This window comes from Choloepus didactylus, chromosome 2 (assembly GCF_015220235.1).
Source record: "Choloepus didactylus isolate mChoDid1 chromosome 2, mChoDid1.pri, whole genome shotgun sequence".
NCBI classification, from domain to species: Eukaryota; Metazoa; Chordata; class Mammalia; order Pilosa; family Megalonychidae; genus Choloepus; species Choloepus didactylus.
The window spans coordinates 157,641,386-157,763,281 of NC_051308.1; the positions used below are offsets into that span (position 1 = coordinate 157,641,386).

At 39.8% G+C, this 121,896-nt stretch overlaps 1 protein-coding gene and 1 long non-coding RNA gene across 2 annotated transcripts; one reads left to right on the plus strand and one right to left on the minus strand.

Annotated features, from left to right (window-relative positions):
• Positions 1-21,153: 21,153 nt before the first annotated feature.
• On the minus strand, positions 21,154-24,101 carry CCN1 (cellular communication network factor 1). Its single transcript, XM_037816079.1, has 5 exons — positions 23,820-24,101; positions 23,270-23,483; positions 22,571-22,927; positions 22,229-22,440; positions 21,154-22,113 (listed from the first exon to the last, which is right to left on the minus strand). The coding sequence occupies exons 1-5, from the start codon at positions 23,880-23,882 to the stop codon at positions 21,811-21,813; spliced, it is 1,149 nt and encodes a 382-aa protein (XP_037672007.1). The 5' UTR covers positions 23,883-24,101; the 3' UTR covers positions 21,154-21,810.
• A 394-nt stretch (positions 24,102-24,495) lies between these two features.
• Positions 24,496-116,977, plus strand: LOC119518752. The gene is made up of 4 exons (XR_005213833.1): positions 24,496-24,591; positions 26,593-26,788; positions 109,668-109,779; positions 116,740-116,977. It is a non-coding gene; the product is annotated as an uncharacterized LOC119518752 (long non-coding RNA).
• Positions 116,978-121,896: the final 4,919 nt, after the last annotated feature.

Genomic DNA, 121,896 nt, shown 5'->3' on the forward strand with positions numbered 1-121,896 from the left:
GGCTACCAGGCTTTGGACTGGGAGTTAGGGTACCGAGATAGTTAAGACCCAGTTCTCCTGTACTATGTTGCCTCTTGGATCTGAAAATTTAGTTTGCACTTGTAGGTGGGAGGGGGTAGGGCAGCAAGAGAATAAGTGCTCACAGTTCAATGAGGAATATGGATATGTAAATAAAAGCTCCCTTTTAGAAACCTAAAAGGAGCTGATAGGACTTGCTGGAAACGCACTCGGGAGGATTCTCTTAACTCATCAATATCCCATTTTTAGAGTGACCTTGATAAACTGTAGTATATCTGGAAGCAACCAGAGAAATGAAAGGCCTGAAAACCAGAACCTGTGAGGAGTAATTGTAGCCACTGGGAGTGTTAATCCTAGGGAATAAAAAGGAAAAGAAAAAGAAGAAAGCAGTGTAGGTGAGGTTTGAGTGTATAATTCAGAGGAATTAAACATGACATATGGAAGAGGAACAAATACACTCTGAGGCATGCATGGAGGAGAACCACAGCAGTTACTGAAGATAATGAAGGGAGATGTATTTCAAATTAATATTCAGAAGAGTGGCTAATACTTCTGGAGCAGGAGCTGCAGAAAGATGCAGAGCAGGCACATCTCTGTCAGTGAGAAAGGCTTGGATCCCCCCTTGCCAAGGAGGCAGGAAAGGGGTCCTGGCAGTAAGTGGAGCCAGGAATCCTCTAAGTCTTTCCTGAGTGTAAGGACCCACGATACATCCTTCAATTTCTGTCATCCTTGCCTGACTGAATTTTACTAGGATGTATGATGGAGAAATGAAGTCTCAAATAAATGGATTAGCCACAACCTCTAATGCCTCTTACCACTTTGGAGGGGTCACGAGAACGTGTGTTTTCTGGGGATTATTTGTCACATCCTGGAGGTAGACACAGAAGAACAGGTCAGGCACATAAGAGCATGCAGATTTTGCAAGCATGTGACAATTAAGGAAGGAGCAGAGAACAGCACTGAGCAGATATGGAAATGTTGTTTCTGATGGAGTGGCACAGTCCTGTCCCTGAACCATCATCAGTGTTCCTGACTGGCTCCCTCCTGCTTCTCTAACTCCATGGATCACAAAAACTAGAGGAGAGATGGCTTCTTCAGGGATGGTGGGTCCTGCATACCAGCTGTTCCAAGACTAGAGAGTGAACTACAGGTTATAGGTTTATGGGAAGCAAGAGATCCAGGAGGCCAAGTTCAGGGTTCCCTGGAGACCTTGCAATCATGGACCCAGTTAAAGGAAGCCTTTCATCTCAGTGCCACAGGCCTGGGTGGGAATAAAACCGGGGCCCTGAAGAGTCCCCTCTGATAGACCACATACTACTCTCACTACCTGGGTCTCCCTTTCTCCCTTCTCTCTTTCCACCAAAGACCCAACTTCCAGATTCCATCCTGTGCAGCACCTTCCCCAGCTCTCTCAGGATGAGGCAGCCTCAGACCCCCATTATATCATCCAACACAGCTTACTGTAACTAGACTGTAAATTCCTGAAGGCCAAAGGTTCAGTCTTGCTCATCTCTTTATCCTCCAAAGGACTGAGCACAGAACCCAGAGCGTCACAAATGCTCAATAAACATGGTTGCATGTATGAAGCTCCCTCCCACTGCCTCTGCATGCATGTGGCCTGCTCATTGGGCTTTGTTCTGTGCAGGGTACATACCTGCATGAACACTGTAGTCCATCTCTCTAAAACTGCAATGCAACTCTGATCAGAAACAACTTCATTCTTAAGTAAATGAAACAAAGGAAAATGTCACTTCAATTTGCCCCCTCTGCAACAGAGAAGCCCTGGGGTTTGGTCTAAATGGGGCCTGGGAAGACCAGAAATCCTCAAGGGAGAGAAACCAGTCATGGCAATACCCTTCAAGCCACTGACCTAGCACAAAGACTCTACTGTGGGGGAAACTCAAGAGTATGGGTGTGCCTTGCTCTAAGAGAACACAATACGCAAAAATCCAAAGTCATAAAACAGATAAACCTAGGGGTGGTTATTGACTTCACAGGAGAACTTGCCAGCAGGTTCCTCTAAATAACCAGCTCCCACAGTCCACTTGAACTGTGATTTTATTTTCAGGAGTTTGATATTACACACTGGTTTTCAGGAGAAACATAAATAGGTCCGTAGGGAGCCTGGCATCATAAAGTGTCTGACTAGCAACTCGTTGACCAGGCCTTACGGTGAGAAGCCCTCGAGCTGCTCTAAGTATTGGAGGAGCTGTGGTTTAGGGCACTCCCCACTGCCTGCTCAGGCTCAGCAGGGGCATAGGCATAAAAAGTCTGGCTGTTTCCAACATTAGGTCCATTAAGAAGAACCAGGCCCACCCTGGACCTTCCTTCCTCCACCTAAAAGGGGCCAAGGCAAGGGATACACTCAAGCCCTTCTTAACCCCCAGCTGATGGGAGAGTTGGGGGAGAATGTAGGATTTGAATTAGCTATTCACTCACTCATTCATTCATCCACTCAAGAGCTCATTACATACTTTCTATGTGCAGGACACTGTGCCGTGTACAGCAAAGAACAGATGACAAGGTGTCCTCCCTGCCCTATAGGAACTCACAGTCTAGTTGGGAGACAAGTCCACCATAGTTCATTGATTTTAGAAGTACACTTTTACCCTTTAATAGCTCTGAAATCAGAACACATCTTACTGTAGATGGTGTTTCATGGTTTTACTGCCTGGGTTTTTTTTAGTGGTACCTAAAACTATGGTGTGTCTTGCAATCAGCAGTGTCATAGACAGATGAAATAGGTAGATACACGTGCTAAGTTAATGGTCTAATGCCAGTACTCAAAGTGGGTTTTGACGTTTAAAGAATAAAATTGGCCCTCTTTGTGAGAACAACCCACGCGTTTCCCTTTACAGAGAATGTGTGTCATAACCTTAAGATTACGTCCTTTTTCCACAGTTATCCAGGGAAGCTAGAGTGGAGTGGCTTCCTGCTTCCTCTCCTGCTTCTCTGTTCTGGGAGTGGGAACTGGTGCTGGCCGAGCTCTGATTCCTTCCGTGTGGGCAGGAGAGGACCAGCAGGAAAAGGTCTGGGTAGCAGCCGGTCAGGTCTGGGATGTGATGAAAGTGGTATTGATTCTCTGACTCCTAGACGGCAAGAGCTTGGCCAGCTGTATCCCCCGGGTTCCATCACAGTGTTTGGCCTGTAACAGGAATATAAACAACAAATACATACATGAGAGTGTTTCTGTGAGAGTGTGTATTTGTGTGTGTGTGTGTGTAGATAGGTATATGTATCAATATAAATACATGCCAGATGAATGAATTTCTGTTATTGAGGTTAAACATTTACTATAAAAATGCACAATGTGGCTGCTAATCTTGGATTCTTGGCTGAAATTCAGAACGTATCTTTTTTTACAGTCTGTCTAATTTTACAGAGGATTTCTTCCCTTTCTTTTTTTGGCCTTATCATTCCTTACCCAAAAAAGTAGTGGCTCCTGTTGCTGGTGCTGAGCTCTGGCCATATTCTATTTATTTCAGTGGCTATGTTTCCATTGCTGGCCAAGTGATCTGGCCTCTAACTTAGGAGAGCATAAAGAGAATGTACAGCCTCTAGGAAGATGACACTTAGGGTAATACTGGGGATTAAATAAGTTCTTAGGAGCACACGCATATACCTGGAATGGTTTAGGTGAAGTGTATTGACATAATAAGAGAGCCCAAATCCTCTAATTCATCTATCATTGATACAGCACATAAAGAACATAAATTACTTTATCATGCTTACCAGTACAGAGTATAAAGGCAATGGGCTGTTAAGTTATGCCATTCCTTGGCATTTGCTTTGATGATCAGTGCAATTCTGATAGTTCTCTGGCATATGGAGGAATGGGGGTTAGGGGGTGGTTCAAGCAGCCAGCAAGGAGCTACCCCTGTGGCCTGTTGTTGACATGTCACATCACTGCAGGCTTTAAAATCCTGGGTTGGAAATGTGTGCCCAATGAGGTTAGCATGAGCAGCATGCCAGGAGGAGCCAGAAGCCTCCTGTGGGAATCTGAATTGAAGGCATAAACACAAGGCCGTTTCTCTCTGGGCTTTTTGCCCTTACCACTGGGTCTGAGTAGTCGCTGGGGCTGCCCCCGGTGACCCCGTAGCGGGTCAGGACTAGGCTGGATCCTGTCAGCCTGAGACCCACCTGTCATGTTGAGCGTGACTGCTTTTGTGACAGCGGCTCATGTCTCCTGATGGGGCGGCTCAGTAGTTGCCCTTGACCACTTCCGGCTCGTGTCTGGTGGCGCCCATGCTAAGTCACCTTCTGTAGGCTGGTAGCTATTTTTACTGCACTGGTAGGGAATTTCCAAAGGTAATGCCTGTGGAAGGGACAACCCTGCCTCCATCAGGTAGGGCAGATTTTCCATTGGCCCCCACTAAGGGCTATTTTTCTTTTTCTTAGCCATAGAAACAAAGATGCAAAATAGCTGTTGCCCAGGTCTTCCCTGAGGCAACGTGAATTTGCTGTCCTTGAGAGGATTCCCAGGCTTCAAATATTCTGTTGTTTTCCAGTTTGCAGCTACCTCCAAATAGCCAACTCCTATTCATCCTTCAAGACCCAGTTCAGATATTTTGTTCTCTGTGAAGCTTGCCCCAACTGCCCCCTGTGCTCCCATATTACTATATACTCTGGTCCCAGAATTATGTGTTTACCTGGCTCTCTCTGCTTCATGTGAGGCCCTTGAGGTCTATAGGGACTCGCCTGTAAGGAACAGGTCTCGTCATTTCTTTGTCACCCATGTCCGACTGGCCCTTGGCCTCTCGTGTATTATATACTCAGAAAACGCTAGGTCAATGAATGAAATAATTATATTCCTGCCACATATTTGTTGTTTCATTCATTTACTTCTAAAGTACTTTCCCCTCCTTTGGAAGTGGCTAGCACTGTGTTATCTGCAAAGTCCATAGGCATCAATAAGGGCCAAATGTATCAGTTAGGATGATTTTAGCTGCAAGTAATAGTAGGCCTATCCAAAATTAGCTTACACAATAGACGGGGTCTATTATCACACCAAACAAGAAGTCTAGATGTCAGGTGGGTCCAAAGGTGGGTAATCCAGCAGCGTCATAGACAGATGAAATAGATATACACAGTGTCATCTTTGAGGACTCAGGGACTTAGCACCTTTCTGCCCTGCCATTCTCAGTGTGTGCATGAAGTATCCCCCATTCCTCACCCTGGGCTCAAGAGTGGTGATGTCCAGCAAAGAAGAAAGCCAATGTATCCAAAGAAGAAAGCCACTTCATCCAAAGAAGAAAGCCACTTCATCCCAGTGATCTCTTTCTCAGACACTTTTCCTCACCTACACCCTAAGGATTTCTCCTTGAGTATCACTGACCTGAATTAAGTCATAGGCCCACACCTTAACTGATTATTGAGAAGGAAATGAGACCATCATGCTGTCTTACACCAGCCACAATGCCATCTCCGGGCTTAGGGTGGAGACAGGGATTGCCTTCCCTGAACACGTGGGAGGGAGAACATGGAACAAAATTGGGGATCTGCTAGCAAGGGGTCAAGGGGGTAGGGTGATGGCTCTTGGGTGGGTTCCAACGGTGCCTGCCATAATATATTTAAATATATTATGGCACTTCCACAATAAATTGAATTTCTATAAAACAGTTACAAAGATTGAGGGACAGCTATATGTATCAACATTAATTGACATCCAAGGTATGGTAAATGTAGAGCTCTCTGTATAGTCTAATCCTTTTTTTGTCCTTACTACTACTAATACTAGTAAATGCTGACTTAAGCACACCCCAAATCTGTAAGAATATTCACCATATGCTTAACAATAGCTCTGGTGTATGTGTGGAGTGGGGTGTGAAAGAGGGGTTTACCAGAGACCTTCAATTTTTTTAATGAAATTTTATTGAGATATATTCACATACCATAGAAACCATCTGAATAGAAACCTTCATTTTTGACACTCTGTATGTCTTATTATATTGAATTTTAACTATGTCTTACTTTTGTTAAGGTAGAAAAAATTAAAGATAATATTTTTAAATAGCCAAGTATAATTCTGGATGCAAAAGAGATCAACTAAAGACATGGGCTCCTTTCCAAGAGACACTAAATTTGGAATATAGGAAGTACTACTCTGGAAGTTTTGCTTGTGAGCCCAGAAGTTAAACTCCCATCACAGACGAACTCCTTTATTTTCACTAGCAAACCTTCTTAACAGAAGGTCCAAATTTTTACCACATTTAATCATTTTCTGTTTGCTGGTATGGGAAGCTGATGTTGCTGACTCACCTATAGGAAATCCATCGGCGGAAGTCTCCCCAGAAGCCACATTGACACCACGAACCTGCCTTGTAGCCAGGACTCTCTGTAACCCAAGTGCCTTCCTGTGCCCCAAATACCTGTGTCAGGAATAAGCTCAGAGAACAAATCCTCTGTGTTCTATCTCCCACACTGCTACCGGCTAATGTACTATAAATACTTAGGCAAAGTCCTTGATCTCTCTGGAGTTTATTGAATACCTCTGAAAAATGGGTATTATATACTCGACAGCACTTGAAGGAAAGACTTGGAGTCATTAAAAAAAAAAAAAATCTAGAGCAACCCCCAATCCCCCCACTCCCCACCCCCCACCCTTGGCTATCCGTAGCGATTCTCTTGGGAAGGTTCTTTGGCTACCATAAAAATAGATAGTTAAACTCAGCAGAAGTTCAGGATGTAGTATATATCTTTGATTAACTTTTCCGGTGTCAGTTGGAAAAAGTGACGTGGTGTTATAAATGGAATAAGTACACTTCTCCACAAATACATGGACTGGAATCATAAAAGAGAGCTGGGGGATGGGGGCATGTTTACAGCAGAATGGCAATTTGAAACTACTGAAGTGGTTTCTATTCTCTCCTAGTTTTATAACACAGCATTTCCATGCCTACAGTCATTTTTCTGAGCACTTTCATAAGAAAAGAGGCATTCTAGGTTGTGCCTGTTTTCAGAAAGAACCTGGATTTTTGAAGATCATCTCTTACTACCCCTCAACCCCCTGCACGCACACACACCCCATACACACATCTGTTCTCCATCAATCTCTATGCTGATGGACCGAAGAGTACCCACTCTAGAGGGGGAAGCTGCAACTCAGCTCCCATCAGTTGGTGCCCATTTTTGCCAGATCTATGGAGTTTTCAAAAGAAGCCAGAAAAACAGGCTTTTTGGGGGGCATCTGCCAGTTTTCAAATATTAGCAGCAAATTCCAAGTTTTATAAACCTGTGCAGGATAAGCAAAACATGTCTTTGGGCCAGATCATACCCAAACCACCAGCTTTGGGACTCCTGGGACAATATAGGAAAAACCTGCTCTCTCTTCTACATAAATATCTGGAGATGTTGGAAGAAAGCTCTCAAATTCCTTTAAATTTATTCTTGGTAGGGGCTCACCCATTGACAAAACTCTTCAAGGAATTTAAAATCTTGTGGGGAAACAGTCAAATAGCCCATCACAGTGTAGTATTGCCATTGCTATAACAGGGATTTGCATGAAGGGTCAGAGAGAGGAGCACTTTTCGTCTTTCTCAGGGTTGTGTGCAAGCAATGCCCATCTTAACATGTCCTTCCATATTTGGAGAAAGCCCTGCCCTTAGAGCTCTTGTCACAAGGATTTCCTCCACTCCCTAGCCCCACAGCCATCCCACTGAGGGTCGGCTAGATCCTACTGATTCCTATGGCACTTGGGGTCAGTGCCTACCAGCCTTCTTGAAGTGACCCCTGAATCTGATCAATGCAAACTAAATGCTGGAGCCTCTCTCCACAAATGCAGGAACACAATGACAGTCCTAGGGGTTAGGTATGACTAGCAAAACTTTTGTTCTTTCTGACATCCTCAAATTCATTCCAGTTTAGAGAGAGAGAATTTCTTCCCCCAGAGATCTCACTATACAGGTACCTCTCCAGGACATTTCTTAACTCAAAGCAAAACTGTTTCAATACTAATGGCCTTCAAGATGCAAACTCAGGTGGTGCAAGTGCCTTTGATTTCTCTTTATGGCTGAGATGGGGAAAATACCACTGGTTATTTCAGAAATTTTCAGCTTGAGTCCCCAGGCTTTTGAACAGTTTCCAACTTATTTATCTTTCAAAACACAGCTGAAGTGACAACTCCTCAAGAAGTCCTCTTTGATCCTGACTCTGGCAGTTTGATTCCAACCCAGTAAATTTCTCCTCACCCCTTCTCTGTTCCTTATTATACTTATTATGGCACATTATTGGCTATGTGGTACAGCTGCTAGCTGTCCTCCATATCTGCTCTCCCTTCCCTAGTAATGGGATCTCTCATTTTAGCTGAGGGCATGGCAAACCCAGGATAAAACTACATATCCTAGTCACCCTTGCAGTGAGGTGAAACCACATGCCATGGAGGGAAGTGGGGAACAGAGTCCACACAAGGTGAAGCAAAAAGCCAGCAGGAGCCCTGTGGGCCCAGAAACCATAGGGCACCATGCCAGCCCTGTACTTCCTAACTTGATTTTCACATGAGAGAAAACTAAACTTCTATGTTGCTTAACTGTTGCTATTTGGGTTCTCTGTTACTTGAAGCTGAACCTAATCCTAATTCATCTTTGCTTACATCTTTTTTTTTTTTTTTTTATCATCATTTTATTGAGATATATTCACATACCACGCAGTCATACAAAACAAATTGTACTTTCGATTGTTTACAGTACCATTACATAGTTGTACATTCATCACCTAAATCAATCCCTGACACCTTCATTAGCACACACACAAAAATAACAAGAATAATAATTAGAGTGAAAAAGAGCAATTGAAGTAAAAAAGAACACTAGGTACTTTTGTCTGTTTGTTTGCTTCCCCTACTTTTCTACACATCCATCCATAAACTAGACAAAGTGGAGTTTGGTCCTTATGGCATTCCCAATCCCACTGTCACCCCTCATAAGCTACATTTTTATACAACTGTCTTCGAGATTCATGGGTTCTGGGTTGTAGTTTAATAGTTTCAGGTATCCACCACCAGCTACCCCAATTCTTTAGAACCTAAAAAAGGTTGTCTAAAGTGTGCGTAAGAGTGCCCACCAGAGTGATCTCTCGGCTCGTTTTGGAATCTCTCTGCCACTGAAGCTTATTTCATTTCCTTTCACATCCCCCTTTTGGTCAAGAAGATGTTCTCCATCCCACGATGCCGGGTCTACATTCCTCCCTGGGAGTCATATTCCACGTTGCCAGGGAGATTCACTTCCCTGGGTGTCTGATCCCACGTAGGGGGGAGGGCAGTGATTTCACCTTTCAAGTTGGCTTAGCCAGAGAGAGAGGGCCACATCTGAGCAACAAAGAGGCATTCAGGAGGAGACTCTTAGGCACAAATACAGGGAGGCCTAGCCTCTCCTTTGCAGCAACCGTCTTCCCAAGGGTAAAACTTATGGTAGAGGGCTCAACCCATCAAACCACCAGTCCCCTATGTCTGTGGTCATGTTAGCAACCATGGAGGTGGGGTAGGCGAATACCCCTGCATTCTCCACAGGCTCCTCAAGGGGGCACTACATCTTTTTTTTTTTTTTTCCTTGTTTGTCTTTTTTCTTTTTTCTTTTTTTTTTTTTTTTAACTTTCCCTTCTTTTTTCAAATCAACTGTATGAAAAAAAAAGTTAAAAAGAAAACAAACATACAATAAAAGAACATTTCAAAGAGACCATAGCAAGGGAGTAAGAAAAAGACAACTAACCTAAGATAACTGCTTAACTTCCAACATGTTCCTACTTTACCCCAAGAAAGTTACATAATATAGCAACATTTCAGTGAACTTGTTCCTACTACATCCATCAGAAATTAACAGACCATAGTCATTTCTGGGCCTCCCCAGAACGTTAAATAGCTTATCTGTTCTTCTTGGATTATTGTTCCCCCTTCCTTAATTGCTCTCTACTGCTAGTTCCCCTACATTCTACATTATAAACCATTTGTTTTACATTTTTCAAAGTTCACATTAGTGGTAGCATATAATATTTCTCTTTTTGTGCCTGGCTTATTTCGCTCAGCATTATGTCTTCAAGGTTCATCCATGTTGTCATATGTTTCACCAGATCGTTCCTTCTTACTGCCGCGTAGTATTCCATCGTGTGTATATACCACATTTTATTTATCCACTCATCTGTTGAAGGACATTTGGGTTGTTTCCATCTCTTGGCAATTGTGAGTAATGCTGCTATGAACATTGGCGTGCAGATATCTGTTCGTGTCACTGCTTTCCGATCTTCTGGGTATATACCGAGAAGTGCAATCGCTGGATCGAATGGTAGCTCTATATCTAGTTTTCTAAGGAACTGCCAGACTGACTTCCAGAGTGGCTGAACCATTATACAGTCCCACCAACAATGAATAAGAGTTCCAATTTCTCCACATCCCCTCCAGCATTTGTAGTTTCCTGTTTGTTTAATGGCAGCCATTCTAACCGGTGTTAGATGGTATCTCATTGTGGTCTTAATTTGCATCTCTCTAATAGCTAGTGAAGCTGAACATTTTTTCATGTGTTTCTTGGCCATTTGTATTTCCTCTTCAGAGAACTGTCTTTTCATATCTTTTGCCCATTTTATAATTGGGCTGTCTGTACTATTGTCATTGAGTTGTAGGATTTCTTTGTATATGCAAGATATCAGTCTTTTGTCAGATACATGGTTTCCAAAAATTTTTTCCCATTGAGTTGGCTGCCTCTTTACCTTTTTGAGAAATTCCTTTGAGGTGCAGAAACTTCTAAGCTTGAGGAGTTCCCATTTATCTATTTTCTCTTTTGTTGCTTGTGCTTTGGGTGTAAAGTCTAGGAAGTGGCCTCCTAATACAAGGTCTTGAAGATGTTTTCCTACATTATCTTCTAGGAGTTTTATGGTACTTTCTTTTATATTGAGATCTTTGGTCCATTTTGAGTTAATTTTTGTGTAGGGGGTGAGGTAGGGGTCCTCTTTCATTCTTTTGGATATGGATATCCAACTCTCCCAGCCCCATTTGTTGAAAAGACCATTATGGCTCAGTTCGGTGACTTTGGGGGCCTTATCAAAGATCAGTCGGCCATAGATCTGAGGGTCTATCTCTGAATTCTCAATTCGATTCCATTGATCTATATGTCTATCTTTGTGCCAGTACCATGCTGTTTTGGCAACTGTGGCTTTATAATAAGCTTCAAAGTCAGGGAGTGTAAGTCCTCCCACTTCGTTTTTCTTTTTTAGAGTGTCTTTAGCAATTCGAGGCATCTTCCCTTTCCAAATAAATTTGATAACTAGCTTTTCCAAGTCTGCAAAGTAGGTTGTTGGAATTTTGATTGGGATTGCATTGAATCTGTAGATGAGTTTGGGTAGAATTGACATCTTAATGACATTTAGCCTTCCTATCCATGAACATGGAATATTTTTCCATCTTTTAAGGTCCCCTTCTATTTCTTTTAGTAGAGTTATGTAGTTTTCTTTGTATAGGTCTTTTACATCTTTGGTTAAGTTTATTCCTAGGTACTTGATTTTTTTAGTTGCTATTGAAAATGGGATCTTTTTCTTGAGTGTCTCTTCAGTTTGTTCATTTCTAGCATATAGAAACATTACTGACTTATGTGCATTAATCTTGTATCCCGCTACTTTGCTAAATTTGTTTATTAGCTCTAGTAGGTGTATCGTTGATTTCTCAGGGTTTTCTAGATATAAGATCATATCATCTGCAAACAATGACAGTTTTACTTCTTCTTTTCCAATTTGGATGCCTTTTATTTCTTTGTCTTGCCGGATTGCCCTGGCTAGCACTTCCAGCACAATGTTGAATAACAGTGGTGACAGCGGGCATCCTTGTCTTGTTCCTGATCTTAGAGGGAAGGCTTTCAGTCTCTCACCATTGAGTACTATGCTGGCTGTGGGTTTTTCATATATGCTCTTTATCATGTTGAGGAAGTTTCCTTCAATTCCTACCTTTTGAAGTGTTTTTATCAAAAAGGGATGTTGGTGACCACAGACATAGGGGACTGGTGGTTTGATGGGTTGAGCCCTCTACCATAAGTTTTACCCTTGGGAAGACGGTTGCTGCAAAGGAGAGGCTAGGCCTCCCTGTATTTGTGCCTAAGAGTCTCCTCCTGAATGCCTCTTTGTTGCTCAGATGTGGCCCTCTCTCTCTGGCTAAGCCAACTTGAAAGGTGAAATCACTGCCCTCCCCCCTACGTGGGATCAGACACCCAGGGAAGTGAATCTCCCTGGCAACGTGGAATATGACTCCCAGGGAGGAATGTAGACCTGGCACCGTGGGACGGAGAACATCTTCTTGACCAAAAGGGGGATGTGAAAGGAAATGAAATAAGCTTCAGTGGCAGAGAGATTCCAAAAGGAGCCGAGAGGTCACTCTGGTGGGCACTCTTATGCACACTTTAGACAACCCTTTTTAGGTTCTAAAGAATTGGGGTAGCTGGTGGTGGATACCTGAAACTATCAAACTACAACCCAGAACCCATGAATCTCGAAGACAGTTGTATAAAAATGTAGCTTATGAGGGGTGACAATGGGATTGGGAAAGCCATAAGGACCAAACACCACTTTGTCTAGTTTATGGATGGATGTGTAGAAAAGTAGGGGAAGGAAACAAACAGACAAAGGTACCCAGTGTTCTTTTTTACTTCAATTGCTCTTTTTCACTCTAATTATTATTCTTGTTATTTTTGTGTGTGTGCTAATGAAGGTGTCAGGGATTGATTTAGGTGATGAATGTACAACTATGTAATGGTACTGTAAACAATCGAAAGTACAATTTGTTTTGTATGACTGCGTGGTATGTGAATATATCTCAATAAAATGATGATAAAAAAAAAAAAAAAAAAGGGATGTTGGATTTTGTCAAATGCTTTTTCAGCATCTATTGAGATGATCAATTGATTTTTCCCTTTCGAGTTTTTAATGTGTTGTAATACATTGATTGTTTTTCTTATGTTGAACCATCCTTGCATGCCTGGAATGAACCCCACTTGGTCATGGTGTATGATTTTTTTAATGTGTCTTTGGATTCGATTTGCAAGTATTTTGTTGAGGATTTTTGCATCTATATTCATTAGGGAGATTGGCCGGTAGTTTTCCTTTTTTGTAGCATCTTTGCCTGGTTTTGGTATTAGATTGATGTTAGCTTCATAAAATTAGTTAGGTAGTGTTCCCTTTTCTTCAATGTTTTGAAAGAGTTTGAGTAAGATTGGTGTCAGTTCTTTCTGGAAAGTTTGGTAGAATTCCCCTGTGAAGCCATCTGGCCCTGGGCATTTATTTGTGGGAAGATTTTTGATGACTGATTGGATCTCTTTGCTTGTGATGGGTTGGTTGAGGTCTTCTATTTCTTCTCTGGTCAGTCTAGGTTGTTCATATGTTTCCAGGAAATTGTCCATTTCTTCTACATTATCCAGTTTGTTGCCATACAGTTGTTCATAATATCCTCTTATAATTTTTTTAATTTCTTCAGGATCTGCAGTTATGTCACCTTTTTCATTCATTATTTTGTTTATATGGGTCTTCTCTCTTTTTGATTTTGTCAGTCTAGCTAGGGGCTTGTCAATCTTGTTGATCTTCTCAAAGAACCAACTTTTGGTGATATTTATCCTCTCTATTGTTTTTTTGTTCTCTATGTCATTTATTTCTGCTTTAATCCTTGTTATTTCTTTTCTTGTACTTGGTTTAGGATTGGTTTGCTGTTCATTTTCTAGCTTCTTCAGTTGATCCATTAGTTCTTTGATTTTGGCTCTTTCTTCCTTTTTAATATATGCGTTTAGTGCTATAAATTTCCCCCTTAGCACTGCTTTTGCTGCATCCCATAGGTTTTGGTATGTTGTGTTCTCATTTTCATTCGTCTCTATATATTTAGCAATTTCTCTTGCTATTTCTTCTTTAACCCACTGATTGTTTAGGAGTGTGTTGTTTAACCTCCAGGTATTTGTGAATTTTCGAAGTCTCTGATGGTTATTGACTTCTAATTGTATTCCATTGTGGTCAGAGAATGTGCTTTGAATAATTTCAATCTTTTTAAATTTATTGAGGCTTGTTTTATGTCCCAGCATATGATCTATTCTGGAGAAAGTTCCGTGAGCACTAGAAAAGTATGTGTATCCTGGTGATTTGGGATGTAATGTCCTGTAGATGTCTGTTAAATCTAATTCATTTATCAGATTGTTTAGGTTTTCAATTTCCTTATTGGTCTTCTGTCTGGTTGATCTATCTATAGGAGAGAGTGATGTGTTGAAGTCTCCCACAATTATTGTGGAAACATCAATTGCTTCCTTTAGTTTTGCCAATGTTTCTCTCATGTATTTTGTGGCACCTTGATTGGGTGCATAGACATTTACGATTGTTATTTCTTCTTGCTGAATTGCCCCTTTTATTAGTATGTAGTGGCCTTCTTTGTCTCTCAAAACATCCCTGCATTTGAAGTCTATTTTATCTGAGATTAATATTGCTACACCTGCTTTCTTTTGGCTGTAGCTTGCATGAAATATTTTTTTCCATCCTTTCACTTTCAGTTTCTTTGTGTCCCTGTGTCTAAGATGAGTCTCTTGTATGCAACATATTGATGGTTCATTTTTTTTGATCCATTCTGTGAATCTATATCTTTTAATTGGGGAGTTTAATCCATTTACATTCAACGTTAAAACCGTGAAGGCATTTCTTGAATCGGCCATCTTATCCTTTGGATTATGTTTGCCATATTTTTCCCTCTCTCTATTAATATCCTTTATTGTACCCATACCGAATCTCTTTAGTACTGAACCTTTCTCCAAGACTCTCTGTCCTGTCTTTGTTTCTCTGTCTGTAGGGCTCCCTTTAGTATCTCCAGTAGGGCAGGTCTCTTGTTAGCAAATTCTCTCAGCATTTCTTTGTCTGTGAAAAATTTAAGCTCTCCCTCAAATTTGAAGGAGAGCTTTGCTGGATAAAGTATTCTTGGCTGGAAATTCCTCTCACTCAGAATTTTAAATATATCGTGCCACTGCCTTCTCGCCTCCATGGTGGCTGCTGAGTAGTCACTACTTAGTCTTATGCTGTTTCCTTTGTATGTGGTGAATTGCTTTTCTCTTGCTGCTTTCAGAACTTGCTCCTTCTCTTCTATGTTTGACAGTGTGATCAGTATATGTCTCGGAGTGGGTTTTTTTTGGATTTATTCTATTTGGAGTTCGCTGAGCATTTATGATTTGTGTATTTATGTTGTTTAGAAGATTTGGGAAGTTTTCCCCAACAATTTCTTTGAATACTCTTCCTAGACCTTTACCCTTTTCTTCCCCTTCTGGGACACCAATGAGTCTTATATTCGGACGTTTCATATTATCTATCATATCCCTGAGGTCCATTTCGAGTTTTTCAATTTTTTTCCCCATTCTTTCTTTTATGCTTTCATTTTCCATTCTGTCATCTTCCAGGTCACTGATTCGTTGTTCAACTTCCTCTAGTCTTGTACTATGAGTGTCCAGAATCTTTTTAATTTGGTCAACAGTTTCTTTAATTTCCATAAGATCATCCATTTTTTTATTTAGTCTTGCAATGTCTTCTTTATGCTCTTCTAGGGTCTTCTTGATTTCCTTCATATCCCGTACTATGGTCTCATTGTTCATCTTTAGTTCTTTGAGTAGCTGCTCTAGGTGTGTCTCTTCTGGTCTTTTGATTTGGGTGCTTGGGCTTGGGTTATCCATATCGTCTGGTTTTTTCATATGCTTTATAATTTTCTGTTGTTTTTGGCCTCGTGGCATTTGCTGAACTTGATAGGGTTCTTTTAGGGTTTGTAGACCAGTTGAAGTCCTTATCTCTAATTTATCAGATCTACAGCTTCGTGGAGTACACTTTCTCTAACTAACCAGCAGGTGGCGTCCACGAGCCACCTGTTCTCCACAAAACAGCTCTCCCCTGCTTAGCCTTTTTGGTGAGTGGGGGAGTGAGTCTTGTGGGGCCCAATTGGTGTACCAAGCTTGCGTGTGTAGTTGGTGTTGCCTGCCCTGTATGTGGGGCGTGTTTCTGGGCAGTCGGGGAGGGGGGGTGGCCCTAACAATCAAATCTCCCTGATGATCCTAGAGTTTTAAAGCTACTGCAATAGTCTAATCCTTCAGTTCAGTCCTGCCACAGTTTGTCTCTGCCACTGACCCACAAGTCTTTGGTATTGGCGTATGGCTCCTGAGACTTGAAAGTGGGCCCCTCTTCCAGGCTGTGCACCCCGGGTCCTCTGTTGAGGGATGACTGTGCTATGTCACAGGTGAGTGCTGTCCCCCCAGGGCAGTTCTGGGCTGCTGGGCTGTGTTGGGAGGCTCCCAGTCTGCTCAAATGATGGCTGAATGGGGCTCTGTTAATTCACACTGCTCCCCCTTCCCAGCTCTGGGACATTCAGCTGAGGTTGCAGGGAAGGCTAATGTCCTTGTGGTGTGTGCCTGTTATTTGAAGCACTTCCGTCACACTGGGTTGTCTGGGGCAGCTCTGGGCTATGGGGCTGGCGATGGGCAGGAGTGTTTCCTGTCCACCAGGATGGTGGCTGTGAGCGGACACCCCCCTTTTCTTGGGAAGTTGTGTTGTTTAGTGAATTTTCTCAGCCACTGGATTATTGCCTTTTGTCTCAGAGCTCTCTTAGTTCTGCTCTTGACTTGACGTGCCCAAATTTCAATTCTTTGAAGCTTTCTGTATTGAGCTTCTTAGAGTAATTGTTTTAGAAAAAGCAAAAAGGAGTTAAAAAAAAAAAAAAAAAAAACGGCCCTCCTCAGAGATCTAATGGGTTATTGAAATGCTAATAGACAAAGCAACCAGGGCCATTAAGGAAAGGTGCACAGGGCAGAGATCAGCCTTGCTTCGGGATTTGCATATGCGCCTCAAGGCCTGATCTCCGCCCTTCCCCTTTCTGTGTTCACTAGAACTCCAAAAATCCTCTGCTTTTATTTTGGAGTTTTTCGTGTTGTTTTTTTTCTATGCCTGTCTCCTCTCTGCTGGGCTGGCTGCTCTCAGAGTCTCTTGTGTCTGGTCTCAGTCTATCTATGGTTGGAGTTTGAATCAGTAGAATGAGTTTCCGATAAGAGCAGCCACTGCAATTCTCCCTTCTCCTTCCCGGAGCTGACAGCCCCTCCTCCCCCGGGACTGAGCCTGGCAGGGAGGGGCGCGGGTCCCCTGGCCGCAAAAACTTACAGATCTCGCTGATCTCAGCAGTTCCACGTTTTCATGAGTGTTGTATGAAGTATGCCCAAAGACAGATTGCTCTGTGGTGTCCAGTCCACGCAGTTCCTGGCTTTTTACCTACTTTCCTGGAGGAGTAACTAAAACATACAGCTCACCAGTCTGCCATCTTGCCCCGCCTCCTCTGCTTACATCTTTGTCAGCAAAGTAAAGGAACCATGTTTCTTCATCAGTTTCTGCATAGCCACATGTCTGGACTATATTTGTGCCAGACAGTATCTATTGACTGAATGTAGGAATGAAAGAATGAATGAAAAACTAACAGGGCAGGGGAAAACCCAAGGTAAAGTAGAAGAAAGACATTGTGCCAGGAAGGAGATGCCTTCTAACTTAGCTTCAGCTTAAGACAACAATTATCCTATAAATTTTTAATGAGAAGCTACTTCATGGCAGGCACAGTGTTGAGTGGTGTTTGTTATGGTGGTGAGAAAGACTGACGAAAGTTTATGTTCTCATAGAGGCTATCCTAGAAGGGGTAGACATAATAAGGAAACAAGGACGTCTCAGATAGTGGTAAGTACTGTGACGAAAAATTAGGTGATTGGTATGATGAACTTCTGTAGCCTATGTTGTCAAGGGAGGAGTCTCTAAGAAGGGAGCATTTAAGCTGAGATCTGAATAACAAGAAGATGCCTAGATCAGGGAGGGGCGCACTTGAGGCTACGCTGGGAACTGGCACTACACCACTTGCAGTCAAAGAGCCTTCCCACATTCAAGACAGTGAAGAAACAGACCCACCTATTGATGAGGGAGAACAAGGTCACGTTTCAGAAGGGCATGCGGGATGGGAAACACTGTTGCCGACACCTTGGAAAATGCAATATGCCGAAAGTGAGGAGGCCATCCCAGTAATCCAGACAACAGATGATGGTGGATTAGATTTGGATGTTTGCAATGAAGATGAGAAAGGGGTGGATGAAGAACACATGAGCTGAATATACAAGAACTGTAAAGCACTAACATGCGCATCCGAGTACTTACTGAAATGCACAGCAGTTTATAAGATTGCACGGATAAGTATGGCCCACTGCCAATGAAGTAAGTCACAAATAATGCTTTTCTATCCATAGAACACATACATCGTTGTCATGCTTCCAAATGTGCTTTGTTTTGAAGGATGAGTTGGTGAGGGCATGGAATTAATGAGGCCCAGATATCAGGGCAATGCAGTGAGACGAAAGTGTGAATCTATAGACTGCGAGAGAGCTCCAGGGATCTCCGGGTAACTGAGGGTGCTTTAGAAAGTGGAGATGATCTAGCAACAGTACTTTTCCAAAGAAAGACATTGTGGAAATGCATGCATTTGTCCTCAGAAAGATGTGAGCAGTTTTCACTTCACATATTCAGTTATCTTAGGAAACAAAAGTTTTTAAGATATAGGAGCCAATGCATCAAAGAGCTATTGTTCCATTTTATCTCATGAGAGAACCATCCAGAAACTTGCTCAGTCACCCAGCAAATTAATGGTAGAGGTCAAGTGAAAAGACGTGTCTCTCGGTTCCAGTCTGGAATTCTTGCCTTGCATCAATTGCCACTCTGCCCAGAACACAGCTTTGTTCTGTACCATGTTCTTACTGAACTCTTGCTACTGCCCAACTAACTTTCAAATGGTGCCGGAAGGCTGGAAGAAGATGAGTGTAGACAAATCAATCTCTTCCCTTACCAGGAAAATAACTGTAAAATACGGCTTGCTAATTTTGACTCAGCCACATCGCTTTGTGGAATGGACGATACATATTCATTTGAAAAATCATTGTGGTGAGGCCGCTTACTGTGCTGCTGATTGTCCCGTAGGATATTTCTTAAAATTCAACAAATTCCAAAGATTCTGAGCTCACCCTGTAATTCTCAGTTCTTAAATCTCTACCAAAAAAAAAAAAAAAAAAGCTCAGGACCACCAGAGTCTTTTGGATTGAACAGTGAAAATAAGACAAAGTCTTTGCTGTACGTTTATGTAGATAAATACATTTTTATCATGAATTGTATATGCATAACCTTCATTTTAGATAAACAAATGCATGGTTGTTTTTTTTTTTTTCTTTTTCTCTCACTATTCGAAGTAGGTAGCCCTTCACTCCAGACCTAGACAATATCTGGATATTCTAAAGCTCATAATTTCATTCTCAACCAATTTTAATTTCTTTGGGTTTTTTTTTTTTCCTGTACCCATATAAAATGGAAATCATTCATTTCTACTGATCTTTTCTTACTAATTTAACACACTTAAATAGACTCAGCAGCCATGAATCACCTTCTTTATATTTACTAGAATGAGATTAATCCCCCAAAGATCCAGTTGTTTTCCCATGCTAGGGTTTGTTTCATGTTTAAGCTTATTTGGACAAATATCACTTCCGCACACACTTAAAGGACATATAAAGTGTTGTTTCTTGCTCTCTATATAAGAAGAATTTGTTGGCGGATTGGTGGTATGGATTTACATATCTATTCAACAAGATTGTACCACAAAAACCTTAATTATGTTTCACATGCTATATTGCACTGACTAGTTTAACTGCAGCCAAGACTGGGCCAAGTGATGTTTAAATTCCCAAGTACCTTAAAATTTGAATCCTCAGGCAAGAAAAACTGACTATTCAGAAAGTACAAGTTTTAATATTTCAGGCAAGATGCTGTCAAAATCAGAATGAAGGCTTTTTGGCCATAGATTTTACCATCACATTTATATTAACCTTCATGCATTTCAATGAGGCTTTAAAATAGATGTTTATACAATTCTCTTCTGTAAGTCTTCATGAAAGCATCAATATTAAACTGTTTTGAAAAATCATCTTAACAGAGCCCCACGAGCTAACCCCCCCCCCTTTAAAGCACTTTCTCTTATTGCCTAAAAATTCAAGTGCTCTCTTAACTAAGTGCAGACTGAAATATCTCACTATGGATTTGAACAGGAGCCAAGAGGGACGATGAAAGGAAAACTCCCTATAAAAGGTTTATTGTCAACGCTTTCTAAAGATGTGGATTCTTCTAAATCGGGCTACTGACATTTCCACAAACATTGATGCAAACTTCTCAACTTCTCCTCGGTCTGTGATTCAGGTTTTTTTCTTTAGGAATGTTCTGCATCTAGCCTTTGACTTTCTGGATAGCCAACTCTGTGTAACTGCTCCCTCCCCCATCAATATAATGTATATTATAGATGAAAGGGGTGGGGTAGGGTGGCTTGGTCTTCACTGTTGGAAAAGTACTTGAAATTCCTTGCATTCCTTTGCATTTAACAGCATGTTTACTTAATCACCGGCTTATTAGGATTAACACAAGTCATTGCTTCAAGCTCATTTAGTGAAAACAAACTGACTTCTATAGACTCCAAGATTCTTTCTCTGATCCCAAACAAAGGGTGAATTTTAAGTAGTTCTCCTAATTTTTTGGAACCTTATTGGAAAGTATAAGGTTATAAACAAGTGACCTTTTATAATTCATTATCCAACCATTCTCAACCTTGCCCATAGATTTAGATGTGGACAGCCTGGGTTGTGGATTATGTTTTCATTAAAGGGTTCCTCTCTTTTACTGAAATGACATGCACTATAACCTGGTGATTTAAAATGATAAACGACTTCACTATCCCTACCACACAGGACGATTAGGTGATGGAGACCTTTAGACTTCAAATTCTTATGAAAAGAAAGAATTCTTTTTTTAAAGCACAAATTTAGCTTCAGATTCCTTCTTGCTTGTATCTTCGGTGCTTAGTACAATGTCTGGTGTTTGATACATGTTTTTTAAACAGATTACTTTATATGCAAAGATTTTTCCCCACTGAAGAAATACAAGCAATCATTGTCTTATTTCTATAGAATGGCTCACTGCTATATTTCAAACACCTGGAACAGTTCCTGGCACACAGTAGTTGCTCCATAAATCCTGTCCGACTTGAATGCGTGCATGAAATCTCTCAAATGACTTTGGACTCGCTCTAAAATTACTGAATGGCATACACCTGGATATTAGGTAAATATTTCTTTATTAAATGATTAATTCCATAAATAAATTCTTTTCATTGCATATAAAATTAAAATCATTTACAAATTATTCCAGTATTACATTTTCCCTCCCTCCCAGAAAGCTACATTTTGATAAATAAAAACATTCAGTCTTAAAACACCTGATTTCTGTTTGCAGTCTGGAGTGCAGATAGCTGCCTCTCCTGGACACTCACAGAGTGTCACCTCGGGAAGGGATGGCATGCCCTCCAATTTACTTCTGGCAAAGGACAAAGGCTTTAACTGTCCAACTAATCCTATTATCTCTTTTACAATTGCAGAACTGAAAGGAAAAAAAGCCTAGAGAAAAACACGCTTACCGAATAATTTACAAACAGAAAACAGAACGTCATCAACACCACAAGCTCCAAGATGAAGCAGTAACATGTGCTCCAATACTATGAAGCAAAGTATTCTCAATCACAGCTGCTTTAAGTGTCCATCTGCACCAGCATGCTTGGCAGTTTCAAAATACCTTAATTCTACTCAAGAATGAGCAATGCATCCCTTTTACAATAGTCCCTTCATCCCCACCACCCCCACCCATGTCTCGGTGATTCTGACACTCTTCTCCCTTATCTGTCCACCCTTGAACTGGAAACCCGGGGGGGGGGAGCATTTAGTCCCTAAATTTGTGAATGTCATTGAACAGCCTGTAGAAGGGAAACACCGCCTCGCTGGCATGCGGGCAGTTGTAGTTGCATCTGCAGGACTGGATCATCATGACGTTCTTGGAGAACATCTCCCCATCTTCGCAGCGGAACCGCATCTTCACAGTCCGGGTCTGCTGGGGCGTACAGCATCGGCCATCCACACAGGAACCGCAGTACTTGGGCCGGTATTTCTTTACACTCGAACAGCCAGCGTAAGTGAACGTGACTGGTTCAGGGGATTTCTTGATCTTGCTGCATTTCTTGCCCTTCTGTAAGAAAGAGGAGAAAAGGAAAGTTAGGGAAACTATTTCTCCTTCTGGAAAGACAGGTTCACATCCCACTCATCTGCGGGGAAACAGTCTACATGTCCTCAAAGGAACTTACTTTCAGGCTGCTGTACACTGACTGTCCACAAGGCCGCACTTCACAAATCCGGGTTTCCTTCACCAGGCGGCATTCAGGGTTGTCATTGGTAACGCGTGTGGAGATACCAGTTCCACAGGTCTTTGAGCACTGGGACCATGAAGTTGTTTGAACAATACATTTCTGGCCGTGTAAAGAAGGGTTGTATAGGATGTGAGGTTCCATTCCAAAAACTAGAGAGAGAAACAAGAGGGAAGATCTCTCAGAGGCATGCCCACACAAACAGATTCAGGTCTTCATTTTCTAAAAAGATTCAAAGCAGGACTTTCAGTACAGTGACTTACAGGCTCAGTCTCTACTTACCAGGGAGCCGCTTCAGGGAGCTGCCTTTTCCGACTGCAATTAACTCATTGTTTCGTGTTAACTCCACCTCTGAGGCATCGAATCCCAGTCCTTTGCTGAGGAGGCCGTCCCTGTCGTCCAAGGGGTCCTTGGCACCATCCTCATCACAGACCCACTCCTCACAGCACTGCCCAGTAACCTTGACCAGCCGGGGGTTGGGGCAGCCCAAATTGGGGAGAGATAATTCTTGGGGACACAGAGGAATGCAGCCCACGGCGCCATCAATACATGTGCACTGATGTTTACAGTTGGGCTGGAAACTTTCCCCGTTCTGGTAGATTCTGGAGTTATATTCACAGGGCCTGCCCTCTGATTGAGCTGCAAAGATCACCAAGAGAGAAGAAGAGGATAGTTAAGATTCTAACCAGCCTGAGACTCATACGTATTTGCTGCTCTGTTAAATTCAATTTCTGGTAAAGTTCCCTACAACTCCCTGGAGACTCCAGACCAGAACAATAAGTTAGTCAGGAATCACTTTTCCGTGTGCGCTTTTCGTTGGACCCAGACACATTGAATTGCATTCCAGACTGCTGAAATCATGTGCCTTTCTGCCAAGCTACCAACAACAAAGCATCACCATACATGGTCTCAAAATTACTAAACTTCTGGACTACGGGGATTATTATTTTTTTTAAAGGGGCCAAACCACAAGCATCTTACCTCTGCAGATCCCCTTCAGAGCCGTAGAGCTGGCGCCGAAATTGCATTCCAAACCCTTGGTGTGGTCGCAGGGCTGCGTTTTGCTGCAGTCTTCATTGAGCTGCTTGGCGCAGACTTTACAGCAGCCGCAGCCGTCCCGGACCAGCCCGACTCCCGGGGCGCACTTTGGCGCTTCCAGGGGGCACTGGCAGGCCGCGGGGCAGGTGGAGAGTGCCTGGAGAGGGGAGAAGAAACGGCGTGAGATTTGGCGTGGTGGGCAAGAGAGGCGTCGCGGCTGCCCAGGGAAGGGGCCGGGGGGCGGTGAGGGGGTTCTTTGACCTTGTCGACTGCGAATTTCTGATCCCGTCGAGCCCGGCCACCTTGAGCAGCTGAGCCCACCAGGAAGCCGCCGCAATGTCTTTTTGAGGGGGTGGGAGGTTTTTAAAAAAGCTACTTCCAAACGCCCCCGAACTTTTTAGTTGAACTTTCCCCCCTGTGGTCAATCTGGGAAAAGGGGAAGGGACTGGAAGTCCGGGGAAGAAAGCGGTGGCCAAAAAAGAGTTCAACTCACCAGCCTGGCCAAATGGAGAAGGGTGACGGCGAAGGCGAGCGTCCTGGCGGTGCGGGAGCTCATTGTGGTGCGCAGGGGGAGCCCGGGGCGAGCACAGCGGCAAAGACGCCAACACACCGGTGTGCAGCGGGACTGCCCGGCAGGCTTGGGCGGTGCGGTGGATGCGCGGGACGCAGTGAACCCGGAGGCGCGGCCGGGTCGGCGGGCGGGCTGGCGGGCGTCCTTTTCTCGCGGTCCTTTCCGAGGAGGCGCGGAGGCACGGGCGCTGCTCGGGGGCGCTCTGGTTCGCGGTCTGCCCAGGAGCCCAGAGCCCGCCTTTTATACGGGCCGCCGGCGGCGCCGCGTGTTGCAGTGACGTCGGCGGTGTCTGCGCGTTCCAGAATTCTCAAACATCTTAGGAATGTTAGTTGGCGCGGGCTGCTGCCAAGCACCTCCCCTGGCTCCGTTGCACCTTTTTTTTTTTTTTTTTTTTAATGGTCCCAGACATGTCAAGAAAACAGTTCGTTTTTTCCACTTTAAATAACTTGTGCTGGGGAGGGCTTTTTTTTTTTTTTTTTTCTTTTCTTTTTTGGCGTTGTGGTAATGATGGTGGTTGAAGGGTCGTGGGGAGGGGGCGAAGAGGGCCACTTCTGAACTCTGCCTGACTGGGAGGGTGGGAGGACCTGAGAGGGAGGAACAAAAGTCGCTTTGTTTGATGATGCCGAATTGACTCGGCAGCCTCGGAATCCCCCACCAGGGAAGGCAGCGAGCTGTTTGCTTGTTTACAGCGAAGGTGAGAGTCAAGTTATCTATTGAGCGAGTCGAACGGGGAGGGGGAGTGTGTCTCGAGCCAGGAATCTATTTGTGGACTTCAAAGAGGCATGCTCGGATCAAGTCCCAAAGCTTTGGCATGGTGTTTATTAGCCAAGTTAAGTGTATTGCAAATTAATACCCGCAGTGGCATTTATGAATGAGAAGAAAAAAATCAGCTTCCCCAGTGTCTGGCAACTTCCCAGACAGAGGTCTTCCCCCTCCACCTCCCTTTTTTGGTAAGTTGTACTTGTTTGTTTTTGGAGGTTCCCACTTTAGTTCCAGCCCACTGCCTGGGTTGAAAGTCCGAGAGGAAACGAACGCAGGGAGTCCTGCCGGAGGCCGACTTGTACTTCCTCGCGGATGCAGGAGATGGGGCAAGCCCTTCCAGCCTCCCTCTGTGGAACTAACTAAGCAGCCAGCTAGAAACGGGGAGGACCAGAGTGACTTGGACTGAGACCACCTCCGTATAGTGCAAGGCCAAACCAGATCCCAGCTCCATTGTGCCCAGTGGATGAAAAAGAGACCCTTAGAACTAAAAATTTTGCGTTTTTAAAAAAACTCATTTTCTTGGGATCACGTGGAAGCCTCCGTTTAAAGTAAATTGCAACGCTCTTTTCTCCAATTACACTGAATTAAGAGAGTTGGAATGTAATATTCTGACAAAAATGTTAGATTTTAAGATCCTAGTCTACTCGCAACATAGGCAATAGAAGATCTCCTTAAACCAATTTTTTTGAGCACGGTCAATATCGTTAGTGTGATTGATAACTTTTCCCTTCAAGTTTCCAAAATTATCTTCCCATAATTTTAATTAAAAGTAAACACACAAGTAATTATGCCAGACTCCCTTTTATTTATGCTCTAGAACAACTCATCCTCTTTTAATGTTTAGAGCTGCTGTTCAGCATTCATGATTTAGCGGTCTTGTTTAAGGCATCCCGTGCTGACTTTTCTGTGAATGACTCTTTATAAGCACTAGGAGGAGAAGCTATGGAAATGAAAACACTTCATTAAAGAGAACTGTTTCAGGAAAGGGTTAAGTTTCATTCATTCAAGAGTGTCCCTTTCCTAAGTCTAAGAAGTTTTTGCTGGAGGGAGTAAGATCATTCTAAGGCCCTACTGACTTGGGGAGAGATTTACTTTTCCAGACAGTGGACTGCCAGGTGTTAGGCAAAGTGAGGAAAATCTGGGCCCTACCCCAGACTCAGGCGAATTTGTCAATTATTATCTAGAAAACTTTTTTTTTCTTCCTGTCTTAGAGTTTCATTATTGTTTCCTTCTTAATGAAGGGGGGCGGGGTATAGGAGCAGTAGAAGTGGGAGGAGGCAGTGGAGAGAACAGAGAGGAGCGTTCTGGCTTCTGTTGTGGCGTCTTTTCTATTTGACTTCATGGTTGTAAGTATTTCCAGATGGTGAATCAGACACCAGACGTAACAATATTTCCATATTTGGGTATAGCAGTAGCCTGCGTTTTTAACATTTTTCTTTCTCTGTTATCCAACCACAAAGCATTCTTGACAGCTTCAAATGTTGTTAAATATAGACTTAACTTCTGTTCCCAGAGCAAGAAATTCTTTGCAATTCCTTGTTTTTCACGCAATCTATCATGATTTAAAAAAAAATTACAGTAGATGATCCAACTGGCCGTATAGAGCTTGTTCCTTTATTAGAGGAGGCAGGGGGGCGGGAGAGGACAAAGAGATTTGGTCTGTTGCGCAGCATTCAAACACACGCCATTCCAGAGATTCTATTAAAAATCAGATTAAAATTTTCTAACAAGGGCGTGTGGGTTTGTTTTTTGACTCCAACTGGGCAATCTTGGAGGATGTCTGCTTCAGAGGAGAAACGTAGAGAACCTTACCGTCAGCTGTCCATTTAAAGCAAGGGATCTGTTGTGGGAAGGGGGAGCGGGAGCAGCAGGGCCAGGACGGGGGGCAGGGGGTGGGGAGCGGGAGAGACTAGAGTAACCTGTTTGTGCACAGCCTTTCCATATACCACGTCCTGGTGCGCCTGCTAGGAACCGAAGGCATCAGGCGAGAGGAACAGCGGGCTCCTCACATCCCTCCCAAGGCCGGTCCAGAAACCCCAGACGTCGGGTCGCCTTCTCACCTCCTCCGCTGAGAGTTGCAGATCAGTTTACGTTGACAGATTGGAGGGCAAATGTGCAAATGTTTATGGGTAAGTGTTGCTTCGGGTGCTAACTTTGCACGGCTCTTTCGCTCTCTCCCCTTACTCCTACCGGTGCCCCAGAAGGGAATAACGGGCCGCCTTGTTTCCTTGGGCTGCAAGCCACGGAGAAGGGGCTGCTTGTTCTCTGCAGCTTCTGGCTGAGTGGTGGGGACGTCTCTCACCCGCTGCTGCCAGGGAATTTTAGGCCACCAAAAGAAGGATCCTCTGTTTGGCGGCAAATAATAATAAAAACTCCAAACCTCGCGACTCGGGTTTCCGGGACCTAGATCAGTGGTTCTCAACATGCATCAGATTCACCTGGTGGACTGGTTAAAAGATAGGCTGTTAGGCCCCACTGCAGAATTTCTGATTAGTTAATTTCTAATAAGTCCCTAGATGATGCTGATGAGGATGCTCTGAGGATCACATTTTGAGAACCACTGCCCTGGACGACAGAAGTCCTGTAATAGGTGTGTGTGCGTGTGCGTGTTCATAGTTATTCGCCTGCGCACCCAATCTCACAACTTTACTTTTTATAGTCACCTCAATGAGCAGAACAATTTATGGTGACTGCAAAAGGCTGGCTTTAAGGGGATGCTCTCCAAGGCATCCGTTTTTCTCCTTCCACCGCCCGCACCTCGCCACCCCTTCCCCATGGGGGATATAGCGTTGGTGAGAACTGGGCGGTGGACCTTGGGCCTCGGTCGCCTCGGGGTCCCTGCGGGGACAGAGAGCCGGGTCCGCGCGGCGGGAGGGCTCGTGGCCGGAGGCGCCCGGGAGCGCCCAGCCGCGGGTTGCCCGCCGCCCCCTGCCGGCCGCCCTGCCCTGGCGTTCGCCGCGGTTGTCAGAATCCGAGGTTTCCGGCGACGCGCGGCGCAGGATGTTTCCAGACCCGGTCCATATTTGGTGAAAGTCTTTCATGACTTCGTCATCCACCTCCGGGGGGGCGGCGGCTGCGGCCCTGCGAGCCGGCTGGGCTACCGCGCGGCCGCCGCCTTCCTGAAAAGTGCGCCGCGGCAGCCCTCGCTTGGGACGCCAGCGACGCCGGGCCGGGAGCGTTGAGGGTGCGAGAGCCGGTGACCCGGTGGCCGCGGAGGCCCAGCCCCAGGCCACACTCTCGTGCATGGGAGGCTGGCGCGGAGGGCGCTGCGGACCGATTGTGCCACTTTTTCCGGCCAACCCACTGTTGGCTCGTGGTGCCAGACTTAGAGGGAGGTGTGAGTGTAGGTGCTTTGAGCGGCGTTTGTTCAGACAGCCCAGCACACCCGACAGCGGAGACACGGTATTGACTCTGGGGAAATGCTCTAAAGAACCCGAGTCTAATCTCTAGGAAGGAGATCCCAGAAGGGAAAGATGCTAGAGCTCGCGCTCAGTAACTCTGGGTCTCGCACAACTTCCTCATCAGGAAGTTCCATGTGTGCGGGAAGCCCTGGATAGGCGGCCCTAGCTCTGCCATCAACTAGCCTGACTTAGGTAAACGGCTCATCCTCTCTAGACCATATATTCTTCATCAGTAAATTGGGAAAGGTAACAGCTGGTGTTAAAACTGGAGCAGTGCCTTTCAGAACTGAATCTCGTGCTATCCCCTCCAATATGACAAGCAAACACTTTTATAGGTTCACTCTGCCAGGCACCATTCTGATTCTCGAATGCTCTTATAAAGCAGATCCTCCGATTTACACCATTCTTCTCTCTGGATGAAAAAAAGCAGGCACAGAGATAAGTCAGTGGACAAAGCTTGCTCATCTAGTAGGTAGAAGAACTGGATTCTTGATTCCAACAGACCTTGCACTTAACGATTAAGCTACACTGCCCACTCCGTATCTCCTGCTCGGATGTTCAGGCCTGTCGCCTCTCCTGGAACTTACTTTTATTTGATTATCACAACTTACCTACTTATTCCAGCATTAATGCATCACATAAAAAATATTGATAAGTTAACTAGAATTGCCAAATGTACTCTCTTGGGGTGGGGATGGAGGTTGAATTTTAACAGCAAAAGCCTTAACACAAATAAATTTATATGGTGGATTTTTATGTACTTTAGCAGGCTGGTGGTGAAGATACCTGGGAGCTTTTGGGTCTTTGTGACACTTCATAAGCCACACTGATCAGGCAGTTCCTAATTCTGGGGTAAGGCTCTTGCCTGGTAGCTCTAAGTCGGAACTGCATTTGTCACTGAGATAAAGTTTTCAGCATCACTTGCTTGATGGTTCTTCAGTCTGAGCATCCGGTATGGACCAAGCCAACTTTTAACCTATTTTTTTCCAACTGCATGTTATGGTGCAATTACCTATGCATCCAAGGACAAATTATTTATCCTCTCTGAATCCCAGATTTACTCAGAGCTCATGAAATGTCATGCATTGGAGACACAGAAGAAAGGACTTTAAACATTAACATTCCCCTGGAGGATCCTCCTGTCTCTGTGGGGGAACAAACCATTATAATACAGCATGAAAATTGCTACTGCAGAAGTAGGTACAAAGTGCTATGTGGGTTCTTCCCTGCCTGGGGCTTTAGTGTAGAAAAACTACCTTAGGTCTGGAAGGAGAAGCAAGAGGCTAATAGTAGGGAAGGACATTTAACTCAGATATAACGGAGCCTTGACTGTGCATAATGAGTGATCCATCTAGGATGGTTGGGAATATAGGATTTCTTTGGGGGAGCTGGCAAGACCTTCTGTGAATGTCCTTGCCTGCCGCAGCTTTGCGACTTTGCCTATAGGCAGTGGTTAGCCAGGCGAGTTTTGCCTTGGATTCCCCATCTATAAGAAAATGGGGTTGTCCTAGTTCAGAGGTCATGCACTCAAGTGCCTGCAGGGACCAGCCAGATTTACAAAATGCCATGCATGAGGATTAGTGCCAGGTAATGCTTAGCCTCAGCATTGCGAAGCCTTGGGGATAATGGGGATCATCTATGGGGCCTGGAGCATTGCTGGGTAGAAAGACAGGTCCAGTGTTTGCCTGTTTTCCCTTTTTTAAAAAATGAGATAAGGAATTTTATGTGAAATATTCTGATTTTTAAAATATTGACAATTTTAAAAAATGTTAAAATGTCATCTATCCCAACCTTGGGAAAACCAAAGAAAACAATTTCTGTGGGCTGCCAGTTGTGATTTTCAGACTGACTGTCTCTAAAAACCTTCTTACTCCAGCATTCTGTAACTCTTAGCCACTCGGCACTCTGGGCTCCATTTCATTGTCAGGTTGACTAGACTTTCATTTGTTTAAGAATCAGGGCTGCCACTTTTCTTTTAGTTGTAGGAGTTTACGGCCTATAAACAGAATTGGAATAAGTGTCTTTTAAAAATTTCTTACTTTACTCAATTCCCAAACCCTACTCAGTCTCCCTCTTTCCCCTCCCCATGAATTAATGTTGTAAGCAGCTGGCATTGCCTTGGCAGCGTGATAGGAAACACTTTTAGGGCATCCGTATCCAGTGGGAACTATATCTGTTTATTTCCTCTACTTGGCATCTGCCCACAGGAAGCCAGGCATTTTTAACTCCCTTACCTTACAGAACTTCTTGTTTTGTGATAACACAGAAACATTTCATTGGAACGGACTGAAAGGCACCTCTTCTACCCCACCCTGCAATCCATCTTCTTAGAGATGATGGCGCAATATGAAATAAAATAACTGTAAGTCTCTATCAAATGAGTTGGCTCCAGATTCAGGGAATTAAGAAACAACCTCCACCTCTCATATGTTGTTTCCGGAGATACCTATCTCTTAATTGCCCACTGAAAACCACACATACCACAATCAGAATTTAGACAGGATTTGGTTTGGGCACATTAGATGGGGATCCTACAGAGAAGTTGAAGCCATTTATGTGTGCCAGTTTTTTTGCTGGCTCTAGGAATTAAGGGGGTTTCTCATTATGTGAGATAAGACATGAATAATGCTAAGCAGAATGCTTGGGACATAGTAAGTACTTAATAAATTGCAATTATTCCTACTGCTAAGTGCAACCATTACCTTTACTTTTACTACAGTTAGCATAGTATAAGCAAACCTTATTCTTTAGCACATATTCTCTATTTTTTAGACTAAACTCTAATTACAAAATCAATAAAATTCTTTGATAAGTGGTGTAAAAGTGATTTCATTAAAAAAAAAATCCATCTGGCCCAGTATTCTGACTTGTACGGGGGCACCAGTGACTGTCTAAGAAAACACTCAAAATAGTTACTTGATACCTACCATGGACTTGGCAGTTTGCACACATGTTCTCATCTAAATTTTATAAGCAACCCAGTAGGGTAAGTGTTTTATTTCCATTTAAAAGATGAAAAAACTGATGCTAAGCTAGAGTCAGTAACTAATGTTTAGTCAGTAACTAAGGACACGCAGCTGTTAAGGACTGTCAGTCTCCAAAGGCTATTTTTTGAGGGAGAGCATGGTATTTGGCCTCCATAAAATCTGCCATAAATTTTAGGAACTTGCTGTCAAATTCTTGACTTCCCCTTAACAACTGACAGTGAATCTGTCACTCAAGTGTTTTTCTAAATGCGTCTGGAACTTATTTGCATTTTTAGTAATTGTGGACCCCAGTTTCTTAATGAAAATCTGGTAATGAATGAGTTACACAATAAAGGTAGGTGCCCTCCTTAGGGCCGCTGCTGCCTGAGCTTGTTCCTTATTTCCTCTGAAGAAGCAGCGATGTGTCAGAACAGAGGAGGAACTTCTGAGATTGAGAGATACTGCTACTGTAACTTAGTCATCACCGTTGATTTTGTTACCTGAGGCAGATGGAGGTGCCATCTCCCTCGACCTGCGGTCACCCTCACAACAGTTACTAAGCACGGGGGACCTCCAGGCACCCGCCAAGTACACCCTGCGTGTACCTTGCCCAAGATACCCCTGAGCCTTGGATGGGGGTCAGTGCCCAGTGTTATGGCAATAAATAAAAAGCATAGAGCAAATCGAGGCTGAAATCTTTTACCTCCTCTCTTTTGGTTAGCTGTTAGCTTTCAAAAGAAAAAAAAAAGCAACTCTGTTTTTAAACAGTTAATTCTTAAAAGACAAAGATACTGTGTTCAATGCTTTAAATTTCTGAGGTTCTGGGAAATGCTGTTGGGGGGGAACTATAAAGTGTAGAATATATGTTAAAGTTTCACAGACATAGAAGATGGATTGTGCAGTTCAATGTAATAAACATGTATGATAAGCTTCATGGTAGGTGGCAATGCAAAGAGGAGTAATATCCGGACTTGGCCATTGTGGCACTCACATTTTAGGGGAGACGGAGGTGCTTAAGCAGATAATTACAATAGAGTGGAAGTGCTTTAGGAGAGGTGTTGCCTGATTGCTTTAGGAGTATAGACAAAAGACCATCTAACTCTGAGTTCACCACTTAAAGATATGAGGTCTTGTTTGGTTTGTGTATTTTGATGGATGGGAGGGGTCAGGCATAGGTATTCCCTAACATAGAAGTTTCCTCTGAAGCTGGTGATTCCAGAGAACATGCACATCTTCATGAGCGATTAGAAAACGCCTACAAATGAAAACCTTTGTGTGGGCCTTTAGAAATGCACTGATTTCAGAAGGGACCAAACTTTTGGGTGCTGTAGGAAATTCTTGTGACTATGGATCCTTCTGTCAGGGAGAGGGAAGGAGACTGATATTTACAATCAAATGCCTTTTAAATTATCCCACTTAATGTTCAAGAGAATCCTCTGAGATGAACATTCTAATATCATTTTTTTATCATCATTTTATTGAGATATATTCACATACCACGCAGTCATACAAAACAAATCGTACTTTCGATTGTTTACAGTACCATTACATAGTTGTACATTCATCACCTAAATCAATCCCTGACACCTTCATTAGCACACACACAAAAATAACAAGAATAATAATTAGAGTGAAAAAGAGCAATTGAAGTAAAAAAGAACACTGGGTACCTTTGTCTGTTTGTTTCCTTCCCCTACTTTTCTACACATCCATCCATAAACTAGACAAAGTGGAGTTTGGTCCTTATGGCTTTCCCAATCCCACTGTCACCCCTCATAAGCTACATTTTTATACACCTGTCTTCGAGATTCATGGGTTCTGGGTTGTAGTTTGATAGTTTCAGGTATCCACCACCAGCTACCCCAATTCTTTAGAACCTAAAAAGGGTTGTCTAAAGTGTGCGTAAGAGTGCCCACCAGAGTGACCTCTCGGCTCCTTTTGGAATCTCTCTGCCACTGAAGCTTATTTCATTTCCTTTCCACATCCCCCTTTTGGTCAAGAAGATGTTCTCCGTCCCACGATGCCGGGTCTGCATTCCTCCCCGGGAGTCATATTCCACGTTCCCAGGGAGATTCACTCCCCTGGGTGTCTGATCCCACGTAGGGGGGAGGGTAGTGATGTCACCTTTCAAGTTGGCTTAGCCAGAGAGAGAGGGCCACATCTGAGCAACAAAGAGGCATTCAGGAGGAGACTCTTAGGCACAAATATAGGGAGGCCTAGCCTCTCCTTTGCAGCAACCGTCTTCCCAAGGGTAAAACTTATGGTAGAGGGCTCAACCCATCAAACCACCAGTCCCCTATGTCTGTGGTCATGTTAGCAACCATGGAGGTGGGGTAGGCGAATACCCCTGCATTCTCCACAGGCTCCTCAAGGGGGCACTACATCTTTTTTTTTTTCCTTGTTTTTCTTTTCTTTTTTTTTTTTTAACTTTCCCTTCTTTTTTAAATCAACTGTATGAAAAAAAAAGTTAAAAAGAAAACAAACATACAATAAAAGAACATTTCAAAGAGACCATAACAAGGGGGTAAGAAAAAGACAACTAACCTAAGATAACTACTTAACTTCCAACATGTTCCTACTTTACCCCAAGAAAGTTACATAATATAGCAACATTTCTGTGAACTTGTTCCTACTATATCCATCAGAAATTAACAGACCATAGTCATTCCTGGGCATCCCCAGAACGTTAAATAGCTTATCTGTTCTTCTTGGATTATTGTTCCCCCTTCCTTAATTGCTCTCTACTGCTAGTTCCCCTACATTCTACATTATAAACCATTTGTTTTACATTTTTCAAAGTTCACATTAGTGGTAGCATATAATATTTCTCTTTTTGTGCCTGGCTTATTTCGCTCAGCATTATGTCTTCAAGGTTCATCCATGTTGTCATATGTTTCACCAGATCGTTCCTTCTTACTGCCGCGTAGTATTCCATCGTGTGTATATACCACATTTTATTTATCCACTCATCTGTTGAAGGACATTTGGGTTGTTTCCATCTCTTGGCAATTGTGAATAATGCTGCTATGAACATTGGTGTGCAGATATCTGTTCGTGTCACTGCTTTCCGATCTTCCGGGTATATACCAAGAAGTGCAATCGCTGGATCGAATGGTAGCTCTATATCTAGTTTTCTAAGGAACTGCCAGACTCACTTCCAGAGTGGCTGAACCATTATACAGTCCCACCAACAATGAATAAGAGTTCCAATTTCCCCACATCCCCTCCAGCATTTGTAGTTTCCTGTTTGTTTAATGGCAGCCATTCTAACCGGTGTTAGATGGTATCTCATTGTGGTCTTAATTTGCATCTCTCTAATAGCTAGTGAAGCTGAACATTTTTTCATGTGTTTCTTGGCCATTTGTATTTCCTCTTCAGAGAACTGTCTTTTCATATCTTTTGCCCATTTTATAATTGGGCTGTCTGTACTATTGTCATTGAGTTGTAGGATTTCTTTGTATATGCAAGATATCAGTCTTTTGTCAGATACATGGTTTCCAAAAATTTTTTCCCATTGAGTTGGCTGCCTCTTTACCTTTTTGAGAAATTCCTTTGAGGTGCAGAAACTTCTAAGCTTGAGGAGTTCCCATTTATCTATTTTCTCTTTTGTTGCTTGTGCTTTGGGTGTAAAGTCTAGGAAGTGGCCGCCTAATACAAGGTCTTGAAGATGTTTTCCTACATTATCTTCTAGGAGTTTTATGGTACTTTCTTTTATATTGAGATCTTTGGTCCATTTTGAGTTAATTTTTGTGTAGGGGGTGAGGTAGGGGTCCTCTTTCATTCTTTTGGATATGGATATCCAACTCTCCCAGCCCCATTTGTTGAAAAGACCATTATGGCTCAGTTCAGTGACTTTGGGGGCCTTATCAAAGATCAGTCGGCCATAGATCTGAGGGTCTATCTCTGAATTCTCAATTCGATTCCATTGATCTATATGTCTGTCTTTGTGCCAGTACCATGCTGTTTTGGCAACTGTGGCTTTATAATAAGCTTCAAAGTCAGGGAGTGTAAGTCCTCCCACTTCGTTTTTCTTTTTTAGAGTGTCTTTAGCAATTCGAGGCATCTTCCCTTTCCAAATAAATTTGATAACTAGCTTTTCCAAGTCTGCAAAGTAGGTTGTTGGAATTTTGATTGGGATTGCATTGAATCTGTAGATGAGTTTGGGTAGAATTGACATCTTAATGACATTTAGCTTTCCTATCCATGAACATGGAATATTTTTCCATCTTTTAAGGTCCCCTTCTATTTCTTTTAGTAGAGTTATGTAGTTTTCTTTGTATAGGTCTTTTACATCTTTGGTTAAGTTTATTCCTAGGTACTTGATTTTTTTAGTTGCTATTGAAAATGGTATCTTTTTCTTGAGTGTCTCTTCAGTTTGTTCATTTCTAGCATATAGAAACATTACTGACTTATGTGCATTAATCTTGTATCCCGCTACTCCGCTAAATTTATTTATTAGCTCTAGTAGCTGTATTGTTGATTTCTCAGGGTTTTCCAGATATAAGATCATATCATCTGCAAACAATGACAGTTTTACTTCTTCTTTTCCAATTTGGATGCCTTTTATTTCTTTGTCTTGCCGAATTGCCCTGGCTAACACTTCCAGCACAATGTTGAATAACAGTGGTGACAGCGGGCATCCTTGTCTTGTTCCTGATCTTAGAGGGAAGGCTTTCAGTCTCTCACCATTGAGTACTATGCTGGCTGTGGGTTTTTCATATATGCTCTTTATCATGTTGAGGAAGTTTCCTTCAATTCCTACCTTTTGAAGTGTTTTTATCAAAAAGGGATGTTGGATTTTGTCAAATGCTTTTTCAGCATCTATTGAGATGATCAATTGATTTTTCCCTTTTGACTTGTTAATGTGTTGTAATACATTGATTGATTTTCTTATGTTGAACCATCCTTGCATGCCTGGAATGAACCCCACTTGGTCATGGTGTATGATTTTTTTAATGTGTCTTTGGATTCGATTTGCAAGTATTTTGTTGAGGATTTTTGCATCTATATTCATTAGGGAGATTGGCCGGTAGTTTTCCTTTTTTGTAGCATCTTTGCCTGGTTTTGGTATTAGATTGATGTTAGCTTCATAAAATGAGTTAGGTAGTGTTCCATTTTTTTCAATGTTTTGAAAGAGTTTGAGTAAGATTGGTGTCAGTTCTTTCTGGAAAGTTTGGTAGAATTCCCCTGTGAAGCCATCTGGCCCTGGGCATTTATTTGTGGGAAGATTTTTGATGACTGATTGGATCTCTTTGCTTGTGATGGGTTGGTTGAGGTCTTCTATTTCTTCTCTGGTCAGTCTAGGTTGTTCATATGTTTCCAGGAAATTGTCCATTTCTTCTACATTATCCAGTTTGTTGCCATACAATTGTTCATAATATCCTCTTATAATTTTTTTAATTTCTTCAGGATCTGCAGTTATGTCACCTTTTTCATTCATTATTTTATTTATATGGGTCTTCTCTCTTTTTGATTTTGTCAGTCTAGCTAGGGGCTTGTCAATCTTGTTGATCTTCTCAAAGAACCAACTTTTAGTGATATTTATCCTCTCTATTGTTTTTTTGTTCTCTATGTCATTTATTTCTGCTTTAATCCTTGTTATTTCTTTTCTTCTACTTGGTTTAGGATTGGTTTGCTGTTCATTTTCTAGCTTCTTCAGTTGATCCATTAGTTCTTTGATTTTGGCTCTTTCTTCCTTTTTAATATATGCGTTTAGTGCTATAAATTTCCCCCTCAGCACTGCTTTTGCTGCATCCCGTAGGTTTTGGTATGTTGTGTTCTCATTTTCATTTGTCTCTATATATTTAGCAATTTCTCTTGCTATTTCTTCTTTAACCCACTGATTGTTTAGGAGTGTGTTGTTTAACCTCCAGGTATTTGTGAATTTTCTAAGTCTCTGATGGTTATTGACTTCTAATTGTATTCCATTGTGGTCAGAGAATGTGCTTTGAATAATTTCAATCTTTTTAAATTTATTGAGGCTTGTTTTATGTCCCAGTATATGATCTATTCTGGAGAAAGTTCCATGAGCACTAGAAAAGTATGTGTACCCTGGTGATTTGGGATGTAATGTCCTGTATATGTCTGTTAAATCTAATTCATTTATCAGATTGTTTAGGTTTTCAATTTCCTTATTGGTCTTCTGTCTGGTTGATCTATCTATAGGAGAGAGTGATGTGTTGAAGTCTCCCACAATTATTGTGGAAACATCAATTGCTTCCTTTAGTTTTGCCAGTGTTTCTCTCATGTATTTTGTGGCACCTTGATTGGGTGCATAGACATTTATGATTGTTATTTCTTCTTGCTGAATTGCCCCTTTTATTAGTATGTACTGGCCTTCTTTGTCTCTCAAAACATCCCTGCATTTGAAGTCTATTTTATCTGAGATTAATATTGCTACACCTGCTTTCTTTTGGCTGTGGCTTGCATGAAATATTTTTTTCCATCCTTTCACTTTCAGTTTCTTTGTGTCCCTGTGTCTAAGATGAGTCTCTTGTATGCAACATATTGATGGTTCATTTTTTTTGATCCATTCTGTGAATCTATATCTTTTAATTGGGGAGTTTAATCCATTTACATTCAACGTTAAAACCGTGAAGGCATTTCTTGAATCGGCCATCTTATCCTTTGGTTTATGTTTGCCATATTTTTCCCTCTCTCTATTAATATCCTTTATTGTACCCATACCGAATCTCTTTAGTACTGAACCTTTCTCCAAGTCTCTCTGTCCTGTCTTTGTTTCTCTGTCTGTAGGGCTCCCTTTAGTATCTCCAGTAGGGCAGGTCTCTTGTTAGCAAATTCTCTCAGCATTTCTTTGTGTGTGAAAAATTTAAGCTCTCCCTCAAATTTGAAGGAGAGCTTTGCTGGATAAAGTATTCTTGGGTGGAAATTCCTCTCACTCAGAATTTTAAATATATCGTGCCACTGCCTTCTCGCCTCCATGGTGGCTGCTGAGTAGTCACTACTTAGTCTTATGCTGTTTCCTTTGTATGTGGTGAATTGCTTTTCTCTTGCTGCTTTCAGAACTTGCTCCTTCTCTTCTGTGTTTGACAGTGTGATCAGTATATGTCTCGGAGTGGGTTTATTTGGATTTATTCTATTTGGAGTTCGCTGAGCATTTATGATTTGTGTATTTATGTTGTTTAGAAGATTTGGGAAGTTTTCCCCAACAATTTCTTTGAATACTCTTCCTAGACCTTTACCCTTTTCTTCCCCTTCTGGGACACCAATGAGTCTTATATTTGGACGTTTCATATTATCTATCATATCCCTGAGGTCCATTTCGATTTTTTCAATTTTTTTCCCCATTCTTTCTTTTATGCTTTCATTTTCCATTCTGTCATCTTCCAGGTCACTGATTCGTTGTTCAACTTCCTCTAGTCTTGTACTATGAGTGTCCAGAATCTTTTTAATTTGGTCAACAGTTTCTTTAATTTCCATAAGATCATCCATTTTTTTATTTAGTCTTGCAATGTCTTCTTTATGCTCTTCTAGAGTCTTCTTGATTTCTTTCATATCCCGTACTATGGTCTCATTGTTCATCTTTAGTTCTTTGAGTAGCTGCTCTAGGTGCTGTGTCTCTTCTGGTCTTTTGATTTGGGTGCTTGGGCTTGGGTTATCCATATCGTCTGGTTTTTTCATATGCTGTATAATTTTCTGTTGTTTTTGGCCTCGTGGCATTTGCTGAACTTGATAGGGTTCTTTTAGGGTTTGTAGACCTATTGAAGTCCTTATCTCTAATTTATCAGATCTACAGCTTCGTGGAGTACACTTTCTCTAACTAACCAGCAGGTGGCGTCCATGAGCCACCTGTTCTCCACAAGCCAGCTCTCCCCTGCTTAGCCTTTTTTTTGGTGAGTGGGGGAGTGAGTCTTGTGGGGCCCAATTGGTGTACCAAGCTTGCGTGTGTAGTTGGTGTTGCCTGCCCTGTATGTGGGGCGTGTTTCTGGGCAGTCGGGGAGGGGGGGTGGCCCTAACAATCAAATCTCCGTGATGATCCTAGAGTTTTAAAGCTGCTGCAATAGTCTAATCCTTCAGTTCAGTCCTGCCACAGTTTGTCTCTGCCACTGACCCACAAGTCTTTGGTATTGGCGTATGGCTCCTGAGACTTGCAAGTGGGCCCCTCTTCCAGGCCGCGCACCCCGGGTCCTCTGTTGAGGGATGACTGTGCTATGTCACAGGTGAGTGCCGTCCCCCCAGGGCAGTTCTGGGCTGCTGGGCTGTGTAGGGAGGCTCCCAGTCTGCTGAAATGATGGCTGAATGGGGCTTTGTTAATTCACACTGCTCCACCTTCCCAACTCTGGGACAATCAGCTGAGGTTGCAGGGAAGGCTAATGTCCACGCCCAGTTTTGTGGTGTGTGCCTGTTATTTGAAGCACTTCCGTCACACTGGGTTGTCTGGGGCAGCTCTGGGCTATGGGGCTGGCGATGGGCAGGAGTGTTTCCTGTCCACCAGGATGGTGGCTGTGAGCGGACACCCCCCTTTTCTTGGGAAGTTGTGGTGTTTAGTGAATTTTCTCAGCCACTGGATTATTGCCTTTTGTCTCAGAGCTCTCTTAGTTCTGCTCTTGACTTGACGTGCCCAAATTGCAATTCTTTGAAGCTTTCTGTATTGGGCTTCTTAGAGTAATTGTTTTAGAAAAGAAAAAATGATTAAAAAAAAAAAAAAAAAAAAGGGTCCTCCTCAGAGATCTAATGGGTTATTGAAATGCTAATAGACAAAGCAACCAGGGCCATTAAGGAAAGGTCCACAGGGCAGAGAGATCAGCTTTTCTTCGGGATTTGCATATGTGCCTCAAGGCCTGAGCTCTGCCCTTCCCCTTTCTGTGTTCACCAGAACTCCAAAAATCCTCTGCTTTTATTTTGGAGTTTTTCGTGTTGTTTTTTTTTTTTTTTTCTATGCCTGTCTCCTCTCTGCTGGGCTGGCAGCTCTCAGATTCTCTGGTGTCTGGTCTCAGTCTATCTATGGTTGGAGTTTGAATCAGTAGAATGGGTTTCCAAGAAGGGCTACCACTGCAGTTCTCCCTTCTCCTTCCCGGAGCTGGCAGCCCCTCCTCCCACGGGACTGAGCCTGGCAGGGAGGGGCGTGGGTCCCCTGGCCGCAAAAACTTACAGATTTCGCTGATCTCAGCAGTTCGACATTTTCATGAGTGTTGTATGAAGTATGCCCAAAGACAGATTGCTCTGTGGTGTCCAGTCCACGCAGTTCCTGGCTTTTTTACCTACTTTCCTGGAGGAGTAACCAAAACTTACAGCTCACCAGTCTGCCATCTTGCCCCGCCTCCTCTAATATCATTTTAAGCTTAGGAAAGGGAGGTTCAGAGAAGTTGAACAACTTGCCCAAGATCAGATTAGAATGTAGTCAAACAAGGTTTTGAACCTGGGCCTGTCTTATTTCCATGCCTTTCTGCATTTCTGCTACTCCACCCTGACTGCTGGAGTTTCTACTTTGTTTATGAGTGTTTGCTCTTTTTCTATTTTCTTGTACTGTTTCTACTGTCTTTCCTTTGTAGAGCCAGCCCTTTAACCTTTTCTTAGCACTTCCACAACAACTAATGTTGAAACCTTTGAGCCACTGGTGCTCTTCAGTTTCTAAAAGGAGGTACAAATTAAAGTGAATAGGGTCATTACCATCATATCACCATCACCACTACCATCATCATTGTCATCATCATCACCATCATCATCATCTTCATCATGGAACCGGTATGGAGATATTAAGCCTCCATTTACACTTGCTTCTTCCTTTGCTAGATACTGTGTAGATTGATTTAGATACATGTGATCTCTGCTTTCTCAGGACAGATGATAGGTTCCAGAGGATGTGAGGTTTAATTTGAAATAACAAGAAAGTAGGATCTGGGGGTTTTGTGTTTAAAAGATGGAAGGGAGGTACCATGGTGGGCAAAGGCTGAACTAGAGTGCTATGGTGTAACCTGGAAGACTGCTTAGAGAAGGAAGAAAGTTAGATAACCATGTGCAGAAGGTGCTGAATAAGTGTGCTGAGATGAGGGTGTGTGTGTGTTTGGGGCAGGTATGGAATAAACAAGCAAGTGGCCTCAGGAACAAAAACAGAAAATACCATTCACTCTGGCAGAAGACATCTAGAGCAAAGAGTGAAGCTCTTTTTAGAGATTTTGAGAACACATAGTAAGTGGAAAGAACATGAAGGCCATAGGGTACCACTTGCTGTTGTGTGACCTCAAGTTAAACACTTAACCTCATTGACTTCTTTAGCTCTAAAGCAGGAATAAGAATATCTCGCAGAATTATTGGGAGGATTGAATCAAGTAGTGTAAAGGGTCAGCTCTTTGGAAACTGAGATGTACTGTAAAAAAGTTTGTGATTGGCATCAGCTTGGGATTGGTCTGTGTTAAATCCAAAGTCCCTTTGAGAAGGAAGTGTTTGAGATGGAAGTGGCATGTTCATTGATGAGTAGCAAAAGTGAGCAGCAAGTGTGAGGATGGGGTGCTATGGGGTAATGATGGAAGAACAGATTTAGCAAGAGCTAAGTTTTAGAAGTCAAGAAAAGCTGGAAAGAACAGTAATAACTTATGAAATTACTAATCCAAATGCTATCCACCTTTCTTTTCTCTAGGCTTTCTGTATTCTATGGGTTGTTGTTCTACTATTCTGAACAGGGGAGACCTTGAGTCACAGTCCAGGAAAGGTAACCAGAAAGGGCTGACTTTCACAGCTGGGCCATCCTGCAAACACTTTATTTTCAAGGGATGAAACACTGAAAACTGGGATTAGGCAGGAAGTAGGGGTAAAGCAAACGCAGGGAAGACTTCTGAAGCGAATTAAAGAGAGAATTGAGACCTTTTCTACCTGAAATCACCTCTCCAGTTAGTCATTAACCATCTGGAAACAAATGCTGCTTATTTAGCATCGTGTTGGAAAGCCCATAACCTAAACCACATCCGAAGGCCAGGGACATCCACGTTTTAATCCTTTGTAAACACCTCTCTTTTGGAACACAATTTAGTGTCAGTACATAGGAACTAAGAAGCATGCCGAGTTGTGAGTCATCGGCTGTCTGTTTTCTTCCAGAACACCGTGGGAAAAGGATGGGCAGGCTGGTTCGGATAAAACTGGGACCCACCCAAACTCTCACTGAAGGCCAGAAACAAATCCATTTTAAAAGCTGTTTAAAAAGTCTAATTGAGCCCAGAAAAGGGAAATAAGCCTCTGTTCTTTAGTTTCGAGTTGGAGCTGAAGTCTTGTTTTGTTTTCTGTTAAGTCTCCAGGCTATCACGTTGGGTGCTATCTGTAACCCTTTAGATTTCTAGGGAGGGTCACTCTTGCCTTTTAAAGCTCATTTATTAAATGATTGTGTCATACTAGACTTTGGGAATACAAAGATGGTCAAGATGTGCTTCTTGACTTTGGGAAATCACAAACTATAGAGGTGAGCATATGTCTAAATAACGTGTGTATGTAAATCCTCTGTAATAAGTTCTTTAATAAAGGTACGTTATACACCAGCTGCTCAGGAGCCCAAGCTGAGCGTGACCCCACATTAGGGTGAGGTCTTCTCACCACACTGGATTGTGCTTCTCTTGGAACTTCCAGCGCTTCCTCCATAAAGCTTGGAACAGCAAGCTATGTTTTTCTCTGCTTGGATTTCCTAAAGACTTAGTCAACTATACTTAGGACATAGAATCAGCATAAGCCTTGAAGATTTGCAAACCGCCTCTCATTATTAAGGAATTAGATATTTTTATTTTAAATTTCTTTCCACTTCCCTTTGCAAATAATCCAGGCCTTGCTTCCTAAAGTTTATAGCCTTTTGGATAAATTATATTTTCTGGTGTTCTAATGATGGTTGGTGGATATGTAAATTATATTCTTGGCTTTGTCTGAAATGGTGCATGGTGAATCTCAAGAATTCTCTTATTTAGTTTTGAAGATGAGCCAGTTATTTGAAGTCTTTTCCCTAGGATGTGGGCTATAGTGGATGTGGACAAGAAGGGAGAACATCTTGGGTGACAGGCCCATATTCTGTGATTCCATCACATTTTAGTGATAGGTTAAGAGTATTGTTTACTTTGATTCCACTGTTGTTTGTGGTGTGCCATTTGATGTTTACTTTGGATTTAATTTGCTCTTTTCTTTTTAGTTTCTTGACGTGGAAGCTGAGGTCATTAATTTAAGACCTTTCTTCTTTTCAGTGTAGGCATTTAGCTTCAGCTGCATCAGACAAATTTTGATATGTTGTATTTTTATTTCTACTCAGTTCAGAAGACTTTATAATTTCCCTTTTGGTTTCTTCTTTGACCCTTGGGTTATTTAGAAGTAAGTTATTTAGGTTCTAAATAGTTGGATATTTTCCAGGTAATTATTTGTTTCTGGTTTATTTATTTCTGGTTTAATTTTGCTGTGGTCAGAAAATATACCTTGTATGACTTGAATTATTTTCAATTTATTGAGACTTGTTTTATGGCTCAGAATGTGGTCTCTTTTGAAAAGAATTCTGATGTTTTGTATTGTGTGTTCTATAAATGTCAATTAGATTAAGTTGTTTGATAGTTTTGTTCGTCTTCTATATTCTTAATGATTTTTTGTCTATCTGTTCTTTCAATAATTGAAAGAAAAGTGTCAAATCCCCAACCACAGTTGTGTCTTTGTCTATTTCTCTTTTTAATTTTATCAGTTTTTGCCTGATATATTTTGAACTTTGGTTAGTTACTAGGTACATGAACATTTAGGATTGTTGTGTCCTCTTGAGAAAAAATTAACCCCTTTTAAATTATGAAATAACTCTTTTAATCACTTTTAGTATTCTTTGCTCTAAAATCTACTCCAGATTTCTTTTGATTAGTGTTAACACGGTATTTTTTTTTTCATCTTTTTAACTTTCAGTCTGTGTGTCGTTATACTCAAAGAGGGTTTCTTGTAGTTTGGTTTTGCTTTTTTATCCAATATGACATTATCTACCTTTTAATTGAGGTGCTTAGACCATTTACACTTAATGTGGTTATTGATATAGTTAGATTTAATCTGTCTTGTTTTCTATTTGTTCCATTTGTTCTTTATTCCTCATTTCCACATTTTCTTCCTTTTTTGGATTGTATTTTATGATTTCATTTTATCCCCATTATTGGGATTTACTTCAGTGGTTGCTTTAGAGTTTATAGTACACATTTTTAATTTACCACAGTCTACCTTCAACTGATATTATTATGCCTCACATATAGTGTTAGAACCTTAAAGCAGTACACTTTCATTTGCTCCCTTCTCTGCCTTTGTTTGCAATACATTTTACTTTTGCATATGTTGTCTATACCATGATATATAAATGCCATAATATGTTGTTAATATTTTGGTTTTAAACAATTATCTTTTGAAAGATATATAGGATAAGGTAAAAAGTCTTTTATATCTACCCACACATTTACCATTTCTGGTGCTCTTCATTCCTGTGTGTACATCCATATTTATTTGCATTTGGTATTAATTTTTGCTTGGACTGGAGCACTTCTTTTTTTTTTTTTAATGCAATTTTGTTGAGATATATTCACACACCATACCATCCATCCAGAGTATACCATCAATGGCTCCCACTGTCATCACACAGTTGTGCAATCATCACCACAATCAATTTTAGAACATTTTCATTACTCCAAAAAAACAATAATAAGATAAACTAAAAATATAAATGAAAACCCTAAACATCCCATATGCCTTATCCCTCCCCTATTTTTGACCTCTAATATTGATGTGATAGATTTGTTACTGTTGATGAAAGAATATTAAGATATTACTATTAATTATAGTCCATAGTTTGCAATAAGTACATTTCCCCCATATACCCCTCTATTATTAACTCCTTGTAATAGTGTCATATATTTGTTTCAGTTCATGTAAGAACTTTTTTGTATTTGTACTGTTAATCACAGTCATCGTCCACCAGAAGATACACTGTTAATGCATTCCCATATTTTCACCTCTGGCTTTCCTTCTGGTGGCATATATGCCTCTAAACTAACCCTTTTAGCCACATCACGCCACAATTCAGCACTATTAATTATACCCACAATAATGTGCTACCATTACCTTTATCCATTTCCAAATGTTTATGTTCAACCTAGTTAAACATTTTGCACATATTAAGCAACCGTTACCTATTCTCTAGCTTCATTTTATCCCTGGAGCACTTCTTTTGAATGTTTCTTGTAGTTTAGGAGTGCTGGTGATGAATTCTCTCAGCTTTTGTATATCTGAAATGTTTTTATTTCACCTTTTTTTAACTTTTTATTTTGAAATAATACAGACTCACAGGAAGTTGGAAACATAGTACCTAGAATCACTCCCACGAACTCTTCAACAACTTCCCCAAATGGTGACCTTGTGTAACTGTAGTATGATACCAAAGCCAGGAAATTAACAATAATGCAATAGTGTTAACTAGACACTAGCCTTTATTCAGCTTTTACCAGTGGTTACATGCATTCATCGTGTATTGAACCTTCACATGTAAGGATGTTTTCACTGGGTACTAAATTCTAAGTTGACAGTTTTTTTTTTCTTTTCATTACTTTAAATATGTTGCCCCATTGTCTTCTGGCTTGTGTTGTTTCTGATGAGAAATCTGTTGTCATTCTTATCTTTGTTCTGTATTAATGTATCTTTTTCTCTGGTGCTGCTTTTAAGATTTTTCTCCTGGTCAGCAGTTTCAAGCAATTTGATTGTGATGTTCCTTGGTGTAGTTTTCTTCATGTTTCTTCTGCTTGGGATTTTTGGATTTGAGGATTTATAATTTTCTTGAAATTTGGAAAAATTTCAGCCATCATTTCTTCAGTTTTTTTGGTCTTTCCACACCCTTATCTCTGCACTTTAGGGACTCCAACTACCTTTATATATTATGTCAGTTGTAGTTTTCCCAGGTCATTGAGGCTCTGTGCATTTTCTTTAGTCTGTTTTTTTCTCTGTTGTATTTTATTCTGGATAGTTTTTAGTGCTATGTATTCAAATGTGTTAATATTTTGCTTTTATAGTAGTTATCTGTTGTTAATTCCATTTAGTGCTTTTTTTTGTTTTTTTGTTTTTACCTCAGACATGTAATTTTTGACTCTAGAAATGTGACTTGGGTATTTCCAAATATCTTCCATGTCACTACTTAGCATGTTAAATCTTTCCATGACCTTCCTGACTATATGGAATGCAGTCATAATAACCTTTAATGTCCTTGTCTGTAAATTCTATCATGTGTGTCTTTTCTGGGTATGTTTCTATTTTCGATTTTGCGCTTCATTATGGGTCATATTTTCCTGCATCTTTGCATGCCCAGTGTGCCAGTTTGGATGTATTATGTCCCCCAAAACTCCGTGTTCTTTGATGCAATCTTGTGGGGGCAAATGTATTAGTGTTGATTAGGTTGGAACCTATTGGTCCATTGTTTCCATGGGGATGTGACTCAATCAACTGTGGGCAAGACCTTTCATTTGATTACTTTTTATGGAGGTGTTGCCCCACCTATTCAGAGTGGGTCTTTTTGGATCACTGGAGTACTTGAAAAAGAGCCACACAGGCCCAGAGGCAGAGCAACTGAGAGACACATTTTGAAGATGGCCATTGGAAGTTGACACTGACATTTTGAAGAAAGCCATTTTGAAACCAGAACTCTGGAGCAGATGCCAGCCATGTGCCTTCCCAGCTAACAGAGGTTCTCCGGACGCCACTGGCCATCCTCCAGTGAAGGTACCTGATTGTTAATACCTTACCTTGGACACTTTATGGCCTTAAGACTGTAACTGGTAACCAAATAAACCCCTTTTTATAAAAGCCAATCCATTTCTGGTGTTTTGCAAAAGGGTAGCATTAGCAAACTGGAACACCCAGTAAATTTTTTATTGGGTGTCAGATATTATGAATTTTAAACTTGTTGGATGCTAGACTTATTGGTATTCCTAAAAAGATCCTTGAATTTTGTGTTGGAAGACACTTAAGTTGTTTGGAAATAATTTTATCCTTTCAAGACTTACTTTTAGGCTTTGTCAGGCACCAGAGAAGCATACAGTCTGCTAAATGGGCTAATTTGTCTCCACTTCTGGGGCAAAACCATTCTGAGTACTCTATCTGATGTCCCGTGATTTATGAAGTTTTCCACTCTGCCTGGTGCAAACACAAACAATTCTCAGCTCTATGTGAGCCACAAGAATATTCTCTCTACTTCTGTCAGGTGGTCCTTTCCCCAGCCTTGTGTAGTTTTCTCACTGGCAAGCACTGATGAGTACTCAGTTGAAGATGTGAGGGCAACCTTTTAAGATCCCTGGAACTCTGGAGCTTTTACAGATCTTTCATCTCAAGTACTCTTCCCTTTTAACTCTATTCACCTCGGCTTTCTCAAATTTCCAGCTCTGTCTCATCAACAGGAGAGACTGTTGAAATCTGACTGGTTCCTCCCCATCATACAGTCTGGAAATTCTTTTCAAGCAGTTAGCTGGGGAAGTCGTAGGTCTCATCTCTTTTATTTCCGCACTCAAAGCAATCTACTGTTCTGTGCTGTTTGATGTCTAATGCTGCAAACTGTTGTTTCATATATTTTGTCCAGTTTTATTATTTGTTTCAGGCAGGAGGGTAAATCTGGTCTCTGTTTCTTCATCTTGACTGAAAGCAAAAGTCCTGCAACTGGAATTTTTCTGAAGAAACTTTTATTATTTTTCTTGATTAAAGAATATTCTTAATAGAACAAAGGTGACTGGTCTTTGTGGTAAACTGTAAAATACACTGCATTATTAGTTTTGTTTAAAAAGCATAATCAAAAGTTTATAAACCAACTCCCTATCCATGCTTTCTTAAACATGATGTATTAATGCAGTAAAATTATTGCTTTAAAACCTCATATTTTACAAAATTAAGCCATTGTTTTTTTTCTGGCCTTCTGTTTCACTGTGGGCCAGAGATTATTAGGGGTTAGAACAGGGTGCAAACTGGAAATTGTAGTAGTCAGTTTCTGTGATGCTATTTTGAAAATAGCTTCTTGCTTAAGGACAAAAACTTGTCATCAATTAAATCTTCATTATTTGGAGGGATTAGAAGCAGCTCTGTCAAATAGACTGAACCTTGGTCCCATTTATATCTTCTTTTTAAAGGAAAGCCACAGGAGAAAACTCATCTACTCATCCAATTCAATAAAGTTGGTCCGTGAGCTAATGTGAATAACAGAAGCATGGTCAAAATTAGCACAGGAGTCACATAAATGTCTACATTATGAATTAACATTCCTTAGAGTGGTAATAAGTATTTAATCAAGCCCACAGATCCATCAGATTTCTGTAGTGGAAGGAAATTCTGAGATCATCATTTCACTTGATATGTTTATGTGACTTTCTCCCTCATAAGAACCTTGAGTGAACAAATATCCTGGTACTTAATTTAGTGTAATATTATAGGCTCTCAGTAAATATTTATGTAAGGGATCATGATAGGAAGTGAGGAAGGAGGGAAAGAACAAGTGAATGAACAAACCCAGAGAAGTTGTGTCAAAGAATATCCAACTAGTTACTGGGAGGGCAGAACTAAATCAACTCTCCTCTTTCTCAAGTAGTTTTCTTTACAACCTCCCTATATTGTTTATCTCTTTGAGCCTCAGCTCTCTATCCAGATTATGTTGATTTTTAGGATTACGATTAGTTAACACTCTTACAGTGTTACTGTTCTAAGTGATTTCATTGTATTAAATAATTTGATCCTTATAACAGCCTGACGAGGTAGGCACTATTATCCCACATTACAGGAAACTAAGACACAGAAAATTTATAATGGTCAAGGTCACATGTCTAGTAGGTGATAGAACTGAGATGGGAACCCAGACAGGTACTAGAGTCTTTATATTAACCACAGTGATACACTCCCTGAAATGGAGCCATGTTCTTTTTATCTAAAATTGAGTGAGGAAAGCTATATACTACCTAATAATGCTGAATAAAATTAATAGAATAGATTTTATTGCACAAAGGACATATATTTTTAAACTTTTAGTAAATTGTATGTTTGACATGCTCATTAATTTGTTTACATTCTGCTGAAAAACACAGAATCAATAGTAAATAATAAAGTTCTTAAACTAATATTGCTAAGACATAAGTTAAAGATACTCTTTGGATAACATTCACTTTTTAAGTTGCTTCTATTTTTAGAGCAGTCTTGGGTTTACCAAAAAACTGTGCAGAAAGCACAGAGAGTTCAGTTGATGAACCGGAATGGATACATTATTATTGACTGGTATCCATGGTTTACATTAGGATTCACTCTTTGTGTTATAAGTTCTATGAATTTTGAAAAATGCATAATGTCATGTATCCACCATTATAGTATCATACAGAGGAGTTTCACTGCCCTAAAAACGCCCTATGCTCTACCTATTCATCCCTCCCTCCCTCCCCCTGAATCCCTGGCAAGCACTCATCTTTTTACGTTATAGTTTTGCCTTTTCCAGACTGTCATATAGTTGGAATCATGCAGCACGGAGCTTTTTCAGACTGACTTCTTTCACTTAGCAGTATGCATTTAAGTAACACACACTTTTTGATAATAGATTGCAAAGGTTTTTATAACAATAAGTCAACATTGATTTTTAGTTTCTCCAAAAGGGTTAAAGTCTTTTTCTTCTTATTCTTTTCTCTACAGTCCCAATGCAAAAGACTTTCTAGTGCCACTAGTCTTTCTAGTCTAGTAGTCTTTCTACTAGTCTTTCTAGTGCTACTAGTGTTTTTTATTGGTTGCTCTAGGATTTGCAATATGCAACACTAAACTTATCACACTTACTTCAAATATTTTTACCACTTCATGCATAATGTAAGAACATTGCAACAGGATACTTCCATTTTCCCCCTCTAATCTGTTCTGCTATGGTGTCAGACAGTTTACTTTACATATGCTACAAATACTGCATGCAATACATTATATGTTGGGGTTTTTTTTTTTTTTTTGCTTCAGTCAGTTATCTTTCAAATAAATTAAAAAATCAGAAGGAAAATATTTTATATTTACCCACATATTTATCATTTCTGGTTCTTATCATTCCTTTATGTAGATCCAAGTTTTCATCTGATACAATTTTCCTTTTGCATATGTTGTAGTTCAGGTGTTCCCAAAACAGATTCTCTTTGCTTTTTTTTAGCTGAAACTGTTATTTGCCTTCATTTTTAAAGAAGATTTTTGCTGAATTTGAAATTCTAGGTTGACAGCATTTAAAGATTAAAGATGCTGTTCCATTGCAATTTGGCTTGCATATTTCTAACAAGAAGTCAGCTGTAGTTTTCAGCTTGATTGCTCTGTATGTTATGAGTCTCTTTTTCTCTGATTGCTTTTAATATTTTCTCAATATCACTGGTTTTCAGAATTTGATAATCAGGTATCTTGGTGTGGTTTATTTTTGTGTGTGTGTTTTCCTGTTTAGAGTTCATAGAGCTTCAAATGAAGCTACAACTTTCATCAAATTTGTAAAATTTCTCACCTTTATTGCTTTGTATTGTTAGTCACACCTCTTCATCTGGAACTTCAATTTCACATATGTTAGACTGCTTCATATTATTCCATGAGTCACTGAGGCTCTATTTATTTATTTATTTTTTAGTTATTTTCCTCTCTGTGTTTTATTCTGGATTTATTCTAATTTGCTATTCCCTCAAATTCACTGATTTTTTTATTCTTCAGTGTCTAATCTGCTGCTAACCTTATTGTGGTGGTGAAGTTGATGTATTAACTTAGCTAGGTTATGGTGTTCATTTGTTTGGTCAAGCAAGCACTGGCCTGATTGTTACTGTGAGGATATTTTGTGGATTTAAACCATTAGTCAGTTAATTTGATCTATGACTGACTATAACTGCAATCAATGAAGGAGGTTGCCTTTAGCAATGAGAGAAGTCTCATCTAATCAGCTGAAGGCCTTCAGGGGAGAACTGATGATTTCAGCAATCAAAAAGAAGGATTTCTATCTTTACTTCAGCCAGCCAGCTTCTCCTTGGGAATTCATCAGGACTTTCATCAGAGTTACCAACTTGTGGTCTGCCCTATAGAATTCAGGCTTGCCAAGCCCAATGGCCACGTAAGCCAATTTCCCTTGAGAACCTTGAATAATGCACCCATTCAAGTGAAATTTTTATTTCAGATAGTGCTTTTCATCCCTAGAGTTAAAATTTGATTTTTTAAAATAACTTCCATTTCTATTTTCATTATATTTATGTTTTCCTTTAAATTCAAGGAAATAGTTATCATAGCTATTTTAATTTTTTTAATCTTCTTATTTCATTACTTCTGTTATTTCTAGATGTTATTGTCAGCTGACTTTTCTCCAAATTCTGGGTCATGTTTTCCTGCTTCTTGGCATGTCTATTAATTTTTATTGGAAGCTGGACACTGTGAATATTACATTGTTGAATTTCTAGATTTGTTGTCTTTCTTTAAATAGTGTTTTGGCAAGGAATTGATCAACTTGCAGATCAATTTGATGCATTCGAGGCTCATTTTTAAGCTTTTCTGAGAGGGGTCTAGAGTAGCATTCACTCAAGATATAGTTCAGTCCTACTACTAAGGTGTAACTCCCAGGTATCTCTACTTGAATGACTTAGGATGCCACTGAGGTCTCTCTACTCTGACTAGTCAAAGTCGAAAGTCTGGGATGCAATTTAGAATAAACTAGAGAATGCTTGACTGAGGAGGTGTTATTTTTTACATAAATATTTTTCTTATACTTTCCATTACTGGGACAAAGGTATGAATTCTTTTAAGAATCTTGATATATAATGTCAAACTATTTACTGGAAAGTCATAACATTTTATACTTCCAGCAGTAGTTTAGAAGAGTACTTCCTGCATAATATTCTTGCTAGCATTGAGTATGTCTCTTGTATAGAATATTATGCAGCTGATAACAATCATATTTTTGAAGCCTATTTAATGACTTGGGAAAAAGCTCTCAATGTTAATTTAATAAAAGCAGGGCAAAAATTCTACATACATCAGGATCTCAACTTTATATAGAGAGTGTGTATATATGTATGTATATATACACACACACATCCACACATATACATACACACACATTTTTTGTTAATATTTATCTCTGGATAATAGGCTTATGGGTCATTTTTATATTGTCATTTTTTTGTATGATCATTATACTAAAAACTACTTTAAAATATAATGAGGTAACTGATAAATGATTGAATAGAAAAGAAAGGGCTTCATTCAGAACATAGAAATACCCAGAGACTAGAAAATCTGGAGTTACAGAAGCCAAATACCTATTACAGACTGTAGCTGGAGTCACATTTTTCCATCTCTGTATTCATTTGGGATCCTCTGAGGATGAGGGTATGTAGATCATTGAAAGGAATGTCCTGACAACACATCCCACCTAATGAGGAATTTGTGTAAATAGTATAACTGCTCAACTTAATACCCGTGGAACATGGTATAAATAACTATCTGCCTGGCTTGATTTCATTTGCTTTGACTGATATGGACCAAGTGTATTTTCCTAGGCTCCAGTTTACACTTTAACACTGAGTATGTTAAGTTCTCTTCAAATGCCTCATAAACCCATTTCTTTACTCTGAGCATAGGCTCCAGAACCAAACCGCCTGATGTTGAATTGTGGCTCTCCCACTTGAGAGCTGTTTGTCCCAGGAGAAGATATTTAACCTCTCTACACTTCAGTGACCTCATCTCTAAAATAGGGACAATACAAATACCTATCTCATAGGTTTGTTATAAGCATTAAAAGAGTTAATTTATGCAGAACTCATAGAATGGTGCTTGGCACATAGCCAAGCATGAAGTGCTCAATAAAATTTAGCTGTTTTTGTTACACCAAATTATCTCATTAACGTAGCTATTTATTTAACACTGTACTTAACACTGAAGCTATAGTAATGAACACAAAAGGTAGTCTTCTGTCTTCACTGAAGAGGGACTTTACCCTGGATCTAGATGTCTATCTTATTTCTGTTGAGGCCACTCTTGTTCTCCTTTTAAAAATGCTATGTAGAAATGCTCTCTGCCCTTCCCTTACTGTAGGCACTGTAGTTTTTAGATTTAGGGAGAGGTAAAGTCAGAAAAACAAACATGGAATCATAATAAACCCTATATCTCTTTTATGATTGTGTCTCCTCTTTCTCTGCCCTCTGAACAATACACACACACATGCACATGCATGCACACACACACACACACACTTGCACCCCTTTAGCCATTCTGGACACGTTATCTAATTCCACGTGCCCAGATTCTGTACCTAGATAATGCTGTCTTGTGAGAGTTTTTCTGTCTACTCAATGAACAGTTCTAGAATGCTTTGATGACTAAAAATACGGATGATGTGTCTGTCCTTTGTACACCAGCCCTCTCACCCTTATGTGGGAACACGTGCTTTGGGTACTTTTTCAAGCAAGAACTTGTGCTGATCTGCCTCAGACATTAATTCTAGCTGTAGTAATACTTTGAGAAAGGAATATGATCCCAAAATAACCATCAGGAGAAGTGTGTCATGAAAGGTCATGGCAATGGGGCAGAGGATGTTGGACAGAAGAGTTCTAAAAATAGGGCGCAAGTGATCAGAGAACCAGTGGCAGCGAGGAACCGTTTTTGGCTTTGGTTCACGGGGAGGAGGGAATACTCTCCTGCCTGCTCATGTCTTCTGCTCTGTGTGCCACTCACAACCCCCATGTAAAACTCCAAATGTAGAGCTACCGGGGATGGAAGAATGGTGAGCACAGTTTTCTGTCCTGGGTGCTGACCTCCTTTAAATCATTTTGATGCCATGTGTTTTTAAATAATGCTTAAAAGCATGTCATAGTCAACCTTTTTTAGGTTCTAAAGAATTGGGGTAGCTGGTGGTGGATACCTGAAACTATTAAACTACAACCCAGAACCCATGAATCTCGAAGACAGTTGTATAAAAATGTAGCTTATGAGGGGTGACAATGGGATTGGGAATGCCATAAGGACCAAACTCCACTTTGTCTAGTTTATGGATGGATGTGTAGAAAAGTAGGGGAAGGAAACAAACAGACAAAGGTACCCAGTGTTCTTTTTTACTTCAATTGCTCTTTTTCACTCTAATTATTATTCTTGTTATTTTTGTGTGTGTGCTAATGAAGGTGTCAGGGATTGATTTAGGTGATGAATGTACAACTATGTAATGGTACTGTAAACAATCGAAAGTACGATTTGTTTTGTATGACTGCGTGGTATGTGAATATATCTCAATAAAATGATGATTAAAAAAAAAAAAAGCATGCCATAGTAATTGACTTTTTGGAGAATTTTACTTTACTGGATAGTGTTAACATTTCTGATTAAGAATACTTAATTTCAGCTTTCTTCTGCACAACTTTCTAAGTTTTACAAGTTGAAGTTAAATACTGTCCCTGAATTGTACCTGATGACTAAGGGTGTTTGCAAGGCCAAGCACCGAATTTTATGTGCATGCACTAAAAATTGGGTTGAGATGTTCAGCCATGTCAGGTTCCATCAGCTTCTCTGAGTGTTCTGTGGGGTATGGTGTATCTGGCTGCAGCTGAAGACGCTATTTCACATATGCCATTCAAACCCTTCCTTCCTGCAAAATGTAGCTTTGTGAATAACAAGGTGGATAGATAAAGACATTTTAAAAACATGGGCCACTTGAATGAATTTTGGGCCACTTGAATGAATTAGTGTCCGTGTGTATGTGTGTGTGTGTGTGGGGGGGGGTATGCTTTTGCTTTTCTCTTTTAAATTCCATAAACTAAGGAATCAGAAAATCTGGGATTTATTCCATAATCTTTCTAAAGTTCAATTTCCTCAACAGTAAAATAAGCTTATTGACACCTGGCTCAGAGACAATAAATGTGGGAAAGTGCTTGCAAACTCCACAGTGCTGTACAGATGTTTCCTTTAAATCTCATGCTTGTCAGAGAATTAGTCTATGTGTTCACACTGAATCCTTGCCTTCCTAGTCAGCGAAGCTTCTTTTCGCTAAGAACTATTTTCTGTGTCACTCCAGTAGAAAGGCACTCTGCCAGGCACCAAGAAGCATTCAAAGATGAATCATACCCAGATCCTGCCCTCAAGGAACTTATAGTACGAGGAGACAGATAAATCTCTGAAAAATGCCCCGTGTGGTTTCTTTAATTCAGCTTCAAATGACTGAAATAATTGAACGTAATATCATATTTGAAAAGTGATTTAATTGTCCCTCTTAAATATTTAGATAATAATGTATGTGTCAACATCATTAATGGCGTAATTAACATGTATACCATTAGTTAGGAGTATTGACAATTGCAAGTGAAAGGAAAGATCTCTTGAGTCAAGACAGGCAATTTGGGGTGCTGCAGTGATTAACGATGACTGACAATGCACTAATCCCTGTCCTTGTTGAGTGATCATTCTTCATTAGGTTCCCCAAACCAAAATTGACTGGAAAACAATTGATTCTGTCTGGCCCTGAAGCCAATTTCTCCATTCATTTTGATTCGAGGCTTTCTTAGCTTGAACCCATGAGTGAAAGGCCCTTTTGTTAACATTTTGGTTACGGGATAGTTAACAAATCTCTGATTTTAAAGCAGAGGCAAAGTTGGGCCTTTCCCTCACTGTGGTAGAATACGGAAACCTTATATTTATATGGGGGAAATATGCATGGTTACAATCCTCAAAATTATGTAATTTGTTGTCAATTTAATGAGAATAAGATATTTGGCTAATGGAAATTTCCAGTCGTTTGAAAATCACAAAGAATTCTTACTCTTGTAAAAATCTGGCTTAGAGCACATTCTGTCAGAATTATGATTTCACAAATATTCCTTGAATAATAATATTAAAGATCTTCTGAAAATATAAGACATAATTCTGATCTCTTCTCCCAGTAGAAGAAAGCTGCTTTAGAAATCAGAATTCTCACAATTTCCTTTTCAGAAAATGTATGAGGAGTTGTACTTGAGTCTTGAGTCTGTCTCTCCTTCAGGCATTAGTAGGTTTAAATCAGTATGTGAGATCTTAAATATGGTTCTTAGGAAAAAGAAGCTATTGTGAGCTCAGAGAAGAGGAATGTTTCCTTCACTTAGTGCTCAAAATAAGTGTTAAAACTATTAGAGAGACCTGTGGAGCTAACATTTAGCTAATGAGAATGGTAGGAAGAGAAATGCAAATACTGTTGGAGCAACAAATAAAACCTTCAAGTCAAGATGCCCATGGAAGACACAGAAAGCCTGGGTTATTTTATGAAGGCAATCCCCAGCCAGAATCCTCAGAAAGTCCCTCCACAGACAGTAGAGCAGGCTGGTGCCAACTCTCCAACTTGCAAGCACTCTGACTAAAATGTCTCAGAAAGAAGCAGAGTCCAGACCTGCATTACATATTCAATTACAGGCTCATGGCAGCCTGTGATCTCTCAGTAGCCTGTTGCTTCTCAGTACTCAGTACCACTGATATTGCTGACAGACTCCAGATTCGGTCAATTCATTCAGTAAATATTTATCTAGTCTCTACTGTGTGCCAGGTGCAAAAAGTCTTTTCATGGTGACCTTGGTGTTGTGCTTCTACAAAGTTCAGCAAGCTTCTGCACTTGCTAGGGGGCCACCTTCCACTGGTTGGTCAACAACATTGCCCTCTGCTGGTAACCTCTGAGCACCCAAAGGCCTCTGGCCTCATGCTCATAGGCAGGACCCAAATCACTCCCTGGGTTCTCCCTAAGCACCCTAAATGTTTTCAGAAGATCCCAGAAGTTTTCCTCTTGAATTAGCTAGTGTTTCTGACTCTTTCAGAAGACTGATTAACCTTAGCAATAAAATGCAGGGTCAGTAATTCATTCACTGGCTGTTCTCTTATTTATTGCTGTGTAACAAACTACCCCCAAATTTAGTAACTTAAAACAGTAGCCATTATCTTTTATCTTATGGATTCTGTGATTGCTGTGTAACAAACTACCCCCAAATTTAGTAACTTAAAACAGTAGCCATTATCTTTTATCTTATGGATTCTGTGAGTCAGAAATTTGGGCATGGCTCAGCCAGGTGATTCTTCTGCTCCTCCTGGTGATGATTGAGGTTACTCAGTGGTACTTAGCTGGCAGGTAGGCTGGTCAAGAGGATGCAAGATGCTTTTGCTCACATGTTTGGCACCATGGTAGGCATGGCTGGAAGTAAGAGCTCAGCTGAGACTGCCGACTGGAATACCTACACATCTCTCTCTAGCATGGAAGTCTCAGGGTAGTTGGATTTCTTACATGGCGGCTGGCTCCCGAAGGATACACATCCCAAGAGAACCAGGAGGTAGCTAGCCTCAGAAGTCATGCAGCATTACCTATGCCATATTCTGTTGGTTACATATGAGTCATAAAGCCATTCCAAATTCAAGGGAAAAGAAATTAGGCTTTATTTCTTGACAGGAGGCCATATTGTAGAACACCTTGGGAAGTATTGTTGCAGGCATCTCTGGAAAATATAATACTCCACTTTTGCCTTTAATCCTTTCTCACTTACTTATTGGTCAACTGCCTCTACATACCTGAATTTTGTCTAGGAGTGCAGTTACTGTGGCTACTCAAAAACCAAGCTTCTTTCTTCCCTGTCTTCCTCCCTTCTTTCTCTTTCTACCAATTCAAGGTGCCCACTCCAACGAAGCTTTCCATGGACCATCTAAAAGTCAAGGCAGAGTAAATAAGTACTTAGTTGGACCCAGCAGGATGTTATGGATCAAAGAGGAAGGAATAATCACGACAGGAAGAATTAAGGGAGCCTTTGTTGAGGAGGTGGCCATTGTGCTAGATTTTGATGGACAGGCTGAATTTTGACAGATTAGTAAAGGGAAAAAAAGCATGTCATTCTTACATGAGCAAAAGCAAAGAAATGTAGAAATGTTTGTTGTGTGAAGAGAAGCTAAGACTGCTAAAAAAACTTTAGGCTTTATTCTGTAGCCACTGAGGAGCCGTGGTTTTAAGCAGTGTTTTTGGCAGACACCTGTGGCAGCAGGGTGGAAGATGAATTGGAGAAGCAAGATTTTGGAAAAAAGATGGCCAGTTTGGTTGGGGATGGGAGGGTGCAGAGACTAATGTGAAGATGACGACTCTCTTTCCTTGTAAGTGAAGCAGCATCAGTGGCTATTTCTCCAGAGAGAATGGCTTAAACTGATACCATTCAAAACTAGGCTTGGACTTTCCTTCAGTAAATATTTGCCTGGGTTAATTCAGATTGGTTACTGGGTGAGACAAATCATCCCTTGGGATTCCATTCCACTCCACCCCTACCCCATTGAAGCTATGCCTCAATAGCCATGGAAAACTGCCTTCAATTTCCCAAGTCCACCCCATACCCTTGCCCTAGCTAAGAAGCTCTAGACTTTCAGCTGTTTCTTCCATCATTCCTTCAGACTCTCTTTGCTGCAACCATATAGAACTTCTCACCATTCCCCAAGTGTACCAGACCCTGTGACTCCTCCAGGTCTTTGTACACAATCTTCTCTCTGCCTGAAGTATTAGTTCTCTCACCCTCTTCTCCACCAGGCCCATTAATACCCAATCGAAATGTCAGCTCTGTGAAACACATTGAAGTAGGCTGCTATCTTCTGATCGCCTATGATGTTCTATCCTCTCTTTTAACATCTGCCCCATTGTAGCGTCATGTGTATTTCACATTTATTTTGTGGATTAGACTGAACTCTTTGAGGCATCAGACACATCTTTTCATTTTTGTATCACAAAAGTCTCTCATAGAACTTGGCACATCAATGAATGTTACATAAAGGAAGGAAGGAAAGAAGAAAGTTCATTTAACTCATTTATGATCCAGAAATCCTGGCAGTATGAATGAGCAAGGAACTGGGACCATTCTATGCTTAACAGTGGCATTTAAATCTGTTCAGAATAAACTGGTTTCTGTTGACATTATATTACTCAAGTAATCTGGGAATTCGACCAGTGAAAACCAGCAGATCCCAAAGCAGTAGAGCTCTTTTCACAAGCCTTGTTTATTTCTAACAAACTGTTTCCCAGAGGTACCATGAGCAGCCCAATTGCCGTGTCTTTCACACCCCAGCAACTATTAAAACAGGCAATTCCTCGCCTGGTTTCCGAGATCAGAGCAGCCCTGTGTAGTCCCCTGCCTTCATCTGTTATGTTCTCTTCGCTGAAAGGTTGATATGCAGGCATAGTTTAGGTCATGGTCAACTTCTGTGCATCTCCTTTTAAAACCTAAGGTCACACATTCATAAAATCTTTCCTGACATTTTGTGGATAATAGTGGAGACCTCAGCACACATAAACACTGAGCCCAAAAGAATGCTCCATAGTCAGAGCTCAGCTTACTTAGAAGACCTTTGTTTGCACAGGGGTTCAGAGCCTGGGTTCACAGGGCATTTTCCTTTTTACCAAGAATCCTGTCTCGAACTGCTTTCTATAAATGAAGTCAGTGCTAGCAGGTGGTTGCTTTCATTGTGGCCAGAGCAGATAGACTCATACTTCAGGCACCTTCTTAAGCTTTAATGTACGGTGCTCGTGGTGAATCTGTAAGTTGTACCTCTGTATTACAAGCTTGGGTTGTTCACTGGGATTATTAAAAAAAGAAGTCTATAAAGATGTAAATTTGCATCCTTCTGATTAAAAACATTCTGATTTAATTTTACCCATTAGTTAATCCCCACCTTGCCTCTCCCATTTAATTTTCACTTTCAGATGGTTTCACCTCTGAGATGACACTTACGTACATGAAATGATCATTTTAAAAATTTACAGAGTATGGGTAATTCATCACAACACTAAATAATTCTCCTCTATGGCTGTCCTATGAAAAGCGAGATCCCCTATTCTACCTATTCCTCTTAAGGATCGGCAAGGGCTTGGAACAGAGTGGTTGGTGAGGTGTGGTGAAAGGAGGGTGGACTGTAGATTGGTCACAGCTAGATTGTGTCCTAATGCTGCCGTTTATCCATGTGACCAGTATCTCTCTGGGTGCCAGCTTTTCTTCAGGCCAAACCCTTGTCACAGAGTTGTCACAGATGAAGTGATGTAGCCCTTAGAAGATGCTCAGTCAAGATTAGCTTCTGTCTTTTTGTCCTTGGGTCAGTGGGGCTGAGGAGGGGTAAATGATGCAGAAACTTTAAAGAGTTAGGAAGCAGTGCCTGCTGGGCATATCTAAAATTAGGATATGTAAGTAGGATTTAATTAATGATAGGTTGACTTGCAATTTCCCTGGAACACACCTATTATACCAGGTGGTACCCAAATTTCTGACTCTAGCCACATATACAGTCACCATTATCTTAAAAAGCCCTTTACTCTAGATTCTCTGGCATTGTAGACTTATAGAATTAAAGGTCTTGAAGAGCTGTGGGTTCCAGTTAAAGGAGCCCCACCCCAAGTATCAGTGATGTAAAATGAGTCCACAAAGTATTACTTAATCACTTCCTCAAGGAGAGAAGAATAACTTCATGCTACTGAAATTTAATCCATATGACTAAATGAGAAATAAGAGACCTAGCTCTTAAATAAATTCATACTAAATATTTTTGGAATATCTTCTCCTGTTACACCTTGATTAAAGACAGATTGTATTCTCCCAACTCCTTTCTTCATCTCTGATATCTGAAGTTTTGAAACTTTTCCAAGTAACAAAGTTAAAACACAAAGAAAATGATATAGGTTTTTGGGTAAATATCCAAGAGTCAGCCTTACAGAAAGCAAGAGAAAAGATAACAGCCCTTGATGATGGAAACAGAGACCAAAAGGTGTCTTCCATCTTCTACTTCATTATCTAAATCTAACACAAAGGGCAAAAGGTCCAGATAGATGAGTGGTTCTCAAAGTAGAGTCCCAGACCAGTAGCACTGGCATCATCCTGGAACTAGCTAGTAGTTCTGGAACAAGGCCTGAGAAACAGAAACATTCTCAGGGCTCATTCCAGAGCCTTGGTTTAACAAGCCCTTCAGGTGACTCCACTGATGCTGAAGTTTGAGATCCATTGGTCTAAAATGGACTTTGAAGAATACAGGGACATAAATTCTTGAGTGATTTAGCTCTGTTGTTATTAAGAAAATTTTATTCCATACTTTAATAGAAACAAAAAAAAAATAGCAGTCTGTAAAGTCCTTAGATAAGTATGCCTTTAGATTGAAGAACTTGATGAAAGCCAACACCATCAATGACAGTTTGGGAAAGGATCTCAAGAAGTCACTTTTCATAGCCTGCCGCATTATAGATAAATGTTATAACTGCCCAAGCTGGTTTATAACCTAAGATTGTTCTGAAAAGTAGTTCCTGAAATATTTATGTACAAAAGGGGTTCAATGCCCAAATATTTTTAGGATACCCTGAGTTACATAAAATGAAACAGGTGTCCCTCCTGAGAAGTCTTATGAAAAGGGAATCTGTGTTCTGCAGGACTTCTCATAGTTTTTAATGTATCAATGTATAATTATGAATCTCCAAACGAGGATATTCTTTTTCAAATATGGTGTTTCTTGTAATTTGTGTGTTTCTTGTAGTTTATGGTGTTCCTAAAACTTGTTTGGCCATGGAAACTTTTTTCTATGGAGTCTATCTTGGGACCAAAATTCTGCAGAATCCATTTTGAGAAATTCTGAACTAAATTATAGAATAGTATACTTTCTGGCTTGGAGGTTTCATTGGAGATTAACCACTTGAATCCCTTCATTCTGAGCATCTGGTTTGCCTAAAATCACAGCACTAATTATTCTGGAGCTATTTTTCTTTAAAAAATTTTATTAGAGAAGTTGTGGATTTATAGAACAATCATGCATAAAATACAGGATTCCCATGTATTACCTCATCACCAACACCATTGGTGTGGAATATTTGTTACAATGGCTGATAGTAATATTTTTTTGTAACTGTACTATTTTTTTAAACAGTAATTACCTTTGTTACAATTAGTGAAAAAATTATTAAAATAGTACTATCATCCATAGTTTACATTAGGTGTATTTCTTTCCCATATACCATGCTGTTATTAACACCTTGTATTAGTGTCCTACATTTGCTGTAATTCATGAAAGAACATTCTTACACTTGTCCTATTAACTATAGTCCATCATCTACAATAGAGTTCACTATGCTATACAGTCCTATGTTTTATCTTTCATTTTTATTGTAGTAACATATACACCCTAAGGTTTCCCCTTTTAATCACATTCACCTATATAAACCAGTGCTGTTAATTATACTAACAATAATGTGCTACCATCACCACCATCCATTTCTAAACCTTTACAATCAACCTAAGAGGAAATTCTGCACAAATTGTCAGCTCCTTGTTTTCTACTTCCATTCTATCTCCTGGTAACTTACATTCTGGATTCTAAGTCTATGAGTTTGCTTATTATAATTAGTTCATATCAGCAAGATCACACAGTATTTGTCCTTTGCTGTCTGGCTCATTTCACTCAACATAATGTCTTCAAGTTTCATCCAATGTTGTCATATGCATCAGAACTTCATTCCTCCTTACAGCTGAGTAATACACCATCATATGCATATAACATATTTTGTTTATCCATTTTGTTGATGAACACTTGGGTTGCTTCCATCTTTTGACAGTTGTGAATAATGCTGCTATGAACATCAGTGTGCAAATTATCTGTTCAAGTCCCTGCTTTTAATTCTTCTGGGTATATATCTAGTAGTGGGATTGCTGGATTATATGGCAATTCTATACTTAGCTTCCTGCCAAACTGTCTCCCACAGAGGCTGAGCCGTTTTTTACATTCCCACCAGCAATGAATCAGTATGTTTGCTTTCTTTACATCCTCTCTTAACACTTACAGTCTCTTAACACTTTTTTTTTAAATAGTAGCCATTCTCATGGGTATGAAATGATGTCTCATTTTGATTTAGATTTGCATTTCCCTAATAACTAATGATGTTGAGAATCTTTTCATGTGCTTGTTAGCCATATGTATATCATCTTTGGAGAAATGTCTATTCAAGTCTTTTGCCCATTTTTTAATTGGGTTGTCTTTTTATTGTTGATTTGTAGGATTTTTTACATACTCTGGATATTAAAGCCTTATTGGATATGTGGTTTCCAAATATCTTTTACCATTGTGTGGGTTGTCTTTTCATTTTGGTGGTAAAGTCCTTTGATGCACAAAAGTTTTTAATTTTGATGATGTCCAGTATTTCTATTTTTTCTTTTGTTGTTTGTGCTTTAGGTATAAAATCTAAAAAATTATTGCCTAACACAAGATCCAGGAGTTTTATAGTCCTGGCTCTTATTTTTAGGTCTTTTATCCACTTTGAGTTATTTTTTGTATATGGTATGAGATAGAGGTTCTCTTTCATTCTTTTGCATATGGATATCGAGTTTTCACAGTACCATTTGTTGAAGAGAATTTTCATTCCCAGATGAGTGGACTGGGGGGCCTTGTCAAAAATCAATTGGCCAGAAGTGTGAGGGTCTATTTCTGAATTCTCAATTTGGTTCCATTGGTCAATATATCTTTATGCCAGTACCATGCTGTTTTGACCACTGTAGCTTTGTAATATGCTTTCAAGTCAGGCCGTGTGAGTCCTCCAACTTTGTTGTTTTATGATACAACACATGGTTGGTCCTGAAGAATCATTATGTGCACTTGAGAAGATGTATATCCTGCTGTGTATGACAGACGGATAACACTGCTGGGGTGCAATGTTCTGTATATATCTGTTAGGTCTAGTTCATTTATCATATTATTTAGGTTCTCTGTTTACTTATTGATCCATTGTCTAGATGTTCTGTCTATTAATGAGTGTCGTATTGAAGTCTCCAACTATTATTATAAAGGGGTCTATTTCTTCCTTCAGTTTTGCCAGTGTTTGCCTCATGTATTTTGGGGCACTGTGGTTAGGTGTGTAAATATTTATGATTGTTATTTCTTCTTGGTTGCTTGTCCCTTTTATTAATATATAGTGTCCTTCTTTGTCTCTTAGAACATCTTTTGACTTAAAGTCTATTTTGTTCAATATTAGTAGAGCTACCTCAGCTCTTTTTTGGCTACTATTTTCATGAAATATCTTTTTCCAACCTTTCACTTTCAACCTATTTGTGTCTTTGGGTTGAAGGTGAATCTCTTTGTAAACCACATAGAGTTGGATTCTGTTTTTTTAATCCATTCTGCCTATCTGGGTCTTTTGATTGGGGAGTTTAATCCATTAACATTCAGTGTTGTTACTGTAAAGGCACTACTTACTTCAGCTATTTTGTCCTTTGGTTTTTAATATGTCATATTTTTTATGTGTGGTTTTTTTTTTTTTTTTTGTCTCTGTTTTCCTTTATTGCAACCTCCTTTTCTGTATACCTGATCTAACTGTCAGATACAGATCTAACAGTCAGATCTTACTGTTCCCTTTCTCATTTCTGGTTCAGTGTATTTTAAAAATACTTTCTTTATGGTTATCCTGGGATTTATATTACACAACCTACATCTATAGCCTACTAATTTGAAAAGATGCCCATTTAGCTTCAATAGCCTACATGTTCTCTGCTCCCATATGCCTTTGTTTCTCCTCTTTATGTTGTTTTTGTTCCATTTTACCACTTCATATTTTCCATGTCCATTATCTGGAAATATGCCTTTTTCTTGTTCAATTGTATTTTGACTCTTATAGGAATTAATGAGTGGAGTTGAATATTGAGGATACAGAACTATTACGTTTTGCATTTACCCTTTTAGTTACCCTTACTGATAATCTTCATTTTTTCACACAACTCCAAGCTACTCTTTCTTGTCTTTTCCTTTAAACCTCCAGTACTCCCCTTAGTAATTCTTGCAGGGCAGGTCTCTTGTTGACAAACTCTCTCCATTTCTGTTTATCTGTGACTATTTTAAACTCTCCCTAATTTTTGAAGGACAGTTTTGCTGGATAAAGAATTCTTATCTGGCAGTTTTCTCTTTCAGTACCTTAAATATATCATACCACTGCCTTCTTGGCTCCGTGGGTTTTGATGAGAAATGAGCACTTAGTGTTATTGAGGATCCCTTGTATGTGATGAATCACTTTTTTCTTGCTGCTTTCATAATTCTCTCTTTATCTTTAGCATTTGATATCCTGATTACTATATGATCTCAAAGCAGGTTTATTAGGATTTATTCTGTTTGGTGTATATTGCACTTTTTGGACATGTATATTTATGTCTTTCAAAAGAGTTGGGTAATATTTGGCCATTATTTTCTCAAATATTCTTTTTGCCCCTTTTCACTTCTCTTCTACTTCTGGGACACCCATGGCATGTATGTTTGTGTGCTTCAGACTGTCACTCAAATCTCTGAGATATTAGTCAGTTTTGTCCATTCTTTTTTCTATCTGTTCTTCTGACTATATGATTTAGATTGTCCTGGCTTACAGTTCACTGATTTTTTTGTTCTGCCTTTTCAAATATGCTGAGGTATGCTTCTAGTGTATTTTTTTTTTATCTCTATTGTGCTGTTCATACCCATAATTTGTTATTTTCTTTTTATATTTTCAAATTTTTCTTTATGCTCACAAATGGTCTCAATATCTTTTAGCTCTTTAATCCATTATTTTCCTTCATCTCCCTGAATTGATTTAAGGGGTTTGTTTGAACATCTTTGATTACTTGTTCCAAAATCTGTGTCTCCTCTGAAGTTTTAATTTGTTCCCTTGACTGAACCATATCTTCCTGTTTCTTATTTGGCTTGTAGATTTTTGCTGATCTGGGCATCTGATTATTTTGATGAGTTAACTCTGAAGGTGAATTTCTCCCTCTTGTCTAGGGTTTGATTGTTGATTGAGTTTGTGTTAAGTCTCTTCTTTGATGCTTGGTCTAACTTATCTTAGACATTTAGAGTAGCTCATGTTTAACTCTTCAGGTTTTCTCAGCTTTTCTTCATCTGGTTTTTGCCCTGGATATGTGGTATAATTTTTAAGGTTGTGCTTTTTGTCCAATTGTTTCACTTCCAGGAGAAAACTTCCTTTCCTGTGTTCCTTCTCTGGGAATCTTAATCTGTTCTGTTTTTGTTGTTGTTGTTTTTGTGCAGAATTTTCTCTCCAGCTCCTATGATTTGTTTAAATTCTCTCCCTCACTCAGTGCCCTGTTTTCCTTACACTTTTCAATTCTGGGACCCTCCTGTCTTACAGCAGTTCAATTTAACCACCACCACCCTCCTTTTTTCTCCTCTGTGAGACTTTTCTGCCTCTGGCTTCTTCACCATTAGGGTATCCCACCCTGGGGAAGAAGATGAAGTCAATCCAGAAAGGTGGGTCACTTCAGAAAAGCCTGCTTTGTGTTTAGGTGGTCCTGCTGACCGTAACTGGGTTGAATGAGCGCACTCTTTGCCAGCTGAAGTTCTACTGCAAGTCTTTCTTTTTTCCCCTGGAAAACACTTCTCAGCATCTTGTGTTCCACCCTGGGTCTCTGTGGACCTGGGTTCCTGTGCCTGGATATGTGTGGGGTTCTAGCTCACAGCTGTTCTATGTATAGAAGATACGTCTCTGAAGTCTCTGTTCCCAGAGGGAGGTGGGAGGGACCCAGGCTGCTGCCTCTGGGCAACTCCTGAACTGCGCGGGACTGAGCAAGGCAGAGGGAACAGGACCGCTGGGTTTGGGATGGAAGTTTCTTACCTGATATTTTTCTTTTTCTTTGATTCAGCATTTGTGGAGTCCTTCTCCAGTCTCTACCATCCTCCAGAGTTCTAAGCAAGTGGGATTTTTCCTTTCACTCACTGAATCTCTGGGGAGGTTTTGTCAGGGGATGTCTTACATCGCCATGTTGATGATGTCACGCCCCTGGAGCTACTTTTGACCTTCCCATTTGTGCTGTTGCTAACACTTGCAGATATAAGAATATTTTTAAAATAGCAAATTTCATGGATAATTACCCCTCCACTCCTCACCCAGACATATACAGAGATGAAAATAGGTAAGATGTTAAATACCTGTTGATTGGAAAGTGGCCTAGCACTGGATAATACTATAAGTGTTGTAGTCAGATTCTAGTTCCATTATTTAGTACCAGCACAGCCAAAGCATGAGTTACTTAATCTCTCCAGATCTCAGCTTCTTATCTATAAAATGGAGATAACAACTGTATCTTCCTCCTGGGTGCTAATGCAAGGAAAACAAAATAATCTGAAAAATAACACTGTGCTTGGCCCACTGTAAATGCTCAATCAGTGTTAGCCACTGTTTCTATTGATGAATTAAGAAAATAACTTAATGAACAAAAGTTACAATAATATCCATAATGCTTTTAAAGAATTTGTATTTTATTAAATCAAAATGGACTCCATGTGCATTTGAAAAAAAAAGGATTGCAAGACATATTTATTCATTCTACAAGGTTTGATGTGAAAATCAATTTGCAGATCCTTTGCAATAACTACAAGTTTTTGGATTTACAGACCACAAGTTTGGGACCAATGGCCCATATCAATCAATTTTCATTTAAAAATAGACTATTTTTAAAATCATTTACCTTCTTTGCTTCTCTTGCAGTTAATTTTTATGAGTCTCTTTGAACATGGTCAAAACCCACTTCCTCTGGTCTAATCTTCTGCAGACCTGAACTAGTTGTCATCTTCCTTACAGTAATGTTTTATTCTGAGCTAAACTAAAATATCTTCCTAAAAACCACTCTATCAATCAATTAACAACGTTAAGTGGCCAACATTTGGGCAGATGCCTTTGGATAGATAGAAGACAATTTTAGGCCTGTTCATTCACCTCAAGGAACTTACAACATAGTTGAGGGAACAAATTTATAATCAGAGAGAATCCAAGTGCTATGCTGTTGGTACTGGTTGAAATGCATTTTATGTTCAGAAAAGGGCAAAATCAAAGTGGGAATGTATTTGTGAAGCTTGATGGAGGAGGAAGCATGTTCAATGCAAAAATACTGAATTAGGAATCAGGATTTAGGTTCTAATCCAGACTTCGAAACAAACTTACTCCGTGACCTTGGACGAGTCACATTTTCTCTAGATCTTAGTTTTCTCGTCTGCAAAATGAATGTTAGGGTTAGGTTCTGCCTGTTGCCATGCATAGTGGAAGACCTTTTTCCTCAATGTGCATTTTCACATTGAATGGTCACACCAGCCTTCTGAGACGGGTACAACCAGCAGCCCTATGATTTAAATGAGAACACTGAGGCTCAGCAAGATTATGTAACATGCCCCCACATGGCTAATGAGTGGTGGTTCTAGGACTTCCACCCTCGTTTTTCCCATTCTGGCTTCTGCTCTTACCACAAAGCTAAATTTCTCCTTTGAGGGGACAGGCCAGGGTTTAAGCTGAACCTTAAGAGATGGTTGAGGACATAGATTGAGTTACACTGTGGGTCTAAATCAATCCCCACAATACACAGTAATTTATAGTGCAGCTCTCTCTCTGGATCCCAGAAAGCCTATAACATGAGGTTATTTCTGTCCCCAAACAACAGCAATGTTACAGAGATCAGCTGAACATGAAGTTAGTTTGTTGCTTATCCATTAACCTTTTCTTTTTCATACTTGCCTTCCTTCCTTCCTTCCTTCCTTCCTTCCTCTCTGTCTCACTCTTTCTTTCTTTCTAATTCTTTGATAATTTTAATTTTTTTCCTTTAAGTTCTCCTTAATTTCCCAAATAAAACTGTCTGTTACCATGTGACAGAAAGACTGTTTTTTTCCTTCCTCTTACAAATGATAAGCCTGTAAATAATCACCGGTATAGTCAAATATCATGTTTACACATTTAATTAAAGGATGACTACATTGACTTTCATTCACTTCTGCTCCACACGGAGTTCAGAACTCTTCTCTATGTGATTTTTTTTCTATCTCTAATCAACCTTGTTTACCTTCTGTACTTATGTGTTCAGCTTTGAATTTGACCCTTTAGCAATGGAAGAGCCAATAATAGTAATTGTGAACTTTTATTGAGTGCTTATTTGTTTCAGGTACTGTTTAAGGTAAGTTATATTTAATCTCTGTAACAACCAAGAAGTTAGGCACTAATGTTGTTTTCATTTTACAAATAAGGTAATTGATATAAATAAGGAAATTGAGATGAAAGTAATTTGTCCAACTCACATAATTAGTCATTTAGCAGAGTTGAGTCAAACTTGGAGCATTTGGCACCAGAGCCTAAACCCTTAATCTTGAGACTATACTTTTGCATCCCCAAAAGGAAAGAACTGGGAGATACGTGGGAGGATCTTTTTTTTTTTTTTTAGGTTGAGTTGAGTTAAATAGAGTTTATTTGAGAGATGTAGGAAGATTAATTATTTAGGCTAGGTGAGAATTAGGAGCAAAGGAAGGAAATGAAGAAAGGGAACATTTTGGAGATATATTTACAGCTTATATGTGCCTCTTTCCCGAATGGAGAGTTGTTTCCTGACCAGTTTTCCTAGTGAAAGAAGTCATTCACAGCTAGGGGAAGCATGCCCCACCAATGGTGGGACTGAGCTACCACTGCAATGCATTTAGTAGTGAGAGCTGGAGAAATTAATAACTTACTGCTGCCGTTTCTAATACATTTTAATAACTGAAAGAATAAAAACTGATCCGTATCTTTAAAAGAGCAAGAAGGGTGGCAGGAAATTTCTCCCTTCATCCTATCACCTCTGTTGTGTCTTATTGACATGATAAAATCATGTGTCTGATATTTTCTTTCCCTTTGCTAATGGCAAGGGTTTAAATTATTAGAGAACATTGTAAGGCCTCTGCTTTGCTGCTTCTCTCCTCTCTGCTTTGAGGGTTGGTTGACTTTTTGAGCCTGGGGAAGGTTTGCTTTCCGTTGGGAGTCGTGTCCCAGCCCTGCTCTGAGCCTTCTAACGTGGAGGGCAGTGTTTACACTGCTGAACGGAGCATAGGAATGTTTGAGTGACAGGGGAAAGGGGTTGTTAACTTTACTTAAAATATTTTTTGAAAATATCTCACATAATGTCAGGTTTTGTAGATCCCCTAGCTCTTTTCCGACCACCCGCTTTTAAATAAACGTGTAGAATTATAGTTGTGTACGGAAGAAGCTAGAAAATGAACCGCACTGTTGCTGTCTCCACAAGCTTCTGGGCGGGTGTGACAGGATGAATAGGCCCTCTGGGAATTCCAGGGGGGACTCCTCTGGAGCCAAATTCCTCACCCAGGGCAAACTTCCATCAGCTGTGTAAATAGTGTGGCAATGTGTGGAGGCCACGGGCAGTTTCCTGATAGTCAGCTACTGTGCCCAGGTAGTTAAAAGAATTCATGTTCCATCCTGAGGCTTGCAGGATGTGAGTTGAGTCTTGTAGTTCTTGATGAGTGGGCGGGTAGAAATTTCTCTCCACTCTATTTAGTATGGAAGGAAAGGAGATGTGCTTCTTGTCTGATGAAGATAGGGCTGGCCGCATAAAACCACACCTAAGAGAGGGCTTCTGGGTGTCTGAGTGAAGAGAGGAGAAAAAAAGAAACCGTGACTGGAAATTGGGGAGAGGATTGGACGCTCACTGACAGACATTTATCCCAGCTCAAGAAATCCCTGGGGATAGTAGTAGGACATTCTGCTCTGGGAGTTGTTTATGTAGCTGTTCTTTAGAATTGAAGTTAAATGCAATTAATGTATCTAGTTTCTCTAACTATTACCCACAACATCTGAAAGCAGCCAGTCACCCTGGAAAGGTTTTCTGTCTGTGAGGCAATGCTGCATGTGTGTGCCTCTGCCTCTGTTGGATGTTGTTTTGCAGCTGCCTTAACCCCAGCTCTTCCCAGTGCAGAAATCTGGATGCTTGCCCCAGCAACTGGATCTAAACTTGTTTTAGTTTTCTTATGCTTATTCTGCAGTCTTCGTCACTCTGATATCCAGTGTGTTTGTTTAGCTTAAAGTAATGGGGATGGAGACAAAATAACTAGGTACAGGCAATCCTCTATGTACATCCATACATAATCTATTCCTAAGAACATGAACACATGAGCACGAATCAAATAGTGGACTTTCCTGTTATAAAGGGGGCTCCAGTACCAAAGAGCTAAAAATACTGTAAAATCCCTAAATACATCTTGTTTTTAGAGCTGGTCTTTAATTGCATATTCTAGTATTTCATGTGTGTTCTTTAATTTAGTTCTTTTCCTTCACTGCTGGACACATGGAGTGCTGGCTGAAGTCCAGCCTCCACTGGAGCGTAAGTTGCTCTGCTTTTGGTTTGCCTACAGTTTTCCATCTTCATCTTAATTGTATTAAGTTTATGAGATTTTACCCTTCTTATCAATAGCATCAGTTTTCTTTTTTCCATTTTCAGCCCCACTTTTATAGATGTATTTCAGTAAAACCCATCAAAATAGGTACCTAACAATTACTCCAACAAAAGATGGAACCATGTTGCCCAGAGAGAACAACTGTACTGTACTCACCATTATCCAAGTTTGCCATGGCTCATTTGAGTGCTTATGTTTTTCCTTTTTTTGGTGTCCTCTCCACCTGCCTAGACATCTAAACCAGTCAGGGCTTACTTGATATCAGTATTGCGTGTCGTTGTTGGTATGTTTTGTTAAAGTGATCAACTTCTTGGCATTGGTTGAAGTCCCAGGGCCACAGGGAATTGATGGAAGACAGGTTTAGAGGCAGTTGCTTGCTTCCAGTGTGTATTGTGGACAAGTCTGCCTCATACAGTTCCAGGAGAAGCCTATCACCCAGGTGGATCTCAGCGTATCCTGCATATGTTATAGTTGTTTTCTTCAAAACAATAGGATGTTTGTTCTGTTCTTTTCTTTTCTTTCTTTTTCTTTCTTTCTTTCTTTTTCTCTTTCTTTCTTTCTTTCTTTCTTTTTCTTTTTTTTTTCTTTTTCTTTTTTTAAGAGTCAGTGTGTTAGACATACATATAGATAGTTGGGACTAAGAATTCAATTAAAAGCAATTCCAGAGAGAAGAAGGAAATGGAAACCAATGGATGGTTTGGATCATTCTTTACCTTTGTTACTACATCTCCTAGCTCCTTGTGAACATAATCTGGTGACGTTTAACATGGGATTTTATCTACATCTTTTACATCTACATTGACATCTCCATCTCCTTTTTATCACATGAAAATAGATCTGAGAAGCAGTGTTGTGGAATCATTAAGAGCACAGGCTTTGAAGGAAGACAGAGAGTTTGGATCCCAGCTTCACCACTCTTTAGCTGTGTGATCTTGGGTGAGTTACTTAACCTTGTTGAGCTTCAGTATCCTCATTTATAAAATGAGGAAAATTATTCTGATCTCCCAAGGTCACTATAAAGACTAAAGTTAAATGTTTATAGATTTTTATGAAGTCACCCAGTGTTAACTAAACGGCATAGGTTTGTTTGTCTTTGGTGTGGTCTGAAAACCTGTGCTACCCCATTTCATCTTTAACAGTTATTGAACAAATAACAATACTAGCTATGGTGGAAAGGGAATGGAGTATGACTGGAGGGCATATGTATGCAAGTGTGCTTTGGGGTAAGATAAGGTGGGTCTGGGTGCTAGTGCCATCACTTTCCTTCTCTTTGTGGGTATTTTTTATAAAGCTATGCATTGGTTGAGAAGGCTGTTTTTCTTAAAAAGATTGGCACACCATTGATCTAGCACTCAGACCCTCATGTCTTATCAACATTTATCTGGATTTGTGAGGTTGGGAGATTTTCAGAAATTGAAGTATGAGGTGACACAAACCTCCTGTTTTCTCGTGACAGGAATTCTTACCCAGACAACTGGAAATAAGGGACGTTGGAGACAAGGTTGAGAAGTGAGAGAATTCTCACTTTTTCAGAATCTAAGCAGAAACAGGCTGGCTTAGTTTGCTAGAGCTGCTATCACAAATACCACACAATGGCTTGGCTTAAACAATGGGAATTCATTGACTCCAAAATCAAGATGAGGTTAGAAGAATTCTAAAATCAAGACGTTGACTAGGATTGCTTTCTCCCCGAAGACTGTAGCATTTTGGTGCTGGCTTCTGGCAATTCTTGGGGTTCCTTGGTGTATGTCTCTGCTTCCCATCACATGGCGATGTCCTCTCTTTTCTGGCCTCTGTGTCTTCCCGGCTCTCTTTTTGAGGCCTCCAGTAATCTGGATTAAGACCCACCTTCATTTAGTTGGGCCACACCTTAACTAAAAATAACATCTTCAAGAGTCCTATTTACAGTGAGTCCACACCGGCAGGGACTTGATTAAGATTAAGAGCATGTGTTTGTCGGGTACATAATTCAACCTGCCATATAGGCTGAGGAAACATTTTAAAATCACATAAATTCTGTGCATGTCTAAGCTGAAAATGTTCAAAACACTTGGTGTTTTATTCAAAGGTCATGAAGAAATAACAGATTATCAGACACTACCATGAACACAATGCATGCTTCAATAGCCAGTTTCTCAGTTTCTCATTGTTGAACAAGACCACATTCAAGCCTTGGAGTAAGGAGATCTGGATTCAGATCCAAACTCTACCATTGATTGGCTGTATTAGCATAAGCAAACGGATTCTTTAATAATTCTGAGCCTCAGATTATCCATTTGTAAAATGGGCAGATTAATACCTAACTCAAGGAGTTGTTTTGAGGACTAAACGAGACAATATATTTAAGCATTTTTGCAAACTCTTATCACCCAAATGAAAGGTTCTAGTAGATCATCATAGGATTCTGCTATAACCTGCAAGGCATAAACAAACAACCCACATGGTATCATTTATAAAATCTGGAAAGACAATAATGAGACATACAAAACAAATGCTTGTGAAATACTTTTTTATTTAATGTAATACTTCTGTATGGAATACTAGGGACAGAACCAAGTAATAGTTAAGGTTCCAGCAACCCCTTTCCTTCCAGGCAATGGTAAGAGAAAAAAAAAAAAAAAAAAGAAGAAGAGTTGAAGAGTTTCTTCTTTAGCACACAGGACATTTCTTCTGTTTGTTGTTTAGAAGGATTTAATTTTTTTTTTTTTTTAAAGGAAGGTGGATTTAGGTCTTTCTCTTGTTTTCACCTGCTCTGGCTTAATCCGGTGCTATCAGCCTGTTTTGAGGCCGAAGCTAAGAATGCAAAGCAGATTCAGGATATAAATGGAGGCGAATCCTGCGAGATGCCGGTTTCCGGCCCCCTGATGCGAAGATAATGGAGGAGCTTTTGGTAAGGTGACCTCAGAGGAATTTGAGAATCTAATGTGAGAAAATGTCGACTCCTAATTCAACGAAACCTTTTCTGCAAAACACCTTGCCGCAGTGGAATTCGAAGGGGCTAAGGAATTTTATTCTTGGAGATGTTGGTAAAAGATACCTGGGTCTGGAAGATAATTACTTGCAATATGCAGGAGAGGAATAAAATTGAAGAGTGTTTTTCTTAGAAAACATCATTTGCCAGATTTGTCTGACCAAGAATTCCAAGAATTTGAAGGTTTATATAATAAGGTAGTCAGATACATGGTTCCAATATGCATGAACATCAGTTACCATAGTTAAGTTAAGTAACAACAGTCTGGTAAAAACAGTTAAAATTTCAGTTACCCCGCAGTGCTGTGAGTAGCATCAAGTACAAACTTTGCTGCAAGCTCTTTTGTCCATAAATTATGCAAATAACAGATGTGCATCATGATCGATGGCAAATCACATTAATTCCTTCAAAGTCCGCTGGTGCTTGGTCACTGAGCATCTGTTACTCAGTTCAGGTACATACAGCAGTGTGTAGTCACTTGGCCTTGTCTCACAGTGGTAAATCCATGTGACATTTTACAAAAATGGATGATAGAAAGAGGAGTTGGTCAACAAAGATGATGGGGCCACGAAGAAACGCAAAGTGATAATGCTGGAAGTGAAATTGGATGTGATTAGAATATTTGAAAATGGTGACAACAAAGCCAAGATAGGAAGAGACCTAGACCTGCATGAAGCTACAGTATGAACCATGTTGAAAAAGTCCAATGAATATAAAATACAAGGTAAAGTAGCTTTAACATCTTTTAGCATAAATTGCCCTAGGAACAGGAAGCCTCTCATGGTTGAAATGGAGAGTTTACTACAATTTTGAATTGAAGACTGTAGTAGAAAATAAATCCCCATCAGTTTGACTAGCATTCAGACCAAAGCATTGAAGTTAGATGCTATGTTGAAAGAAAATGGTTAATTACAAGAAGACTGAAAAATAACATTTTACTGCCAGTAGAGGCTGGTTTCATTGTTTTCAGAAGTCAGCCTGAATTGATTAATGGTAAGCTATCTGGTGAAGCTTTTGGCTCAGATAAGGATGCTGTGGTGAAATGTGCCCCCCAATTCCAAGAATTACAGGCAGTTCTTGCTTTGCACAGTAGTACAGGACTGTATTGTGCAAAAAATTTTGCAGGATTAGAATGGAATTGAAATGGAGTTACAGAAGGTATAGCTGACCGTGGGAATGTTGACACTACTGCTGTTCAAAAGACTAGATATGCAGCCAGAGGAACTTAGTGATGGTGGCTTACAGGCATAAGTGAGGAAAGTGGATGCGACGAAAAGGGTGAAGTTGTCTCAGAGGAAGTGATTCTGGCAGGAAACTTCACATTACAGGAACTCTTGGGGACATTTCATGACCTTAAAGTGCAAAGGATAAAATTTTGGAAGCTGATCCAAACTTAGAAAGGAGTGTAACAATTTGCCATGTCATCGAAAAGATGGTAGGTCCGTATCTTAAGGTACACGATAAGAAGAAGGCAAGCACTGTTCAAATTACTCTTGATAAATTTTTTTACAAAGGAATAAAATTTTAATTCTAAAGAAAAAAAAAAAAAAGGAAGGTGGATTTAGCTTAAGTGCTACAGAATCTCCTTCAAAAACAGATTTGATCCAGGAAAAAATAAAAAGGTACCATTTAGAAAAATGCAGCTGTGTAAGCCTGTCAAGTTGTGACTTGATTGTGGCAAGCTATTTTCTCTTAAAGAGGTATATCTCAATTCTTGGCTGAGTAGTGGCAAAATGCTCTTTGGGGACCATCAGTATTCATATGGTTGTAATGAATTATAGATGAAAAATCACTAAATGTGTTCTGATTAGTTATTCAATTGATAAATATTTTTAGGAACCTATTATGCGAGAAGTTGCCCTGGGCTTTATGGTGGGGGCAGAGGGAAGGTGTTGAGGGTAGTTGTGCAAAGATGTACGAGTTAAAGTCTAGTTCCCAAAGAAACTTACACTCTAGTGGAGAGATAGAGTACACATAACAGTATTATGAGATAGAAAGAGGGTGCAAAATGTATGATAGTTCAGAAGAAGATAATCATTTTCATTTGAGGAATCAGGAAAGAGTTAATGAAGGAGGGGGTATTTGAGATGGGCTTTGAAGCCTGGCTTGACTTTGGACACATATTCCTGGAAGAGGAAAAATCGAGGTCAAAGGGACAGGAGTGGGTAAGGAACATGGAGATGAAGAGTGGGAAATAAGACTAGGAAGTTGAGTCCCAAGCCAAAGGAAAAGGGAACATACCATCCTGTACTGGAAAGAGGGTTGACTTGGTTGTGTGTGTGTGTGTGTGTGTGTGTGTGTGTGTGTGTGTGTGTGTTCCAATAAAATTTTATTTATGGGCACTAAAATTTGAAATTCATATAATTTTCACGGGTCACAAAATGTTCTCCCCTTGATTTTTTTTCTCTTATTAGAGAAGTTATTGGCTTACAGAAAAATCATTTAGAAAATGCAGAGTTCCCACATACTTCCCCCTCCATTATTAATAGTTTGCATTAGTATGGTGCCTTTGTTACAAAAGATGAGAGAATATTATAATTATACTATTAACTATAGTCTATAGTCTACATTAGGTTTCACTGTGTATATTGTACAGCCCTATGGTTGTTATTTAAAATTTTTATTCTGGTAACATATATACAACCTAGAATTTTCCCTTTTAATCACAATCAGATATATAATCCTGTTGGTGCTAATTACATTCACAATATTGTGCTACCATCACCACCATCCATTACCAAAACTTTTCCATCACCCCAAACAGCAATTCTACACCAATTAAGCATTAAGTCCTCATTCCTTACTGCACCCAGTCCCTGGGAATCTGCATTTGTGTTTCAGACTCTATGAATTTGCTTATTCTAATTAGTTCATGTCAGTGAGAGCATACAATACTGTATCTGTCTGCGATGGTTCATGTGTCAACTTGGCCAGGTGATAGTGCCCAGGTGTCTGGTCAAGAAAGCACTGGCCTAACCATTACTGCAAGGACATTTGTGGCTGGTTAATAAACCAGAAGACTGGTTTATTAAATTGCAGTCAATTGGCTGCAGCTGTGACTGATTACGTCAATGAAGGGCCTCTTCCGCAACGAGAGAATTCAGTCAGCTGGATTTAATCCAGTCAGTTGAAGACTTTAAAGCGAGAAAGATAGAGGACCGTCACTTCATCTTCAGCTAGCCAGCTAAGCTTTTCCTGAGGAGTTCATCGAACACCTTCATCTGAGTTGCCAGTTTGCTGCCTGAGGAGTTCATCAAACACCTTCATTGGAGTTGCCAGTTTGCTGCCTGCCCTACAGAACTTGGATTCGTGCATACAAAGTTGTGTGAGACACTTTTACAAAATCTTATATTTATAGCTATCTCTTGTTGATTCTGTTTCCCTGGAGAACCCTAACTAGTACACTGTCCTTTTGTGTCTGACTTATTTAATTCAATATGGTATCTTCAAGGTTCATTCGTGTTTTGACTTGCTTTTAAAATGGGCATGACCCTATATTTTCTTGTTTCTAAGAGTCACATATTTTTCTCATTTTAATGGTGTTGAAATCAAGAAAAATCCTACAATCAACATGTATATTTGGGAAATATTTCTTGATCCTCTCAAAAGAGGTTACTGAAGCAATGGTGTATCTGTAATTGTTGGAATTATTTAAATATTTCAAAATTGTAATGTCTATTTCATACATAAGGACACCAACTGCATACACTTTTTTTGAGAAATAAGTAAAATGATATATATAAATCACTGGGCACATAGTGTGCAGAGTAAACTTACTATTTTTGTGAAGATAGAGTGTGAACTAAGTTGACAGGAAATGGAGAACTATTGAAGGATTTCAAAGAGGAGAGGGACAATGAATCAAACTGTGTCATCAAAATCAACCTGCCAGTAGTGTGAGGAATGGATCTAGGAACGGAGCCATCTGGGACACTATTACCATAGTCTAGGAAGAGTTAATGAAGTGGTGCTCTAGGGGAAAACCAGTGAGAGTGAATTACAACATGTGCCTTGCCTTAGAGATGCCAGTGACAGGACTCGTAACTGATGGGCGCAGCAAAGGGAGAAGGAGATGTGATTGAGAGGACTGTATTATTAAGAGAAAAAGAAGTTATGGGAGAAGCAGCAAATGTGGAAGCAAAGCTGATACATTTGGTTTTAGACATGCTGACTCCAGATGAAGATGCCCAGGAGGCACTTAGAAATCTGAAGCTTCACCTTGGGAAAGAGATGGAGCTAAAGATGTAGGGTCATTTTCACTGAGGGGATAGTTGAAGTCATGGATGCAGATAAGAGAGAAAGGAGATTAGAATGAGGGATGGAAATGCTAGAGAACAACACCATAGGTGGACAATTCATTGCAAAGGAAACAGAGGAACCAGAGAAAGAAGAATTCAAAAATTTAGAGAAGAGCTAGAAAAAGGCTGTGATTCTAAAACCAAAGAGAAAAAAGAGCTGATCAACAGTTGCTAAGTATAACTGAACCCACAGGCACACACATACACACAACTTGGTACCAAGAGTTACCTCTTTCTTTGTATACACCTGAGTTGTTCTTGGCATATGGCAATATCTCTTGGAATTTGACCACTGTCTTTTTGCTGCTTTTTCTTTTCTGAGCCCTTTCATTTTGACTTGCATTTCTATGGTTGTTTTAGTAGCTTTGGGTGGTTCTTTTTTCTTTTTTTCTGCTCACTTTCTTGCTTGCATACATGTAGGAAAATGCAGAGCACAGACTATCTGAAGTCACCCTTTGGGCTAGTTCGACAAATGTCAGAGAAATGAAACCAAGTCCACCTGGACAAATCATTGAGGCAGGCCCCCAAAGAAAGGGCAATCCAACACTAATAATAATAATAATACCATATGCTTTAGACCTATCCTGAGTAACCTTAAAATTTGCCTAGAAAAGATGCTCTTGTTTCTCACATAGAACCTTTCAGTTCATTCTCAATTTGTCCCACTGTGTTGTTTCTATTTCCATTTTGTTTTATGTAGTAATAAGTTCTTTGCTTACCTGGCCGTTTGGGGACATTTGAATGATCCACATTCACTGAAACCAGCTTAAATTCTAAGAAAGTTCTAGCATAATTTATATTGAATACATTATATACTTGCAGGCAATGATAGTCTCATATTTGTAATAATCACATTTTCTTGTGACATATATCGTGCAGCAAAAGCCTGTTGGCAAAAAAAAAAAAAAAAAGCCTGTTGACGGTGCATTTAGTTCTAGAGTGTGGAACTTCTAGAAATGGGTTAGGTTTGGTTTTGATATTCTTGTTAATGTTGATATAGCACAAAATACCTGGCCCTATTAATGTGTCAGTTTTAAGTGTAAAAGCAGAATTGGCTTTACCAAAGAGAAAGAGAACACACTAGTGGTTTTGTTGTCTTGCTTCTTTCTGTTTCCTTTTTTTTTCTTTTTACTTGTGGTTTTGATAACTATTTTTAAAATGCTCTTGTTAAATAAACCAAATTAGACCTTTTCCATGAGAGCAGCTGAAAGATTCTAAGGCCCTAAAGATTATAATTTACTGAGTGTGGGGCAAAACTTGGGCATCTGTATTTTTAAGGAGTTTCTCTAATTTTATAAGGCACCCCAAAGCTTGATGATCATTGTTTTTCTGAAATAAGTTCTAAAATAAGCTATAAAAAGCTGAGCATAAATGACAGATGATACAATAAAAATATTTCAATTAACTAGATGTACTAAAGTCTGCAATTACTTGTAGTTTACATAGATGTTATTACTAAAATTATTGCGTAAAACCTTAAACAGATGTATAGATCATTCTGAAAATTTGTGAAAGAGTAGAGAACTTGCTGAAAACTGAAAAAGAGCCAATATCATATTTAAATATTTTTGAAGGCATAAAAGAGACCTAGGCAACTGCAGACTTATATTCTTAATTTCCATTGCTGAAAAAACTATACAGTGCTGGGAGTATTCTCATAATGCCAGTTTGGTAAGTGAGCGACTGTGCTTCAACCCTACTTCGGCAGAGCAAAAGGAAATGGGCTGAAACTAGAGCATGAGGGATTTAGGTTAGAATGTAAGAGTTTTATGACTGGGAGGAATATTGGAACAACTTCCTAAGAACATTGTGCAACCTCTTCCTCTAGAAGTCTTTAAAAATAGGATAGATTTTCATGTCTGGTTTAAATCTAGTGCTGCTTATAGGTAAAGGAAAGCCAAAGTGCTTTATTTTATGCTTCATATATGCTTTTTGAAGACCTTTTAAAGTCTATTTCCTCATTTCAAATGTTGGAAACCAAAGATTTGTGTTATATAATGGCATCACTAATTTTTCAAAATATTCTTTCACCTTAAGTGAATGCTGCTTTACAAAGCAGTATATATATATTGCTTTGCTTTGAGATTCTCATCACATTTCCATGGAAAAAATAATTATAGGTACTCCACTCCCACCCCATGTCCTTTTTTCTTTTCTTTTGCTCTGGTACACTGTGTTTTTGGTCACATGTATACACAACAAAATTCAAATAAATAGACATAGGAACCTTTTCTGGCAAGCTTTGGCAAATCAAATCTATGCCATATAATATATAATAAATTATACGTGGAGAAAAAAGGCAGAAGGCCCAGCAGCTCTTGGCAGCTGTGCTGTCTGGTTAGAAAAGGAAGCAAGTTACAGAGTTTGGACATTCAGTTCTGAGTCGTTATTCCTGAGTCAACAGGATTTTAATTATGTATGTGGCCTACAAGAGACATTTGCGCAAGGGGAACATATTGTTGTTGAATGTGTTTGTGATTTCGCTCATGGTTCAGAATTGGAAAGAAGCCAAAAGCAATTTCTGAAGGTACATAACTGAATTGGAGGGACATAGAATACTGATACATTTCTTCTAGTGGCAGGAAAATAACCAATATCCCTGGCTTCCCCTTCCCACTCCCTCAATCAACACATTCCCTTTTCTTTTGTGGTTATCTTTTTGCTGTATACGTATATGTATATCCATAGCTATGTATATGTATTATGTATTTTACATGACATTCATACATTTCAAATCACACTATTTAGACAGAAATAAAAGGTGTGTTAAAGACAGCTACATCTTTGAACATCTTTTTCTCTGTCATGATGTCAAGTTAATTTAGTTTTGTTTATAAGTTCATTGTGTCCTTGTGTAGCTTTGGAAAAAGTTCAAAATTTATTGCCCTGAACTGGGATGCTGGATGAAGATTAGAAAGACTATTCTGAATTATGGTAGATAACTTCTCTCTTCTGGATAGATTAGAGAGACTCAGAAAGCCTAAAGAAGGCAAAGAATTTAGCTTTTCTGCGTAAGCTTTTCTTCCTGACTATTCACTAATCCATTTACTAATTCATTGATTCGTTTGATATTTGCCAAGTGCCTACAATGTGTCAATTCTATCACTTAAGCTCTGCAGGAGAACTGTGATTATCTACCTTCTGTTTTAACTTACCTTTATTTTACTTACCTTCTCCTTGCTCAAGTGTACTGCTAGGATAATGACATTTTCTTCTTCTTATACCTAATGGTTGAGTACTTACCAGACGTGCTTGTTTTATATTATCTCATTTAATTTTCACAGCAAGCAACTTTCTGATGTAAGCCTTATTAACAACCTCATTTTAAAAAGGAAGCAACCAAATACAAGGTAGATAGGTATCTTGCACAAGGTTACACAGCTAATGAGTGAAGAACCCAGGCAGTGGAACTCTGAGCCTTTGTTCTTAATCCAATATGTAATGCCTCCTGGGGTTATTTATTCTGTGGGTTTTATTATTATTCTTATTAAAAGTTTTCTTTAGTTTCAAATTCTCAAGACTGCCTCTATGCCTCATTAAACAGCAATTTTTGCCTTCTGTTTTTATCTATTTTACCTCCTTGAAAATCCACCTGTAATTTTTTTATGCAATTTTTTGAGGTATATTGACATACCAGATAATCATCCAAAGTGTACAGTCAGTGGTTCATGGTATCATCATACAGTTGTGCATTCATTGCCACCATCAATTTTTGAGTATTTTCATTACTCCAAAAAAAAAAAAGAATAAAAATTAAAAAGAGCACCCAAAGCATCCCATATCCTTTATACCCCCCCCCCCCCAGTTATTTATTTACTTTTTGTCTTTATTTTCTTACTCACCTGTCCATACACTGGATAAAGTGAGTGTCAATCACAAGGTTTTCACAATTACACAGTCACACCATAAAAGCTATATAGTTATACAATCATCTTCAGGAATCAAGTCTACTGGATTGCACCTGCAGTTAATTTTAAGGAAACACTAAACTACTTGAATGTCCAGTTGCTTTAGATTTTTCAATACTTTCTTAATACAGTCTTGATTTGCTCTTAAAGCTCTATAATGTGACCAAATCAATTTGAGATGTTCATAAAGGATAATGTAAAATAAATGCTTTTAGAATATAAAGTGACTTTTTCCTCTAATGCCTATATTGAGTAACTAAACATACTAAAAACCCTGTGAAGGGTTTTGCTGAAGGGAAGTAAAATGCAGAATGTACCTAAGTGTATACAGTATTGGTTTTCTCTAGCTTGCCAAGAGATTGCAAAATAATCTTTGGCAAACCTTGAAATGGCAAAGTATGATTTTATAAGCATGAGAACTCGAATCATGTTTCTTTAATGCCATATTATTCAGTTACACCTTCTAAAAAAACTTCCTTTTAAGATGAGCCAGATCTGGCAAACCAACTATCATCTTGGAGCAATTAAAGGTTTAAGGGTTTCCCCCTCTGGAATCTTATTTTCAGTTGACAGATTTTGATGGCTCCCCAAGGGTAACTATTTGGTAGATATCATGTACCTTTTAATGTAGGGCTTGCAATGAGCTAAAGTTCATTTGTTAGAACCTGGGGGCTCATGTTTGGCTTTGCTCTGTTCACACCAATGTTAAGCTTCTAAAGTGGCTGGGAGCTTTTAAAAACCGGCTTCTCCTCTTCATGTCCTGGCTCCACCACTTGCTAGGTAGCTGTGTGGTCTTGGGCAAGTTACTTAAACTCCCAGTGCCTTGATTTTTTCTTCTGTAAGATGGGAATAACAACAGTACCTATCTCATAAGGCTGTTGTGAAATCATCTGTGGAAAGCACGTGGCAGAGTGCTCGGCCCAAAATAAACACCCAGTAAATGTTAGATTATCCCAGCAGTGGTGGCAATTCACTTATGTTGACTTCAGTTATTTTACAAGACCTTCATGGAGGGATCTGATAGTCACACTGTGAGAAACAGATGGACAGCTTTTGCATCTAGCTTCAGAAGCCAATATCAGGGAGATGTTAATGAGATACAGGAGCAAATAGAGACTCCGGGGTCTCTAAGAGAGGCAGGATGGCATAGTGGTAAAGGACATGGATTGGGGTAGGCTAGAGGCATCTGGATAAATAGAAGCAAGTTGGTCCTGTGATTCCCAAAGTGTGTTCTTCCAAACTGTTAATTGTGCTAATAGGCGTTACTTTCAACTAGGTCTTCCCTAGTCAAATAAGCTTGGAAAGTCCTGCTTGAATGGCTTTCTTTATTGTAGTCCCACTCAGTATTCAGCCTGGATCTGAATTCCATCCCTGCTTCTTTCTAGCAATGTGATTTTAGGCAGATTGGTTAACCTTTCTGCCTAAACCTCTGTTTCTCCAATTGTAAAATGGGGAGAGTAGTAGTATCCACCTTTGTTTATTGTAAGAATTAAATGAGTTAAAATTTGGTGTCTGGCTAGTATAAGCACTGTGTTAAGACTTAGTGCTTCTTAATATGGTGGAGACACATAGAATTTGGTGTCATTAAATTCCGTCATTAAATCCCACCTATGGACTTTGGGTCACAAAACCAATAATTTCAAGGCAGCAAATGTTACCTATAAAATAGGGGCAAAAATACGCACTTCCCCAACTCGCTATGAGAAATGTCATGTAAATGAGAGATACTGAAAATGTAAGGCCTGTTACAGTGTGAAAAGCACATGGTAGGTGAGCAATAAATGGCAGGTATTATTATCCCCCCCATCTCTACTAACGTTATTCACCAAAATGCATAAACCCCAGCTTGACGGCATTGTGAGACATGGGACAACTGAATATAAAATCTATAGAATGTAACTTGTATATTGAAATGTGAAGCATCCTGAGTTTTTGCCCTTTTCTCTTTGTTAGGAAATAGTGAGGAGGTGTTGAACCCGCTGGGAGCCTCTATGTCTCATATGGTTAAATATGTGTTGGGTTCAGACCTAAGGAGTGGTTACTATAATATAGTTAAATGATATTTGTATTAGTTAGGGTTCTCTAGGGAAACAGAACCGATAAGAGATATGTGTGAATATAAGATTTTATAAAAGTGTCTCACACAACTGTGGGGATGCACGAGTCCAAATTCCGTAGGGCAGGATGCGCAAGTTAAAATTCTGTAGGGCAGGCAGCAAACTGGCAACTCCAATGAAGGTGTTCAATGAACTCCTCAGGAAATGCTTCGCTGGCTAGCTGAAGAAGAAGTGAAGGTCCTCTCTCTGCTCCCTTAAAAGTCTTCAACTGATTGGATTAAATCCAGCTGATTGAGTTCTCTCATTGCAGAAGACATCCCCTTCGTTGATGTAATCAGTCACAGGTGCAGTCCATTGACTGATTTAATAAACCAGCCACAAATGTCCTTGTAGTAACGGTTAGGACAGTGCTTGCTTCACCACACAGCTGGACACCATCACTTGGCCAAGTTGACACATGAACCTAAACATCATATTATTGTAGATCCACTCAGGTTCTTTAATATCCTAATGTGGTACTTGAATACACATTTTGAAACCTAGGAAGGGGATATTGTTTGCACATTTCCCAAACCAGTCCTTTTCTTTTTACCTCATAAGAAATCTAGTGAAATTAGAGTGTCTTAGAATAGACTTTGGGAAGAACTGAGCTAGGGCAATTGTACATCCTTCGTGTCCACTTTGGTCCTTAGTGCTCCCCAAAGGCTGATAATGGCCTGATTTACCATTCAGATTTTCTTATTATCAGCAGGATTCACCCCGACTTGTTTCTAGCAATGCTGAATTACATGAGGTGGCACATGTAAACCTATAATAGGTTGAACTACATGAAATTGCTGATATTCGACTCCTTTTGACCTACTAACATGACAGTTTCATATGGTTCAACCTAATACTCAGCGTAGTTACTGCAAATGCCATTTGTGTCTACCTTGTTCCTAACAATACCTGAAGGAGGACAATTAGTGTGTGAAGACTGGGTTCTCCTGGTTTGTACTTTCATAGAACAGATATTTGTGGGAAGTATATGGTTGGACAATGCTATCCATAGAAATTTACCTGTAAAAAACTACCTCCCTCCCATTTTAGCAGTGAAACACTTGCTGCAGAAGGTTTGGAGCCATAAGCAAAAAAAGAAGATCTAAATTTTTCTTTTAGACCCTGGGTGCTAACAGCACCTGGATTTTCCAGATGCCTGGGTCAGCAGTTTCCACTCCTTCTGAGGCTCCCAGGGCTCCTCCCTAGAGCTGTAATCCGATGCCAGCTGGAGGCCCCCTGGAAGTGAGGTTCCTGTTGGCTGTGGGGGAAGGGAAGCACTCCTTTGGTGAGTGTGTGACATTTGCTTCACACTGGGCTGCGAGTACTTAGAAGGCTAACTTTTGAAGGGTGCTACAAGGTAAAGTGGGTGATTAATATCTGTTCACTCATCTGTTCCTTTCCTCAACACATTGTCAGGGAGTGCCTTCTCTGTGCCAAGTTCACTCTGCAAGGTTAGGCATGTGATGGTGGACAAGGGTAGACACCTGCCTGTCCTCTGTTACTGAGAATCTAGCACAGGAGGCAGAAGTCAACAGGCACTTACCGGCAAGTGTGGTGAGCCCCATGGCAGGCGAGTCCGGGCAGCCGATGTGAAGAAAGCCAGATGAGGGTAGTGGGTGGAATGGGCAATCAAGAGTTGGGTTGTCAGAATTCCATACTCTGCGTGGAGAAGATGTGTGTAAAGCATTTTCCACCACACCTGCTACTGAGGGAGGTTCCAGTTCCGTTATGAGGTTCTCAAATGGTCACTCTTAGGAGAAGAATCTGTCTTGCTGTCCAGGGAATCTGCTTTTTGGCATTTGGGGTTTTGAAATATGTATCTCTCGATTCCAGTTTGTGAAGTCTGCAAGCAACACCAAGAAACAGTATAGGTAGGTGCCCGTTTAAATTCAAGACATTATACAAAATTTAAACTTATAAATCACATATGTTAAGGCACAATACACAATTTATATCAAAAATGCTTAGACTGCTCTGATATTTACTGGATTCTCACTAGCCTGTCAATTTTGTTGACCAGTAGTGGACCTCTGTATTAGGGAATCATTATTCACATTATAGAATGATTCTTCAGTTTCACAGATGGAGTCACCATGCAGTTGGTTTAAATAATTACCCTTTTTTTTGGGCAATTAATATCTGGTCTCATCTTCAAAAGTTAAATTTACACATCAATTTTAAGGAACCCATCTAGTACTCAGAGCCTGCTTCTGAGTTTATCTTCTTGCTACACATGGCCTTCTTGCCATTCTAAAGTGAGCTGGTGGAAGTCTGATATAATAGTACCCAGATTTTTACTCTTAATTTTGTATTCTATTAAATATCATTATCTTTTCTTTAAAAAAAATGTGTGGATGGAGGATGTGAGAAACCTAAAGGAAGGAGGAATCTAATTTTTAAGTCTGAAAGTTTGTGAAAAAAATGTTATTTTAAAAGAACAAAGAGTTACATGACTTTTCTTTTCTTAAAAAAGTTAACATTCTCCAGCATATGATAACATGGTAATAATGATCACAGCTTGTTTAAGCCGAATTATAATATAGAGTCCTTTTATTAGCCCTCATCTCCTTCAGTGGTTTCAAGTGGATACCTATTTTTTTGCATTATAACATTTTACTTTCTTTAATAGAATAGAAAATTATTTAAAGGGACATGTAAGGAGTGTGTCTCAGACTCCAGGTCATGACTCATTAGTGGGTAGGGAAATTAATAAAATGGGTCATGATTGATATTTTATATAAATGAAATAATAGAACAGAATAGAAAATACCACAGTGCATCACATTTGGTAAGGGTAGGTTTTATTTCATGAAATTTTTGCTTCAGGTTTATACATATATACATTCATATATATACTTTTATATATATATATATCCAAAAAGCATATAAATATATACATGAGTGTACTGAATCAAAATTTAAAATGTGTATCTCACTGTGAAACGCAGACAAAAAATTTGAGAAAGCCAAAGATGAAGAATATTCAAAATAAACAGTAAAAAAAAAGACCACATTACTGTATACAATAAATATAATTAAAAATGCTAAATACCTTTATTAAAGCAATGTCTTCAGCCTTAACAAATTTGTAGTTGTAATCAACAAAAGAGGCATTCAGGCAAAATGTGTTCATATGCATGTATATTTATATGCATACAGGTCTACCTATAAATAGAATTTTTAAAACCTTTAAAAATATTTAAACCTTTAAAATATAATTAGAAATAGAAAGTTTCAATTCCATGAACAGCATTTTTTAATAATGTAAAAATAAAAGGGGCAATTGTGCTGATTCTTCGTGTTCACTCATTCGTATGTTCCAAGCAGAAGGCGGGTATCGCGGGTAGTTGCTGCTCTTTAAACTTTATAGCCTACTTAGCACCTACCTCTCATTAGTTTGGGCGGATAGTAGCAGCTGGAATCCAGAAAGAAATTCTGAAACTGCATTTAATGGTTGAAATGAGACGATCCCATCCCTCATCTTAATGATTTCTTCCCCTGATTTCTCTCTCTGATCTCAGCCAGTCTTGCTGAACATTGTAATACTGCTTTGCCCATTCATCATCAGGTACGGTATAGGTTTCCCGGAAACGCTCAGGACTAAAAACATTCCAGACATTCCTTAACACAAAGTTCCTCAAAAGGTTGGTTTCTTAGGATCCTGCAGGAACACCGCCTGCCTAGTCCAGAGAGAGGACCACCCAAGCCTTTCATTAGCAGGCGGGTCAGCCGGAGGCCCCTCCTCGCTCTGAAAGAGCTGCTTCACTAAACCAGGCGTCCATCACTCTGTTTTTAGAGGGGTAGATAAGGACACGGAGATTCTTGGTAGAGGAGAATCAATCACTGGGGCCAAGTTTCCAACAGCACAGTGAAGCTACACATAAGTCGTATATCTTGGTATGAGGTGTGTTTTCTTTGGAAAGAGGCATTTAAATGAATCTTCCTATAGCAAAGTCTTGTCCCCCAAAATCTAGGAATCTCAAAATAATTTTTAAAGAATTCAAGAAATAGACATTCTGCACTGGAACTCTTATTAGTTGCTTTTCTTCTAAAAACAATTGCGGGACATACCGTTTCCTTCCTTTTCATTTGGCCTGTCTCTTCTCCTTCCCTCCTTCTGTCCTCACTTTGCTTCTCATACACTTCATTTGCAGTTCTTTATTTCTTTTTTTAGATCAGAGCAAACTGATACAAAACTTTCCAGGTTGAAGGTAATCATGGAGGGCCAAGAAGGGAAAGACAAAAATCTCAAACTTCTTTCACATATGACTGTATCCCTTCACATTCTTCCTCACTGATGGGATATTTGCCAACCCTGGGGGTTTAATTTGCCTAGAATTCTCCTAACCCCCTTCTTTCCAACTTAGCTCCTCCTCTTGGTTTCCACATTCTTTAATAAAGAGAACCAAACCCAGCATCTTTCTCAGAAATACAAAACCCTAGTGCAAGATCTTCATGCATGAAATATGAGTTCTTGGTCAAGCTTTATAAGCTGTGATTAGTCACCTGAATCTGGGCGCTTTTGGCCAGTGGAGTTTTTCATCAGACCCTGTTCTTTCTGAGTGAGCCATGAGGCATTCAACAAATTAGAGGTGCTCTAAATTCAGCATGTGATTAACTGCCAGTGAAATGTAACTCAGAGCCCAGGGATCCATCGCAGAATGAGGAAATGATTAAGAAGTTGAGGCTCATTCCACACTCCAAATGTACAGTATGATAGCTCGAGGGAAAGCTATTTGCTTCAGGAATCAGCGTTTTCCTCTCCTCATCTCTTCCTCCACGCAGCTCACTGGGAGTGTTGTTAAAATGAGAGTCAGGAGGGCAGTGCTTTTTCCCCAGGCATGTATATGACACTTGCATTTCCATGTCCTTTATTGTCTCCTATTTGTTGGTCATTTTTGTCATATTTGTTAGTTATTTTTCTGAAGCCAGAAGGCCTCTGGCTTTGGAATCAGGGTTTTCAAATAGCAGAGAAGCTCACCTAGTCAAGTCCTGTAAGATGTAATCACCTAAAAATACCCCTAGTGGATTATTCGGAGCAGGATATGAAGCAGAGATATAGCAAGTTCACACTGACTTTTAAAAGAGTCACTATCGAGTGTTTACAAGCATCCCACAGATGACTAAAATTGGTTTATTCTGCACATTATCCACTGCTGACTCAAGATGGTGATACAAGGAGTGTTAAGCTGTGAGCTCACCAGGAAGCTCATTCCCTAAAATAATTCTCTGGCAGGGAGAGAGACCCCTAGTACACATCAGTGGATCGAAGATGTGGTATAAATAGCAACTTGTTACACCGTCACTCAGAAGCCCTGTATTCTGCTCATCTCTGGTTCTCTGCTTCTTGCAGATGTAGGAACCTCCTGATCAGTCTATCGTCTCTCGTTGCTTGAGAGTATGGTGTTGTGCATGTGTGTGTGTGTGTGTTAATGCCATTCTTTTAGTTGTTCAATACAACACTTAGGAAACATAGAGGCTTAAGTGATCTGGTTAGGATCATCCAGCAGCTCACTGACTAAACTGAGTCCTTGGTCCTATAATCTTCAAAGACTTTTAAATGTTTTGTGCCTTTGCTGTTCCTCCGTCAAGGCCAAGTACATGTCCTATCAGCTGACCTAAGTGTTAACTTATTAGAAACAAATCCAGATAGGTGTAGGCAGAGATGAATACATAGATACATAGCCGTTGGCGTGGTTTCTCTGTTATGAAAAAAATGTTGTCTTTATACTTAAGGATAAGGAGATCAGAATTAAGCTGCATCCATACTCAGCTAAAAGTTATTGTTTTGGTTGATTCAGTCAAATAGTCAATTCAATAGAGAAAAAAATCACATCCAAATCAACTATTTAATGGAATTGGCTAATCAATCCAGTAATAAAGCCTATTATGTTCTCTCTCAGTGGCTGCTTTTATATTCCTTTTCATACCGACTACAGATTTTCAATAACATTCATTTCAGGATATGAATAGATATTCTTTAGTATATTTCAGTCATTTTGGTTCTGAACAATTCTGTTTCTCTGGAGGTGCCCATTCTTTGCTGCAGATAACTTTTCCCCATCTGTTTAATCTGTTTTCTGGCTTATTAAATACTGAGATGATTTCTTTAGTGACAGAGCCCTCGAACTATGTATTGCTGGATTTTCTATTTTTGAAGCTTGTCTAGATGAAAACCCTCTGGAATTTTTTTTTGTTGGGACACTGAGTGCTTCATTTTTAATTAGGCTTTCCTTCTTACTCATATTTGGCTTTGTTTTATCAATAAATTACACAACCGATAATTGGGAACAGGATCCCAGAGCGTGCGGCAAACATGGTTTCCAATGAATAATGGGAAAGAAGGAGCATTCAGAGAGAAATGGAGTTGCAATGCAGGCAAAATGACTATCAGGCTTAATGATACAATGGGAAGTTGCTAAATTTTCAGTGACAGAGGGAATCTTACTCAGGTTGACAGTCATTCCACTTTGTAGTCAGGTGAAGTTTTCTAAAGAAATGATTCCATTTTATCAGCACATGGATATTTTCCTTAAAATATTCTGTGTACCAAGCATCTTTTGAAAAACTCATGAATCTATTCTGTTGTGAAACCAGGATTGAGCAAAACACCCCGGAAGTGAAGTATTTTTCAAGGTCATGTTCAAATGCCTCCACCTCTATGAAGTTTTCCCTGACCATCCCAGCCATCTCTCCATCCTCTCAACTCCCACAGTGCTCTGACACAATCCATGTAAGGCACTTAGCACAAAGCCTGGCGTTATTATTGTCCCCTCCTCTTTGTGGCATGCATCACCTTCTGCCTTGTGTCATGGTTATTTCTGCATGATTTATCTACCCCCACTAGACTGGAAGCCACTGGAGGATCTGATGTAGGATTTTATTCCCAGAAGTGGCTAGCACTTTCTAGGGAGTTGGTATAAGTGTATTGAATGAATAACAGATTGTCAGCCCCTCCTAGGTATCTTGGTGTCCTCGTGTTTGACATTCAGTAGACAAACAATAAATGTGGGAATAGTAAATGTTCAATGGATGGATATAGCCAAAAATTTCCACTGTAACTCTTTTGAAAGACCTCTACAGATCAGCCTTTTTCTTCTAAGGGTTAACTTTCCTAATATCCTGTTAGTGCCAAAGACACTAAACAACAACAGTGACTTTATTCCTAAACACAGTTACTGTAAATGACATGCTTGTTATTTAAATAGCTGGCCAACTAACTTCTCATTGGAGGAATTTTTTTTTTTAAAGCAATCTGCTTTGTGCCAGGCTATGTCCCCCCCTCCTCCCAGGCACACACTGTCCCTACCCCTTCCAGACACTGCTCTGAGCATTTGACATCCACTCACTGATTTAATTCTCACTACAATCCATTTTAATAACGATGGAGCTGAGGCACAATGACGTTAACTCCCTTGCTGGGTCAGGCTCCAGCTAAATACCACATTGTAGCCAGAGCTGCGCTGGAGGTGCAGATGAGTTCAGGTTCCACGTTCCATTTCTCCCTGTTCGGTGAAAAATGCTAAAAGGAGAGCAAATGCCAGAATCCATTCAGCCAAGATGCTACCACACAGAGGCTTCAAAGTCTCTCTCGAATGTCCTTTAGCACTCAGCTGCCCTTTTTTTCTTAGGCATCCCATGTAGAGAGGAGAAGGGCAGCAGAGGCTGCTGTTGGTTGGTACCTTTGTAAATGTCTGTGCTGCGCCGTCTTCAAGCAGAACCCTGCCTCAACTCCCACCTTCCCTCTCACACACTGATCTCTCTCAGCTATGCCCTTGACTTTGAATTTTCCACTTTCCTATCTTCATTCAAATTGCAATTTAGATGCGCTTCTTCCTGGAAGCCGTCCCTGACCATCCTGAACGGGTATCCGTGCCCCACCATCTCCCTGTGTACCACCCATTGCAGCTCTTATTGTTCTATGCTGTAATTGTTGGTTTAATTGTCTCTGCTATTAGACTGTAAACTAACTGAAGGCCAGGACCCTGTCTTGCTCATAGGTATTTTGAGGGCCTGGCATATTCTGGGCACATGAAAGTGTCCTCTTGCATGTCCATTCCACTATGAAGGTATTACATAAACCAACCATAAGGACTCTGCACCTCCATGTTTAGATGCCTGAGATGGCTGTATGGACGCAGCCAAGAATAACAGGTTAGAGATGTTATTTCTTTGTCCCTGTATAACAGACAGAAAATATCCCACTGCTATCCATTCCAAGACCATAGGAGTAAATAATCTTTGATGAGGGAAAATAGTTTAAACCTGAAAAATTTGTGGCTGGAAAAAAATGTTTCAAACAGTGTTTTATTTTTTCCCTCTGTGGGCTTGTTATGTAAATTATGTGTGAGACAAATACGTGATAGAGAGATGCAGTGGTAAGTACTTGTTCTCGAATGTTTGGTTAGCTATGCCTCTTAATCCCACATACAGTAGCTAAGTACAGAATTAAATTCTGCCCTTTAGGCAGGATTAGCATTCAGAGTTTCTTATTTCTATAGTTTAAATGTTTTTATCCTAATATTTGTACTTTTCCATTTAGGGTAAATGTACTGCATGTGGGGGGGGGGGAGTGGATATAAATAGCATGGAATTTTTATGACTCAACTCATCATCTTTATTGGTTTGTGGTTGATTTTTATGGTTACTAATTTTTTAAATTCCTCATTTGTAATTAGTTACAGGAACATAGAATTTTGACAACTCTTTCCTTTAATGAATCTAGTGTCTTCTCTTTACCAATAATCACGGTCTTTAATTGCATAAAGGGAGGAAAAAAGCTCCCTTAGACCTTTACTCTCACAAATGCAAGGACTTTATGGGACAGTGTTACATGAAATAATTGGTGAGAAAGGTTTTTTCCTGCTGCCACTTATAGCAGAAATGGAAAATATTTGGTTGCTCTGATTAACTGCGAGTCTCTTTATTCCACGAGTGGTAGGTAGTACTAGGTTATTCATTCATCCATTAATGTTCACTGTGTGCTTAAAATATACCAGAAACTGCTGTTTACTGGAGATGTAAAAATAACTAAGGCAGAGTTTCCATCCTCAAAGAGCTTGCAATGAATGGAGTTGGAGACAGTTGTATAAACAATCGCAACTGCACCAGACAGTTTAGTTTTCACATGAGCCTGTCAAGGCTTTAGGAGAAGAGCAGGAGCCTCCTGGGCAAGTCAGGAATATGGAGTCTCAGAGGGGGAGCTTCTGAGCTGAGACATGCAGAATGAGCAGGAGGTTAGCAGGCAACCAAGCTCGTGACTGACCAGGGAAAAGCATTCCAGACGAGAGGCTGAGAAAAGCTGGTCATTGGGGTTTGGGGGCCTTTATTACCAGTAACAAGTGCCTGTGACCCACCTCACAACTCTTGGAGGGGAACCCATAAGGAAGCTGCCACAGGCAAATGAGACAAGGCCAGATCTGGACCAACAGTCGTGGGAAGAAGCATGTGAGTGGTAATGAGGAGACAGAGGCAGCAGAGCCTGGTGATTGGCTAGGGAGGTCAGGGGGTGTCCTCTGTGGTGTCAGCCACAAGATCTGGACTGACTTGAGTTTTCCAGTTAGTGGTCAGGGCCACCTGCCTCACCCCAAGTAGAACTTAGGTTGAGTCCTTCATTCAAATTAGCTTGAAGGCATAAAGGTGAATTTAACCCAACGTTAGAATATTTTGATGACACTACATGGGATATTTTCAATATAGTTTGTCCTTTTGGCTGGGGGTGGAGGTAGTATTCTACTATTAGATATTTGTATCTAGAGAGGTAATTGTAATACTTTAATACTCTCTCAGTGTTCTCCATTAGCATTCCCCTTTTTTCTTTCAAAGCAATTCATACATACCTTCTTTATACTTTACATTCTTTACATTTTTACTTTGGCTACATTGGAACCAGCAAATATGTGGGGAAGAACTTCATTATCATAGTCAATGTACAATCTGTGATGTTGGATCAATTTTCCTGGTAGTCTAGTCTAATCTTCTATTTATTTGTATATTAACATTTTTCGGTGCCTATGTCCACTTAAATACCTATATCTATTTTCATAGCTCTTCAGAATTTCAGGAAGGAAATTCCACTCCAACCACAATAATCTATTAGTGTCTCCTGCATTCTGCTTACTAGTTCCCTTCTTTGTGCCTCTGCACATCCCATTTTCCTATCTGAATTGTCCCCTCTTAGAAATCCATGAACCTCTTTTCCTTCGGAATCTGGCTCCAAGTTAAATTTCTCTGAGAAATTTAGTCACTACTGCAATGGCTTCTTTGTTTCTTTTTCAACATTTATGAACTGTATTATGAATTTCAACATTTAGGAACTATATTCAATTTGCACATGTTTCTGTTTAAACTTCTTAAACAGTTTCATGTGCATATTTTGGGTATTTGTAAACAGTCTATAAACTTCTTAGGGCTAGAGTTTTTGAAAGAATTGGTGTGTGTGGGTGGGTGGGGGGAGTGGGTATATGCCAATATCACCTAGTATCATCCTTATCCAAGTGCAAGTGTTCAATAGATAGAAACACGACTGATGGACAGATAGTGAAAATACATTTCCATCTGGCTGCACTAATTCCAGCTTTACTTTTAAAATTTTAGAATCCTTTTCTAGAACCCAAAAGACATGTATCATCAAGGCATCATCCCTTTCTGACTTCTTAGTTCTTTAAAAAAATATTCTTAATTAAATATTTTATATGTACAGAAAAGTACAGAATATAACAAACCAGAATTTTAAAAGGCTAAATTTTGTCATTTATGTTTCAAATATTTTATTTTTGTTAAAAAGAAACAAAACATTAAAGATACAGATGATATCCCTTTTATCACACTCTTCCATACCACTTCCCTCCAGAGGCAACCACAAACCTGAAATTGGTCCTTTTATTTCCCATCCAAGTTCCTATCCTTTTGCTAAATATGAACCTACCCATAATCATATTCATTAATGTTTGTGTTTTAAAATTTAGCCTAAATGATATCTTCATCTATCTGGATTTTGTTAATTTGTCCAATCTGAGAATCTCTGTGTTCTAATAGATGGATATAATCAATTTTTGTTTATTATGATTATTGATATGTTTGGGATCATTTCTATTATTTTACTTGGAATTTTCTGTTAATCAAAATTTTTCAGTGCTTCTCTTTTTCTTCTTTCTTGACATTTTGTAAGTAAACTGCCCTTTATTTCCTTTTTGTTTCCTTTATCTCATCTAAAGCTCACCACAATCTTAAATGGAAGATACCCCCATTTTAGAGATGAGGAACCTGAGCCTTGGAGAGGTGGGGTATATAGAATAATAGTGCCCAAATATATCTGTGTCCAAATCCCTGGAACCTGTGAACTTGTTACTTTACATTGCAATGTGATTAAGGTTAAGGACTTTAAGAGGAAGACATTATCCCGGATTATTTGGGTGGGCCCAATCTAATCATATGAGTCCTTAAAAGTAGAATCTGTCCTGGCTACATGAGAGAGATGTGATGAAAAAGCAGGAGAAGAGAGAGCAGCGTGAGAAGAATTTGGTGCCTTGTGGTTAGTTCTGAAATGTAGGGGGGTATGTTCAAGAACTAGAGAGAGGCCTCTGGGACCTAAGGGTAGCCCCCAGCTGAGAACCAGTGAGTCTGTCTCCAGGGCTTGTATGTGGCTATATTATAATTCTTTAGCCCATACTGATGGGCATTTAGACTTCTTGCAATTTACAGTATTTGAAACAACAGAACGGTGGATTTCTTCATATCTATATCTATATCTATATCTCATCTATATTGCTGTATCATCTTTATACATTTTATTTAGAATTTCTATAGGAAAATTCCTAAAAGTGAAAATATCAGGTCAAAGGATATGTATTTTTATAAATACTGCCAAGTTGCCTTGCAAAATATTCCCAATGCAGTTCTGAGACAAAAAACAAAACCAGTAGGAAAAGAACTAATAAAAGGTATAGATCTGCTTCAGTGTTGACCATTTCAGCAAAACAAAGGACTGAAGTGATCACCTAACAAAAGTGCCTTTCTCCTTCAGTTTAGCTGGAGAAGCTACAGATGTCTGTGTCCGAAGAGTGGCACTGTCTTCTTCGTGTACTTCATGGACAATTTCATTTCATATCATTTATATCTTACTTCTGGATTTTGCTTTTTGGCCCTTTGAAGCAACAAAGACTGACAAAAAAAGTCTTTTCTATAAGTATTTCTTATTCTAGGCTTACATTCTAAAATGCTATGTAACGTCAATTGAGGCTAGAGTTTCCCATGTGCACAATGAGAGACTTAAAAATACTAATAGCATTCATTAATTTTAAATGGTAGGTTTCCTAGGAGGGCGCTGAACTCTCAACTTTTGGAAGGTAGAAACCACATCAGATGCAAGGGCTGGTGACTAGATGGCATTTCTTGGGAGTCTCTGAAGCAGGTGCCTCTTAGCCTCCCATGGGAGTTAATGACCAATTCCTCACGTGCTCTATGTCAGAATAAACCTCTTCACATTAGGTGACCCCTGGCTTGGCTCTGAAAGACAAGGAGTCTTTCTTGCTGGGAATTTTTTTTTTTTTTTTTTTTTTTTAACTTTCTTTTGGGCATCTTAATTTCACTCTTTTATCTAGAGAGCCGCCCCACCTCTTTCGCTTTCATGCCTAGCCTGCCCCAGTGCTGCCAATGCTTTTGTAGAGCTTATGGAGCTGATAAACATCTTTTCTTTTCTGCTTGCTCTTTCCTTTGTTTCTGAACTTCTTTTCCTCTTATTCTAGTGCCTCAGGGATATTCAGTTAGTTTTCTCCTTAGCCTGTGATTTTTTTTTTTTAATCATTAGAGTTGTGAAACACTTTGACTCATTGTTGTGCTTGGTTTTTGCTCTGTGCTCAATTGATTGATCCTGGGACATTCATAATAAACATCCTCTTAGCTGTGAAATGGAAAGGTGCCTAACTAATGGCATTTATTTATTGAATTTAGTTATTTTTGCTTCATTTTACCCAGCAAAGCAGAAGGGGAATTTTGAATTCTGATCAATTTTAGGGTATTATAATGAATAACAACACTTCCTATTTATTAAACACTTACTGTAGGCCCGACACTGTGTTGATTTAAAAAAAAAAAAAAGCTTTAACATTTAAATACTCAGAGAAATTCTGTGCGATAGGTGCTGTTATTATCTCCATTCCACTGTTGAGGAAATTGAGGTTTTCAGAAGTTAGACAACCTGCTCAAGGCTCTACAGTGGTAAGTAGTAAAGCTGGGATTCAAACCCAGGCTTGTTTGACCAGCCCGATTACATAATGTCCTTTGGCATTTCAAATCATTTGTAAGCAATACTTCCAGGAACATTTTTAAACAGAAGAAATTAAACACAGAGTTACTTGTGGTGAAATAGAAAGAACACTGGGATAAGAGTCAGAGGAGGGAGTCCTAGCTCTGTCCTTAATTAACGATCAGACCCTGAACAAGTCATTCCACCAGCTGCTCCTTTGGCCTTTGTTTTTCCTCATCTGTAAAAGCACCAATTTTCTGGCATCCTTAAAGACTTGATTTCCTCTTTTTAAATTTTTCCTGTACTAAGGTAAATGAAACCTGCCACTCCCATATCAGTTTTGATATTGTATTTATTTATTTATTTATTTATTTATTTATTTAACTTTCTTTTGGGCATCTTAACTTGGTATTGTTTGAGTCAGTTGGCACTGGGCTGTTTGTCCTGAGGAAAAAAGGGGAAAAGCAATGATTAAATGTCACACACACCCCAACCCCCGGCAGAAAGCAAGCTAAGCATCATGACTCAATTTCAAAGCCTAGGAAAGCTTGGCAGAAATTGGGCGGATATATTCTTCTGTCTCCAATTTTCTCTGTGTATATTCATCTTTGACCAAAGAAATTTGGATGAATGTGTGGTTCGTCTCTACGTTAATCATCATCTCAAACTTGCTCAAGCCATTATGGAGCAATAATATCACCGAACTCCCTTTGTCTAGCAGGAAATAAGAGCCAGCTACAGAGAGGATTTGCTAATGCTCTCAAGTATGGATCTATTTCATCAAAATAGTTTTTTCTATCCCATGTTTTAACTCCCGGGTTGTTGTAAGGTTTCTTCTTTACTTTCAGAAAAGTTCTTCACCTAAATTAAAAAAAAATTTTTTTTTTCTTCCTTTACTTGAGTTAGATTTTCCTACACTAATGAGTCATACTCAAGTTTCTACCTACATCCATGTACCAGGATATTTTACAGATTTAAGAGTATTTGAAGAGTGCCTGATGTTTAAGATGAATCTTGACTGGTACGTTGAATATGACTTATAGTTTTACACATATGTAGAATCCTTGTCTTGTCATTGATTCACTTGTCTGTGTCAGTTCTCAAATAGATTATTTAATTTTATGACTCATCCAATGAAAACTGACCTATGTACGATCTATTTCTCATCCCAAACCCCACCCCATAGATTTTTTTTTTCTTACTTCCTATCTTAATAAAATGGCAGCAGCAGCACCATCCATTCAGCTTCAGAGTCTCAAGATGGGAACTTGGGGAGTCATTTTTGACCCTTTCTTTTTCCTTACCTCTCATATCCAAATCACACTCACTTCATTCTTCCTTTAAAATGTCTTATGGGAAGAGATCTGAATATTAAGCTAAAATATTATATTTGAATTAGAAATATTGTTACGGACTCATAAATCAAAACTACATACATATGTATGTCTATGTCTATGTATATGCTAGCTCTGTCCCCTGAAAGGGCATAGAAGCTCTAGAATCAGAACACCTAGGACCCAGATCTTGGTTTCTACCCATAATTGCCTACTAAAAAGAACCCGAATCTTTGGAGAACTAGCTGATTCCAAGTGTGGAGAAGAAAACTACAATGTGAATTTAGCACATCTTATTGTGTCAGCAAGCAAGGAAGTTCTCAATGATTTATGAGGGCATGTTAGAAGGATACAGGGATTAGTTTGAAAGGCTTCTGCTAGCCAAATTTAGGACAATTTGAACACAAAAAGACTATCATTGATTATAAACATTAAATATATAGAAACCTGTGAATCCATAATGATACCTTAAAAAGTGAAAGAAAGGGGAAAAATCATTTACCATAATTAGAGATGACTATTCAACAAATTCCTTATTCTGAAATTGGTAGTAAAAGGTAAAGAACTAAATATCCATGTTGACTTAGGAGGAATAGCATTTCGTCTTACTTCATGACAGAAAGCTCAACTTTACAGAATGCCAAAGAAGAAGTGATAATATCTGAAAGTCACAATTTTGCAACCCCCAATGAAATAATTGATTCAGGCAAGGATCATCAATGGTGAAAGATTATCACAGAACAGGATATTCATGCAACGTTAAAGTATCATTGCGAAGATTACTTAGCCTATTAGCAAAGGATGCAAAAGAGAGATCTGGCAGTCACTACTTTGACCAAGTGATCAAACTTAGCATCACTAATACGGGATAACCTTACATTATTTGCTTTGTGATGTAATGCAGGTAAAATTCACAGAATCATTTATGGAGCAGACTTGCCAAAAAATGTTTACGTGAATCTAATCAAGCCTTTAGACTTAACTTCAAATATAGAGAAATTACAGGGAATTAAAGAACAATCAAATTACAAGAAAACCTGCAGAGGAATCCAAAGTATGAGATATTCTACAAGACAACTGTTTTGGACTCTTTGAAAGTCAATTGTTTTGGACTCTTTGAAAGTCAATTTTCATGGGGGGAAAAGAATTTTGAGAGAAACTGTTCTAGATTAAAAGAGACTAAACACACATAAGAACCAAATGCAAAATATGAACCTTGATTGACTCTTGATCTGATAAAAACATCTTAAAAAACATTTTGGAGACAGTTGGGAAAATTTGAATATGAACTACATGTTAAAAGAAATGCATATTATATGATACTAAGGAATTAATATTACTTTTCCTAGATGACATGGTGGTCATCCTTACTTTTAGGAGATGGAGATTGAAATATTTAGGTGTGAAGTGTCATGATTTCTATAACCTACTTTTAATATATATATATATATATATATATATATATATATATATATAAATGAAAGGTATAGACATATAAAATAACAATATATAAAGATAATGCAAATGGCAAATGATAGCAATTGTTGAATCTGGGTGGAGGTTGTTCAGGTGTTTATTATACTATTCTTTCAACTTTTCTAGATTAAACAGTTTGGGAAAAATCTGATGCCTCTACCCCCTCTTTTCTTTTTATACCTCCAACCCTCGTCTCTGTCCCTACCATCACCCTCATAGTACAACTCTTCATCTTCTCTTGCTTGAACTATTGTGGTGGCCTCCTAAATTGTTTCCCTGTCTTCAGTCTAAATACCCTACAAGCCTTCTGCCAGAGATAGAATTGTAAAATTCAGTTTTTATCATGTCCTTTTGTTGCTTCGCTTTATCAATAAGTATTCCCACTCCTGTCACCCACATAGTAAAGTCTGAATATGCTTAGCAAGCAAGGCCAAACACAGTGTTGCACCAAACTACTCTTGCTTCCCCACTTAAGCTATTCTCCTGGCACCTAATAGCCTGTACTTTCTATAATCACAAACTCAAATGCCCATGGAAAAGGCTGGGTATCATAGTAGAGGGGATGGGGTCTAGGGTGGACTGGGGAACAGGACCTCCTTCTAAAAGGGACAACTGCTACTTGGGACCAGATGATTGTGGACCCAGTGTTGCTAAACCTTTGTGTTTCTAATAATCAGAAATAAAGATTTATACACGAAATCTCTCCATTTAAATGCTGGAAGATAATTCATTTTTTAAAAAAATACTGTGCAGGCAAAAAAAAAAAACAAACCCCACAAAACTGTGGGCTACAGTGTACAACTTCTCTTTGATAACCAATGGGACTATTCTCTGAGTGATCACTCTTTCACACCTACCTAGGTGGCTTTCTTCGTTCTATCTCCTTGGTCTGGAATGCTTTTTCCCTCCTTTCCTTGGTTAAGTCCTGTGACTCCTTCAGCGCCCATCAAGCAAGACAGTATTCCCTCTCCCCTAACTTCCCCAGGCAGAGCTAGGAGCTCCCTTTTTAGTGCTCCCCGGCATTCATACAAACCTTCGTTCTCAGACTTGTAATATGTTATTTAATTTGGTTGGCTGTCTTCTCCCAATAGACTCTGACTCAAGAATAAGATCTTGAGCTATGGACTCAATATTAAGTGCCATGGTTTATTCAACTTTATCTCCCCTGTGCTGTGCACAGTGTCTGGTATAAAGTAGGCATTTGATGAACATCTGTTGATTGAGTTTCAGGTTGTTAAAGATAATGCTGTAGAAGAATTTAGGATGTGGCTTCTACAAAAGTTGGAAATGTACTTAAGAATATCTATGAATCAATGAAAGAAAAATTCCCATTATATTCCATTGTTTTGAGGAATCATTTTTCTACTGTAGGAAGTCAGGTAAACAAGTTCAGTCTTAGAAGAAAAAAAAAATTCCCAAACAGGATTCTTTCTGACTCTTAAACACAATAGAATGATAATATATAAATGTTTCAAAGATGACCTTTTAAAAGAGTGATTTGGCTAAGATCAGGCCAAGAATCTAGGGAGAGTTAGTAACCCACAAGTGTAGGGGATTGATTTGGGGCATATGCTCTGAACTTGCAACTTAAACGTATTATAAGAACTGAGTGGTAGGGTGTGCACTGAGTCAAGTCACCTCCTCTTCTTGGCACATCAATTCCTATCAGTGCCCTACACATCCAGTTCTCACATTCTTGTCTCTTTCATGCTTTTCTTTTCTGGAATGCTTTCCTTTCCTCCTCTTACTCAGAGTTTTTTCCAGAATCCAGCTCAAACTTGCTTCTTCCAAGTCTTCTCTGATAAACACCACTTGCCGTGATTGTTTCTTCTACACTTACCCTTTGTTCCTTTATGTTGGGGATGGTCTATTCCATCTTGCCTAATAAAAAGAACCATTTGAAGGCCCTTGTTAAAAATAATACTTTCCAGACCTCTCCTCTGGAAATTCTGATTCAGTAGATCCGGCATGGGGTAGGAGGTAAGACACAGGAATTTGTATTTTTAACATGGGCCACCACTAATTCTTATTATCAGGCTAATTTGGGAAAAAGGGGCATCGTCCTTATACAGTTGGGGTTGGAGTTAGTCTGATCAAGTTTTGAAGCTGAGCTCTAAGGCATTGAGCTATGTGTAGCATTAGACAAGGTACCATGTCCTACAGCCTCTGTTTTCTCATCTAGAATATGGGGGTGATAATCACCATGACGAGGTTATTTTAGGGATTAAATTAAATTATTCATGTACAGCATTAGCACAGTGACTAGCACATTCTTAGTGCTCAGTAAATGTTGGCAATTTTGTTTGCATTTGCTGGTAATTTGTTTGGTTATGTTACTATGACTCATGTTACTATGTTGGTAATTCTGTAGCACCGTGGTGATTCAGTTATGGGTACCCAGATGATTTTATCACAAAGACTATTTTGAGAACTTATTAACCTCTGCCAATTTTTTGTTGCCTCTACAAGGTATTATTGTTTGTTCTTTTTAAATTTTACCTGTCATCTCCATTAAATTGTAGAAAGGTCTTTGAACCCAGTGATTCTGTTCAGTGGGATATTAACAGAAGGTGTTATCTAATGGAACACACATTCGTTTCACAGGGTTATACAACCATCTCTTACTTAGGTTACAGCAACACCTCCTCCCATTAGTTTCTATCTCATTATTGTGCTTTATTTGCCACTGTCCAATAGTTCACTTATCACTAGCTGTTATTAGCTTGGTTGATTATTGGAAGCTTCCATGAAGGCAGGTATCTTGTCTATTTTGTATTCCTAGTACTGGGGACAGAAACTGGCAGTTCATGTGTTTGGTGTATAGCTGTCAAATTGGTGAATGAACTTTACAGATGGATTAAAGAATGTCTCATACAGTGGATTTCAATTTTTTTTTTAAGCGGGGGGCTCTTTCATTAATCAAAATGTTTGGTTTTGAATTACGGATTTGTGTGTTTAGTTCTTTTCTGTTTCTTTCTTGACAATCAATAGGGTTCTATACACATAAAAAATTATTAGCAAACTCTTAGTAATTTAATGAGTTCTTGTTCAACCTCCTACCCAATGAGGGAAAATCAATCCTCTGACCAGCAGCTGTGGACAGTGAGGAACTCTGGCTGGAGGAGAAGCAGACCCGACCCCAAGTGACAGGGGCAGGTGAGAGGCGGACTCCTCCCTGAATGTTTTGGCAGCATAGCTCCCCCAGCACTTCCCTGCAGCCCTGCAGAGAATGGCAACAGGAAGCAGGCAAGGCAGAGCCATCGTTTAGAGCATCAAGAGGAGATGCAGTAAGAAGAGCAGGGCTCTCCGGTGCAGACCTGGGCTTTAGGTGTAATTCACTAGGAAGTGGGCATTCGTTTACCATTCTATGAAGGAGACTGAAAGTCTCAAAAAGCACTTTTAAAAATTGACCTGAAGCATTTTTCATTCAACAGTATATTTTTAGCACCTACTATGTGCTTGATACTGGTCTTGGTTGTAGGGATACAGCAATTAATGAAGCAGAAAAAAGTCCCTGATGTCGAAGAGCTTACATCCTACTGAGGTGGTTTGTAGGAAGAATTGTCTATGATAAGATGGAGACAGGTAGATTAGATGAGAGACTCGTATAATTGTCCAGCTGAGAGTTAGTAATGATCCAAGCTAGAGTAGGTTCAGAGAGTAGATAAAGGGAACTCAGGCAAGATATGCTCTAAAGATAGACTCCACATGGCTTAGCAACTAATTGGTTATGGGGAGAATCAGAGAAGATGGAGCCAAAGGTGACTATATGTTTAGTCTAAAGATCAGATGCCATTAACTGAAATAGAGAATCAAATATAGAAATAAGAGTAGGCTTGGAGAGAAGAAAATGTGCCCACTTTGAACATAGTCTATTGTGCTGGTAGTTACTTAAACAGTTTTGGTAGACATTTGGAAATATGGGCTGGGATTTGGGAAATACATATAGAATAGTGAATTATAGAAATAGTACTTGAAGCTATGAGGATGGAGAGAGTGGAGACCAAAAAGGAACACTTTTGTGACCCTTATGGAGAAAATATATGAGATAGAAGCAGAAAGAGGAGGAAAAGACAGAGAAGGAATAATCAGAAATTTAGGAGGAAAAACTAGAGGGTTCTAGAAGTGAAAACAAAGGAGAATTTCAGTGGGAGATAATCATCAAGAGTATCCAAAGTGTAGGTTTTCTGCTTCTTGCTATGAAGAAATAATTGGTACTCGACCATCTCTTTTGCCATAAATGGCTATAAAACTGGACAAAACATGTAGCAACTGTTTTCAGACATTGACATTGGAAAGCAGGCAGCGCTGGGCTGTGATCCCTCAGAAAAGAGAGACACATGAGAACAGTCCCTCAGTCATCCTGCATTTCTTCCTGGAGACACAGGAAAATAGAGCCTAAGTAGAGAGAGTAGTGACCATGCTTAACTGAAGAGTCAGGAATTAGAGCTCAGGGCTGTTGAGGTGGGCATATTTGTAGATTAAGGTACAGAAGAGAAAAGAACTGCACACAGAAGGAGGTCTAGAAATCTCTAAAACTCTTCAGTCTTTGGCTGAATACTAAGCTGCTTATTCACAGGGCAGGATGCCACAAAGCCTGGTGGGAAACATCTACAGGAGGACTGTGAATTGAATGAAGATTCCAGAAGGTACATAGAACTTGAGTAGTAGGTATTCAGAGTGTAGAGACTTCAGTGATCCATCAGGGTATCTAGTGAAGACCCAAGAAGGGCTATTCATGAGAAGTAGGGCTACTCTAGCTTGAGAGTAAAGTCTGCTATAGGCCCACCCAAATAAAGATCAAAAACAGTCTTGTAAGAATCATGCTGACCCATCAGTAAATTAACAGAACAAACTCAACCATCTTGAAATCCAGATTCTTAATGTAGCATTTACAATGCTCAGCATATACAATTTTTATAAATTACTAGATGTGGGAAAAAGCAGGGAACTATGACCACAATAGATTTTTTTACATCAATAGAAACATACCCAGAGATGATAGAGATGTTGGAATTAGCCAGCAAGCAAGGACTTTAAAATAGCTATTGCAAATGTGTTTAAATATTTAAAAGAAAATATGGAGTCAAGTGAACAAAGGAATTCCTTGCTAGAGAATGGAAACTATAAAAGAGAACAAATGGATTCTCTAGAACTGAAAAATAAAATATCTTAAAATGAAAAAAAAAAAATCACTAGATGGGATTATTAGCAAATGGAACTCTATAGAAGAAAAAAATTAGTAAACTTGAAGACAGGGCAATAGAAACTAACCCAGCTGAAGCACATAGAGGAAAAAGGCTGAAAATAGTTAACAGAGCCTCTGACCTGTGGGACAGTGTGAGGTGGCCTAACATCTGTGAAACTGGAGCCACAGAAGCAGAAGAGAGTGATTGAGGCAGAAAAAAATATTTGAAGATGATGACTGAAAATTTTCCAAATTTGATGACATTTATTAATCCCTTTATCTGATAATCCCAATGAAACACAAGTGGATAAAACCAAAGAAAACCAGTTGCAGGCACATCATAGTAAAATTGCTGAAAACCAAGGATCACAGAGAAAGTCATAATAGCAGTCAGAGCAAAAGGACCCATTACATACAGGGGAACAATAATGCTGACTTCTCAACAGGCCAGAAGACAACAGAACAACATCTTTAAACCCCTGAAAGAAATAAAACATGTTAACCTAGAATTAGAAATCTAGCAACAAGATACTTCAAAAATGAAGCCCCTGAGGTAATCTAGAATTTTGATTGAAATTCTGAGAGACTATTTTTTGCTTTTATGGATGTCATACTTGATAATTAGTATATGTTACTAATAAATGAATGGATGTTAAATGTATCTTCCATTTGGATTTCTTTGGATAAAGTTATTTCTTGATGTGATTAAAAAAAATGAAGCCCCCAAAAGTTGCCAAATGAACAAAAGCTGAGAGAATCTGTCACCAATAGATATGCACTACAAGAAATGTTGGAGGAATTTATTCAGGCTGAAAGAAGAGATTCCAGATGGAAATGTAGATCAACATGAAAAAAATGAAGAGTACTGTGAATGGCGAATATGTGGGTAAATATAAATTACTGTTTTCCTTGCTTATTATTGAGTGAATCAAACCATTAATTATAGAGCTGAGTTCTTGGTGGACATTATAGTAGTTTGGGAGTCAGGACATCTGGACTCTGGTCTACTACTATAAGCTTAGAAAAATGCTTATCTTGGTTTGATCATGGACCAAATAGGATTCCAATACTTGATATTCCTCTCTCATTGGTAAACATTCAATAAATGTTTCCTTTTATCACTGCCACACCCCTCAAATGTAAATGTGCAGTTGAATCACCTGGGGATCTCGTTAAATTAGAGCAAAAATAATAAAGGCAGTGTGATATTGGTAAAAGGATAGTAAAATAGATCAAGGGAATAGAACAAACGTTAATCTTTTTCTTTCCTTTATTTCAAACCTATTGTGACTTTATACTTATGCTTTATATTTAAAGTGTCTCACTTGTAAACTGTGTAGAGTTGGCTCTTGCCTTTTTATACAGTTTGATGATATGCCTTTTAATTTGAGTCTGTAGTCCAACTACGTTTATTGTAATTATTGATATGGTTGGGTTTACACCTACAATCTTGCTATTTGTTTTCTGCCATCTATTTATTTTGTCATATTTGTGGGGTTTTGTTCCTTTTTATTCTCCTTTCCTTCCTTCTTTTGGATTTGTTGAGAATATGTAAGTATCCTATTTAATCTCCTCTGTTAGCTTAAAAGCTATACCCCTTTGTTTGATTTTTTAGTGGTTGCATCTTAACTTCACAGTATATACTATGTTACCTTATGCTACCTTTTGCTACCTATCCTACCTTAACTTAGCAGAGCCTACTATGAATTCAGATCATAACAGTAGACATATAGTATAAAAAATTTACAAAAGTATACTCTGTTCCCTCACTGTTCCTTTGCACTATTGTTGCCATATACCATCTTTTACCTATGTTAAAAACCCATAATAAGTTGTTACTCATTTTTCTTTAAATAGTCCATTGTTCTTTAAAGAAATTATATGAAGTTGGCATTAGAACCAACCTAGAAAACATCCTACGTTTATTCTCCCCTTGCCTCTTTTCCAAATGTATTATGTGAAGTCCTTTATAGTCCCTGCTTGTTAAGGTGGATAAAACAAACCTTCAGTGAAGTCACCACCACTCTCCCAAAGGCTCCTAATCTCCTCAAAATTCATGCAGAATAAAGAGAAGGGAAGCAGGATGCTTAGAGAAGAGGGGAAATACTGGCAGCAGGATAGGGAGAATGAAACCACTAAAAGTTTGTATATTAAATTCTTATTAAGCGTCACTTCTTATGATGTATTATATGAATACATTTGTTTTTAGAAAGCAAGTTGTAAGGCACTCAGTGGTTAGTTCATGCAGGGAGATGCCGATAATTATATTTGAATCATCAGTTATTCTAATTCTAGCTTCGGAAAGCAAAATACAAGTATTAAAGGATGAGTCTTTACTTGAAATCTTTGGGCAAAGAAAGACTTTTGCTTCCTCTCAGTCGCCTGGTGTAGGAATAAGGCTGTTTGAAGAGAATGTGTTGTTGAATATTTAGTAATATTTGACCTTTCATGAGAGATTACATTTTTGTAATCCAGATTTTTAATGTAGAAAACTGAGATTGCCTTAAATCTGCAGCTGTCATATTTGGGTTAAAATGGTGTTTGACAACATACATATACAACCTAAATATATACTTCCTAATCACCTAAAGGTTTGCAATTGCTGTGTATCTCTATTAGAATGTATGTTAACATTATACTTTAAATCTGTATTTCCTTTGGACATTCTTGCATTTTTGCAAGAATAAAAAGCTTATCTAAGTCCTGTGTATAATGGGAATGGAAACCTTTCTAACATTTGAATCATGCTCAGTGTGGGAAAGAAAATTGGGGATTATTTCAACAGTCAGTACCTTTCCTTTGGCAGAGAATGATAGAATATTGGTGTAAAAAGGACTGAAGTTTTTTGTGCTTGCTTGCTTTTTAATCTTCCTAACTGTTAATAAGTACCATAGTCCTTCAGCTTTGGAAATACTGTGATTTTCTGGGTCACTGGCCGTGTGCTGTATACCAGTAGAGAACACGATTGATTGGCTGTGGCCATTTTTTGCATTCTTAGCGCTGTTCTTGGCTGTTTCTTCACCTCATGGGTTGTATGACACCTTTGATTAAAATAAGTCCTCGTGTTTGTGATTACTGCATATCAAGTTATTGGGTCTACAGCTGGCCTTCCAGCTGTTCACTGGCCTGAGCTCACAGGGAAAGCGGGCACAGTTGTCTCTGGCTGAGATTCTCGAACCATGGTGTTGTTTTGTTAGGTTAAATCATCCTGGTGGTATCCAAAGAGCATCTGATATAAGAATTATATTTTTCTGTTTTGAATTAATGAAGCTGTGAACAATATCTTTAAATAGCCCTTATTCTTCTAGAAGGGAAAGTCTCAATTTTATAACCTACAAGAAGATAGCATGTCACATTGGTTTTATAATATTAGTGCTTGTACAGGATGATAGCAGGACAATAAACTGGGTTCTGTTTCTTATTGGTTATTATTGGTTGATGATATTCCTCTGTGGGTTTTTGGTATTGGGTTAAACCATGTGAAATTGCTGTTTGTGCAGGAAATGTTATATGGTTCAGCCTAATAGGAAGCAAAGCAACTTGAGATCTAGAAGGCAAGATATATATTTAATTTGTTTTCTCTGCATCATTGTGAGTCCCCTACACATTTTTAAAATTAATACATGTAATTTAAAAATTGAAAGTTGAAAGGCAAGATTTGTTTGTTTTTATTCTTGCTCTGTTTTCACGCTGTGTCATTGCTCATGCTCTCAAGGAAGATGGAGACTCTATTTATAGAGCATCTCCTGCCATTTGCCATTCTGTGGCTCCCTGAGAACTAAACATGTAAAAAACACAAATATTACTTTTTTGGCCCTGGATTAGTCATCTTTAGATCCTTCTAACAATATTTTAAATTTCAGCTCTTCCTGCATGAATCTTTATGAAATTTTGTCCTATAGAGAAGGCAATTCCATCACATTAATATATTACAAGTATTGAAATATCTTCATTTCACCCTTCTTATTTCCCCATTTGCAGTTTCATCTGAGCAGAAAAAGAGCTCTGTTAACTTTGGCTGGGACTTTTCAGTAAGAAATGCTTCTATATCAAAAGCAACAGCTATTTTGAAGAATATAAAAATTATACTCAGGTGAGTTAAATTGTAGCTGTCATACCTTATTACTAGAAGTAAGTACATTTGATTCAATCACGTTAATCAAAATGTATTTGCATTTAAATGTTCTTATATATCAGTTCTCCTGGACGAATTTAAATTATATTGACAGAAAACATCCATTTCCTCACATTTTCAAATACCAAGGAGGTTTCAGAACCTGGTCTACAGCATGGCTGTTTTTGAAAAAATGTAATTCAGCCGAGGCTGATCTTGTTTTTCCTTTATTCTTTAAGCCAGAAGCAATTACTTTTCATTTCAGGATTATGGGGCTGTAACGTTGCCATTCGTCGCCGAGGCTCCTGGTTTCGGCTTGTCTCTTTGGTTCCCAGCCAGTCCTGGGAGTTCAGGTAGCAGCTGTGGCTGGGTGTGCCTCTCCAGCCTGCATTCCTTGGCTATGAATTTAACAGCCCTGTTTATCTGATGAAGACCTCCCGGCATGAGTTGCTCATGACATTGTCACACAGACCTTAATTAATGATATGGAAAGATACTGAATGTTTTTCCTCTTGGAATGCCAACTGATCCTGAATTTCCCAGCCCCTTCACTCTTGCTGATCACCCCGAAGGTGCCCGAGACCCAATGAGACTTGTCCTACATAAACCGAATTCTAACAGGATGCCTACATGTCCTCCCTGTGACGCTGTCACCCTGCTTGCTTGGAAAATTTTCAACAATTACATTTGCCCAAACATTTAGTCTCTTTGCTCTGCGCTGATTATTTACCTTTTAATCAACTTGTATTTTTAATTTATACTTTTCATCCGCAAATACTGCTACCAACTCAAACACACAAAGATCTCTCTACCTTCTTTTAAAACACGACTTTACTTGGGATGGATTGGGATGGCTTTCTCATCATTTCATGTCTGCATTTTGCCTCCCAAACCAAACTATAAATTCCTTGAAAGGCAAGACCCTAAAAAGTAGAAATACCATATACAGGCAGAGAGAAAAACTTTTGGACAGACAGAGCCTTGCTGCTCTAATAATCCATAAGATTTGCCTTAACACGTTCAGAAGACTCAAGATCATCTGCTGTAACATAAGTCCTCTCCTTTCCCCCGCCTGCCCTCTGCTGGAAGTGCTAATGTGCAGTAAAATGGTCAAAGGACGACATCCACATGGGAAACATGGGAAAACGAGGGGCCTGTGTGACTGAAAAGCAAAGTGATCAAGTGAGATTTGTGACTCCACAACCTTAACTTTGAAGCTCCTCATTTTGTGTCTTTGGATAACTAGCAGCCTCATTCCAAGGCTCCTTATTGGTTCAACTGTTTACAGGGATATGATTCGGCCTGCTGGCATGAGAAGGGCCAAATGACCTTGTGTGTCCATCGGCTCCCCGCGGCTTGTTTCATCTCCAGAACCATCCAATAGATGGCAGATAGCCACACCAGGGACCATTCCTTTCCCAAACATAAATGCCCTCTCTATTAATAGCCCCTCATTTACTCAGGCATGTATGAGGCTCTGGCCAGGTTGCCATTTGGTCATGCAATGCAGGAGATAGGAGGTTGGAACTCTAGACTGGTTCCCGTTTTGAAGGGCAGCAGGATGTGACAATTGCTGAGGCAGCCCATTTGTCCTTGGAAAGGAGAAGCAAGTGTGTGCTCCCTAGATGACCTCTCCCTCCTGCTGTCTCAGAGCTGGCGTGGGCAGCTCCGGGCAAACCCGTCCCTCCCCCTCCTGCTCTTGGACCGGTGGCTAGATATCATGAAAAAGAGGAGGAAAACATAGTTTAGAATTTTTTTTTTTTTAAATTAAGAGTGGGCATTCTCTAGGAAAGCAGCATCCATTAGCTGAATCCATTTCAGTATCTTTGGTTAATTAATTTAGGTAGCTTTAATGGAATTTTATTGTGTAGCTTTTAAGAGCTGTTCTGGTAAATGCCCATCCCATAAACACTAGCACTACTTTATGTGTATGATATCCTTTTTGGAAGGATGAATCTGAATTATTATCCAGATATTAATTTGTACATAAGCCTGTCCATACAATACAAAGATGCTTCCTCATATATTGAACATTGTTCAATACATTATGAAGTGGGAAAAAACCATGCAGATATGCCACTCTGTGTTTTAAATCAGTGGATAAGTTAGTCTGGTTGCCTCCCAAAATACAATTTTTGAAAATCAGTTTTATTATGCTATGGACTGAATAATTGATTTCCACATTTCATTCTGTAAATTAAACAGGAGGCCTTTGAGTTACTAGAAGAAAGAGCACAGTTAGCCAATAAACCTTTCTTATAAAATGACAGAGCTTTAATATATTATATGCATTGGCATTTATTCTTGCCTTATATTTCATCAATCAGTTTTCCATTTAGAAAAGATGTCTCTGAAAACAACAGTGGAGAAATGCTGAGTTACAAAAGTAATGTGAAAGGCAGCAAGTACAGCATTCTGGGCACACGTTTTACCAAATTATAGTCAATAATCATGTGGTGCCAACTATAAACCCACAATTTTTTAAAGTATCTACCTTATGAACTGACTCTTATGGAATGTCAGAGTTTAAAATATTTAGATTTTGCTATTTGTTCAATAGTACGGCAATCTCGATATTTTAAAATATTTTGCTACTTTGATAAGCTCTTGGGTTTTAATTTTGTTTACAGTAGAATATTTCAATATATTTGCGGTGGATTAGTTCAATATTAGTATTTTGAGGCAATTTTATTAATTACTTTCTTTTGGAAAATGTGTGAAGCTGAAAGTTACTCCATATAGTAGCTCTAAGAACCACTACCACCAGGTAGATGTTAACTTTAAATCACTTATTCATTCCATCCATTCTTTCAACAAAAATGTGTTTAACATGTATCAGGACACATTAAGCACATGTTGAGAGTCCACAATACTTTCAGGGGCTTATGGAAATGTTTTAATTTCTTTTAAAATCAGAAGAAAAAAATTAACCTCAAGTCAAAGAAGATGTTTTAGCACATAATATTAATATATTCATCTTTACACCAATACAGTTATAAAATAGAATTTTTAATATTTTTTGTTGAGTGAGAGATCCATGAAGGCAGAAGTTCCCAGGGCCAACAAAGTCATAATGCAGCCCTGTGCTATGTGCCAAACTCTATATAAACTAGTTTTTAGGGATAAAAAGATGAATTAGACCCAATCGTGTGTACCCAAAGTCTAAGGAAGAAAATGGACATATGAACAGATACTTCAAAATGTGGTTTTCCTGAAGTTGTTTGCAGCAGTAATTACAGCCTGGAGAGGGTTTTACTATAAGATATCATGTAATACATAGACTTGCTCTTACCCTTCTTTCAGTTAAACTTATACAAAAATAGGGTTTGCATATGTTTCAATAGTTTATAGATAGTTAACATGACTTTATGCTTGCTCATTTCAAACACTGCTGATATTATCATCCAGCTCTGTAAGTCCAAATGTTTGTATCTTTAAGCACAGTTCATCAACAGGACCATGAAGAAATACCAGGTCCTGAGTATCAATGGTCCAAAGGGGAAAATGAGAGACAAGGTTTGATTCTCCCTCCTTAGTTCTGTGACACTCCACTTACATCCTTCTGAGTTTTATGGAGGCTTTGGAAATGGAACAGCATCTTGGCTGCACTTTCCTTCATCATAAAATGAGGCTCAGTATTTTTTTTTTTCAGTTACAGTTTCTAATACCATAATTGGGGTGGTCAGAAAGTTCTCCTTAATCTAAATCTTCCTTGTTAATATTTAAGTCCTCTTTTTTGCATTTTTTTGTCAACTGGAGAATGATTTTTCATCATTTTCTATTTTTAGAGCAATTTTAACTGCATTCTCTTAATATACACACAAAAGTTTTTAGGAGTAAGTAGGGATCATAGGTTAGCAGAAAGAGCACAGGCTTCCTATCATACAAACCTGGGTTTGAATCTGAATTCTGCCATTCTTTGGTCAATTCATCTAACCTCACTGCATCTCGGCTTCTTCATCTATAAAATGGAGATCATTATGCATGCCTTACACAGTTGCTATAAGGATTAGAATAAAGTTAAGCATTAGTACCTGGAAAAAACAGATGTTCAATAAGTAGCTACTATTATTATTGGTCATATTTTACAAATTAGAAAACAGAACACAGATGTATTCAATGACCAAGGCCAGTGTCACCCAGGGATGACTGGCAATTTTAGCCTTAGTTTTTTTTTTTTTAAATAATCTTTTTTTTTAAATAATCTTTTTTTTAAAATAATCTTTTTTTTTAAATAATCTTTTTTATTAGATTAAAATAATTTTTTAAAAGATTAAAATAATCTTTTTTATTAGAGATGTTGCAGGATTAGAGAAAAATCATCCAAAAATTGAGTTTCCATATACTCCCCCCTGTAATTAACACTGCCATTAGTGTGGCACTTTTGTTATAGTTGATGAAAGAATGTTATTATAATTGTACTGTAGTCCATGATTTATATTGGGGTTCACTGTTGATGTTGTAAAATTCCTATGTTTTTAAAAAATTTTTATTCTAGGAGCAACATATACAACATAAAATTTCCCTCTTTAACCACATTCAAATAAATTCAGTGGCATCAATCACATTCACAGTGTTGTGTTACCATCACCACCAACCATGACCAAAATGTTTCCATCACCCCAAACAGATATGAAGCATTAACTCTCCATTTCCTACCTCACTGTAGCCCCAAGGAACCTATATTCTAGATTCTGACTCTATGAATTTGCTTATTTAATTATTTCATTTCAGCAAGGTCATGCAATATTTGTCCTTTGGTGTCTGGCTTATTTCACTTGACCTGGTGTCTTCAAAACTCATCCATGTTGTCACATGTATCAGAACTTCATTCTTTTTAAAGATGAATAGTATTCCCCTGAATGTATATACCACATTTTGTCTATCCATTCATTGGTTGATCAACATTTGGGTTGCTTCCTTCTTTTGGCAATTGTGAATAATGCTGATATGAACATCAGTGTGAAAATATCCATTTGAATCTCTGCTTTAATTTCTTTGGGGTATATACCTAAAAGTGGGATTGCCAGGTCATATAGTAATTTTATACTTAACTTTCTGAGGAACTGCAAACTGTCTTCCACAGCAGCTACACCATTTTACATTCCCACCAACAATGAATGAGTTTTTCTATTTCTCCACATCCTTTCCAACACTTGTAATTTTCCATTTTTAAAATAGTAGCCATTCCAGTGGGTGTGAGATGGTATCTTATTGTGGTTTGGATTTGCATTTCCAAAATGGCTAATGGTGTAGAACATCTTTTCATATGCATTTTGGCCATTTGTATATCTTCTTGGAGAGATGTCTATTCAAGTCTTTTGCCCATTTTTCAATTGGGTTGTTTGTCTTTTTATTGTTGAATTGGAGGATTTCTTTATAAATTATGGATATCAAACCCTTATTGGATATGTGGTTTCCAAATATTTTCTCCCATTGTATAGGTTGTTTTACTTTCATTATGAAGTCCTTTGATGCACAGATGTTTTTAATTTTGATAAGTCACATTTATCTATTTTTTCTTTTGTTGATTGTGCTTTTGCTGGAAAATCTAAGAGAAAATTGCCCAACACAAGGTCCTGAAGATGCATCTCTATATTTTCTTCTAGGAGTTTTATAGTCCTGGCTCTTATATTTAGAACTTTGATCCATTTTGGTTGATTTTTGTATATGGTGTGAGGTAGGGGTCCACCTTCATTCTTTTGCATATGGATATCCACTTTCCCTAGCACCATTTGTTGAGAGACTGTTTGTTCCCTATTGAATGGACTTGGCAACCTTGTCAAAAATCAATTGGCCATAGAAGTGAGGGTTTATTTCTGAACTCTCAATTTGATTCCATTGGTCAATATGTCTGTCCTTGTGCCAGTACCATGCTGTTTTGATTATTGTAGCTTTGTAATGAATTTTAAAATTGAGAAGTGTGGTCTTTCAAATTCATTTTTGGTTTTCAAGATGTTTTTGGCTACTGAGGGTCCCTTACCCTAGGCATTAATTTTGTGTTGTTGTTTTTTTTAACCTATTTTTTTTTAAATTAGTTTTATTGAGATATATTCACATACCATACAATCACCTGTGGTGTACATAACTGTTCACAATACTGTCATATAGTTGTGCCTACATCACCCCAATCCTTTTTGAACATTTCCCTTATGCCATAAAGAATAAAAATAAGATTAAAAAACAAAAGTAAAAAGAACACCCGAATCATCCCCTCCCCATCCCACCCCAGTTTTCATTTAGTCACTGTCCCCATTTTTCTACTCATCCATCCATACACTGGGTAAAGGGAATGCAATCCACAAGGTTTTCACAATCACACTGTCACCCCTTGTAAGCTACGTAGTTGTACAATCTTCTTCAAGTGTCAAGGCCACTGTGTTGGAGTTTGATAGTTTCAGGTATTTACTTCTAGCTATTCCAATTCAGTAAAACCTAGAAAGGGATATCTATATAGTGCATAAGAATGCCCACTAGAGTGACCTCTCGACTCCACTTGAAATCTCTCAGCCATTGAAACTTTATTTTGTTTCATTCCACTACCCCCTTTTGGTCAAGAAGATTTTCTCAATCCCACGATGCTGCGTCCAGTTTCATCCTCAGCCTTAGTTTTGACTGTATCTTATTGAGATTGATGTTGTAAGAAGCAAAGAGTGCAGTAGCAAAAGGTACAGAAATAGCACTGACGTCAAATCAACCAAATAATCAGTATATGTATTGAGCATCTTGTGTGTGTAATACATTCTGTGTATTAGTGGGACCACTTTGGATGACAAATGAAAAATCCCAATTTGGTTACACAAAAAGAATTGGTTGATTAATATAACCGAAGCACAGGATGTGGGGAGTTGGTCTTGGAAATGTCTGGATTCAGTGGCAGGAACACTTTTAGAGCTCCTGCTCTCCTTTTCTGACTCATGGTTCTGCTTTGCTTTGCAGATGAGCTTTCTCCATGTCACAGGGAATATGGCTCCTGGAAACATTGGTCTCTCATCTCATCCCAGAAGCTCTTCCACCAGCAAAGAAAGGGGTATCTTCCTCTTTGGTCCAAATCTGAAAGCAACCCCAGAAATGACTTGCATTGTGTGGAAAGCCGCCTCCCGAATCGGGCCTAGCGTATGCGCTGCAGCCTGCTCTAGAGTTACCCCCGCCCATCGAGTGAGCCAAGATGGCGCCTGCATCCTGTTTCCGCATAGTGACGCATGTATCCGCCACCCGCTCCTACCAATCGAAATCCTGTATACGCGATACTAGCCTAGAAGCTTATTGGTTGTTAATTGTGTATAAAAGGTCTTACCCGGACGGGGTAGGGTGAGACAGCCCACAAGGAGCCGTGCCTGACGGCCACATCGAGGCTGCTCTCCCACGAGGCGCCGTGCCCCGTGTGGGAACCAGTAACACAGAATGTTCATCTAGCTGTAGTAAAGGGCTTGCTTTCACAACTGCCGTGTGGTTCGAGTCGTGATTCATGACCAGGTTAGTTCGCGCAGTCTGCATCTCTCTCTCTCCTTCCCTGTTTCCCCTCGCCGGCCGGGAACCGGGGACCGAGCGGGGCAGCGCCGGACAAGTGGTGGCCCGTACGGGGAAGCTCCTCCTCCTGCCTCGCTCTCGACGGTCCCTCTGTGAGGAGAGCAGCGCTGCGCGTCGAGCTTACGGCGGACTTCCCGCGCCTGATCAACGCGAGAAGGTGAGTGCGTCTTATTACATGATAGTTAGGGCCCGTGGGTTTTCAGGTGACCCCGGGGGACTCGGAAGAGCTCTCCGAGTGACTGAAGTATAGTGCTGACTGCAATCATGGGGCAGTCCGGAAGTTCACCTCTCTTAGCTCCCTTAAAGAACCTTTTGAAACAACGGGGTATCTCGGTCAGGAAAAGCTCCCTTCAGCGTTTTCTTGATGATGTTGATACTTTTGCCCCTTGGTTTGCCTGCACCGGCAGCCTTAGCCTACCCTCTTGGATGAAGCTCAGTCGCGACATAGACCGAGCGCGCCAGACGGGCGTGTGTATGGACCCGATTCTAGTACCCATATGGGAGACCGTCCGTGCGGTCCTTGAACTAGAATCGGCTACCGGCCTAAGCCCGTCCTCTGTCTTGCAAGAAGCACGGTGCGCGCTCCAAGAAACCCAGTCAGTTTCGTCAGCGGACGGCTCCTGTAAGGGCAAACCGCCGGAGTCCAGTGACTCTGACTCAGAGTCAGATAGCGATACTGACGAGAAGGCGGAAGCATCCCCGCTAATTGAGTGGGAGGAGCCTCCCGCCACACCCGTGCGGCCTTCCGCCCCGCCAATGTCTACCGCTGCACCCCCAGGGACACCCCAGCTCCCAACTGACGCCTTGGGCGGTCCCACCAAAGGACCTTGCCGAGAGCTCCCTCTAGTGGCCATGCCCAGTAAATGTAATTATCCTTTGCTGCCAGACCCGGAAACCCCGATGGGTCGGTCAGGGGAGGGGCAACCTTTGCCGTACCCCCCGCCCGAGTATACAGGCCCTCAGGACCCTTTGCCATTAGGTAGTGGTGGGAGACATTTCTGGAGATGGAACCCTTTCACAACATTTAGACCTTTTGGCATGCTGGGTGGCTACCAGCCACTTGAGCCGCAGCCAGTCTCAGAAATGTACCCGGTTATTATCAATCCCCAAGGTGGCAATCGGCACGAATCATATGATTACAAACTATTGAGGGAATTGAGGCAGGCCGTCCATCAGTATGGCCCCAATGCCCCTTATACCTTGAACATGATCGAGAACCTCTCTGCTCTAAATCATACACCCGCAGATATTTTTCAGCTAGCCCGTGCTTGCTTGCCGTCAGGCCGATTCATAGATTGGAAAGCATGGTTTGAGGAGTTAGCTGAAGAGCAGGCCGCAAGGAATGCGGCGGGGAGACGTGGCGGGTGGAATGCTGACATGCTGTTGGGGAGAGGCGCCCATGCCCAGAACCAAACGGGTTTCCCACAAGAGGTCTATGCCCAGATCTTCCGCTGTTTTGTGGGTGCCTGGAAAAAGCTAACAGGTGAGGGAGAGGCTCAGGCCTCACTCAGCAATATACACCAAGGCCCCACAGAACCATTTGCGGATTTTGTAGCCAGGATGCAAACCGCAGCTGAGAGAATCTTCTCAGATCCAGGAGTAGCAGAGACTGTGGTTAAGCAAATGATTTTTGAGCAGTGCAACAAGGAGTGCAAAGTTATCCTGGCACAAAACAGAGCAAAAAATTTGACAGAGTGGGTCAGGCTCTGTAGAGATGCTGGCAGCCCTTTAACTAATGCAGGTCTAGCTGCCATGCTAGCCAGCTCCCTACAGGTGGCTACAAAAAGCCCGAGAACCTTAGGGGCAAAGTCTAACGGGTGCTATGGCTGTGGCCAATCAGGGCACTTTAAGAGAGATTGTCCCAATAGACGTCAACCCCCTGCCACTCAACGGTTTGGCGAACCAGGTGCAGCAACCAGGCCGTGTGGCCGTTGCCACAAAGGCCCCCACCGCGCAGAAGACTGTAAATCGGTTTTCGATGCGCAGGGTAGACGCCTCTCTGGCCGCCCCGAGCAGATTCCAAAAAACGGGAAGAGGGGGTCCGCCCTTTCGACGGACCCCCTTGCATGCCATTCGACAACACAGGATCCGATCAAATTCGTGCGTCCCCCGGCTCAGCAGGACTGGACCTCTGTGCCACCTCCAGACTCGTACTAACCCCCTCCATGGGTGTCCAGTTAGTAGGGACCTCCTTCAAGGGGCCCTTACCGGCTGGTACTGTAGGGCTCATATTGGGAAGAGCATCCACGGCCCTGAAAGGATTAACAGTTATACCAGGACTTGTAGATTCAGATTTCACAGGCCGTGCCCAAGTTATGGTTCAATCTCAGCGGGGCACCTTAGTCATTGCAGAAGGTGATAAGCTGGCGCAGCTCCTGCTCTTACCCAGCTTACATGCAGTCTTTCCAAGCAGAATCAGACAGAGAGGGGAAAAAGGGTTCGGATCCAGTGGAGCGATTTTTGAGGGACTCCATATGTCCCTGGAGTCTCGACCTATGCTAACCATTAAGGTGCAAGGCAGATCTTTCTTGGGCCTGCTCGATACAGGGGCCGATCGGTCTATCATAAGACAACAAGAATGGCCCCCCACCTGGCCAACGAGCAGGGCGGAAGAGCCCATTAGAGGAATAGGCCAAATTTCAGCGCCCATGCTCAGTGCAGCTGCCCTTCATTGGGCCGATGAAGAAGGACACCAAGGCAGTTTCCAGCCTTATGTATTAGCCCTGCCTGTGTCTTTGTGGGGAAGAGACATTCTGACCCAAATGGACGTTACTTTAATTAGCGGCTACTCCCCAACCTCTAAGCGACTGCTAAAAGAAATGGGGTATACCCCCGGCAAGGGTTTAGGAGCTTCACTGCACGGACGTGCGGAGCCTATACAAGCTGCCCCCAAGTCTGACAGACGAGGCTTGGGTTTTTCATAGGGGCCACTGAGGAGAGATTCCCACCCACACCTATAAAACTAAAATGGAAAACCGAGGCTCCTGTGTGGGTGCCTCAGTGGCCCTTGCCACAGGAAAAACTTGCAGCGTTGCACGCCCTAGTATCAGAACAACTAGAAAAGGGCCATATCGCCCCTTCCACGTCACCGTGGAACACCCCTATATTCGTAATAAAAAAGAAATCTGGTAAATGGAGACTGCTACATGATCTAAGAGCTATTAACGATTGCATGGAGCCTTTAGGGCCCGTTCAGATGGGACTGCCCCTCCTCTCGGCATTACCGGAGCACTGGTCGATTTTCATCATAGATCTGAAAGATTGCTTCTTTTCTATTCCGCTCCACCCTGAAGACACCCCTAAGTTTGCCTTTACTGTGCCCTCTAGTAATCAAGAGGAGCCCTGTCAACGCTTTGAATGGACAGTCCTGCCCCAAGGCATGGCTAATAGTCCTACCATGTGCCAGCTGTATGTCGCTGCGAAGCTAGCTAGCACTCGGCAGCAGTTCCCTCAAGTGAAAATCATCCATTATATGGATGACATTCTCTTAGCCCATAGAGACACAGATCTTCTTAAAACAGTTTTGTCACATTTAGTCCTTAGTCTTAGAGAAGCTAACCTAGAGATTGCCCCTGAAAAAATCCAAATGACTGACATTACCACTTTCCTGGGGGCGAAAGTCGCACCCACTCATGTTTCCCCCCAAAAGGTGTCTCTCAGGCTAGACAATATACACACTCTCAATGATCTACAAAAACTCATGGGGGATATCAATTGGATCCGTCCATACCTAAAAATACCCAATGTCAAACTAACACCTTTGTTCGACCTGTTGAAGGGGGATTCTAATATAAACTCACCTCGAAGCTTCACTCCAGAGACAAGGCGAGCACTATGCCAGGTGGAACAGGCGCTCAGTGGCGCTGCATTGAAGAGAATAGACCCTGATGAGCCTTTTGAAGCCTGCGTGCTGCCGACAGAATTACAGCCCACTGCGGTACTGTGGCAGCGGGGGCCGCTGCTCTGGGTCCACCCTGGAGTTTCCCCCAAAAAAGTCCTAGAGCACTATCCTACAGCGGTTGCAGACTTGGCCCTAGAATGCATTAAAAGGGCTGTGCAGCATTTCGGTCAGCAGCCCAAAAATCTCAGGGTGCCTTATTCTTCCCAGCAGCTTGAGATACTCACCGGATGCATAGATCAATGGGCCATTCTCCGGTGTACATTTCTTGGTCCCATTAACAATCAGTTCCCTAAGGCTCCTCTCTTGCAGTTTGTCACCCGGCACCCAGTGATTTTTCCCAAAGTAACCTCTCCTAGGCCACTAGCAGGCGCCCCCACCGTATACACGGACGGCTCCAGCTCTGGAACAGGGGCGTATTGTGTGGAGGGGGACACTCCTAAAACAGTGCTCTTCCAACCACAAAAGCCTCAATGGGTAGAACTGCAGGTTATCATTGCAGTCCTGGAAAGCCTTTCCGAGCCCTTAAATGTCGTCTCGGATTCTGCTTATGTTGTGAACTCTGTACAAATTTTAGAAACGGTGGGCATTGTTAAACATTCCTCTACAGTAAGGACGTTCTTTGCCAAACTACAGGAGGTTATATGGACCAGGCAACACCCTTTTTA

What these genes read in the sequence shown, in the direction of transcription:
- CCN1 (XM_037816079.1), bottom strand. Translation starts at nt 23,882, where the DNA reads ATGAGCTCCCGCACCGCCAGGACGCTCGCCTTCGCCGTCACCCTTCTC. An exon ending in CTCCCTGAAGCGGCTCCCTG is followed by an intron (nt 22,441 to 22,570) that starts GTAAGTAGAGAC and finishes TTCTCTCTCTAG; the next exon opens with TTTTTGGAATGGAACCTCAC. An exon ending in CAGTGTACAGCAGCCTGAAA is followed by an intron (nt 22,114 to 22,228) that starts GTAAGTTCCTTT and finishes TCTTTCTTACAG; the next exon opens with AAGGGCAAGAAATGCAGCAA.